Raw genomic sequence first — 114,386 nt, 5'->3', positions numbered from 1 at the left:
CCACTTCTTGGGTGCACTTCTATTACAAATCCAGCAACGTGCACTTTCCACTTCTTGCACTTCTCTTACAAATCCAGCAGCGTGCACTTTCCACTAAGGTGGATGCACTTCTATTACAAATCCAAGAACGTGCACTTTCCACTTCTTGTGTGTACTTCTATTACAAATCCAGCAATGTGCACTTTCCACTTCTTGGGTACACTTCTATTACAAATCCAGCAACGTGCACTTTCCACTTCTTGGGTGCACTTCTCTTACAAATCCAGCAACGTGCACTTTCCACTTCTTGGGTGGACTTCTATTACAAATCCAGCAACGTGCATTTTCCACTTCTTGGGTGCACTTCTCTTACAAATACAGCAACGTGTAGGCCTACTTTCCACTAAGGTGGGTGCACTTCTATTACAAATCCAAGAACGTGCACTTTCCACTTCTTGGGTGTACTTCTATAAATACAAATCCAGCAACGTGCACTTTCCACTTCTTGGGTGCACTTCTATTACAAATCCAGCAACGTGCACTTTCCACTTCTTGGGTGCACTTCTATTACAAATCCAGCAACGTGCACTTTCCACTTCTTGGGTGCACTTCTATTACAAATCCAGTAATGTGCACTTTCCACTTCTTGGGTGCACTTCTATTACAAATCCAGCAACGTGCACTTTCCACTTCTTGGGTGCACTTCTATTACAAATCCAGCAACGCGCACTTTCCACTTCTTGGGTGCACTTCTATTACAAATCCAGCAACGTGCACTTTCCACTAAGGTGGGTGCACTTCTATTACAAATCCAAGAACGTGCAATTTCCACTTCTTGGGTGTACTTCTATTACAAATCCAGCAACGTGCACTTTCCACATCTTGGGTGCACTTCTATTACAAATCCAGCAACGTGCACTTTCCACTTCTTGGGTGCACTTCTATTACAAATCCAGTAATGTGCACTTACCACTTCTTGGGTGCACTTCTATTACAAATCCAGTAATGTGCACTTTCCACTTCTTGGGTGCACTTCTATTACAAATCCAGCAACGTGCACTTTCCACTTCTTGGGTGCACTTCTATTACAAATCCAGTAATGTGCACTTTCCACTTCTTGGGTGCACTTCTATTACAAATCCAGCAACGTGCACTTTCCACTAAGGTGGGTGTAATTCAGCAACGTGCACTTTCCACTTCTTGGGTGCACTTCTATTACAAATCCAGCAACGCGCACTTTCCACTTCTTGGGTGCACTTCTATTACAAATCCAGCAACGTACACTTTCCACTAAGGTGGGTGCACTTCTATTACAAATCCAAGAACGTGCACTTTCCACTTCTTGGGTGTACTTCTATTACAAATCCAGCAACGTGCACTTTCCACTTCTTGGGTGCACTTCTATTACAAATCCAGCAAGGTGCACTTTCCACTTCTTGGGTGCACTTCTATTACAAATCCAGTAATGTTCACTTACCACTTCTTGGGTGCACTTCTATTACAAATCCAGTAATGTGCACTTTCCACTTCTTTGGTGCACTTCTATTACAAATCCAGCAACGTGCACTTTCCACTTCTTGGGTGCACTTCTATTACAAATCCAGTAATGTGCACTTTCCACTTCTTGGGTGCACTTCTATTACAAATCCAGCAACGTGCACTTTCCACTAAGGTGGGTGCACTTCTATTACAAATTCAGCAACGTGCACTTTCCACTTCTTGGGTGCACTTCTATTACAAATCCAGCAACGTGCACTTTCCACTTCTTGGTAGACTACCCCGTAGTCCACTTGCCCATTGTGCATACTCTGGATATTGTATAAACTCTGATTTAATTAATGTGTGCACAATTGATAGATTTTCACATCTGATCAGTCACCCTACTCCCTCTGTTTGTTAGCTTCTATCACTAGTAAACTGGTAGGCCTAGATTCCAAAATCAGAATTGTTCAGTATTAAAGTGAGCCGTTATAATTATGCAAGATAATGTTGCATTCAATTACTTTTATTGTCACTAATCGTCTGATATTTTTAACTCTTTATGACCATTTTACTATTGAATACTTTAATTTTAATAAACATCAGTATAATTTTGAGTTCAACGAAATGGGTTCATCATGACTATAAATAATAACATATTTTTAATAAAATTCGACTATGGCATAGTCTAACTTCTTGGGTGCACTTCTATTACAAATCCAGCAATGTGCACTTTCCACTTCTTGGGCGCACTTCTATTTTGTATAATTCCCTATCAGTGTGCGGTACGACATTCTCCTCGCGCGTATGTGTATGGTTTCCTCGTTTTTCACTCTTTTCATTTCACTTATATAGCGCACTCACACTCAAGGCAATGGGATATTGGAAAATTTGACAGATGGCGCTCTAAATTTAACAACTTCAAAACAGGGAAGTTTTGGCTTATTTGGATCCGGGGACCGAGGGGTACTAGTACAAAAGACCATGCGGGGACGAGCCGCAAATATGGGTAGCATTTGCGGAAACTTGCGGAAATACCCCCCCCCCCCGCATTTTGAGGGGAAAAATTAAGACAATTTGTGTCAAATTTGGCCTAAAATTTAGAATTTTGGTATATCGGTGGGTCCAAATTGGTGTATTTTAGGGGCTGGCATTTTCTTCGGAAGGGGGGGGGTCCCAAATATACTGGGGGTCATACAATTTTGGAAAGCAAAATAGGGGGTGTCATAAAATATTTAATGATCATTGATCAAAAAATGATGTATGACCACAAACCTGTGTTTATTTTATTCAAAAGACTGATTTCAATACAATTTTTGTCTGTTTAATGGGTAAGGTGTATCGGTGGTGGAGGTCATATTTTTGTAGTTGCCGAGATACTAAGGGGTCGCAATTTTATTGACGCTGAATTTTTGTAAATTTGGGACCTCTCCTCCGTGCCATAGCTTAGGCGACGAAAAAAGAAACCCTGTTCTACGGACGGACGGACCTTACAAGTTGGGTCAGTCAGACGGCTTATTTTTGGAAATGACCCAATCAATCACCAAAATCTGTAAATAATTTGCAATTTGAGAAAATACAAAAAAAAAATTGTGAAATTTGGGTCGGCATTCATTTGCACAGGAAAAACTTTTTCCCCAATTTGTTCAAAATCAGGGTCGGTCGGGCCTGTAAAACATGGTTTTCTTTTTTCGTCGTCTTGACAGTTGGTTTTTGCGGAATATCAATTTTACGTCTTAATTTCTCAAAAAAGGAGTCATTTTCATTGTCCTCATAATATTAGCTTGCCAATGATGTGATGTTGTCCGAGCAATATATATGCCTTTTAAGTTGGGGACGTCATCGCTTTCCATGAATATGTTAGGAATAACTGGAACAGTATTAACAACATTTTGAGGAATTAATGTTTTGGAAACTAAGCAACACAATTTGACATCGCGAGTGCGGGACTGGTAGTGGGAGTGGGCACGTTTCCAAGTTTCAGTCTTTCGGGAACTTGCTAACTTTTGCGAATTGTTGATCCAACTGAAGCCAGATTTTGGTATTTAGAGTCATAGGTTTAAGCCAAAAGCCGTGGCAAAGTAAGACATTTTACATGAATCTGTCATTTCTCTAGAGAAATTAGCTTCTACTTAAAATGGGGCTTCAACTTTGTCAATACCGCCGTTTTCCTCGTTTTTGCACAAGTTTTCATTTCAAAAATACCTGATAACAATTTTAATGAATTATCCTTCACTTTTAGGAAATGTATAGGCCTACAAAAAGGACCGTGTAGGGGCAAGCAAAATGTATATTTACGGGGCAAAAAAGAAGGTTTTGACCTCTTGAAACTTTGAAAAGGTTGAAAATTCGGATGAAAATGTAACAATTGAAGACGGAATTTTGAACAATCGAGACAAAAAATTGACAAAAGAATGCCAGCGAGCGGCAAAACATCCCGGTGGGTTCAGTCTTCACTGACAATGTGTACGCATGATGGTTCCAATTAGGGGTACTTTTCAAGAAATGTCCGCGGAATTTTCGAGGACAAAAATGTTCGCGATTGTCCAAATTAGGGGTGTTTTGGAGCAAAATTGTCCTTGAAATGAAAAATAGGGTGTATTTCTAGGACTTTCGTCCGCGTTTTACCGCTACAGTTTTTGTGATTGTCCTCATTTCCCCGTGAAATAGGGGGAAAATTCAAAAGCGTCCTTGAAATGGTAAAAATAGGGGTATTTATTTCGGAAAAATGTCCTCGATTCCTCGTGATAAGGGGGTGAAATGAAAATGCATCCTCAAAATGATAAAAATAGGGGAGGTATTTGGGGGCAAATTTTCCTTGATTTCACGCAAAATAGGGGGTAAAATTGCTGCAAATGTCCTCGATTCCCCGTGAAATAGGGGTCATTTTCAAATCCTGGAACGGTCATACGTCCTACCTTTAAATACAAACTGAACCCACCGGGCAAAACATGGTGAAATACATGACATGATGATGACATCACTTACCAAAATTGCAGACAAGTTAAATAGCACATGGGTGGTAAAGAGTCGATCCTTATCCAGATCAATATTTGACGCCTTGTTGAATTTCAATGAAAAGTAATTTGGATTTTGTTCATTTGTTCAATAGAAAACCTTCAATAGATTTATTATGTGTGGGCGATTCTTGTGGACCGGTTCAGACATATATCCACTTTTCTAAGCATGTTATGGCTAGCCCAATAACAATTGTAAGCCTATTTATTTGATCAATGGGAATGCATGTAAATCGGAAACAAATGTGGAGTCATAGGATTATGAATAAAGAAGTAAACAAATGCAGTTTGATTATTACCATAAGGCTGCGTTCACATAGAAGTATACGGTATTCGGTATTCGCTATACGAAATACGCTCATTCGTTCAGGCTGAGTTCATATAGGAGTATACTATGTGAACTCAGCCTGATCGAATGAGCGTATTTCGTATAGCGAATATCGAGTATGTCAGTTTACCCATTTTCTTCGTCTTATCAAATGCTTGTAACTTTACTTCTTGAGGTCACATTGCATTCAATGAGGTGTCATAATGTGCAGAATTAGATAGTGCATCAATTAAAAAATGAATTTGCCCACATATGGTTTAGGTTTTTAAAATTTGGACGGTATACGCTGCACTAAAAATCGAACATGCGCGATTCCCACTATACTATACTATACGCAGGTATACGGCCTTTTCGAATAGCTCTTATGTGACCCGGTACTATGAAATTACCTTGCTCGATTTAATCTATACGCGTGCACCTTCAAAACGTGCATCGTATACCCGAATAGTATACTTCTATGCGATCGTAGCCTTATGTGACCCGGTACTATGAAATTGCCTTGCTCGATTTAACTATATACGCGTGCACCTGTAAAACGTGCACCGTATACCCGAATAGTATACTTCTATGTGAACGCAGCCTAAGAGCTCATAAGTAAATATCGAATATTATTGATCATAGGCCCTTTTATAGGCTCATCTTCCGTGTCACAATCTGCGGGATATCACTCAAACGGGTGACCATCCGGAATGACCATTTAGATGACCACTTTGTGACCAATCTTTGGAAGAACCGCGTGATAAGATTTCAGCTTTCATATCATACAAGAACTTTTTAGGACCACTGACGCAAGGAAGTGGTACTGAGGTATCGGAAATGACTCCAAGATAAACTGGATGATAAACCACCAAAAGGAAGCACCCCCTCAATCAGGAAAGGTCGTCATTTTTCCAAGTGAATGTTGAAACTGATTGCAATGCATCAAACAGCTGAGCGACGTCAACACTGAAATATCCAATACTTCGTATTGAAAAAAGTTTTGCACATGCAGATCAAGAGTACTTTGACAATCATTGGAATAGGATCAGTGGAGTGTGAACTAAACTTTGGAAGTAATAGTTGGATTTTATAATTTCTCATCAGCGTTTTACGTGGAATATTTTGATCATGGATCGTTATGGAATTTATTTGTTGACTTTGTTAGGATTTTTACATATCAGTGGAATAGATGAAGTTTTAGGAGAACTTACATCATGTGAATACACAGGGACTGCATACAACAGAATACAGCCAAGAGATGGTGCCGAGGTCCCCACACAACCAATAGACGGTAGGTTTCACATAATTTGGTGGAAATGTTGAAGCCAAAATAATCACTGGCATTCGATCTTGCAGGTTCAATAACAACTGTGACATTCAATATCAGATAGGCTTTAGTACATAAATGTATGTAGATCATTGAACAGGTGACTTGGTTTTACATTAGACCTGTAATACTCAGCATTGAATGGTCATGAATTGGGCTCTTCATACATGTTCTAGTTCAAAAGAGATTGATTTTAAAAAGTATTTTGTTATTTTTCAGTGTACCATGCATTCTCAATGACCAATTCAAATCTGTTTTTACCAATGAAGATGACACATTACCAACATTAGGACCTAGTAATTATCCCACAATACCAGACATTCAAATTTCACAAGAGGGCATCATTAAACTCTTACAGAACATCAAGATTCACAAAGCCCCAGGGCCTGATGGTATTCCTGCCTATATACTCAAGGTTGCAGCCGAGGAGATAGCCCGGCATTATGTATGATTTTGAAAGATCCCTAGAGTCTGGCGAACTACCACCTGATTGGCTTAGTGCCAATATTAGCCCGATTTTCAAGAAAGGAGACCGAACAGCTGCCTCGAACTATAGGCCCGTCTCTCTCACAGCCATATGTTGCAAGGTCTTAGAACATGTCATCCATTCACACATCATGCATCATTTTGATAAACATTCTGTTCTCACCGCAAAACAACATGGCTTCAGACGCAACCACTCATGCGAATCACAACTTTTATTAACAACTCATGACCTGGCCCTTTCACTAAATAACAGACAACAAACTGATCTTGTAATTATGGATTTTAGCAAGGCATTTGATACGGTACCACACAATCGCCTTCTGCTTAAATTACAACACTATGGCATTCGCAATAACATTCATACATGGATAGCAAACTTCCTTAAGCACCGTAAGCAGAGGGTCGTTGTCGGGGTGAACACTCGGCTTGGACAGATGTGTTATCTGGCGTTCCCCAGGGCACGGTGCTAGGACCTTTGCTATTCCTCATATATATCAATGACTTGCCACAAAACATACAGTCTGAAGTCCGGCTCTTTGCCGATGATTGTGTTATCTATAGGCAAATAGTTCACAATCATGACCATGTTCAACTCCAGGATGACTTAAACACACTTGTCAAATGGCAGAATGATTGGCAACTACATTTCAACATCCAAAAATGTTTCGTCATGAGGATCACCCATGCACGTTCCACTAAAATGTTTGATTACAAACTAGGAGACAGCATTTTAGAAGAGACAAAATGCCATCCCTACCTAGGAGTTGAGATTTCCAACAATCTTTCATGGTCAAATCACATCAACGCAACACATCATCTGCAAACAGACAATTAGGATTTGTTAGAAGGAACTTATACTCTTGCACCAAACAAATCAAACAAAATGCCTACATGTCACTTGTACGTCCCCACATTGAATATGCCAGTTCAGTGTGGGACCCCCATCAAAAGGACTTAAGTAACAAAATTGAGATGGTGCAGCGTCGCATGCAGCGCGCTTTGTTATGAATGACCACAAAGAACTAGTAGTGTCACTAACATGCTGAAGGAGCTGGATTGGTGTTCTCTTAAAGATCATAGAACAGCCAATAGGTTAACCATCCTCCACAAGGCTAGAGAGGGTCTCCTGCCCCTACCGGTCGACGACCTCCTTCTGCCGGTCCAACGTCCTTCTAGGCACTCCCATCAGAACTCATATCAAATTATAACAGCAAATAAGGACTGCTACAAGTACTCGTTCTGGCCAAGGACAGTACAAGACTGGAACAAACTACCCTACCACATCACCACGATACAAGACTCAAAAGAATTCAAGAATCAAGCAACCAACCACCTAAAGCAACTACAATAAATAGCATTCCGCATGTGCACAACCATTTCCTGTTCGTCTGGCTTCACCTGAAGCGTTGAGCAGTATTGCTACAGATACAGATACATGGCACCCCATTTCAACAGGGTGTGAGGGGAGAGGGTGTCAGTTCTGTGTGTGAGGGGGTGGGGGGGGGGGGCAGCTGGACAACCAAACTGAGGGACCTGGGCAAGGGACAGTCAGTTTCAGCAGCATAACTTATAAAAGTCATTGCACAGGACTATATAGACTACAATAAATGTTCAGGGGTGAATACTTGGAAAGGGGGTGGTGGTTTTAGCACACTAAAGGGGGAACCATGTCGGTGAAGGATGTTGAGTGATTTCGAGCCAAAAATGCTCAGTGTGGAAAACATGTTTCGTAATAATATATTATTTAGGTAATTATAAATATACCGTACAATAATGTATCCTATTTTTTGTTTGTTTTTTCTTACAGGTACAAATTTAAAGATCTGCCAATCGGCAACAACCTGTTGTACAAGACGTATGGAGCAGCAGTTGTTGGAGAGAGCAACTATGGATTTCAATAGTGCTTTACAAAATGAACTCTCAAATTTAGAATACTCTATGTCAAGCAGTGCCCTGGATTTTCATGGTGAGAATTTTTTTTAACACGATTTGTTGAGCAATTTCATATTTGGAATTTGTTACCAGATGTATATAATATTGACAGGCCCGTATGCAGCCCCCCCCCCCCACCAAAAAAAAAAAAAAAAAAAAAGGCCACAAAGGTCTACATTTGCATTTTGCTATTTTTTCTACTAAAAAGGTCCAAAAATGGGGACAAATTGACTAAAACTCCAAAAGCCTTTATTTTTTTCCCAAAATGAGATTTGGTGTTTTGGGTGAAAAAAATCAATATTATCTTCAATAAAAATATTCGAAAGGTCAAAATTTTCCATTGATCAACAACTTTTCATCCCAGCTACATGTACACTTTAAGTACATTATCATTTGATTTATAAAGTTTACTTTGAGGACTGTTAAATATCAAAAATATCAATTTTTAATCATTTGCCATAAAATGTGTATTAGGGCAAGGGCCTACATGTATTATTGGTAATTCAAAAAAAAAAATTATGAAAATGACTTCTTTTTAGAGAAAATACGATGTTTAAAATTGATATTCCGCAACCAGAGCCTTTAAGGATTGGGATTCTGCTTTGTACATTGTATCATCAGCAAAACTGGATAACATTAACAAACAATTTTAATCCCGGAAAATTAGTGCTGTATTTTTGTGGAATTGGGAGGACTGGCTACATCTGTTTGTTCATGATCATGGTATTCGCATATTAAAATAGACCAGAAAAGTGAAAGTACGGTTTGGGTGGTTCCAATAACAAGTCTACAGCTTTTGAAAAGTATTTTTGTTTGCACTTTGAGTTGTCAAGAGTGGTATTACAAGATATTTCCCTTCAAAGGAATTATTGGTCTTATTTAGGAGTTTGCTAAGAGTCTACAATGTCCATTTTAATCTTTAATGTAACTTGTATGCCGACTGGAGTCTGTGTGCTTACTGGTATGTTGTCTGGCTTTCCAACTTATATATGTTTAGAATAAAAATATTGTTCATGTATACATGTACATAGCTAGTGTGTGTAGAAATAAGAAAACAGGGTAGATTAACAAATTGAGAATTGTGGCCGGGGTTCAATTCCCCGCGTGCCACATGTGAGTTTGGTTGCTGATCCATGCTCGTCCCGCAGGTTTTTCTCCGGGTGCTCGGTTTTCCTCCTGCATCTAAAATCGGACCTCTTCCCATATCCCTGCCCCATCATATCCGGATGGCGTCCCTTAAATTTAGTAGCCTCTGAGCACTATTGGGATTAGCCTGGCTTCGGCCGAATGTTATAAATTAAAAAATAAACCAAAACAAGGTCTAATTTGGGGGTTTGGAGGCTTTTTTTTTGGGGGGGTTAGATGAGCTTATTTGGGAAACCCCAAATACCCCCTCCCCTCTAATTTGCTAAAAGACCACATTGATTTTTCATATAGGAAAGATACATAGAAATACACAAAAATTCAATAACTCAAAATCATGGGGGAGACAAAAATATAACTATTCCCCCATTTGATGAAAAATTAATAAAAACACCTAAACTCTGCTCTGATTAGTACAGGAATATTTGTATAGAAAGTGTACAAGTTTAGTCAATAAAAATTCCCTTTAAAGGGAAAGCCAGCTTCAATGCAGAAGATGCCTTGTAATAAGTTTGGGTGGTGGCATTTTAGGATCACTCTTTTTATGATCCATCATGTTTCATGACAGTCCACCAAACCATCAATGATGAGAACATGCACACAGAAACAGCAAACCAAACAACTCCTATAACTTCCTGTCAATTAATTACTCCAAATTGTTCTGTCTTTTTGTCTTTTCTGCCTTTTAGGCTACCCTTAGCTCATTATTAATATAAAGAAATGCAGTTTTTAGTTACCGTATTCGTCCGAGTATAGTCCCATGCTCGAGTATAATCCCACCCCCATTTTTGAAAAATTTCAGAAATTGTAAAAAAAAAAAAAAAAAGTTTATTTTTTTCGGTTTTGGAGTGTCCCTGGACCTAGGCCTAGATGCTAGGATCATTCATGGTTGACCTAAAAAAAAAAAAAAAAAAAAAAAATTCAAGATATTTTGTATTTTTAATATGAAAATTGATAATTTGTATCATGTCATACTCTATTAATGATTTCAAAAAGCATTGAATTTGAATGCATTTTGAAATCATTAATAGAGTATGACATGAAAACAAAGTATCAATTTTCATATTAAAAATACAAAATATCTTGAAATTTTTTTTTTATTTTTTTTTCTTTTAGGTTAACCATGAATGATCCTAGCATCTAGGTCTAGGTCCAGGGACACTCCAAAACCGAAAAAAAACTTTTTTTTTTAAATTGAGTATAATCCCACCCCCAATTGTGAAAAATGTTCACATAAAAAACGGGTGGGACTATACTCGGACCAATACGGGATTGGCTAAAAACTGCCATCCTACTTGCCTTATACATGCACATTATAAAATGTATAAAGACTGATATTGTTCAATTATAATAGGCCTACATGTATATAAATTATACCCATATCAAAAATAGGCCCTGAAATTGCATCAATTTTTCCCGTTGAAAAGACAAAACTGATGTTTAAGATAAATTATTTCATAAATGACATTTTGAGTCATTTTTATCCATAAAACGATACAGGATATAGGATATTTTTACTTTGACTTTTACGTCCATAAAGGTTTTAATCATGTTATCAATACACTCACATCTCATGCTGTGCTGATCTGCAGGAGGTCTGCTAATGTAAATCTAAGAACGCCTGATAACAAGGATTCTATAATTTTCTTTCGTTGATATGCTGTGGAAACTATTATAGGCCTGGCATGAACTTTTAATGTCATATTTCCTTCAAACCATAACTTTTGAAATTCTCACTCGTTTTCATTCGTTGAAACGGCAAAACATACTTTCTTTTTCTTACAAATCCAATAACAGGTCTATTATATATTTTCACCATAAAAAGTTCATAAAGTAATTCAAACCAATGCTAGTACCCGTAATCTCTTTAGCAAACAAAGACGATCTCCGAATTAGATCATAGCCAGCTAACGCTGGCGAAAATGTAGTGTTTATTTATTTTTGATACACACTATAGTATAAAGTAAATAAAGTAATATCATACCAGTGGTCATCATTTGTGGTACAGATAAAAGTCACATGCATAAATGAGGCATAAAATTGTCCTTCTTGATTATTGATTTACTGTTGTAGAAATGCTAGGTATGTCACACAGAGGCGTGTGAACTGTCTTGATGAATCCAATTCCTGAGATTATCCCCAAAAAATTTAGGGGATTTTCAACTGGTCTGTGAATGAACCATTATGTGATTCTGGAGTAATGAGCATAACCTCATGACCTCTTAATTATGATTCGATTGGGGTGTCACTGGATGGATCACAGTAATTAAGCTACTGGTTGTAAAGCTGATGTTAAAACTCAAAGATTCTGGTGTTCAATGGAATCGTTTGGACATGCAACACACTTAGGAATCGTAATTCTTGAATATGCCAATCTCCGCAAGGATTGAATGACTGTGTGACAGGGCCGTAGCAAGATTGAAAAATGTGGGCCAGCCATGACAAAGTGTAAAATACAAATATGTATACATTGTATATGCCCAAATTGAAATAAAGACGTAAATAAGAACATTCATATACAAATTTCTCCAAAAGTCAGCTACCTCCATGCCATGTGAATATATAGACTGAGCATTGATCAAAAAATACTGAGTGTTTTAGTATATAGAATTACTCTTTCATAATGTTTGCCCTTTTCTTTCTCCAAGTGGAAAACAATTTTTAGGATGATGAACTTGTATAGTGCATCTTGAAGAAAACTCATAGCTTTGTATGTATTCACATATCTGGCAATCTGTGAGAACTTATTGGGTGTTTTTTTTTTTTCAGGAGTCAGGATGGTTTCTGGTTATTTAAGGGTACTACACCTGCCCAATTTCGTGCCTGTTTTGCATTTTTTTCTCAAAAATTAAAGCGCATTGGTGACAAGTAAGATATGTATTTTATATGGGCAAGGACTACAACTACATGTACTGCACTGGAAATTTTATTTCAGCACAACAGTTGTGGAGTTACAGTCAAAAATGAGGGAAAACCAATATTTGATCAATAAATCAATAACTACTTGCCTTGAGTTGCTGAATTTCCAGTGCAGTAGTTATAGTCCTTGCCCCTATAATACACATATCTTACTTGTCACCAATGCACTATAATTTTTGAGAAATATGGAAAAATAGGCACAAAATTGGCCAGGGGTGTAGTACCCCCTTAATGAGGTAAATGAAAGACAACCTGCTTACTATCTTGGCTGGTAGTAATAACTGTGGATCGCCAATAAGTGTAGGTTTGGACCTAAGTTTGGACATGTGTACACTTTACGAAATATGCTAAAAAAGTAGGTTTGGAAACAAAAAATTACCAAAAGTTATTTCAAAAGACTTTTATGAACTGATAATTGAATGCTTATTCCAATTGATTTTACTAATTCAATATTTTGTTACATGGTGTAAAATTATAGCTATACTATAGTATTAAACATGTCCGGGAAACATGTATGCTAAATTACCTTCAATCGTTACACATACCACAATTCTATGTTAATTATTTTATAGTTTCAAAGTATCTCATTCCATTTTCAAAATTAACTTTACATAAAACACCTGCCTGTCAGCATACTGCATTTAACAGTGACTAGTCAAAATCAAAGAATGCCATTAATTGAAATTGAGAAATTTGTTAATAAATATTTTGCCATTGGCCTTGTGGCATATGGTCAACTTTCTTTGAATATGAAGGTGTAATAAGTTACATAGCGGGGCTACCCAAACACAATGGACAATACAACAATAACAAAGCTTACAAGAATTTTTCAAGTGAGTAGAGTATTGTTCATTTAAGAAGGTATTATTTCATGGTATTTATTGTTACACAAAAGTTCAAGAGTTGGAACTTGGATTTAGGTGAGCTTATCCTTTATTAAGAATATTCGACCCATTTTCATATTTTAATCTTGGAAGTATGTAGGCCCTACTCTGTATACAATGATGCATCACCTGCTGGTAGGAGTGGTTTCTAACCATGGCATGCATTAATTTAAAAGCTTAATATTATACATGACACAGTGTAATATTAAAACCAAAGATTAATTAGCAACCTCAAGGATTGCACACAATTCAAAACTGGTCATGCCGGAAATAATTTGCATGTAATATCCAAAGTAAAATTGCAACAAAATTGTAAGTTGATCTTTTAAAAATGTAAACTCCTCAAAGAGGTTTGAACTAGGTTTTTTTTAAAGGTATTTGGGGACAAAAAAGAGGAAGAAACATTAAGTTACAACTATCTGCTCTGCTTCCTCTGTGAGTTTAGATTATACTCTCCAAAGGGGATTTATAAACATGATCCTAAAGATGGATGCAACTTATTGGCAACTTTTCAGCTACATGTATCTTGATATTTTGACAATATTGAATTTATCAAATGTATTAATAAAGTGCAAACATTTTACACACAAAACAAATTACCAACATATCAGGCACTTATCAATGCTAAATTATGCAACTTGATATTCAGCTGTGGCATTGTCTTTTTAAAGACATTTCTTGTTAAGGATTGTTTGATCCATAATGGATCCCTGAGATGTTTTAATTATGACTCAATACTTCATTCAAGAATGCAGAGCAGAGGTCACATTCACCTGCTCAAAATTAATTCTCAATCTGAGTCTAATTTGTGCCAAGTCTGTGTGCCATGCCTAATATTAAGCTTCATAGAAAACTTTTTCCGAATATTAAATCCTGTCTGAAGGGGTGGTAAGAATAAATAATTTTGCAAAAGCCTGTAACACCAGTGCTAACACTTGAACGTCAAAAAGCCTACATTGTATGCCGATTTACAAAACAGTCAACAGAGATTGCTGTGTTAAAATAGCAATCCCACCTAAATGTATGCATTGTGAATTTGCGTTCATTGTTACTGCATACATGGAGCCAGTAGCGTAGCCAGCAGGGGGCAGGGGGGCAGAGTGCCCCCTGACAAAAAAATGAAAGAAAAAGTGCCCCTCTGACAAAAAAAATGAAAGAGAAAATCAGGAGGGCAAAGGAAAAGAAAAGGGCAAGAGCCCTTTTCTAGCAAAAATTCAGGGCCAAAATAGTGTAAAATACAAAATTTTTCCAGCGCTACTGCCGCACATTGTATAACAATAAAGCCCTTTTAGCGGATAATGGGCGAAAATAATGTAAAATACCATTTTTTTCGAGCTACGCGCGCACATCATCACAATAAGGCCTTTTTCGGGAACCTCGAAGACATACAGTCTCTATGTATTGTATGATGCAACTGCAATTTTTTTTCGTCTGTGCCCCAAAAATTTTATTTTGCCCCCCCTGACCAAGAAAGCTGGCTACGCCCCTGCATGGAGCCCCGCCAGCTGAATTATGTATTTCCTTAAATGCAAAAAGGTGTATCTTAGCCAGCTATGGTTCATCAGAATTGCTATGTTACCTGAAAAGGGTGCAAAACTGAAAACCTTATGAAAGTTTATAACACCATGCATAATTCCTTTTGTATAAAAATGCTGCTGAGTTCCACCAGTGTAATTATTAGTCATCTCTTTAAGGTTAGCAACTATTTTAAACTGTTGTGATTTGGTAGTTCACAGCATCTTGCAAATGGTAGGTTCTTGAGTTATGTTGTAAAGAGGGCTGAAACAACAACACTTTTGTAAAAACGTACATAACTCGTTAACAACAATAAATTAAGCAACTTTTCAGTTTTCATAGTATATGATTTGTAAAATGAACTTTTGCAAAACATCAAAGTGTTATTTTTCAATAAATATATCGATTTAGATAATGAAAACTTATTTTTTTGGCTGCTTCAACCAACAATACCGCCACGTCTACCCTTATTAATATCAAAATAATATTGACTATGAAGTAATAGCAAACAGTTATTATTTCAGATACTGTCTTCTGTCATGTTGATGAAGTTATTGCGTTTACTTAGCACATTATATTTCACATGCAGTTCCCGCACATCCATGTAGACCTGCTACATACCTGCGGTTTGAAAAATGAAAAGATCGATAATTGAACATCAAGTTGCTGGTATGTCTGTTGTTTGCAGCAAATGTAGTGTGACTTATTATGGTGAGAATAACTCTATGAACTTTTATGTTGCATTTCAACAACATAAATTCAATTGGACTGTGAACATGAAATGTCTGTGAATGTTTAAAGGAACCCCGGAAGGGTCGTTCAAAGATTTGTCAATTGCAAACTACAGCTATTTCCCCACATCATGTTTTGCACTTTCGATACTAATGTAATAACTTACTCCTACAAAAAGTACAATAAATCAGCTAAAGAGACAAATTATTTATGTCCATGAATAAGGAATTCTATGCAAACATTATTGTCTTTGTAAAGTATGTTTATCAACCCTGATCATTACTCCAGTAATGAGTCTGTAGTGAACATACTTTATTACTCCAGTAATGAGTCTGTAGTGAACATACTTTACAGTCTTTACTTTATAGTTTAAGTGACAAAACATGCAAAATGATAGAATTTCAAGTCATTTCTGATAAAAAAAAATTTATTCTTGACAAATATTAGTGGCACAAAATATTCAGTGGGATAATAACAGTTTTCATGATCAGCAAAGGTAACTCGGAAGTATTTAAAAATATTAACAATTTTATTTGAAATATTTGGTGAAAGATGCATGAGAGACAATAATCATGGACATACACTGTATCATTTAATTTGAATCTATAGAATGCATCATGAAAATGGCCTGTTGACAAAATTTGGCATTACTACATGTTGCATTATGTTGTATTAGGTAACTTTGGGTTCAATTTAGAGTTAGGGGTTGAGTTATGGTTATAGTTTAAGGTTTGGGTAACAGAGCAGTAAATGTTAATGTGCGATAGGTACTCATTTAAATTACCAAAATTTAATAAATAGAAAAATACACCTTTAAACACTGAAATACCAGACACAAAGGTAAGCGAATCAGACAACCAAATACTTTTTGTCATTTCAATAAAGTAGAATACCAGCAGTTAAATTATCTAACAAAAGAACACAAAACAGATAGACAGGTAATGACAACAAAATAACCTTGGTAAAGTGTGTAGGCAGGAAATATTAAAGCAACAAGAAGTTGATAGATCCTAAATGGGTCACTGCCTCCTGGATGCTAAAACCTGTGCTAAAACACTAAGTCTCATATTTCCTACTAACCATGCTAACCAAGTATCTGTATCTCCATTAAACCATGATTAAACATACATTTGACCTGATCAAATTGTGGAGTTTTTGTACAGATAGTTTAAAACTTTCAAAGGTCTTGGCGTTATTGTATGACTATTGGTGTTTTAAGAATGTGACTCATCAGTTGATGAGGTTCATATTCCCAGAAACCTTTTTTAGGTCTGTAGAACTAGAATATAGTTTTTGGGCTCTGAAAGATTGAAAATGTTGCCATATTTTAATAGATTTGAATTCTCAGAGCCTACCAAGCAGTAATTTAGACACAAAAATCTGTATTATTGAAAATAATTATGACCATTGTGAGTACCACATTAACTTCATTAACTTCATTAAGCTAATATCTGCTACAATGTATATTGAACTGTGTTCCGGATCCGCAACTTATTTCGCTGTTTAGTACATGTATCATGCATGTTAAAAACTGGGCTTTGACCAAAATTGAGAGTGCAAATTTTGTGAAATCTCACATTGCCCCTTTAATTAAAGTAAATGGAGTATTGATATTGTATTGCAGGATAGAGTCTTCATTATTCATTAATTAAAGAGTGTGGAAATAATTGCTGTACAGTGTCATGGATGCATGCATGGTTGGGCTCTCAGAATAGGTGATACGAAAAGCTGTTAGTAAAATAGATGATATATGTGTTAAAAACAATCTTTTGATGTGGCCATAATTCATAAAAGCTCTAATGAAGGTACAATATCCATATTACCTCATAATTACGGAGTACTTACTTTATGCTCTGCGTGCTGGCCAGAGTTTGTAGCTAGGCCAATTTCTATGCCAGGTGGCAAATTATTGCGAAACGTAGCGCGTGGAGCTCTCGCGCTTACGGACGGGGTCAAGGGGCCCGCTTAAGGGGTATCACCCCCCTTATGATGTAAAAATCATTTATTAAACCAAAACAATTAAATTTAAAAAAAAAATGTTGGTGCCGCCTGGCGTAGCTACAACCCTGGTGCTGGCCATAGACTTCAACATAAAAAGGCCAAGTTTGACATTTTCTCACAATATCAAGAGCACCACTGTATCTTAATTAAGAACTAGTACTACTAAACCAACACTAGGCTTGTTTGTACTTTTTTTATGCAGATTCCAAAATATGGTCATGACAATTGACAATTTTTGAAAATATATTCTGCGGTTGACACCCATGTGAAGAGGGTTAAAATCTAGCCTATATAAGTAACACCTGTTTTCAATCAAGAAATCTAAACAAATAGATTCATTTTCTGTTTATTTATTTATTTGTTGTTTGTTTGTTTGTTTGTTTGTTTGTTTGTTTGTTAATATAAAGCTTTTTATGTCACTCATTCCCAGTACTTTACCCTGTTCCCAGGTTCCAATGCAGGGTTCAAATTTTCATCAAGAGAAGGATTTGGGGGTACTATAGTAATCATGCTCAAACATATAGTTGTAATTTCTACAGTTTAAACAAGGGAATAGATAGCTGTCCTTCTTTAATTATTCACTGCTTTGAGAATTCAGACTTGATAGACTCATCCATCATCAGGACACGCTTGTTTAAACTTCACATTACATTTTGCTTGAACACTCACTAAATTACCTTTGAATGCATTGGACACAAAAACTCATGATTCTTGGTGCTTGCATTTGAAAAGATGGTTTTATAGAAAGTTTAATACTTTGGAAACTATTTTGTGTGTGTGTGCAATTTGATCTCATCTTATTGGAGTCCAATTACAACCAGATGATTCTTGAATGCATCATGGGCAGACAGGACAGGTTCTGATTTACCTGGTGTAAGACTAACTAAGCAAAATGCTCCCCATTTTGGACAATCTGCTACACAAATTACTTACAATGTAAGCATATACATGTACATGTATCACCTAAATAATGTTTTCACTAAAAATTGCTACACAAATTTTTCAAAGTACATCTAACCCCCGGATCTAACCCTGATCAATGATCATGGGTATCTTCATACATTGTACATGTATTATGGTTACGTGAAAGATAATAACACAAGGCCAAAAGCACCGTAATGATCCCAGGTGATATGTCTACTATGACTATGGGTCATCCTTTTTAAGGACTCTTCTTGTTTGCTCATATTGTCAAGTTCAAATTCATGATGTTGTTAGGTAAATCATGTAAATTGAAGCCTGTGTCTTTCAAGTTCTGTGTTATTTGTGTCATTAACCATTGATATCATCCTCTTCAGGGTGCTTTGGTTGGAGATGTCATATTGTCCATCCCTGCCCGGCTGCCCCTGACCCTGTTGGAAGAGGAATGCAGGCTTTTAGTATTTTGTAGTATGCCTAAATGTTTTAAGTGTTTATACAGAAGAAAGTTGGTCATGTTTATGTACATACATTGTGGTTGTAAAAGGAACATGGAACCACAATTGAATTATTTAAAAGTATTTGAATAAACATATTCCAATTTGCTGTGAATTTATACATGTATGATTGAAATACGACTGTTTATAAGCATGACAAACTGCTTCAGGGAATGACATGGCAAAGCTATTGGGTCTGTTGCCCAAGCACTGTGTATAAATGATACAAGTAGGTTTGCATTTTACCCCAAGTGCTATTAACTATTAAGTTTAATTAAATTTGCCTGCAATTTATTTCTTAAAGGTCATAGAAGATTGATGAGGTTCATGAAAATTCATCATATTTTTTATCCTGCATGCTCATTGCTCAACTGGTCATTGTCACGCACATAACTATACTTGTAACCCGGGCTTGTAACCTGCATGCCATGAACATAGTGACATTTTGATAATATTCAGTTGACACTTTAGGCCCTTCACAATTGATTTTGAGTTTCTGTTTCCCTCCTGCATCCAAAATTGAGAACTGCAAATAATTTGATTTTTATTTGACATTTTCTCTGTTAAATGACAGTGTAATTACATTACTTTGCTACTTTCATTCTTTGATCATCTTAACTATGATGCTGAACAAACAAAGAACTCCCCTGCATTATTATCAATGTATAAAATCAGCCATAATTGCAATATAATTAAATCCTCAGTGTCAAAATGTACTGTTGATGGTCGCATGTCATAAGTTGGGTACCGGTACAATTTCAATTACATGGTCAAAAATGACAAAAAATTTATTTTTTGATATGTTGTACATATTGACAACCTCTAATAATTAACACCATTTTAAACCATAACACATGCTTAATTAATGAGATAATGCTTAATTACTTTTAATTAATACACAGGCGTCTATGTAAATCTCAATTTTCAAATGCATTTTTCTCAAATCGGACCTCGATTACAAAAATGACTGTAAAATTTTTATTTTATGCAAGAATGTCATCAGATTTGGAGGATATGTTCTCAATACATTAATGCTTCAAATGAACTATTTTAAATTTTTGTACGTATGTTAAGTACATTGTGAAGGTCAATTACCTTTTTACGAGTAAATAGCGAGAGGGGTTATTCTATTATTGAGGAAATGAATATCAAGAAGAGAAATGTACATTAGCATGTTGCTAAAAATACTGAAATTCAACTAGGATTGCATCAAAAAAAAAAAAAAAGGAACATATAACCCTTTAAGGTGGCGCTACACCTGTTGATAAATTTGTGACTATTTTTGCATTTTCTCAAAAATAATAACACACTGGTAACAAAGTTATGTATATTATAGGGGTAAGGAATCCAGTTACTACACTTGAATTCCAGTGACTCAAGACAAGCGGTATGTTATTTATGATAAGGCCCATTCCATGTCAACTCCAGGGATGTGCACCGCAGCACCTCTTCAATTTTTCTTTTTCTGTGTGGTGGTAGATATTGATGAGAAAGTAAAATCCGAAAATTTGAGCTTCATACTCCATTTCGTTTTCTCGTGGCATCAATTTGAAATTTATTGGTGTCAGCGTAAAACATTTGTCGCAACTATAAAGACGATGTTTGGAGGTCCATAAATGTATAAAGGGAACCATTTACAACTTTGAAAAGTATGTATCCTGGGGTACTTATTTGTGTAGAATTCAAATCTGGCATCACAAAACTTGTAACTCCTTTACTTTAAAAGATATAGGGCCCTCAAAATGCAACTTCGTCCATCCGGGACCAACTTTGGGGGGTCAAAACTCCAAAAGTAAAAATAATTTTATTGTCCATTTTTTTTGCCAGTCAGAGCCCTTTGGTAGGACATTATTCTTAACCAATATTGAGCCTATTAGAATATTTTTAGCTGAGAGATTACCCATGCATAACCCCAATTTTACATTTTTTGTACATTTTGACCCCCTGGAAACCAATGTCAGGCATTTTGATCCACCATCAACTTCAGGTATGTTGAAAATATGTCCTTGGACAACATTTCTGAGAGATATTGGCTTTGGGACTCGATGGCTTCAACACATCAGTTAGGTTTGCATTCTCCATAGAGTTGTACATAAGTCATTATACATGAGAAATCAAAAAAATATGTGCAATCCCTGGAGTTGACATGCAATGGGTCATAATGTTGAAGAGGTACCACATTAGTTTTTCAGAATGTACCTCATTTCTTAACATATATAATGAACCCTTGTCTTGAATCACTGAAATTTCAGTGAAGTAATTGGAGTCCTTACCCTATAATATACATAACCCTTGTTTGAATTGAAATTTCAGTGTGTAGTTACTTTTTGAGAAATTAGTCAAAAATTTATCAGGGGGTGTAGTACCACCTTAAGTAGTCAGTAATTGTTTTAGTTGTACAAATTCAACATTCAAAGCTGTCAATACATCATACCCTCACTAGATTTGAAAAAGTAACCAGTAGTTTTGACATGCTGACATGTGAATTTTCACATAGGCCCTATTGCACACCTCCGCATCCGCCTGCTCCACATCCGCCTGCTCCTCCACCCCTGGCATTTTTCGTTTCAACTGATGTGATTTTTTTATTGAATAATGTATAATTATATGCTTCAGTAGACTGAAAGAGTATAAAATTAGGCTTAAAATGAGGTATCAACCACTGCTGTAGGATATGGGGTTATGGAAAGCCAATCAATTTGTAACACAATTTTCCGAAAAATGTAATCCCTCCACCCTTTTTGCATACCCAACTTATGACATGCGACCTGATATAAGGCTGTGACCACTTGTTTCAAAATAAAGAAAATAATAAGTAATTAATAATTAATAATTAAAGTTACCTTTTGCCTTTTTTAAATCTTAAACCGTAAACTAAGAATTAATTGCGAAGGACCTTATACATGTATATTTGACATTAGCCAATTGAAGAGTGACACTCACCTCCCAATAAAAAGTTATTTATTTTTTCGGTTTTGTAGTGTCCCTGGACCTAGACCTAAATGCTAGGATCATTCATGGTTGACCTAAAAAAAAAAAAATTTGCATGATGCTTTTTGTTTTTAATATGATGGTGCAAAACTTTTTTTTAAATTTCAGGCACCCGAGCAGGGCATTTCCTGCCGGGTAATGTAATCTTAGGCGGGTACCCGTGAGCACGCCCAAAAATGCCAGCCTTAATGGTAAAGCAATTTTCATGGTTATGAAGTTTTTGTTAGGTAGGCCTTTATGTGCACAAGTTTGACATTAACTAAGTTACAAGAGTCTGTGAAGAGATACCCTGTGATCAGTGGCGATCTGGGTGGTGATGCCCAAAATGATCTCAACGCAGATCTCAATACAGTATCAGAGCTGGATATGTAAATTAAATGGGACATCCCCATCAGCAAGCCAATTACACAATGTTTGTCCCTGCTTGAGCATGTTGAGATGTTTATCATAACACAGTCTAGTAGTAGTCATCAAAACACTGAGAGTGCAAATCTTTTAAGCCCATCTGCTGTAATTAAATTTTAAGGTCGCTGAGGACACAGAAATGAAACTTACAAGATTTTACTTTCATTTGGGTTTTGCCAACAGCAAAATATGTACCAAATTGTAATTGGGGTATTTGGAGATTATTTTGATGCTAGGATTTTGAAATACCTACCTCTTCCCACACTAAGCCTATTATTATAATGATAAGAAGAAAGTTGATTAATATTAATAGGGTACATTGGGAAATTTTGCTTACAAGATGTGTCTTTTAGATAGGCTTATACCACACTTACAATTTACATGCAAAGTGCAAGATATGCTGAGCTGATGCATTGAAATTTTATTGTGGATCCATGCATCATATAGGCGCCCCCTATAGATGAATCCAACGAGCCATGGGATGGTCAGAATTCATTCGGCCATTACTGGGTCCCCGGCGCACCAAACTGGTGTTATGACTGCCCAATTGGGTGGATTAAAGCCACTTAAAAATCGATGTTATTATGTATTGTGTTGTAAACTTTAATCATTCTTTTGTTTATGTGTAACACCGGTGATGGAATGCAGTTTAAAATTCCCACCAAGGACGCATCATTTCACATTTCTGGTGGGATTTACGCAGCAGGGACCCAGCTATGGCTGCCATTGACAATTGAGGTGTAGGAATGTGTGAAATTGGATTCCTCTGTTAGCTTCTGTTACAATGTAGCTCCAATTGCCAGTTTCCTCGCAGTTGCAGCTTTTGCAATTTGACCTGACTTTCGCCCTCAATTTGAAATCTGACCCGACTGTTGACACGGATAACCTGAACGCAAACCTGAGCTTCTTTGGCCAAAGTTACACCCGGTACCCACCCACCAAGTTTGAGCTCAATATGAGCAATTTGAAATTTTTACATGTTGAATGTTCTATGGTTTTCCACCAAATACAAATGTAAGCCAGGCCAAATGGGGGGGGGGGGCACCAGACAATGTTGGTGTCTTCTTAATCCCCCTCTTGGTCTGACCCCATGTAGAGGCTTCTAGATGCTGCTGACTTCTTGACTTTGAACTTCTGATTCCATGACTTTAATAGTTAAAACAGTGATAATTAATCACAATTGAGACTGAAGTATAGTCATTTAACTTTTCTTCTAGAAGGTGATGTATTTTCTTTGACCCTTTTAACCTTCATTATAAAGATGGCATGGCATTGTAATAAGGTCAAGGGATGCTATATTATCTTTGCACAGTAGGCATTGGAATCTCATTCAATTATCAAGGAATGTCATCATCTACTGTGTATAGCACAAAGGTCCTGAAAGCATTCAAGTTCAAGTCATGCATTAACAGGTATACTGTCAGACTGTCAGTGATTCCTGTGTATGAAAATATTCAAAAAAATTTAAAGTGCTTAAATGTGAAGGATAAATCTTTACAATTCTTATAAAAAGATTTATTCAAAATGATAAAAAGAATAATAACAGCGGTGAGGAAAACATGTGAAGCTCCATTAGATTAGAAGCTCCATATAGATTGTGTGTTGCTGGAAGTGTTTGTGTGGACAAATGTGTTACATTGTGAGTTATGGCTGTCTGGTTCTCAACCCTTGATGTGATGATTTATTTCTGATCATGTTTCCCCAAATGTTAAAAATGAAGCCAAATACATGATTTGCACGCAAATAACTGATAAAAAAAACTTTAAAAAGTAGCAAATAATGAAAAAGTTAGATCTGTTTTCTTAATATTACCGTAATATTATAAAATAATTGATTTATAATATCATGCTTGTTAAAAATTGTACAGAAAATCTCCTGATTGTTTGTGCTTTTATTATTAATCAATAGCTGCACATCTGCAATTATTCGCCAATAAGGTATCAGTCCTGGTCCCTCCCGGGATGTTAAACGTCCACAGGATATGAGGCGTGAAGTGTTTGTTATGAGCTCGTAAAGTACACAGTAATGGAGCCAAATACAAGTTCAGATCTGTGTCCCATATATCTGATGAAATCGTATCTGATGACTTTGTGGCAACAAGGGGTAGAATATCGCCCGGCGAGATGAGAGAGTGAGGACTCATTCTTGTGTGCGGAGTAATTAGCAGGTTCAATGTTGCAGAATGTGGTGTGATTCTGCAGGGAAATGGCTCATGTTGCCTTGTCTGTTTGTTTCAGTCTGCTGCATTTTTGTTTTGATTTACTGGGCTGTTTTATTTTGCATTGCCTTGTCTGTGATCTGATACCAAGTACAGCTTTGACCGTGTTAAATCTTTTCTTTTCCATATACACTCCCACCCCTTGAAGTATATATACTCAGTGGCGTAGCGTCATAGGGGCACGGGGGCACAGCCTCCCCCCAATCGATCTGAAATTTTAAAAAATCCCATATGAAAATTGCTGAAAAATGGCTTGTGCCCCCCATCAGATCTGGTGCCCCCCAATCATGGTCGGTGCCCCCAAATGTGATGACCCACGCTATGCCACTCTACCCCCCGAGCCATCAGCTGCCCTGCAATTAGTAACAATAATAGCGCAACAATAATAATAATAATGGGGAAACAAAAGATGATTGCATTCAAATGTTATGAAAAAGATTTGCCCATACATTAAGTACATTGTACATTCCAGTCCACACAAAACCTTTGATTCCATTCATAACCTAAAATAATGTTTAGTAGTAACCAGTGTTCGAATTTAGGAAAAATAAATGGTTGTCCCGCGGACAACCGAATCAGTATTTTTGGTTGTCCGGCGACTTTTTTAGTTGTCCCGGGCAACCGGACAACCAAAATTTCGAACGCTGGTAGTAACATAGCAAGACAGAAAGCTTTATAATTTGAATGAAAACAGTTTTGGATTTTCATCATTAAGCAGGCTATATTTAGACTCAGTATAGTCAGTGGTAGTGCCAGGGGGGCATGGGATCAGAACTCTTGCCTCTCCCCTCCCAGTTTCCCCCAGTAAAAACCCAAAATTAGGAAATTTTCCACTTTTTGGGGCAAATTTTGAGCAAAATTTGTTGATTTTACCTCCCCTGAAATTCACTTTGCCCCCCCCAATGCTCCCCCCCCAAAAAAAAATTCCTGGTGCCGCCACTATAAGTATAGTACATAGTTGTATAGCATCGCATAGGTTTATGCCATTTTGATGATCTGGTGATGATGATAGCTTGGTAGCTTCAAAAAATTACATGTATGTGAATAATGGGAAAAGATCAGAGTTGTCAAGTTTACTGATGGAAGTGTTGAAATAATTACTTTGACATAAAGTAATTACAATTTGTGGGGCCCTCAGTGTATTCAGAATGGGTAATGGCATACAATGTTACTGATGCAATGTGTATGCCTATGTATCGGAAAAGTGTATTTCATACCCAAATCCCAGTACTGTATGATTGATTGCTTAATATATTGAAAATATTCAAATGAACATGATGAACAGAAATAGATACATGATTGATCAGTGGATCTTAAAATAGTTTTATTTGATATGATGGAATGTTAAGGCCTATTCATTGATTTGCTCATCCTGTGGATCGGAAAATTGATCAAAATTCCCCCTACCAGATTTTGGCACCTAGTGGTTAAGCCGAAAGCTGTGTAATAAAGACAAAATGAGATATAAATTAGCTACATGTGTTTGAATGGGGCTTCAGCTATGCCAATACTGCTGTTTTCCTTGTTTTTTGCCCAATTTTCCATTTCAAAAATACCTAGAAGAATGATTATATCAATGACTTATTCCTCACTTTTAGGCAATTTATAAACAATGTTAATTTTTGTGACACTTTCACTGGGATCAATGAATGTATACTGTAAAACACTTTAATTTCACGGCAACTTAATTTGGAGAATTGGCAAGAAGTCATCTTTTGTGGCAATTTAATTTCATTTAATTTGCATCCTCTTGCTATGTAAAACCATTATAAATGAACTATTTAGCGGCAATTTAATTTAGCGATCGAAGGCGCTAGTGAAATTAGGAAAACTTTTTTTTAAAACATTGACAAAGTTTAGTGGTCAATAGCCACAACAAGAATCGCAAACTCTTACATGTAGAACTTAGATTTGAGTGCACTGCATAGGTCAGTGACACCTTAAGCCAATTTCTATTGAAAACCAACGGGTTTAAATTCAAATTAAATCTAACAGTCCAAACCAGGTCATGAAGAAAAAAGAGAGGATAAATGTCTAAATCCATTTCAAAATTAAGCTGAGCAAACAAGTCAAAAAGAAACCAAAGTATTAGTTATTGTGATGTGAGAAGCCCTAACTAGCCTGGAAAAGTTGTGAGATTAAGAATATCTTAGGAATTTTTGTGTTGATTGTGGATGTAGGATCCAAAATCATTAGGTCTACATACGTGCACCATGTTTTCAGTTCTTCATGGGTAAAAAGTTATCTTGGGCAGGCAGTCTGTGTTTGGGGGTGTAAGAGGGAACAAGTGTCCTCATTTGTCTGTGTTTGGGGGTGTAAGAGGGAACAAGTGTCCTCATTTGGCTGTGTTTGGGGGTGTAAGAGGGAACAAGTGTCCTCATTTGTCTGTGTTTGGGGGTGTAAGAGGGAACAAGTGTCCTCATTTGGCTGTGTTTGGGGGTGTAAGAGGGAACAAGTGTCCTCATTTGTCTGTGTTTGGGGGTGTAAGAGGGAACAAGTGTCCTCATTTGTCTGTGTTTGGGGGTGTAAGAGGGAACAAGTGTCCTCATTTGGCTGTGTTTGGGGGTGTAAGAGGGAACAAGTGTCCTCATTTGGCTGTGTTTGGGGGTGTAAGAGGGAACAAGTGTCCTCATTTGTCTGTGTTTGGGGGTGTAAGAGGGAACAAGTGTCCTCATTTGTCTGTGTTTGGGGGTGTAAGAGGGAACAAGTGTCCTCATTTGGCTGTGTTTGGGGGTGTAAGAGGGAATGAGTGTCCTCATTTGTCTGTTTGGGGGTGTAAGAGGGAACAAGTGTCCTCATTTGGCTGTGTTTGGGGGTGTAAGAGGGAATGAGTGTCCTCATGAACAAGTGTCCTCATTTGGCTGTGTTTGGGGGTGTAAGAGGGAATGAGTGTCCTCATTTGTCTGTGTTTGGGGGTGTAAGAGGGAACAAGTGTCCTCATTTGGCTGTGTTTGTGGGTGTAAGAGGGAATGAGTGTCCTCATTTGGCTGTGTTTGGGGGTGTAAGAGGGAATGAGTGTCCTCATTTGGCTGTGTTTGGGGGTGTAAGAGGGAATGAGTGTCCTCATTTGGCTGTGTTTGGGGGTGTAAGAGGGAACAAGTGTCCTCATTTGGAGGGGATAGCACACATACCTGTCACCCACACATTATCTTGGGCATGTAGTCTGTGTTTGGGGGTGTAAGAGGGAACAAGTGTCCTCATTTGGCTGTGTTTGGGGGTGTAAGAGGGAATGAGTGTCCTCATTTGGCTGTGTTTGGGGGTGTAAGAGGGAATGAGTGTCCTCATTTGGCTGTGTTTGGGGGTGTAAGAGGGAATGAGTGTCCTCATTTGGCTGTGTTTGGGGGTGTAAGAGGGAACAAGTGTCCTCATTTGGAGGGGATAGCACACATACCTGTCACCCACACATTATCTTGGGCATGTAGTCTGTGTTTGGGGGTGTAAGAGGGAACAAGTGTCCTCATTTGGAGGGGATAACACACATACCTGTCACCCACACATTTAACCTATAAATGTTATCAAGCGGAAACTGGTTTTTATATCAACAATAGCCGAAGCACTCTCAAATGCATTGTTAGGCTGTTCAGTCAATTCACAGATCCTGGAATTTTTTATTTCCAGGATCTGTGGTCAATTGCATATCAGCCAAACAGGGTTGTTAACTTGTTCCTTGGTTGCAATATTTTCTACAGTTGGAAGGCAAGTTTCATAAAACATCTATGTTTGCCGGCAAACACATTATGCACACCTTAAATTAAGAGGCATACATGACTATGCGGAGTCCTCAATAGTCCACTCCATTAATTTGGATAGGCAATGCTCAAGCCTCAAAATAAGCAGATCTGGACCAGGAGCCACGCATTTGGAATAAGCAGCTCCTGGTCCTGAGATTTATCTAGTGAACCAGGAGCCATTTAGAGAAATTTAAATTACAGCTCTCAGTATACAGCCATGTATTACCTTGCACTTGTTCAGTGCATTGGGGACCATGACAAGCCATCTCCGACATAACAAAATCCACCAGTCCTATACTGCGCTTCACACTTGAAGCGGCCGTGCTTCGCACACACGCCCCTCGAGGAACCGGTGCTAGCATTACCCTGATCGGAACTGGCTGGTTGATCTTTGTCATCCACTGCATATGCCCCATAATTAATGATGAGAGCAGGTTATTGACTATAAATTTTGCCCCTGAGAACCTCTGCACCAGATACAAAGACCTTAACCACTGGGCCATAATGCCGGGCCATAATGCTCTCACCTCAAATGCCCCCCTCACAAAAAAAAGCAAATATGGGCCAACCTTTGGGCTTTGTGGCTCTCAGTCATGGGCTTTGGGTTTGTGGACACATACAGCACAAATGAAAACATGGAAAACATGCTGTACATGAATGAAAAAGTAGACTAGTCACTGAACAAAGTAATAATATACCTTTAATAGAAGCCCTGGCAGCCTTCTTGACAGCAGACAGCCATTATATCATCCTTTAGTAACCCCTACATGTATTAGCCTTTTTTCTTGAACGATTGAATAAATACTTTTTTTTATAAAACCTTTTCAAGATATGCCATCTTTCTTCCATTTATGAAATATAACTGCCATAAAATGAACACTACTTTAAAAAATCAATTGCTCTATGAGGGTTCCTGAGACTGCAAACAAGGAGCAAATTATGAGTATGGATCTTGCTGTTGCTGCTGCATTGCATTATATTGAATTTTAATATTTTTGTGGTGGTACTTTCAACGTAGACTATCAAGCTGTTTCCTTTCCATTATATATATTATTGTAACCATGGTTATAGTGGAACATTCATGAAAAAATGATCAAAATAGGTTTTCTGTTATAATTTACATCTAGGCATCTGGTGTGGATCCAGAGCGGAGGGGGAGTGTCAAATCTGCAAAAATAGCCTAGCCATTCCATGCCCTAATGTCATTTTTTCATTTTTGTCTTTTTTAAAGGCAGTTGTTGTTCAGTTTTCAGTTGCTATGTGGCTCATATGATAATGATTACCATTTGGGCTTGCTTGTGATGTTGCTTCCTTCTCTTTTACATCACATTTTTGCAACAAAAATGCTGCAACAGCAAATTTGTCGCTGCATTTGCGGCAATGACAAAATGCATCAATATACTGCCCCTCACAAACTGTTGGACCAACTCTGAAGTATACATCATTACATGTAATACTTCGCAGGTCTCTATTAAAGCTTATACAATGTCTATACAGCAGTCATCCAGTCTGCTAAAATGAAATTTATATTTTCCTTATCACTATCTATCACTTCTAAGTGAGCCAATCAATTGGGCTGTATCTCTAGAATACAATTAAGTAATATGTTATATGGATAGGTTGGTTCCATCTATTGCTATGGTCAATATTTGTCTTCCGCCATCTTCTAGACCAATCAAATATTTGACGATGAAGACCCTGCTCATCAATTCCATTCAAATTGATGAGGATCTGGACACAAAGAAGTATTAAAGCCATGTACGATCTTATAATATGAAATTTGTTCTTTTTTTTTTAAACCTGATTGTTGGCATATTTTTAATGTTTACACATGTCCCAACTTACACCTAAATGGAATCAGCCAAATTTGTTGTGTTTGTAGGTCAATAGAGCAATTTTGACATTAAGTCATAATTATGATTTTATGTCCACCATAGAACTACATGTTTTAAATGACTAAAATAGCCAGTGAGGTTTCTTTCACTTTCCTTTGTTGTTAGTTAAGCTAAAATGGACAGAAAGTCTTCCTGGCAGTTATTGCTAATATTTTTTTGTACTAATATTGCATTTTGTGTAAAGAATAACAAAATTAAACTTTTGACAGAAATCATACATTATGGCTTTAAAAACCAGGTACTCAACTTAAATATTTGGTGCTTTTACATACTTTTATGTGCGTGATCAAAGTGGCGCACATGTACACACATGAAATAACCGCTAAGCTAACACAGAACATGCTGAACTTCAAAGCTAGTGCCGCTAACTGGAGGTAGTGAAATAGAGCAGAGTTTCCAAAATAATTAGAATAATAATAATATATTTGATCATATTCCTGCAACTAATCACATATGATATTTACATACAATGATAAAGAATTTATGATGAATTTGGTCAAATCAATTAACCATCTGGATGCCACCAGTTTTGTACAATCATGCATGGTGAAATCACAAATTAATTCCTGCTATTGTTAAGTTTCCTAATATTTTAAATTTTTATTTTTTTTAATATTTTTTTTTTACTGTCTATATAATTTTATTCATCATAAATGTCATTAAATGGAATCCCATAGGTTAATGGCCTGGTGAATTCCAGCTGTAAAAAGCTTATAAAATTCATGAACTTGAACGATTCAGACTATATCAAGAGCAGCTTCAATTGACTTATTTGTTTCACTGCAATATATTAATTTTATTTTCCCTTGCAAAAAATTCTCTTTTTAGCATGAATGAATTTGTCTGAATCGTCACTCACCTTGCAGTCTTCATCTGTAAAAGCAACATTTGTCAATGCTTGTATAAACTATATGGGGATACAAAGCCTTAAAATATGTCTCATAATTCAGGTTTTCTGAAACGCACTTGAATTAATTTCGGAATAGTTATCAAATATATGATTTACTCATACAGAAATCATTTATTTACACAGTTTTTCATTATTATATTGCTGACCAGTATTAACTTATGAACACGTCTCTCGCCATAGAGTCTGAACTTACTACTAGCAATACAATTTCAGCATATTGCCAATGTTGTGGTTAAGCACCCAGTTGGGCTACCACTTGTAGCACTTTCTGCAATATAATAACCGAAACTTTTGCCCTACCCCTACCGAAAAGCATTGGGTAAGTAAGGAAGCCTCCCCGGGAAGGCTAATAGTATTGGGTGTCTTGTACTGGCTTATCATTGCAAAATGCCAAATCTATGGATACATTTGGGTCTTATAAATGTTAATGTGGGTGCCGTATTATTTATTATCATGAAACCGATGCATTTGAATGTTTAGGTTAAACGAAGTACGCTAATTCAAATCTTGGAGCTAGGCCTCTTGCTGTATAAGCTTACCCAGCATGTGATGCAAAGTCATATGGTTTGGTTTCATAATGATTCATTATACGCACCATGGGGCGGGTCTACAGCTCATTCAAATACCACACAACGCTTCCATTTCAGACACGTACGTAGGTCTCTGTTGATGACGACAAAGTTATTGAATTCGTAGATATGGTACGCCGCGAGCATATGCTATATTTGGCTGATGAGGAATATAGAAAGTGATTTATACAAATAAATTTGGTGTATATCTGTGAAGTCAATCAAACCACAGATCCTGGAGAGCCAGGATCTGTGATCAAAATTTGTTTGTGTGCTCTAATATTTTACTTTCTATTTCTAATCACCTCTGGCATGCAGTTTTCATGTTCTAAATAACTCATGATATTGATATATTATTTCAAAATGTACATGCAAGTAATTACTATTATTACTTTGCAGCATCCCTAAAATGACCAAGAGAAAATATGTTGAATATGTGATATAAATAATGCAATACTCAATTGTAAGTTGTTAAAAAAACTTGCTCTCATTCTTAGGGCCTACATGTTTATAAAGGCTTTTGATTTATATCAACATGCACTGTGATTAATATTAAGTAAAATAGTCAGTGATTTCAGATCAATCACTGCTTGTATGCTTTGGACATCTTCTTTGATTGCCCATAACTGATATACTAACCATCATTTAAAACAAGGACCAGTCCCAATAATATCGTCCTTTTGATCTCTTGAACTGGTTCAGTACTCACAAGTTAATTGCCTATGACATAGCATGCAGGTATCTCAGTGAAGAATCTTTCAAGAGTTGAGAGCAAAATGTAACATCACACCATCAACAAGCCTTGAGGCATTGTCTGGGTGTTGCAATATTTTATCATCTCAAATCATCTACTGTGGAGGAAAGTGGTTATTTTGTAATAAAAATTCCCTTTAAAGGGAAAGCCAGCTTCAATGCAGAAGATGCCTTGTAATTAGTTTGGGTGGTGGCATTTTAGGATCACTCTTTTTTATGATCCATCATGTTTCATGACAGTCCACCAAACCATCAATGATGAGAACATGCACACAGAAACAGCAAACCAAACAACTCCTATAACTTCCTGTCAATTAATTACTCCAAATTGTTCTGTCTTTTTGTCTTTTCTGCCTTTTAGGCTACCCTTAGCTCATTATTAATATAAAGAAATGCAGTTTTAGTTAATTGGCTAAAAACTGCCATCCTACTTGCCTTATACATGCACATTAATTTTATATTAATTCGCAATTTATACTTAATATAGCACATTATAAAATGTATAAAGACTGATATTGTTCAATTATAATAGGCCTACATGTATATAAATTATACCCATATCAAAAATAGGCCCTGAAATTGCATCAATTTTTCCGTTGAAAAGACAAAACTGATGTTTAAGATATAAATTATTTCATAAATGACATTTTGAGTCATTTTTATCCATAAACGATACAGATTATAGGATATTTTTACTTTGACTTTTACGTCCATAAAGGTTTTAATCATGTTATCAATACACTCACATCTCATGCTGTGCTGATCTCCAGGAGGTCTGCGAATGTAAATCTAAGAACGCCTGATAACAAGGATTCTATAATTTTCTTTCGTTGATATGCTGTGGAAACTATTATAGGCCTGGCATGAACTTTTAATGTCATATTTCCTTCAAACCATAACTTTTGAAATTCTCACTGCTTTTCATTCGTTGAAACGGCAAAACATACTTTCTTTTTCTTACAAATCCAATAACAGGTCTATTATATATTTTCACCATAAAAAGTTCCATAAAGTAATTCAAACCAATGCTAGTACCCGTAATCTCTTTAGCAAACAAAGACGATCTCCGAATTAGATCATAGCCAGCTAACGCTGGCGAAAAGCATGTAATTTCTTATTTCCTCTCAATTATAACTCATCAGTTGATATTGGCATAATCATCATCATCATCTTCGCTCGTCATCATCATTGTCCTCATCATCATCACTATCATCATCTTCACTGGGCATCTTCATCTTCATCATCTTTGTTTATTGTCAAGTTTCCACTTATTCTTTTACCAGTTAACTGCACAGGGGAATATAACATTGCGTTGCAATCTGCTTCCTGTGCTGCCATACCAGTAACCTTCAGGTAACCCATGTCTTCTTCCAGCTCTTGATCTCTCCCACTTCAAACTTGACATTTATCCTTAATCTCCTCTATAAATGGGAGGAAAGAAAATCAAATTAGTCTATGACACAGATGGGTAAGATGAACTCCTCACAGACTATCATCAGCATCTTGAACATACAGTGATAGACTTTGCAGAGACTAATGAAATGGACTGGTGATGACAATGTGGCTCAATGCATATTTCAATTTAATCTGTAGCATTCACATGAACCTGTACATGATCAGATTTTGACCATGGACATGATGGAAGTTGACACCTGGCCTATCTTTATCCCATCTCATTATAATATTAATATGTTAACAAATCTGAATCAGTTGGATGAAAGGTACAATGATGCATATTCATACGTAGCGGTAAACGTAAATAGAAAGCAAAATTATACTCCTATATCAAATTTGGTACAAAGGATAAAAGGTGTTTGCAAAGTTGTCATGTAATCAAAACGTGTCTGTTTGGAGAAGGCACAGTGTCACATTAGATCCTTGGTTTATATAAGATCCACTGATCTGTCCAAACTCTCTGGCACTAGTACAAATAAAAATGATTTTGTTGAATGTTTAAAGCTCTAGTTTTGCCATCTTGGATAATGCCTCCATTAGCATGATTAGATTGTTGACTTGCATTTAGTTTGCATCCACTGCTTCTTTTTTTTTCTTTTAAATTCTGAAGGATTTGTGCAAAAATGGTATATTTTATCCGAGCGATTGCTGAATATATGGTGCAACTCTACTAGTCTTATTACAAGACTACCCTAAACCCTAACCCTAAACTCGGTAAACAAGGACTGGACTCAAGTCTAGCAAGTTGCACCCTATTTGGTAATTGTACCATTTTATCAATCAAACAGGAAATGCTCATTGAAGACAAACTCGTTTCTTTTTTCTCTATTTTCCTATCTTGACTCTTACATCTGAGAGTGTGAGCATATGTCAACATAAGAAACCTTATATAGTTTGACCAGGAGTTTGACCTGCGTCTCAAGAAATCTCAAGAACCTAAATCTGTATGGGTTCTTTCAGTGTTTCCAGTATAACAAATATGGATTAATGCTTGCTAATCGGTGTCAATTTTGGAAACAAAACGGTCAAAAACTTTTCTTTTCCAATTTGCCAATGTGGCTACTTAACTCGTTTGGAATGAGTATGATGGTACATCAGTAGATAGACTTTGTGTTGCGATCATTTTGGTCATGATTCAGGACTCAAAAATATGTACTAAATCCAATAACTCTTCGCTTGTGAATTGATTTCCGATTTGTGCTTGGTAGTCCCAGGGTTGCCAGTTTCTTTAAATAATGGTTATGTCTAAAAAAAGGTCTTTAACCAGCCCGGATGACATTGGTAACTTTGTCCTATTGTTCCTGCTCATATGTTTGGATAGTGAATAACATTGTCAAATCAGTTGGCCATCTTTCATTTACAGGAAATCACAGTAAAAGATCTACCTGGAAATACCCTGGGACTGTGGTGTACCTGATATAAAGTATATTATGTTGAAATGAGAGCCAGCAGCTACCACTCATTAAATGGTAGTTCTGTAAACAGAGTAATATTACTCACCCATATTGAGGATGGAATGTGGTTTTGAATTCATTGTCTTGTTGTGAAGTTTAGACAAAAAGGATGTCAGACAGACTTGAATAACAAGATTAAGCAATTCAGAGTTCAAACTCATTATGTAATATAGCCTACTATTGAATTTGCCCTATTTTCTTATGTCTGACCATCATCCCTGCTGACACCACCACCGGGGGGAGGGGGGGGGGGCACCAGGCTACCACCACCACCTACTTGAGACATTTGTGCACAGATATGACCCCCAGTACTATTGTGGGTTTATAGTTGGAGAAAAAAATCTCAGAATGGATTTTTTTTTTAAGTACCTTTAGCAACGATCCAATAAGAGTTTGAAGGCCTCGGCCGAACACCCCAGTCCAAACAAAATGTTAGAACCCCTTCTTGTAATTTGTGGGGTTTTTTTACTCTGTCCACACACCCCTACACAAATGCATGGGTGGAGAAAAAAAAACCCAATTCATTGTACATGACCTGTTATTAATGTTAAGAATTCCAAACTAGATTATTGAATATACTGTAAAACTTTAGGCCTCAGTACTTGGAGATCCTGAGTTTTCTCATCTGGTTATAATGTTATCATATAACATGTATAATACAACTTTCCACTTGCAAAGGTTAATTGTCTTTTTCTTTTGTTTCATGTTGCACTATTATGTATCATCCTTCTGATTTATTTACTTGATAGAAAATGTTCCATTTTATACTTGGACAATGTTTGCCAATATGTAACAGGATGCATGATGTGGGTGATGTGGCTCAGATGTTCTCTGTCTCGGTAGGGGACAGAAAGAGGAACATTGATTCAATTATTGCAAATAAACTACTGCTAAAATAACAAACAACTTGAGCATATAGGGGCATTATGGACAACATTTAAATTAGAGGTAAAATGTTGTTTTTTCCTATAAGGGAAATACGCCCTCTGCAAAGTAACCTTCAATAAAATCAGATCAACATAAGAGCAGAAGTAAAGGAATAAGGAATTGTTTACGGGACAGAAAAATAAGTTTGTTAAATTAAAGAAGAAAGAAAACAAAAATGTGTTTGAAAATGAAATGAAAGAAAAGAAAACTAATTTTTGCAATAAAAATGTTGTTATGATGCTTTAGTTTCTTCAAACTGTTAGTTCTCAAAACTTATTTATAGGCAGATTTGTAGTAAAAAAGAGTTGATTAAGGGGGTACTACACCCTTGCCAAATTTTGTGCCTATTTTTGCAAAAAAAAAAAAAATTATAGCGTATTGGTGACAAGTAAGATATGTATATTATAGGGGCAAGGACTACAACTACTGCACTGGAAATTTTATTTCAGCACAGACAACAGTTCACTGAAAACTTTAATTGGTCAGCTTGACTAACGTAAAGTTAGTCCAGATGGTGCCCATCTTGACTAACGTAAGGCTAGTCAAGCCTGCTTGACTAACGTGCTTGACCAACTTGACGTTAGTCGAGCCGGCTCGACTAACTTGCTTGACTAGCTTGGACGTTAGTCAAGCCTGCTTGACTAACGTTAGGTTAGTCGCTCGACTAGTTTATGACTAACTTTAAGTTAGTCCAGATGGTGTCCATCTTGACTAACCTAACGTTAGTCAAGCAGTTCTAAGCTAGTCAGGCAGCTGCTTGACTAGCTTGCTTGACTAGCGTGCTGCAAACCACGTTACTGGTAAAAAATTGAAAAAAAGAGACAAATGTGGATGTTTATCTTGTCTGGTGGGATTTATTCTCATAGTTTTGCATTTTGAAACTGATATATTACTTGAAGAAAATCCTCTCACCTGGTAATCATGATGACAACACATTTATGACCACTTACCTTCTTTGGGAATTGAACTCGGACCTGGAGATTACAAACCCTATACACTCACCACTAGACCACAGAGGCACTTACAAATCATGGAACATAATATTAGTAGTTATCATGTTTTATAGTATGCTTACCTTAGATTTTAAACTCTGTAATCGCATGTGAATAGCCAAAATATCACTAAATTACATTAAAAACCATCAGAAAGCTTTTACAAATATAAACAGTAGTGTTGTTAACAATGATGCTAGTGCCAGGTTGTCTATCCTAAACTTTCCATTCCGATAATATTATTTAACTATCACTAGACAACTACGTATAATGGGGTAGCCATTTCAAAGCAATTTCCTATGTGTTGAACATGCACGTGCAAAGCAGTTGCGCAATTTAGTATTGTGAAATGAAAGTTACGAAAGTCATTGGCTTGACTAACCTAAAGCTAGTCAAGCCGGCTTGACTAACCTAAAGCTAGTCAAGCAGGCTTGACTAACCTAAAGCTAGTCAAGCCGGTTTGTATCTTCAAGTTAGTCAAGCCATCGATATTGTAAGCTAGTCAAGCACGCGCATTACACGTTAGTCAAGCAGGCTTGACTAGCTTATCAAAATTGCGAGCTAGTCCAGCAGGCTGGACTAGCTTGAGCTACGGGCTTGACTAATGTTAGGTTGGTCAGGCGGGCTGGACTAACCTGCTTGACTAGCTTTAAGTTAGTCAAGCAACTGCCTGACTAGTTCAAGTTTTCAGTGTTGTGGAGTTACAGTCAAAAATGAGGGAAAACCAATATTTGATCAATAAATCAATAACTACTTGACTTGAGTTACTGAATTTTCAGTGCAGTAGTTGTAGTCCTTGCCCCTATAATATTCATATCTTACTTGTCACCAATGCGCTATAATTTTTGAGAAAAATGCAAAAATAGGCACAAAATTGGCCAGGGGTGTAGTACCCCCTTAAGGAAAATAGGAATTATTAATTGTGACATAGCACATGCGCACTAGGTTTACGCTCTGATACACTGGCTAATTCGTCAATTTAAGGGGTGTTATCAGTACTCCCACTCAGGGGCGGCGCACAGGGGGGGCAAGGGGGGCAATTGCCCCCCCTATGATTTTCAAAAAAGAGGTAAAAGGAAGGAAAAAGAGAAAGAGAAGAAGGAGAGAGAAAAGGAGAGGGGAGAGAAAGAGAGGAGGGAGAAGAAGAAAAGGAGCAATTCCCCTCCCTGGCCATGGCTAGAAGGAGGAAACTCCCCCTTCGGATCTTGCCCCTTGTGGAATGCTGACCTACGCTGTTTTAAAGTTGTTGGTTTTTATATTTTGGGCCCATTTTCGGCAAATTTTCCCCCATAAAAGTCGCTTGGCCTCTCTTGCCTTTTCTCCCAACTATACTTTGGAAAAATCCTGGCTACGTCACTTTCCTGGCGCGGCAACACATGCAAGTCTGTGTCATGCCGCAATTAATCATTATAAATAAGTTTACTTTCAGTCCGATATTACACAACTTTTACGGGGTTTCAGAAATAGTGTAAACATTATGCACCAATATACGAGCGTAAATAAGCAATTGGCTTCATTACGGCCGGCCCGCGGCCGCAGGGGTGTAGCCAGGATTTATTGGGGGCTGATTTTGAAATGATGGACCTAGCTGTTTTGGACCTTTTCCTAAAATTTTGACCAAGAAAGAATAAAGAACCTAATTTTTCGCTCGCTACACTCGCGAATGGGCAATTTTTGTTCTTTTCTGACTGAAAAGGCATTTTTTTTTCGCTCGCTACGCTCGCAAAGTGCACCTTTTCGGCTTTTAGTGATCATAGGGGGCACCTTCCCACGCTCCTGGTTTCTGACTAAAGTAACCTCATATTTGGCCATTTTAGCCTAAAAAGTGCCAATTTTTTCACGCTACGCGCGACTTTATTTAACATTTCCACCATATTTCACTTCGCGCACATTTATACCATGAACTTATTTTGTTGCCAAAAGGTGCTGGATTTACTAATTGAGTATAGGTCCATGCCTAAAACCAGCGGGCTGAAAGTCGGGCCCGTGAATGAAATCCATAAAAATATGCGGTTAGAAAATAAATAAATAACCCTAAAAGAGGTGAAAATGGTGCATCAAATGGCTTCATTTGTGCTTTCATTTTGAAAATTTTCCCAATTCTGAGGGGGGCACATCCCCCCTCAGACACCCTGGCGCCGCCCCTGCTCCCACTGATTTAGTTCTAGCTTGAACTGCATCAGCAAGTATAATGCAACAAACTTGGACGTGATTAATGGCTAATCTTAAAGCTTCTTCTGGTCATGATATATTACCAGATCTTGGGTTCTGTGCACATAATAAATTCTCTTTTTAATCATGCTTGGAGCATTCAAATATTACAGACCCTGATTAATTGATATTAATTTGTATCAGTTCTTGGAAGTTTGTAACATTGCATTGAAATGGTTCGTTTTAATCATACAAATTAATAACTTGTTGCAATATAAACGCATTAAACGGAGACAGAGAAATTGGCCCTTGCAATCAAAGTTCCTCATCCATCATAAAAAGCATAAAAGGTATTGTCACAAGAAGCAGAATTGCACATTTTTAGAGAGTGAACACTGAATAGGCATCTAGTGTTGTGCAAGTAGCAAAGTTTGCACATGCACATAGCTATTTGAGCAATTTGGAGAGTTTGTGGCCATTAAGAACTATTTGAGGCAATTTTCTGGTGGGGTGTTTTGAGTGTGTTCATATTACCATTCATTTATTACCACGGTATTTGCAAACTTTTCTGCTCTAAGGTTTGTATTAAGGCGGGTATTAAGGTATAGGTTGTCATTTTGGTCCACTTTTGATGACAGTTTGTATTTCTTAGTTTTTAGATTACATATCCAGATTACAAATCTGTCATATGATATGGAACATGTTCTTAAAAAAGCTTTCTACTGAAAGATGCTATCTGCTGAAATAAACCAAACATGTAAAGAATTGGACATTTTTATATTTGCAAATTTGCAATACCATACTTCCAAATTATGCTTTTAAAATAGTAATAAAAGATTCGTTTCTCTTGCATGAAAAATGAAAGAGTGATATTGATACTTTTATCCTTAAAATTCACCAAATGTGACAGAAAATAAGAGAGTATAAAGCTTTATGTTTCTATGCACCAGCCCAATTACTGTAATGCGTATATTTAAAGCAGTAGTTCATGATCCTAGCATCCTCTTGTTATGACATTTTCAGTAGATATCCACGAAAAAAGCTTATTCTCAAAATTTCAGTTGATTCCAATTTTGCTTTTGCGAGTTGTGCATGATTATGTGTATTTACACTGCTCCATAGACAACTTTCGTTCTGGTGTACCAGAACATGATTCAATTTTACGATATTTTTGCTAAACGAATTAATCTGCAAGCAATTTTTTGTACATAATAAACATTATGTAGCCAGAGGTTTCCAGTGGTATAAAATCTCAACTATTTTTGATAAAAGTGGGGGATGATGCTGTGGATCACGAAACGCCCTTTTAAGTATCAGACTACAGTCATAATCTGTAGCCTACGGCAGGAATAGGCTGATCATGCAAATTGTCATGTTTTTATCGACTTGGTCATCTATGATCATGATCATACATCTTTGAACAAATGTAATGAAATATTGTATTCTTTTCGAATAAGATGAGTCAGAAATTTCGTGCAGCACTTCAAATTTAATTTCTCAAAATATGTCGTTAATTTAGGCTACCAAAGTGTCAGCATCTACTTAAAGTTTTTAAAAACATTATGTGTGTAATTGGCCCTTGTTAAAATATATGATTGCCAATGAAATTTTTAAAAAGATGTGTGTGTAATAATTGAAAACAGTAAGTGTGCTTGTACATCTAAATCCTTCATGTAATCTATCCTAATTGAAAGCGATGACACAAGTCACGCCGAGAAACTTACAGGATTTATGCTATGAATATGAAGTCATCAGCTTATTGGCTTTGTAAAGCTGATTACAGCTTGCAGCTTACTGGGTCAGACCAATAAGCCACCCACAATATTTGTGTATGAAAAGAAAATATTTTCAATTTTAATAAACAAAAATCTGCAATGAAGTGCTATGACCCAGTGTTTGGCATGTTTCATACACATTTTTATTTAACTTAAAGATCCTGTTATGTACATGGTAATGCACTATTAATGGTATCATCCAACCAAAAGGGTATCCAGACATTGTGGGATATGCATGACAGTGCACGTCTTTCTGGTATGTTCAAAAGTTTAATCAAAGAGCACTTTTTGAAAACCTGTTCAGGCAACAACTCCCATGTTATTCGCCATCTTACTTAGTGAATATGTTATACCTACTAGTTCACACTTGGCTTGCACACTTGTTACCAACCCATTGACTTTGTATTGTGATCATTTTGATTGTGGTTCAGAACACAGTTAGACTAGTTGTGAACCAGTTGACCCCAGTGTTTTACAGTATGAGCTGCAACTTTATGTTCTCTATCATTTGAGAAACATATACATTATTTTTTGTATCTTCGAATAGCAAAAATATATTGCTCAGGCCTCAGGCCTACATAATCTTATTCTTTGCCTTGTCCGGTGTTCCTAAATTTCATAAAAAAAACAAGTTTAATAATTTTGAAGTTAGACGCCATGCAAAACTTGTAATACCGAACATAACAAAACTGTAGAACAACCTCTAACATATAGCCTGGAAACCACTGTGTTTCACACAGATCTAATAATACCTTAGCTTAATTAACAAGCAATAATGCAAGTATCCATAATAGAAATAGGGCAGATTATTATGTACATTTTGTATTCATTGCTGAGAGGAAAATGCCATAAAAAAAGGAAAAATGCATTACAATTATATACACCAGAGTACCCCTTTAAAAGTAGCACTTAACCGTAAATTCTTTGTAGATTTAGCAAGTACTTGTGACATGTTCTGCTAGCTGTCTACAGCCTTGGGCTCTGATGAATTTAGCTTCATTTTCAATCCTTACTCACACCCCATTCTGGTACGGCCAGAATTTCACTGACGAATCTGACCATGAAGCCTGAAGCATTCGAACAACTTGGGCCATCGTAGAGCTCTTTTTGCTCTATGTAGTGCAGTCTTCATTACCTTTTGCAAATACATATATTTGTATCAAAGAAAGTTTCAAGTCACAATTTTTACCCTACACTTAATTAAACATGTTAAAGGACAAAACAGATAAACAAGAACGAACACACAAACCAACAGAATACCCAGCAAACATAAAACATTTTCGACATCATTCGCAAAAGGTTATAAAAGGTTGTCAGAAAACGTTTAAATGTCGGGTTATATAAAGGGTATATTAAGAGTATAAAACGTTTTCATAACCTTAAAAACATTTTTGATAATCTACTGCTCAGCAAACAAAAAATGTTTTATAGAAAATGTTCAAATGTCGGGTTATATAAAGGCTATAAAAACGTTTTAATAACATTCCAAAAAACATTCTTGAAAACTTGATACAAAACATTCTAAACAGAATGCTATTTTGGGGTTGAAAAAATATTTGGCGAAAAATGTTTGCCCAAAATATTTTCAATAATGTTTTAAAAACGTTTTCATGACATTTGTATAACCCGACATTTAAATGTTATTAAAAGGTTTTGAAAAAGACATTTTAAGAACATTTCTGTGTTTGCTGGGTTCAAACATTTTAACATAATGTTATTTAATTATTGACATAATATTTGGCAAAAATGTTTGTAAAAATAGTTTACAATAACATTTTTTGAAAACATTTAAAAATATTGTTGTAGTGTGTTTTCATACAAAACGTTTTAAAACGTTATCATGACCTGTATATACCCCGACATTTAATGTTATTAAAACGTTTTACCTAAACCAAAAGCCAAAATATAACTTACTTAAGGGCAGAGTAATGGGAGAGAACATGGACCTTTTCGAGCATCATTATTTCTGAATTGTATCTCCAAAGTATATAAAACTATACATTTTTGGAAAGGAAATGAGTCAAGGAATCCCATGGTGATGTCAGATTTTTTCAAAAATCTCGAGTTTTTGATAAAATCACAAAAAATCACTTTTTTACCCTAATGTTTTTGTGACAACGTAAAAAAAAATCAGTTCGCAGTAAAAAAAAATCAGTTAGCTTTTAATGAAGAAGAGACATGAACTTAGGGAAGGTTTTTTTATTTTTTTGAAATTCGTCTCTTTTTTCGAAATATTGAAAAAAACATGTGAAAAAAGCAATTTTGTCATTCTATTCAGCTAAAAATTGCACATAATTGTGTATATTTTTGTTTAAAACAAATATTTTGAAAAAATGAGAAAACCTTCCCTAGACTTTGATGTACTCTAAACGATAGTGCAAAAAGTTTACCTTTTGCTTGCATATTTTTCGAAAGTTATCTTGTCACAAAAATCGTGCAATATTGTCAAAAGTGAACTATGAGAAATCAACGTTTAGTAAAAAAATGTCAAAATTATGCACAAAATGTCCTTATATTTTAAAACGGCAAGACTTTCACGCTTGTAAAAGCTGTACCTGGTGCATGTTCTTAATATGCATCTTTTTGCAACAATGAATTTATAATGTCTGCTTTTAGTGCACCAAAATTCAAAATAATTAAAAAATCTAAGTGGCATTTTGACTGCAAATTTGTGTTTTGTTTACACCGCATTTGCCGGCGTTAAACATACCGAATGCGCCTTGACTGCGTTGGACATACGCGCAGAGTTGCGCCGCGTCACGCTTGACGCGAATCGTCAGCAGTAATCACAATATTTCGCAGATTCACAAGATTTCTGACTCATTATTTCCGCCAATTTACTAAGCTGTCTTGAGCCATGTGACTTTTTACAGTTGAAAAGAGTGAAATAAATCAAGCAAAAATACGTGTAAATATTAACAAGTTGTATTTTATCAGTTTCAAGTGAAAAAATACATCTTAGTGTTGATAAATATCAAGAAATCTCAAATTCGGGCGTGGACGAATGTGTCTTCCATTACTCTGGCCTTAAAACGTTTTTTAAAACGTTTTTTTGTGTTTGCTGGGTAATTCATAATAATCATGATAATGTTATTACAACAGATAGCTCCTCCCCCCCCCCCCCACCCCCCACCCCACACACACTTTTTGTTGTTGTTGTCGTTGTTACAGAGGCAATTTGTAGTTTCCGTAAAGATTTAATTTATCATAATCAGAGAGTGATTTTTAAATGAGAAAGGTATCCAAGTTTCAGGAAAGGATACTGTCATACAGTGCTGTGCACGTATAGCTCTATGGTGCTATCTACTGAAGATAGCAGCTGATGTGCCACTTTTAGATATTCAAGTTCAGGCATTGTTTGAATTCAAAGTCACTCACAGAGTGCACTAACTTAGTCTGTTCACCTTTCGACTGCATCTGCAACAATCATAGTAATCCTTCAAGTACCTCATCAGAGCTGTTGTAATGTTAAGACCTAGCGTGCCTCTCCTCTGTGTGATCCATAGAGTATATACGTAGTTGTACTGTTGTATGTATTCTGTGTTGTAATTCCCTTTGGTCAACACTCAAGTGCCACTTCATACTTAGTTAACTTTCTAAGCATGATGTATTCTTGGAAGGTTAAGTGCCATTCGGATTCCTTTGCATTGATAGTTGAGTTGTTACATGATGAGTTAAGCGCTCCACAGACTTTTTATTGTACGTACAATATTGTATGCAACATATCTACGTTATTTTATCTATTGCCATTCTATTTCCAGTAATGTTTAAGTTCTAACGAATGTTTGATGACTAAAAATCGATAATATGTTACATGTAATATCTAGTAGAAATATATTATCGATTTTACGTCATCAAACATTCGTTAGAACTTAAACATTACTGGAAATAGAATGGCAATAGATAAAATAACGTAGATATGTTGCATACAATATTGTACGTACAATAAAAAGTCTGAATACTGCTTTATATGAATGGCTGCCACAGCATGACAGGAACTATAAAATTATTATCGGGGGGTTACTGCATTAATTTTGGGTTAAATACATTGGCCAATATTACTGGTGGAATATAAAGAATGTATAGTAATTTAAAAAAATTACTTAATGGCAATGGCTTTAGAGTTCTAAATTTAACTTACCTTTCATTTTTCACCTTCATCTAATATAAGAAAACATAAATGTCTAAAATGTTAAAATCATCCCCATTGTCATTTGTTGCTCACGCGCTCGGTCCACTTTGCAAGATGGCTGAGTGTGCTGCCAGCCCAAGGCATAGTAACAGGTCTTTGGCTTTCATTCACTTGGCAGACATTCATGTATGCACCTTTTCATGTTCTGTTATTGACTTATGTGCCTGTGGCAATAAATTAGATAATTGCTTGACAGATCCATTTGAATCAAAATTGGGTCATATTGTTAAATTTTGCACATAATATATATGTGACGTGTCATGTCAAAAGGAGACACTTTTGGGCAGGATCGTAAATGGAGAAATAGCCAAAAATCTGACCAGGGGTGGTTTTTTCACAATTTGAGTTTGTTGCTAATTTGTGATGTTATTAATGTTACAAATATTGTCTGATAGTTTCAGACCGGAATATAACTGGCATCTTGTATTTTTTGAGACATTTTTCAAGGTAATTCTTCCTCTCAACATTGTCAATAATATTTTTAAAGTCCGATATCTCAATTTCCAATTTTATAATACCATAACTTACTAACTCAATATCTTCGCTTAGGAATGTCAGATTTCATTGGGGAAAACAGCGTTGTAGAGCAAAATATCTCTATATTTAAGATATATAAAAACCTCAAAATTGATAACCTGCCCAAAAGTGTCTCCTTTTGACATGATACGTCACATATATTGTGGATCAGACTGAGCCAATTTGAACCAAAAGTTTGGTAACCCTGTGGAGGATATTTTAAGATTTCATATTTTGTGTGTGGTTTTAATCCCAAAAATGCAGTTATGCTAACAGTGAATCTGTTGATTTTCTAAATATTTCTGTAAAAATGGTAATTTCTGTGTGTGTCGTTTTTTTGCACTTTGGCAATTTTGAACTATTTTTTTTTATTAGCGATTTTGAGTTTTCTTACATAGATTTATTATACATAGTAGCATATAGGCTCTGTCATGTTGAAAGGTCTGCTCGCACACTAGCAGAAATTGTTACCATGTTAGAAGAATATTTTGCGTCGTAAAAAAATGGGTCTTGCTCTTGCATTTTGTGAATTCACTACAGTAAAGCTCACTGGAAAGTTTACAAATATCATAGTAATTTAATGCATTCAAGAACGGCCACATTTCAAAATGGCTGGGTATTTCAGTGTCTTTCACAATTTTATTTGGAAATAGTTTCCCATATCAAAAGAAAGAAAATAAAACCTATAAATTATAATTATTTTGACCTCAACAAGTTGATAAAATTGTCAGATTAAGAGATTTATGACAAAGATTTTGTCATGTTATAAAAATGTCATGATGTTGTGAATTTCTTTTGCTTATACTTTAATTGACCATCAACAGGCCATTGACCCCTGAAATGTGTTATCTCATCCTTATGGAATGTATTATCATTTATACTTAACAAAAAACTCTTTCTCAAAACCCCTAAATTGGCATGTAATTTAGGCATTATGTTTGGTTACTTTTGTGCATAGTGAAGTATTGATTCCTCTGATCCTGCTTCTCTAATAAATTGAATTGCCACACACAGTTTCAGACACATTGCCCTTAAATAGCAACAGGCGCATTCCAAGTAGACCAAAAGCACCCAAAGACCTGAAATTTGGTTAAACTTGAGCAATCTCATCCCTGCTACCCTCTGATCAGATTATTCAAAATGGCAGAAACCTAAAATACTTTTGTTTATAAAGCACTGAACAGTATACAAATTTTCAGTTTTCAAATAACACTTTTTTATAATCGGTACAATTGTGCAGATAATGTGGGATACAGGCAACCCTCTATATGGACACTGTCAAAATGGCTGACTTCAATCAATCATGGAATTGTTAGTTTACAATAAGCACATTGATGTTGTCAAATCCAGTGTTTACTAAAATCACAAGTAGTCAGCTTAAGTGATGTCTTTGTCAACTTAAGTGTAATTTCCGATCAATTTCTCCTTTCTTGTTGTTATTTTTCTGTCCTGGATTACCCTAAAGTTGTGTACAAATGGTAACTAGCAGCTTAAGATTATGACAGCCTTAAGATTTCACTTGGTGTGTTATGAGACAGAATAGCTGTGTTAGATAGCCACATATCTGCACATCAGTTTGCTCATGGGGATCATCATTAGTCGGTTGCGGAATGACTAAAAGTTTTTTCCATCTATTGCGATCCTGGGCCTGGTCTGGATGGAACATGCATTTACTATCCCAAGCGCTGTAAGATAATTATGTTGTACGCTGCCGACGTGGTTTCTTCCCATTTTGTGGTATATAAAAAAAGAGCATAGAGCCTCGGATGGCATTGGTAAATTATGATTATAGCAAACAATGTGGTGATTGCATTCCACCCACTTTCATCTGTCTTCAGCATACTGCAGTTACTGTCCGTTTTCCTATACACAATACACAGTGCAGTCTCTTTCCCATTGACGCGTGACCTTTACAAATAGCCCCACGTTAACAGTATGGGGATATGACTAGTTAACGTCGCTGTGAAAAATAACCGCCAATATTAAAAGTACTCTTCTAAAGTTCTAGAAAATATAGTTTTTAACATGTCCTAAATTTTAGCTAATTTAGATGTTTGGAAATATTAAGTACTTTGGTGTTTTAGTTAATGTTATAGGTAATAGTACATTGCCTAGTTAACGTCGCTGTGTGAAAAATAACCGGCCAATATTAAAAGTACTCTTCTAAAATTCTAGACAATATAGTTTTGTAACATGTCCTAAATTTTTAGCAAATTTAGATGTTTGGAAATACTGCGTACTTTGGTGTTTTAGGAAGGATATGTAAACGACAGATAACACCAAAAATATGAAGAAATTATTTCTAAACCGTGTTAAGTCAAAAATCATTATGTTGCTCATTTTCAAGAATGCTGGTTTACAAAAAGCACGACATTGTCTGATTTCGTGAACAAAGCCACACATAACATTGTTATCTTTCGTTTCCTTTATAATCGGTTACCCAACTGAAGCTATGAATACCATCTTTATTGCGATATCGCACATGAAAACAGTCACTTGTGCACAACCAGAGAAGATCCGATTTAATCAGTTGAGCTGTTTCAATGAGTGTTATCTTGGTTTAATAGCTTTTAATGGGGTTAAGTCCTGCAAAGGTCGAGATGAATTCTACTGTAGACATGACTGCATCATGGAACTTGCAATGTTTGTGATTACCCCATGTTCACCCCCTCCACTCGAGGGGGCAGGGCGATGCCCCTCAAAAATCATGGACCTTGTCCTTGTGGCACATCACAGGTCCTCAGTACACAACGGCACCTGATGAAAAACTTTAGGGTCAACAATTCACAAATAACATGATTAAATTAAATTAAATTGACTTTTATAAAGTCCCAAATCTTGAGATTTCACATACTCATGTGAACTGATACATGTGCTGCATATCCTTCTTGGACCATGCATTAGAGAAGATGAGAAGTTAGACCTGATAGGATTTATCTTTGTATAAAGTCAATATATGAATTATTAATGATCATGTTTGTAATGATTATGGATTTGGACATGCCAAAGGTATGTGCTGATCAATGGTCATTTGATGTGATCAGCAGTGACTTTTGACAAGGGGGAGGGAACAAGCGGGGGTATTTCACATCTATTATAGGCTCATTATAAAGAGAATTCTACATATTCAAGAGCTACCCAACTCAACTGGCATTTTTTTCTTCATTTCATCGTTGTCCAAAGAAAACTACTGAATGAAAAAACATTTATTTGACATCGTGCGTTAAACAACTCGCATAACATTTGCTCTACAGGGCACAGACAGCAAAATTATCACAGAAAATCACAAAGGCAAAGGTGAAATGTAAACACTGGTAAACTTGAGCAAGTTTTGCAGATACAATAGACTTCCTAGCATGTGGCATTTTTGGACTCCGTTAAGTAGGAAAACCAATGGATAATACCTCGCTAAAAGCCAAGTATATGACCCCAAGTTATTGTTCCTTTGTCACACAACAAGCTAAAGTCTTTCCTGTACATGTTTCGTAAACTCCTGAGATTACATGCTTTTGCCCTATTTTTCAAAACAAATTTCTACTGGGTATTTGCCTGTGTACTTTGTGTGAGTACTATTATAGAGCTGTTTGATGCTTTTCCTTGATGTATATGCCTTAGCCTAACTATGGCATATGGCTACATAGGCCTACTGAGATTTGTTGCTTTGGGGAGGGTGGCCCTTCGGAGTAGGGTGTCAATTTAAAGCCAGCATAATATAGTACACATGTAGGTGGCCTTTGATATCTCAAAAGTTTGAAAATGGCATACTCGCATCTTGTTTTTCATCTGATCTCTGTCTCTATTAACATCCATATAAAGTCTGCACAAAAAGTAACTCAGCTGTTATAAATATGCCTATAGATTCAGAACAAATAATTGTTTTCACAATATTTCAACATAGAGAGAAGGATGATTTATTTACACGCATTTTGATACCCCAATCGTCAAATGTCGTTCAATATTAACAACACATTAGTGCTTTTACAGAAAATACCCAAATTTAAAAGTTGCAGTTTACAGCGATCAATGGTTATAATGCCAGCACTGTAAACACGTAAAACCTGCCATTATCTTCGCGCGCTTACTTCAAATCAATACAAATAACTGCAACTTTTAAATCGGGGCATTTTTCTTTCAAAACACTGCTGTATTGTCAACATTGAACAAAATTGGACAAATGGGGTATCAAAATGTGCGTAAATAAATCATCCTTCTTTTTATGTTGAAATATTGTGAAAACAATTACTAGTTCTGAATCTATAGGCATATTTATAACAGCTGAGTTACTTTTTGTGCAGACTTTATTAGTAGTTCATTAAGACAAAAAAGTACTCCCATTTGATGCAGGCCATTATATAAGGGGTACTATCCCGGGGGTGCCATAGGTCCATTTCCTTCAGAGGGCCAGATGCACAGGTCCTGGGCAGTGGTTCCAATGCAGAAAGGTACATTCTCCTTTATAGTACATCCAATTGGAGTACAGTGACTACATACTTCAAGCAATGGAGGCCTGTAAACAAACATGTTCATTAATATTCATTTTATGTTAGCAGAAGTTAGTGAAGCTGTTTGACCAACAGGCATGAATAATTTCAACAGGAATGCATAATACAAACCAGCATGTAGCTAGACTTGCTGCAACTACTTCAACTTATTTCTTGAATTATATAAACACAGATAGCATTAATAACAATGAATGAATTGACAATGAAAAACAACAAAAGTGTGTTTGTCCTGGGCCATACTGACTTAAGTATTATGGTATTTGTTCATTTCATACCATTGTGCACTATTCAGGGACAGACTAATTATTTACCACAACAAAACTATTCTTTGACTTCCCCTTTCTACAGTTTGACACTGCATAACCTCACATATTTGCAGGGTGCCAGTTCTACTGAAAAGCTTCTGAATCAAATAATGATATTTCAATAACGTTTTCACTTTAATGTCTTAATTGATAATACATTGTTCTCAAGTGTTGAGTAGTCTGAGTAGAAGACAAATAAATGTTATTTTATGGACAGAATACTACTTAATATGTGGTATTTTGGCCATCTGCATGGCTAGGGTGCGCTAGGCATGTTAGCATTGTTGGACGGACCTTTTCCAAACCTCAAAATCTGATCATGAATGTCTTATATCCTAGGCTAGGCTACTAGATAGATTCAATGTTTTTTCAACATATAAATGGTATGACTCAATACATGCATTGAGAATAGTGTACAATGTACATGCAGTCGGGTGCAGCGCCTACGCTAGTTGCACTTTGCATAATGTGCCCGGGATAATGTGTGACTGGTGCATGCTTAGTATGTCAATTTATGTGAGTGTATGTTACTAATGCACACAGTAACAAAACCGAACAATTTTTGCCCTTTGTAAGTTGACCAGTATGCTCGGATCTTCTGTTCCGTCAACTTCCAGGAGTTATAAACATCATAAAGAATGGTCCTCTATCATGTCTATGGTTATTTTAAAAACATGATTAGCCATGAAATAGCTAAGAGCTAAGTCGGACATATTCAATTTTCAGTTTCTTATAGAATTGTAAAAAGCATTTGCAAAGCTACATTTTGCAGAAAACCCCATTGAATTTGGACAACCAGTTCAAAAGATACGAGCAGTTGAAGAGTTTCCAAAACAATAGGAAACGAAAATACTTCCTTTGGCTATATCTCAAAAATCAATATTTCTGACTTCTGACTGATTGTGCATGATCACATCCCGTACATGTATATTCGTCATCATTCAGTTAAAATCACGAGTACTGGAAATAAGCCAACATTTTTTGTGAAAGGTCCCAGGCTCTAACATTTTTGTAGGTCTGACAATCTGCCGCCCTCATCATATTACAACGTGAACTCAAACTTTCAGGCCCTTGAACTTAAAGTCCAATAATCTAGGGCCTCATCAATTTTCGAAGGTGTTGGGCTGGAGGGCTGCTTTATTTCTGACATGATGATCAGTGTAACTGACAAAATTATACTTCACCTGATGACGCTCAAAGTTGCAACCGCTTACTAGGTTGAAATAACATATTAATGTGTAACTTGTTGTCATGACGATGCAGTATTGCACCTTTAAGACACATTTGCAAATGTGTCTGTTTGTAAGTTAAGGGGGTACTACACCCATTGCATTTTTTTTGCGGTTTTTTGCCTTTTGTGAAGAAATGAGAAAAAAAAAATGGACAAAGTGGTATGCAAAATGAAGGGGCAAATCTTCTCGTTATATTGGTGGCATCGGTATGAATGTAGCTTACATGCTTTTGAAGATAGAAGCCAAAAGGAGGTACATCACTCATGCTTTAAATTCACTTCATTTTGGAAAGCTTGCTATCAACGGATTTCGTTAAAATTTTGGATACGTGTTGCCAACGCATTAGAGAAATAATGTTGATATGTAAAATGGGAATAAGTGGTTCCTGATGGCTTCATGAACTTGGTGATTTTCAGAGCTCCACATCTATCAAAAACGAACTGGTTAAAATGCTTCTATTTTCAATGTTGAGCTATATTTTGTATTTGTAACTAGCGACATTATTTCACTGAAACTTACTTAAGCCATAGGTAACAGGTTACCACAACCATACTACAGCAATGTTGAAAAAATTGCATTTCTCGTCACCTATACCCACCATATTCAATAAGACTCGTAAGCTTAGATTTGCTAATTTTGGTAACTATTTTGTCGTTATTTTCTAATCCATTTCAACTAGGAACTCCAAAATTGATACAGTGATATGATATTTTAAGTGGGTTCATATTTTTTGTGTCTTACCTATCATTGTCGCTATCCAAGGCAAAAAAAAGCAAATATATTCCATAGAATTCTGCACTCGCCACGGTATCCGAATTTTGACACGCTTAATTTTGACATCACCCGTATGCGTTATAATTACTTTTTATATATAACGAGCTGTCTCCGGGCTGGTTATAACCAGTTGCCGTGTTTTATGCATGTATGTATTTAGGTATTTTAAGCTATTCTGGCGTATGGGGCAATCCCAATACGGAGCCATGGAGTATGAAAAAAAAATTGGACAAGCCAAGACGGGCGGGAAAGGAATTTGGGAAAATTGGGCAGATCAAGGGGGAAAGCGATATTTGGTGCACATTAAATGGGACACGACTGATTTTTGAATAACACGCACTTTTGGAAGTCACGCCACGGGTAGGCCTATGCCTACAGTATTACGCAGTAAAAATCATGAAAAATTTCCTGCATGCTATCCGGCACGCTACGTAGGCCCTACGCTCGCATTTAGACATTCCCATCTATACAATTTTAAAGGCCTATCCAGTAATCCCAGCAAAGTGTGAAAAATAAAAATTAATTATAATGTCTAAAAGTGAAGGATACCCCGTAAGTCATTTAAATTGTCATTTGGTATTTTTGAAATGTAATATTTGGCACATAGGATCCTATCAGCAGTAGGCCAATTGATGTAGGTGGCCTATCATAGGCTTAGCTAGTAATCAGATTCGTGTAAAATGTCTGATGATTTTTTTTCTCGGGATGAGATTTTGTCTTTAGTACTCGGTGTTTGGCTAATAAACCACTAATACTATAACAACAAACAGGGCCAACAAAGGCGATTATGGCCGGGAAGGAAGGGGAATGCAAGAGGTAAGAAATTTCAGTTTGTAGGCCTACACCATTTGGAAATCCCCCAGTGAGCCCCTTATCATGCTTATTGAATATTTTAGTAGTGTTATCACCCCGGGCTAACTTTTATTTTTCCGTGTTATGTACGCCTAATTATTAAATTGCGGAATTGTAGGCCTATACTCGTGCTTTACACCGATGATTCAGTTTATATTATCGCAACTCGCCATCTGGGGCGGTGAATTGCCTTCCCCATGCCAACAAATCTTTGCCCTCCCCACTTTGACATGCCAACCCCTCTATCGACATACATTATCCCCCTACACCTACATGGCAGCCGGTATTCAGTTTTAGGCAGCAGGCGAGAAGGGCAAGCCGCAAGTTTTGGTAACGTGGCGAGTATATTATTGCAAAAGCCAAGTATTAATATACCCGGGTATAATAGGTCTACTATTATTTAATATGTTCACGTTCTCTACTTACTTTATTAGGGCCTACCATTTAAAATGTCTAAAATTGCGGAATTGTTAAAATGTCTTAAATTGCGGAATTGAGCAAATTTCTCATCGTCCAGTGCCAGAGGCCCATACATAAGGGGGCAATGGGGAAGCTACCCCACCCCTGTGGGAAGTCCGCCCCCTTGGATGCGGTCGCCCTGAAGAATTTTATTAGGGTCTTTTTGTACTTTTGAGCCTATTTTGTTTCACAAATTCCCCCTTGAATGAGGGTTTCCCCTTTCACTCCTTTGCCCCCCCTTAAAATTCCTAGCTACGCCCATGACCCCCCCCCCATGACGCCACTTCACGGGAGGGAAGAGGCACAACATACATTTCTTGATTTTATCAGGGATTTTACCAAGAGAAGGTGCTAGGCATACATGCTCATGTTTGAATCTGGCAACACGAGAACTTTGAACTTCTGCGGTAGTCTTGTAGCCGTCCGGCCCTGTTCAGTTTTATACACGCATTTGAATAGGAATTGTTTTGCGACTTACTTAATGTTTATGGAGCACATTTTCTTCATTAGTTTGTCAAGTTGATGTCAAATGTTCTATTCTATATTATTTGGCAATAGTGTTTTTTTGCCTACAGTATGTCCAAACATGGTCCAATGTTGTAATTTGTTGTTTTTGATCGCAAAGGTCGGATATTTTTATTCCCGATTTAACTGTGCACCCGCCCGAGGGCTTCGCAAGGGTGCAGAATTCGGCGAAAGTGTGACGGTAATTTTGCCTTTTTTGACACTAAAACGCATTCGATCCTTAATTTTATTTCAACAAAATTTTGATTAGGTAGCATATTAATGATTTAGTTACAATTTTTTTTACCGAATCTTAAAGAATTATTCTCAAATGTCTGACCTGTGTATTTCCTATTGGTAATACAAATTGACGTGTCAGCCCTAGTAGGCAGGTCGTATTTTGGACCGGTAGCGAGTCTAATACGTACTGTATGTGAATATCGATGAATGTTAGAAGCGGCAGAACCGGTTGTGAAGAAGACTACGTGGATCGTATAAGCGTCCTTACCAACCAGCCAACTTTAAGACAAATGGGTGAAAAGGACACTCTTTCACGATGTTTTTCATATTTTTTATTTCACATGATTCGTGCATATATCGCCTAGCTATATATGAAAAAATATTTTTTTAGACCAATCAAACCAATATATGGGTGTAGTACGCCCTTAAGCTGGCTCATCCTTGTGATTTAGGGAATACACTGTTTATAGTCTCTGAATATACTTGTTGTGCACACTATTAAGCCTTCATTTGCACACATTAGTCTGCTAGCATAGTGCTTTTTCATTAGTTCGCCATCGGGATAGGTTCATCATGTCATCGGTCATTGACAGATGTAGCTTACAGAATAACTGTATCAATGTACCCTTAGCTTTAAGGGCGTACTACACCCATGTATTGGTTTGATTGGTCTAAAAAATTATTTTTCCATTTATAGCAAGGCGATATATGCACGGATCATGTGAAATAAAAAAGATTATGAAAACACATCGTGAAAGTGTAATTTTTCACCTATTTGTCTTAAAGTTGACAGGTTGTTAAGGACGCTTATTTTTGTAGCGATCCACGTAGTCTTCTTCACAACCGGTTTCTGCCGTTATCTCACACGTATTAGACTCGCTCCCAGTCCTATAAGACGTCTATGTCACTCTTCATAGGGATGGGCGATACCAGCGTTTGTTACCGATTGTCGATCCAGAGCAGTCAGGGAGTGGGCCCGAATTTTTAGAAAAAATAAAATAAAATGAAAAAAAAAGAATGGCGCATGGAGCGCTATGCTGACGAGGGGTTGTCTGAGGGGGATGAGGTAAGAAACTTGTGCAAAATGAAGATCTAATTGAAGCGATTTGGTGGACAATTTTAGCAATTGTTTTAAACATAAATCGGCTAAAGCCCCTTCTCTTCTCTTCGGGCCAGTCGGCGCTCCCCTGAATCCGTGCCTGAAATGAGTCGGGATGTGCTTGTTCAGGGGATGCGGGTACGATGTGGCTGTAGGCCTACCACATTAACGAACTAACTTACTCTTCGTGGGATTACGAATCGTAAACACAAACAACACAGGTGATAATAAAACCAGTATAGCAAACATCACTTTAATCAACTAGATGCAACAAGTTTACAACTTTCTTTTTAATTAAAGCCTTCATGTACGATCGCTTTTAAATTTTTAGATTTTTCTTTTTTCTTCCAAAATGATAAAATAGTTAAAAGGCCCATTCAGTGATTTGCTCATCCAGACGATCGTAAAAATCATCAAAATTCAGATTTCGGTACCTTTGTCATTGTCATAGGCCTAGATGTGCTAAACATAGCCTATGCGAGTGGTTCAGCCGAAAGACATTTTACACGAATCTGTAATTTAGATACTGATAGTATCTAAATTAGCTGCTGTGTATTTGAATGGGGCTTCAACCAGTGGCGTAGCTGGGATTTTTTTTTTTTCAGGGGGGCAAGCCTGTATGGGGCGGGGCCCAAATCCACCAAACAAAAATTTAGCCGCCCTTCCTCAACAGCCCGAAAAGGTTGACCCAATTTTTTTCCGTGGTTTGAGAAAGTGAAGAGAGAGAGAGAGAAAAAAGAGATTATAGGTGCTAGCGCCCTAAAAGCAACACATTTTGATATTATATAGTACCATTCTCCCCCTCACCCCTCTCCTTTTTTTCTCTCTCTCTCTCTCCTCTCTCCTTTTCCTCTCTTTTTTCCTTGAGCTAGGAGGCGAGGGCCCAAATAGCGCCAAGGGGCGGGGGCCCAAACAGAAACAGGCAATTTTGGCAGCTACGCCACTGGCTTCAACTTCGTCAGTACTGCTGGGTTTTTTTTCGTTTTTTTGCCAAATTTGTCATTTCAAAAATACCAAATGACAATTTGAATGACTTATCCTTCAAACAATTTTAATTTTTTTTACACTTGCGCTGGGATCACTGAATGGGTCTTTAATATGCAATCATTATGAAAGTTCCCAATACATTTGGAGGCTAAAAACATTGGAAATTTGCAAAAAAACAACATCATAAACTTCACCTCTATCACTCGAAATATCTCGCACATATCACGCATGGTATGCCAGGCTGAGTATATCCCATAGACAATCCCGGGACAATCCATTGGAATTAAATCACTACACCACACAATTTATTCGCTACCTGAAGTCCGGGGGTGGGGGCACTTCAATATGAAATGGATTATAGGCGTAGGGCTGGCACTTTCGCACTAAGGGGCATTCGGTGAGAGCAAAATGTAAAAAATATGGGGTCATTGGGTGAGAACATGACTTTATTTTTAAATGGAATATTTGGGTGAGAGCCGAAACAGCGCTGCAAAAACCTCGAAAATCGAATTTCTAGTCCTAAATGGCTTCAAATTTCATTGTTTTTTCCCTTCAAAATAAGTAACAAAATCAGTGATAAATGAAAGTTGCTGTTCAAATTGAACTTGTAAGGGTCTTTGGGTGACAGATCAAATGGAAAAATCAGGTGGTGGTCGCATTGCATTCTCTAAATTCAGTAAATTTTCATCTTCAACCGTGTAATTGAACACTCTAAATTACAAGGATTTAAAAATAAATCCTTAAGACTGTAGTTAGGGACCAATCAATTTTAGATTTAAAATTAATCTTATAGATTTGAATTTTAAATCTTAAAGATTTAATTTTAAATCTTAAAGATTTAATTTTAAATCTAGCACTTGATTGGTCCCTAATCACAGTCCCTTGGGATTTATTTTAAATCCTTGAAATTTAGAGTGAATGGGATTATTTTGAAATTTTAAAACGATTGAAATATCACAAACAAATAGGCCTATGTTAATAAATAATATAAATACAAGCTAAACCGGTGGGGTTCGATAATGAACCCCACAAAACTAACCAAGTACTAGTGGTAGGCCTATATGGAAAATGCCATACGGCCGGGCGGTTTCACAAGTTGCCGGCTCGATCATGCCATTCGCCGCCTGGGGGGGGTCTTCGGGCGACAGAGCATGTGTTTGTAAAAAAATATGGGGTCTTTGGGTGACAGCGATGCTGAAAAAGGGGGGCTTCTCCAGCCCTACCGGCGCGTCCCCCCCAAAGTTGCCGGGTGCCCCCCCCCACGGCGTGAAGTCGAGAATGAAAGATTAGAATATTTGCTTATAATTATTTGTTTTCAATTTTCGAATATTTTTGTTTTCAATACGTTTCATAATAATACATTTTATTTTTTCTATATTCTGTCAAAAGTAGCCTACCTGTAGGTATCGTATGGCCGATACCAATTAATCGTATCGACCCACAGTACCGATCGGCGGTATCAAAGTATCACGACGCCCAACCCCAAAATACAAAATTTTAATGGCGACCTCCACAAACTCGGAAATATCATCTGGCCGGAATTGTTTCAAGTTAAATAGACAGGATTGTCTTCTCTGATGTAAGTAAAAATGGTGGCATATTAATTATGCTCCAACATACATTGTGAACGTTCCCACTTTAGTTGATTTTGTGCAACACGTTGCGACAAATTAACATTTTTGTGCCAAACACATGTACTTGTGATAGCGTTTACATTGTATTCAGTGTTTGTCTTTTACTGAGATGGCGACCGTAAAAATCGCCTAGAACTAAAAAACAAGCATTATCTTATCATTAAGAATTTACTGTTTCAAACCTGAAACAGATGTGCTGGCTAGCGAACACAAATTTTGCATATCATTGTCAACTGGAAGGGGAAAAAGAAGTTTATTTTCTTTAATAATGATAAGTGATGCCAAGCATGTGTTTTCAAAGCTGTGCATAATTAATGCATTTCCAAAAAATATATATTTTGGTACTTTTAGGGTCTGACATTAATGCTTAATTTGTGCGTGTGACTGGTTTCACGGTAGCAATTCTGAAATTTTAGATATACTCCAATTTGTAAAAGTGCCCCCATGTACCACTTTTGGGCATGTCCCTTTAAAAGCATGTAAGCTACATCGATACCGATGCCACCAATAGAACGAGAAGATTTGCCCCTTCATTTTGCATACCACTTTGCAAAAAACCCGCAAAAAAATGCGATGGGTGTAGTACCCCCTTAAAGGAACCATGAGAGTGTTTCAACATTGGAAATAAAGCATCAAAGTTTTTGTAGCTTTTTGCATTGGTAACTGCATTTCAAAATGCTTGTAAGTTTAAATGTTATCAGATTTGTGAGTGCTTGCATGACATGGATCTGAAGGGTACAATCCAAGGAAGCGTAATTTGGTAAAATATGAGAAAGTCTGTAAAAACAGTCTTTGATGCTATCAGCTTAAAACAACCAAAAAATAAATAAAATATGATAAACAAAAACAAGTTTCAGGTATTAGATTCAACAAAATCTCTACTGCTTCTTCTAAATGGGTCATCAATTTTATGAAATATTTAGTCTGAAACTGTGACACAAATATTTCACTCAATGTCTTCTCTTGCACTGATGTAATATTTTGCAAGCAATCCCTATAGATATTAGGCAGGCCATTGCCGTCATGCACCTGACATTGTTGGCATACTGTCTTGACTTGTTTGGGGCAATCTATATGATGCTTTTATAGATTGATTGGTGTGTGTGGATCTATGTACATCTGCCTTATGATGATATAGGTGTTAACAAAAGAGGAATAACTGAAGACCTAGAGACTAAAATGGGGTGTGGTCCATCTAGATGTGCTCTTAGATATTAAATTTGGTAAATTTCTGTTTAATGAGTTGCAAAAGTTCACAATTATGCATGAATTTCACATTCATGTGTGATCATCAGAGAAAGAGGCACAAGGCCCAATGCCAAATAGGCAAGAAACATGTTTGTGTAAAGCAATGCATGGAACTGTTTGGCAGAGAATATTATTGCTAAGATATCTTGCGGTATAATTATATCAAATTGATTGGTATTCAAATAAGAATGTTAAGTTAACATGTAATTGAAAAACATTGTAGAGTCTATATTTCATAATTTTCGATTGTTTCTGTGTACTTGATTTTCTTGTTTACCTATTTCTAGACTACATAGGAAAATCAAAGGTGAGCTCACAAGCACAATCAAAACTTCTAAAATACAGAATTTTATCAAAAAATGTCTTTCACATATTTAATCATGCAGAAGCCCGAGTTTCATCTCCTCTCTATACCCTTTGGTTGGGTCATGATTTGTGGTGTATGTGGTGTGTGTGTCACTCAACCCACCCTTCTTTTCCAAATTCATTTCAAAATACACCTGACTTCAACACCGATAAATGGCTAATTTGTATCTTTCTAGTTTTCCAACAAGAACATGCTCTCATTATTCCATGAAGGAAATAGATTACAATGGAACATGACATTTCAAGAAAGATGGGCCCAGATCTTGAAACATATAATCTCTTCAATTTTCTGCCCCAGTGGAAAAACTAATATGATCAAGCTGAGGAAAGTATCACGGTTCTCCCCGGAGACCTATTGAGAGAGGAGTAAATATTGTGTTAGGGTGATGTATATCATCATCTTGTTATAGATATATACAGAGACAGATTGAAGTTGGACCTGAGACACATGTTACAAGATGTGTACAATTAAAATATTGCTATAATAACTACAGATGGTTTGATACGGATCAGTCCATTGGCATCATGGGTCGATAGAGATTGGAATACTTTTTTCCTGGATTTTTTCAAGTTGATTAACCTGAGAATAGGCTAGTAAGAGCAAAGGCATGCAAATTGCATGCAGGGTTACCAAATAGAAATAGTATAGTACAACATTACTGTCTCGATAGCTCAGGGTAACTCAAATCTGGTTTGTGTAGGCAGGTGCCACTGAGATTCTGAAAGTGATCGGACCCATCACTATACCAATTTTGCATTTGGCCTGACCCATCGCTATGACCACCAAATTTGACTAGTTTTCCCAAAATATTTTGCAAATTTTGAACATTTTGGTGGTTAGAGAAGCTTTGTAGGCACCTGTTCTGCATGCATCAAAAGAAATCAAAACTGAGTACCCCGGTACGAACTATAAAATTATGTACCCAAATAAGTGCCAATAGCATTGTTGCAAAAATGAACAAATAAATTATACAAATTATGAATGTTTTTAACATTTCTTCTTATGTTTGTTTTTCAGGGGAATACAGTGAACTGTTAAGATATGGAGAAGAGAGAATCAAGCAATATTTTGGGACAATGTTTTCAAATTTCGCTGGATTTTTAGAGGACGATATACAACAACTATTTGATACATTAAGGGATCACCTAAGAGGTCGTCCCGCAAATGTGCCACTCTCCGTAGAACTTTTTTTCAACGAGTTATTTGCCTTACTTTACCAGGATCAAATAAATCCTAGAAATCGCAGGGTCAGTGGATTCAGCTCAAGATGTATCGCAGGCCAACAGCAGACAATTAGGCCATTTGGAAATGCCCCACTAGAAATGGGAAATAAGCTGTATCAATCTGTAGAACTTGCCAGACTTCTTCTTAATTCTTTACACTTAGGTGTGGAGGTGTTGAATTCCACACATCATATGCAAGTAGGAAAAAAATGTGGAAGGGCATTATTAGAGATGAGTTATTGTGGCACGTGTCTGGGATATACGACTGTAAAACCTTGTAACAGTTACTGCATTAACGTAATGAAAGGCTGCTTGGCTAATTTCGTCGACATTGATCCACACTGGAGAACGAGTATGTGACATCCGTAATCAATTTGGTACGTTGGAGCATGGCTGGGGATTACGACTTGCAACTTGCCATACACTCATTGGATGCTAATATCATTGATGCTATTTCCACCGCAAAAGATGACTCGGAAAGGATTATCGAAGAGGTAATTGGTTGGTTACTTGATTTTAGTTGATTGGTTGCCACGTTAGTCGGTGAGGTGACAAACTGATTAGCCAAATTGATGAAGGTGCTACCGGGAGGTGCTAAGGCAAACATATTGATGCTAGCTCTATGTGGTCATTTGGATGGTTGGGTGGTTGCTTGCACCTTTTTTTGAAAAGCCATCTTTAAATACTAATAAAGTGGAGTGTATTTCTCTATAAATATCAAGGCTTTTTTTTTTATAGCTATTCTTTAAAAATCAGTTATGTTTAAGAAAATATGTGAACTTGACAAAGCATTATTTTTAATGAATCAAGACCACATGTTTCTGCTTATAGTCAGATCTGCACAGATCAAGACCTATTTCTGATTCATTGTAGTTTTAGCAAGATTTGAGAGTTTTGGAAAATAATGAAAGGCATGAGGTTGGTTCAATTTGAAAGCAATTTCAAGACAAAATTGATATATGGAGTAATTTAAGAGCCAGGAGTTTGTTTTTACCATGTTTTGTCTTCATGAATTCCTTTTGGCCAATAATTTGAGTCCTAGTGAAAACCTATGGTGTTGCCATGGAGACTGGGCAATGGCATCCCTCAATCTTATATGCTTTACCCCTCTTCCCTTACCTATGAAATCAGGAAAATGTCATCTACTTTTTTAAGGCAACAATGCCCAATTTTAGAGATTAAGTTTTACTCCCATCCCCCCCCCAAAAAAAAATCACTTTCACACACAAAAAAAAGAAGATTATTCCACGAACTAAAAGATAGTTAATTCCTAGCTTGTCGCCTTATTTTTTCAGGTTAACAATCTATGCAGAACACTTGGAGACAGAGGTAGACCTTCACCAGCACAAAACAGAGACTTTGCTATCCAGCAGCCTTCCCATAGTATACCTATGGCACCTAATCCTAGTATGCCATTAGATGAGAGGTTACTAGCATTTGTGGACAGTTTAGATAGCTCCCGTATGTTGTATAGTAGTTTATCCAGGGGCCTTTGTTCGGAGGGTTTAATGGCTGCTGCAAGATCAAATGATGGATGTTGGAATGGTGATGAGGTAGACAGGTGAGTACTAAACATAAAACAAAACATTAATCAAGGGCTGAGAGCCAGAAAGCCTTAACTCACAAAGGATTCGTTTGTCAGGTAAGGCTTTCTGGTTCTCAGCTCTCGAAATGTTTCCCTCTTTACATCAGGAGGATTGAAAAAGACAAACAATAGTCCTAGTGCTCATTGTAAGATGACATTTATTTTTGAAAAAGTGTACGAGAGTGAATTTGTGAAATGTTGGCAAAAAGAAGGTTGGACAACCAGCCACATTCTGTCACACAGCATGTGTAGATTCGGGGTGTAGATCTGCAATTTTCATGAGTTTTTCAGGCTAAGACACAGACTATTATCACCTATTTATAAACTATTTAAAAATATATTTTTGTGTTGCTTTAATATGGGTCTAGAAAGAAGTCTTGTCCCTCTTTCTTTCCCTGTGGGATGCTGGACACCCTGATATTTAGGCTTCTTTTGCCCTTTTTAGCCCATATTTGACAACTTTCATAAAATTCCCCCTCCCCTGAAAGTTGCCTTTCCCCATATGCCCCCTAAAATGTCCTATTTAACATCCACTTACATGTAAATCTAAACAGTATTGTCAATTAGTGATGCATATGTTAATGTGAATTCCAACATATCTGTGCTATATGCAGCGCTGTCTAAATATCAAATTTATATATAACTAGAGCGGTTCTCGGGTTGCGCGGTTTTCGGCATACGCGGTTGGTGTGTAAGGTTGTTGGGTGATGGTATGGTAGTGGTTGTGTTTAGATGTGAGTTTCTTTTCAGAACCCTGTATGGGCGAAGCCTGGATGGTGGATGGGGAGTGTGGGGTGATTAAAGAAGGAAATAATATGGAAATGTAATAGGCCGCACAGCTGTGTAATGTTTATGTTTTACAAGATGCCCAGAGCACGGGTTGGGATATGGGATATCCCCTCGTGGTGTCGAGTTCACAACAGGTGTTGGTATTGCTTTACCAAAACAACCCGAGCCGTGTGTTGGAAGTTTTTGTATGTATAGACAGTTTCCTAGCAATGTTGACTGTACCCACCAAGTTTCATGCCCATACGACAGATTTTAGTCATTTGACCTCAGATGACCCCTAAGTGACCTTGGATTACCCCCAAAATGACCTTCCAAACATTTGACTCTTAATGTTGACTGTACTCACCAAATTTCATGCTGTTATGTCAGTTTTAGTAATTTGACATCAGATGACCCCTGTGTGACCTCGGATGACACCGAAATGACCTTCCAATAATTTGACTCTAAATGTTGACTATACCCACCAAGTTTCGTGCCCATATAACAGTTTTAGTAATTTGACCTCAGATGCCCCTGGGTGACCTCGGATGACCCCGAAATGACCTTCCAAAAATGTTACTCTTAAGTGTTGACTATACCCACCAAGTTTCGTGCCCATATGACAGTTTTTAGTCATTTGACCTCAGCTGAACCCTGGGTGACCTTGGATGACCCCGAAATCTATTCAGCTCTGTAAGAACATCAGCTACAAATACAACTGACCAAGTTTAGGCGATACACCATGTTGTTAAAACCCCTGTAGACCCTATAAGGAACAAACCAAAATATCGATGACGCCCTATAAACGTAATTCAGTTTCATTTCTCAGCCGACCCCCTCCCTCCCTGCCAGAAACGTAATAATGAAATGTTGAAAATGTTGACATAATAATAATAATGACATATTCTTCAGACCGATGGTTTTGTACAAACGTAATCGAGTATTTTACCCCCCTCACCCCTAAACGAAACTCGTTTATAGGACGTCATTGATCTTTTGATTTGTTCCCTAATACTCGGCATCATCGCACATGTTGACTTCCAAACTTCATCACAACATAAACTTCGACAATGATCCATTCATACTGTCCCATTTATTGATACCTTCTGTTTGTATCAATTGCCAGTGAGCAAAATACACGTGCTCTGTTCACTATACACAGCAAGGTATATGTAGCTATGTGCACGATATTACAACCTCTACCTTACTGCATTTGATTTGCAGTTCTGACATCTGGCCTGTGCCGGTTTAACAACCAGGTCAAACCTTTGGAGCGGGCTAGACAGGGATGACAGAATGCTGTGTCGTCATTAATTAAATAAAATGTATTACTTTTGGTAAACAAGGGTTGTCTAAAAAAAAAAAAATGTGGAAAGGTGAAAAGCAAAATGAAAAAAAAAAGAAGAAAAAACAGAAGGGGAAAATGGGGAGAAACAGGAGGAAATTATGATTTCCTTTCTCCATGCTCAAAATTAAATGTTGAGATTAAAGTTTTAATTTTTCGTTGGAAAGGGTGTGCCCGAAAGTGATTGCGTATTAAAACAAACGTTAACAAACAAAAACAAAATTCCCTAAATTGTTATGCCAAAATAAAAAAATTAATCTAGTACATTTTTGGCTCTATGTAAAGTTTGGAAGGATTTTTGTTTCTCAAAAAAGAAAAAAATCTGGTGTCATAATGAGTCAAAAGATGTATGTTTTATACAGTAAATGAAGTAAAAATTATGATGCAGTGATTATGCCACGTTATTAAATTTCTAATCTTAATATTTCGTCTTTTTGTCAAAATTCATTGCTCAACCACACCAAGTATTTAGTTTTGTTTAGTTGTGGCGTTAAAATACCCAAACAATTAAGTTTCTGACGATACAGTTCTTTCAGGGACACCCTGTATATAGCATGTTTGTACTACAATATCGATTTTATTGAAGGTCACTGGTAAACAAACACTTGATAGTCTGTGCCTCGGGCCAGACTGTATGTGGCTATCACGATGTTTGTTTGGATCGCCCGACACAAATTGGCTGTGTAGGAGACTAGGTCTGTGCAAACAATTAATTAACGACTTTATAGCGAACGCGAGTGTTTCCAAAAAGCAGCACAAAAGCAAACAAAAAATACACCCATTGCCCGCTATTTACCGCACGAAATGAACGACTCTAATCATGTACCGCACGAAATGAACGACTCTAATCAGCTGAGGCAATTCCCCAATGGTGGATAGGCCTATACTATACACGTATTCTTATTCGTGCATTTGACGGACTTGGGTGTTTTTGTTTTTGTTAAATATCTCCTCTCCTGAACACATATTATTATAGAAAATCTATCTACTTCTTCATTCGATTACATACTATATACCCTGCAACTTTCAATCTACACAGTGGCTAGATAAACCCTTAAACGTGCGAACAAATATTGCAAAACAAAATTAAAGTATGGCTCTCCGCCCATACAAAAACCTATAAGCCATTTCACAGAAACGTCATATCCTTTAACATGGAAACAGTGTTAAACACTTCAAAATGAGCAAATAAAAACTCCTAGATTCATCAACCCACTTATTTGGATCATGTTAAATCCAAGTAAGCTTTAAATGTAGTCTATTTGCTGATTGCAAAACCCTAAACTATTATTGCAAATCATAGTGAACTTGACCAATTTTTTACTCCCATAGCTTTTAACCCTTAAGTGATTTGAAAATAATAACATGTCTGCATGATTGATGGCTTCAACTTGACATAAAAGACATTCAAATGTGAGAGTTTAACAGTCACTTTGATCTCAAATTGCTGTGAGAAAATAATGTGACTGACATTATGTGGCAACAAGTTGAATATTTTGTGTGCTTGGCGCCTTTATGTCGATAATGTTATTTTACGACATTTTGTTGAATACATGCGTCATGATATACTCCAAGCATGCCAAAGGAGGCAATTTTGAAAGATGAGTTAGTATCATCGTCAACTTGTAGATTACCCTGGCATGCTATTGCTGACATCCCTATATCCCTAGTATACTTGGTCGCAAAGTTGTGAGCTTTACCAATGCCAATTTTCTTATGTCTTTCATTGTTTTGTGCTGCCTACTTTTGCCTGTATCTCAACATAACCGTTGCTGTCTTTGGCCTGGTTTATTCACATTGCATCGCTCAATGTAAACTTGGCAAAATAGGATGTTTGCTGCATTTTTGTACATGAAAATATTTCACCATTATCCAATCCTGGAGGACCCGTATTTTATAATAACATTGCCTTTTTGTTTTGTGTGATAAAATGTTAGAAGTCCCAGAATGAAACAGGGGCCTTTATGTCATGTGTTTCATGCTGTATCATATTATTAAAGGCCTACAATATTCAGGAACAGGAATACCAGGCAGGGATACTATATACATGGGAACTGACAAAACCCTCTACTCTATGTTTCATATCAATTGCAAGTTTGATTTCCCAAGTGTCTCATAACTGATGTATCATCACCATCATCATCAACTTGTAAAATCACAAATCATATATTCTTACTTGGGGGATTTTTTTGATTGCTGGTTGCAGTGGCCTGATTTGAGGCTTACTTCTGGGATAGGGGTAACCACATAATTGACTATTAACTATAGCTTAACCAAAACTTTAGAGCTTCACCATGTTCACTCTGGTTTGAGCTTAGATTATAACTCTCAGTATGTAAGGGGCTGTGCAATAATTATGAGCCCTGGTTGACAGTAAAATTGGGGGGCCAAGAAATTTTTGGCGAGCCGAAAGGCTAGGGGGTAAGCAATTTTTGGCAGCCGAGAGGTGAGTGAAAGCGATTTTTGGCACACAATCATCACATTCATAGGGCGCCTTTTAAATAAAACGCTCTAAAAAGGCTTAGGAAAACAGTATGGAAACACTTTAATTATTTAATGTGCAAATTTTCCTTGAGAGAATATTGTTTGTGTGAACCAGACAACCAACATCTTCTGTCCATTAGCCAGAAAATGGCAGCAACATAAATCACGGACTAGTAATAGCTACATGTATTAATGTGTGGATCCTCACTGGGCTTCCAGTCAAATGGATGGATAAATCATGGGCAAGTATTACAGTTCTGAGGCTGCATTCAAAAACTTATGACAAGGACTATTCTATTGCTCCACCTTGAGGTGAGGACACACACTGTCTGTCTGTCTGTCTGTCGGGGTGTCTATCTGTCTGTGTGTCTCTCCATTTACCTCCATCTGTTCAGATGCAGATGCTATAGCTCTTGAATGGATATGCGGATTGATTTTGGATTCTAGGATAGGTAGAGTCAGAAATGCCAGCTACTTTATGAAGGTCTAATTTGCTTAGTCAACTTTATAATGAGCAAATTTGCATATTTTGCACCGAAATTAGCCCTCTGTCCACCTGGAGCTATATAGGCCTACCTCTTCAATGGATACAGGCAGATTGGCTTCAGATATTCTACGTATAAAAACTGTTCAGGACTTGGACAACTTTTACTGCCAGATTTCCACTTTGGCTTCAAAGTATAGAACATGGAGAAAGTTGTAGTCGCCTACTTCGCAGCTGAATGAAATGAATGAATGAATTCTAGAATATGTAAGCCACGGTTTGAAACTCCAGCTACCTTGGGGTGGTCTAATAGTAATGCGCACCAAGATGGAGGCATTGTGGTCAGCAAACACAAAATTTCTAGTTACTTGATTGCATGTAGGCCCTATCTATTCTTTTCTGCCAAAATGCAGGGACTGCCTTTTGAGAGGAGTGAGAGCAATCACTCCTCTACAGCTCTTCTTAAAGTTGCATTTGCAAGAGCGATTTATAGCTCCTCTAGGTGACTTGTTGAATTCTTTATGCTTTAATGGCCACAGGTGCAAACAGCTCTTCTAAAGCTTTTCTTAAAGAGACCAGAAGAGCATTCTACAGCTCTTTTCTAATTTTCAAAAGGCAGTCCCTGAAAATGATAGTATTGTCCTTTAACATACGCCATTGCCTAATGCACTGGTGTGCAATTTACAACAGACAATTGAAGAAAACAGGAGTCCTGTTATTAGGGCCTATAGGTCTACCTATGAAACCAGGAAAAAAGGTGATTTTATTCACCTGTATGATTGAATAGTGTATGAATTCCTGGGCAGGTGGCAATGCAATAATTATGATTTATGATAGATACTTGTAGAGATAATTGACCATTATGATATTGTTTGTCTGATACTCAAGTATTGTGACCTTATGAGGACACTAGATTGACCTTGTGATGAGGACAGGCTATTTCCAGTAGGGTTGCATGATTCTTGTAGCTACAGATCGATGGATTATAATTGGCAACATGTACAATGTTGTATAGCCTATGCAAATCGGTGGGGGGGGTAAATCAGGCAGAGTCAGCTTCTTTCAGCCAAATGTCGCTGGGGGGGGGGGCGCTCACAAAAAGATAGTATGGGTATGTGACGCACAGTCAAGTGTGTTTTGGGGCTCTCTGGCAGTCCTGAATACACACATTTGGAGATAATGCTCGAGATATTTACATGTAGCTTCACTTTGAGTCTAATAGTAATAGAATTCCAGGGGCTTGGTATTGGTAGTTCAGAGAAAGTATAGTTGTTTTTATGCATTTATTATACACAGCAAAAATCAAGCTGTTTTTGTTTTTTGCTCATTTAAGTGGGTACAGTTTGTTTTCTTTAAGTTTTTTAAAATCCAGCACCCCCCCCCCCCTGAAATCTAATGGTGCATCTCATATCCCTAATGGTGATGCATATATTTTCCCTCATCAACAAAAAAACAACTTGCCCCAAGAGCAGGTTGTTGGCCCATAGCTCAATATTGTAGACTATATTATGATGATTTGATGACCAAAAACATGTTTGCGCGTGTAATATGATTGCTTTGAAGCATAGCATATGAGATCAATGATAGCATGAAGCACCTTGTGCCCGGGCCTTGTGCGCATCTTAGCAATACAACACTGTAACTTTGTAGACAGATACATTGTATTGTAAGTCTGGTAAATGTGTGGCAATGTCCTCTATGTATGTGTGTAGTCAGATAATGTAAAATCTATGTAACAGTGGAAAATGTCAAATATTTGTCACAACATTTGTCATCATTTTGGGAGTTATTGGTTAGTGTCAAAGCTTGTCCACAGAACTACAGAGTATGTGTCATTCACCATACTGGTTTTCATCAGGCAATATCTCAATACAATGATATTTGCATCAGTAGTAAATAAATCTAATATTTCTGAGTGAACTTTAAACCATTTGTACTCATGTAGCTGCATATTTCTGTGCAAAAATAATATCCAAAGCTTGTATAAACATAAACAAACATAAATTGTGAACTACTACTGAACCAGTATGCATTCAAATGTGAAGTGCTGACATTTTGTTTATACAACTTCCAAAACAGGAGACAAAACTACAAAACTGGTATGGCTAATGAGCCGAAATGTTAGAGATCTGCTAAATTAGTCACCAAAATGTTACAAATGTCAAGTATAGCAGTGTCAGGTATAGCAGTTCCCAGCCTGCTTGGAATCATCTATCATCTGATCATGTAAACATTTGGATGTTTTAGTAACCATGACAACCAACTAAAATAAAATTTCCCTTAAAAGGGAATGGTTGACTATTATGTGTACAATTCCTTTGCAAAGTGACTTGCAATGAATAATTCACAAAATGAAATAATACAATTTGTTTCTGTGTTCATAGACCATTGAGACAAATAGATTTTTGAATTTCCATAAAATGAGGACGGTGGAAATCAGATTTGATTTGACTGCTCATCTTTTGTTTAAACACCTGTTCTTAATTATGTTGTGTAAATTGAACATTATCAACTTTGAAATCTTTATTGAAAACATTTCAGGCCATTTGTAGTGAATATTTTCATGATTACAGATATTCATTTCATTTTCAAGATAATATTTTCTTGGAAACCGCATTACTTGAGTGCTCAAATTGCAGAAAACTTAATTATATCAACCTAATATGAATATGACTCTGATGACTGAGAATACAAAGTCAAGAATTGCAATGCTAATTAACATTACTTCTGCGATGTCATTAATTTCATTTAATTAAAGTTCTGTCAAAGCTCCTAAAAACATTAAAGAGATAACACTGCAATTACATAACAAGTTTTGTTTTCGATACCACATCATGTTTACTTTGTCAACCAAGCTATAGATATACAAACCAATATATATATTCTGCCAAATTTAATAATAAAAAGAATGTCGAAATCTAATATAGCAAAAATGAATAAAGCAATAGAGTTTGGCAAATCGTGCCTGTGTGTAATGATGTACATCAAGTAATGGTCTATTTACTTTTCCTAGATGTGATTAGGGATTCCTACAGGACAGATATCCCTATAGGCCCATTAACATTGTCAAATCTAGACAGAAATCCTCACAAGTGGCTGTTGCTGCATCTCTAGAGGGTGTTCACATGGTTTTCTATAGGATCTGGGTTTATCCAGGTATGGTTTAGCTTTGGACTGATCTGGACCAAGTATGCTTTATAAAATGATGTTATACATTGTGCAAAGAACACATTTTGTTACAACACACAAAACAGCATGATTGAGAATATGAGAGCATTCTTGAATTGCCACAGTAAATAAGTCTCCCAAAATCACTCAAAGGTCCACTTCTTGTGATCATATGACTTATGCTACCAAAATAATGTACTCTATAAATGGGACCAAATTTGGTAAGATATGGTCACCTTTTTGAGTTAAAATGTTCAAAAAGACCAAATAGTCCACTCTTACGAAACTAAAAAGTCTACTTCTTACAAAAGCCATGGCTACAATTTGTACAGCCGGATCTCCAAATTATGAGGGTGATGAATCCAACTCTCCATTGATCCTAATTATTCTGGATTCAATGGATCATGTAGATGACATTGCTGTCTAAATTCAAATATTGTCTTATCTTGTTGGCTGTATTGCTCATACCTCAGCTCGGCCAGTTTACATTCCGATATAGTGACAACAGATTTTAACAGGACTCTCATTTTCCCCAATCTTCCCAAATGGTGAATAGACTAAAATAATGCATGTTTTATTTTCACCACAGTTTATGCATTTGTCAAACTTGTTTCTGTCTGGGAAAATCTACCCTCCATATATAACCATATCAAGTCAATTAATTGCATTCATAAATCTACTCTTTGTGGTTTCCTCAATTCATTTCCTGTCATTGTCACATATTACCGGCAAGAAAACCAAATGTGTTGTCATTTGGGGAAAAATCTCTCCAAAAAAAAAAAAAAAGAAATATATATTTTTTGGCAGTTTTTTTAATGGATTAGGAGGGTGCCTTGAGCTAGTCCGACGAGTAGGACCTTTTTTTCTAAGTTACCAGACTATACTCATTTCACACTATGATCACTATCTGACATGGTGCAAGAAAGACGAATCGCGAAAGTTCAGTGACCGCGCCGCCCAAAAAAAAGGCCCGGTTAGTGTATTTTTGTGGTTAATCTTTCTTGAGCGATCAGAGTTAGAGTATAGTTGGTGACTAAGAAAAAACAGGTCCTACTCGTCGGACTACCTTGAGCCAAGTGCTTCAATTGTTCTGCAAAAAAAAAAGAAGAAATATGAAATCGCAAAAAAAATCATGTATTTTGCTTTTTTTTTTATTTATTTATTTTTTTTTTTAATTAAGGTGCGTATTTTGGTCTACAAAATCTTGTATTCTTAACAGGTCTAGCTTGAATACCTTACTTTATACCAGCTCCACAACTATTGGCAGACCAAAGGCTGTATGCTTGTTGTGGCCTGTGTAGAATTACAGAGTCAATTTTAGACTAAATCAGCAATAACAAAGTAGAGGAAATCTGTAAATTGAAATATTTTTGAAAACTTTTAATGTTTTACAACCTATAAAGAAGTTTATGTTGTTTAAATGCCTCTTTGCATATTGCATTCATCATGCAGTGTGCACAGAAAGTGCTAATTTAGAAAATGACACACTTTAGCAATTAAAATAGCATGCACCTATATTTCTGGGACATGCCTATGCAATCAAAAATCATTTCATTTACCATCTTGAGTAAATTGATTTAACATGACCAATTTATGTTCATCATGCAGTATGCAAAATAACATGCTGATTTAGAAAGGGATACACTTTAGCAATCAAAATAGCATGCTGCCTATTCTGGGACATGCCTTTGCAATCAAAAATCATTTCATTACCATCTTGAGTAAATTGACCTGTTTTACAAAGGAAATACCAAAACATCAAAATGAATTTCATTTTTCAAGATAAATATAAATTTATAGTCGGGCACCTGTCTGTTTGATGTCATATTGGAAAACAACTTTTATCCTGATGAAAATGATTGAAAATGGTGGTTGGAAGTTGTGGCTTTAATTATGTCTCTTACTTAGAAAGCAACATGAGATGGTGAGAACTGATGAACTATAATTGCACCATGGTTGCCTTTTCAAAATATCAGTCTTGCCATTTTGTAGGTCCTCATGCTATCATGCTATCTATGGATAACATGGTTAAAGGAATGGTAGAGATTTCTAGGATCTATGGTTTCATAAATATGCAGGGATGTGTTTTTCCTAAAATGATTGCTTATGAACTAGTGAAGTCAAGAATTATTTTGGGGTGAGAGGGATAGGTCAGCCATCAGTACTTCTTATGACCTAACAAATTTGTGGTGTGTATATCATTCCTCCCCCTTAAAACAAGCCTGCACAAATTCTAGACTAAGTTGACTTGTCAGGGGAATACAGAAACCCTAAAGCAGATCATTTGAGGTCCACAAATGCACATGATTCAGCATTCCATAACAAAAAAAAACATGGCCGGAAGAAAAGGAATGAATTTCATATCTCAAATGTTGTAACTGATGCATTGATGTTTCATGCCTCTTGTTTCATCCTGTTTATTATGACAGCAGGACCAAGTAACCCCAATCCACCAAAATTCATCAAGTTGGAAACTCTAAGAGATTACAAGCTATTACATGTTGTACGCCTTTGATGCCACAGGTATAGAATGGTGCAAATTCATTTAGTAAATATTTTGAACCACTTTGTAACTTGACCTTGAAAGTATGTATGAAGGAATATGTAGGGCAATGTAAGATTGTGAACAGAAATGCATGCTAAAAATTATCAGTTTGCATGTAAATTGAAGAAATAAATGGGTCTGAGTATATGCTTGGACCTCATTCAATTGTTGTGGACAAAATTTTAAGCTGTTTGAGGTGTGTTTGAGGTGGCAATATGGTCAGAAAACATGTATACCATAATTTATTTGACTTAAAATTGCCAAATAGGTCATGTTTAAAGTTTGACACTATTTTAAAGTGTTGCGATTTGGTAGTTCACAGCTTCTTGCGAATGGTAGTCAGCTTTGGCAAAAATCGCATTGCTCATTTCATAGCAAGTGTGTAGAAGAATTCAAATATCACAGATATACTTTTGTAGGTCCTATGGTTCTTGAGTTATGTTGTAGGAGGGCTGAAACACCTGCAACACTTACATAAACGTACATAACTCATTAACAACAATAAATCAAGCAAGGTTTGAAAGTATATGGTTTGTAGAATGAACTTTTGCAAAACATCAAAGTGTTATTTTTCAATAATATATTGATTTACATAATTTTTTGGCTGCTTCGACCAACAGTACCTTGTCTACCCTTAATAATAGGGTCCAGTGTGCATTGACTTATTTTGTTGTATTTTGTTGCATTACATTTATGAAATGTATCATAGATGAACTTTGTACAAGTTATTGGTGGTCTTGATAAACAAAACCCTTGAAGAACAGATCTTAAAAGATGCCAAAACAATCTTAGGATTGCTGGCAGTCATCTACTGAAGATCAGTGTATTGATGAAGTCACTGTGTACTATACATGTATCTAGTATGCTGTAGATTACAGAAATGTCTTCTCTCAAATCTATGTGCACATTGGTAATGTTATTGTATGGCAATTACAACTTTTCATCAGTTTTGTCCTGGTATTTATTATTTTTTCGGTATATAGGCCTAGCCTACAGCCTTTTGTCCCGATATTTTGAGTCTGCCCTGGAATGTGTTGCGAATAGGCCTATTTGTTTAGAGAAGGGTTCCTGTTCCCCAAATTTTTCCTAATTTTACTAAAAAATTTTATCTCTTTTCATTTGGTATATTTTGATGCCATGTTTAAATCCCAGCCCATCGTGTCTACCAAAACCCAAATCTACAAACCATCAGCATATTACTGCCGACTTGATCTATGTATGAGTCAATCCAAATTGAACTGGAATAAAAAGTGCTGTATAGTGTGTAGATAAAGCATCATGAAGTCCTTGATGGAGGTTTGATTGTTTCAGTGGTCAGCAGCATTACTGGAATTGTGCACATGACACACTGCAAACAGTTTGTTCTAAATATAAACAATCAAATGTATTAAACAACATCAGTGACAATTTACAATAATTGCAAGTCTCGCCTTCATGCCTGCGTCACATGCCGGTTGCCCCGGTCATGTGTGTGTTCTTGCATAGCCTACACCAGTTCAACTTCACCAGTCTTACAGATTGTTGGTAGTGATGCCAACAGCCCTGTTTTGCTGTCAATTTGGGCTACTTGATGGACATGGTCTCTTGACCATGGCTTGCAGAATCTTGCCACAACTTGCCATGAAAATTAGGATACTTCAACCATAGGCCTATGTTTGAAGGCCTATATGCTTTAACATGTCAAGCTTTGCAGCAGTATTGTTTTGATGTATTTTTCATTATTGTTTAGGTGATTTTTGAAGAGTTTTGAAGACATTTGATGATCATTAATTTTATTGATCGTTTACTAAATAGCCGTAGTTCCATTTATTCAAGTGTTCTTCCACCCAATTGGGTGTATTTATTGTTGCATCGTGTAGTCTAACATGAAGGAAACACCAATGTGTCACTACAATACACCTAAATTTCGGATATCGGGTAATTTTTTGCGTATCATTAAATTTTGGGCCACTTGAGAGGTCTTTTTACAGTCAAGTTGCCACACCCACACTGAAAACTTTTGGCAACACTTATTTTCAGATTGAATTTCAAAGTCTAGTTTAGTTTGAGGTATTGACTGCTTAGTCTGTGATGACTTTGTGAATGTCATCATCTTGTCCCATGAGTGAATTCATTATCATATAAATATCAACTATAGTGCTTACAGGGTGACAGGGTTTTGTTCAAATCAATAGAAATATAAAATGATAACCCTGTATGTCAGCTGTTTGATTAGGTAAATATAAAATGTCTTGCTTTCAGAAAAAAACCCAAATAATTTCAGGAAATGCTTCAAAATCAAAGTATGTTTACAAGTCAAGACATCATACTATATTATTGATGGTGATAAGGTTAGCATGGTTAGGGATAAGTAATAATTAGGGCTGATTTGTGAGCCGTCACATCAAAACATACCTCTTCGAGGCTTTTATAGTTTCAAGATATGAAGTAAAATGTCTATGAAAATATAAAGAAAATAAAAGAAAATTTGAACCTTGTCTTTAACACATCCTGTGATGTGCAAGGCAAACATTCAGTAATGAGGTATCATTTTAAAGCTTGATTTTAAAACTTTCTGATAAGGTTTAAATCTCACTTTTGAAAAAAGCCTCCAAGAGGTATGTTTTGATGTGACGGCTCACATTTATTTGATGAGAAATAGGGCTGTGGTCTCCAGCCTACCCAGTGAATACAATACGTTTTCGTAACATTTTCAAAAGGGCTCACAAAGGTTGTCAGAAAACTATATTTAAATGTCAGGTTATATAAAGGTTATCAGATGTTGAAATCATTTCAAAAGATGTTTTAAACCTAGTTTGAAAAAAAATTATTGACAATAGTCATCAGTATGCTTCCACTACATGTATATATATGTATTTATAAATATGCATGTGACCACCTCCACGCTGCCATAACAGCTTGTAAACAGGAAGTCTGTAAGTGATCTTCAACACAGCGGGTGGTCTTCCTGATGTACATAAGAATGCAAAGGCAGTAAAACGATGCAGATTGTGCAGAAAAATTGTCTATTTTGTTCAACTTTGTGATATATTAAATTGTTTTTGTCAATAATTCTTTTTTTCATTGATAAAATGTTTGCTGGGTAATTTGGGAAAACTTTTTTGAGAATCAGTGGTTTGGGGCAAATGCTTTTGCACTGAAACAATGGTTTTTGTTTGTTTGTTTTTGTTTTTATTTTTGGATCATTGATATACATCACATGATTGAACCAAAAAAAAAATTCACTGTCGGTACATAAAAGAAATATATGAAAGATTGAGTACCATTAACATTATAGTAATAATGGAAGGTCTAATACAACATGTTATGAGATGTGTTTCCAGGCATGGGACATGGAAAACAATTCAATTGGTTCAAATTTCTCAGGATGTCTCCATCTGCTTGATAAAACATATGAATTCAGACTGAAATGTGACTATACATAGACATTAAGCACTTAGTCAAATTACAGGCTTTTACTGAAAACTAGGATGGCTTGGTGGTAGGGTTTTGTGCAATAATGATAATTTTTTATAGTATCTTGTCAAAAAACATCTGGCATACAGTATTCATGTTACTGTATAAGTGGTTATTTATGTGTTCAGATATTTTTCAAGATTTCCAGAAGACTTTTATGTGTGTTGATATTTCTGTAAAATTCATGCCTTACCAATGTTATCATATGTGACACGATCCGGTTCATGGGGGCCAAAGGCGGCAAATTTGAAACTGAGATAAAGGTAAAAATATGGATTAAAAAACAATAAAATACATAAGAAAATAGACATCAAAAAACTTCATAACTTTTAACCAAGTATGCTAGACCTTTGGTGTTTTCAGTAAATAATAGCCTATTGTATGTATAATTTAATAAATAAAAAAATACAGTAACTCAATTTTCAAAAATGCCTCCTTTGGCCCCCATGGACCAGATCGTGTCATATATTATAAAATTTAATATTTGTATGCTGTTAAATTTGTGATATAACCTCTATTCGCGAAAATAAAATCCTTGCGAAAATTACCATTTAGACAGTACCATAATATAGGCTTACTATTTTGGTCAAATTTTAATTTGATTATTTGTTGTCAAAAAAACAACATTTGAAGCTGAAATAGTGAGATCAAAGGAAAGAAAAAGCATAAATTTGCTTTTAACAAATATATTTTTGGATTTGAGCACATATTAATGTCATGTATTCCTATAGCATGGTTTGTAGGCCTATGTATTTTGACACATATGTGACGCAATCAAGCAAAATCAGTCGGAACTCAGCAATATTGATTTTAAGATATAGCCAAACAAAGCGAATATTTCCTTTTGTTTCCTCTTGTTTTGGAAACACTTTAATTGCTAATATCTTTGGAACTGGTTGTCCAATTTCAATGGGTTTTTCTGCAAAAGCAGCGTTGTAAATGCTATTTAGTAGCCTATAAGAATCTGAAATAGTAATATTTCTGAGTTCCGACTGATTCTGCTTGATCGCATCACATATGTGAGTTGCCACTCATTTCATAGTTGACAATTTTGGTAACATGAAAAGAGAACTAGGTCAGACACTTGGAGTCTGATGTTTTTTCATTAATTTACACAAATTGCTTTCTGAAATGGATCTTAAAGTGTAAAGCTTAGAGAAAAATAAACAAAAACTTTTCACCTCAAAATATTATCGAAGGTCTATTCAGGAATCAACTGTCACCTAATTATTGAAAGCTATTCAGCAATCACCTGTCACCTAATTATTGATAGCCTATTCAGCAATCAACCGTCACCTAATTATTTCAGTTGTTGACCTATTGATCCATTTTCCTCAAGTTCAACCAAAAGTTAACCTTTTGAAACTATATTTTGACTTTATAAAGAATGTGAGGTAATTCCATTTTCCACACCATAAGTTCAATTTTCCACCTGGTTTAATTGCAATTCATGTGGTTTGGCTCACCAATTGTGTAGATCTTTGGCTCAGATAGTGTGTAAATTCTTAGTGGTATCAGCATGGACCTTACCTTATCCATTTGTACTTAGCAAGTACAAGCTAAAATATTCATGAGCTTGTACTTGTAAGCCGGAAAGCATTTTCAATTTAAGCAATTTTGACAGTTATTAAGTCTTTTGTTATAAACCAAATATTAATCTTTTCCAGGGGGCTTCTTAAACAATCTAAGATAATAAAGTCATCTTTCTTGTAGCCTTTTGAGGGAAATGGATAGGATACAAATATTTATGTTCGGTAGCAAAATACTACAGTAGTGGTTGTTTGACACACCCTGTATAATACTGCCCTGTAGATAGCTAACTAGCACACAGCATCCCTAAGATTCCTGTCAGGGATTCATATTGCACTTTCTAACACCCTATTACACTCCAACCCTACTTGGCTCGGTTCAAAACAGAGCAATATCCATATGTAACAACTTTGACCTCAGGGGATGAGATGTTATTCTCGCAAAATGAAGTTTATTATTAATATCAACACGATTAATTGAATTTTGTCACAGAGAATGAGATTGGATGCAGCAGCCAGTCGTTTCTTTGCCCTTTTGCCTTAGAGAGTAGTTTTAGGTAACTCTTCTCTCAGTTGGAGACGAGAGGTGCACCGGAATAAACAGGGAAAACAAGAATCATCTGCTGGCTATAAACTTACACCAGACATATGAAGTTCAATCCTGGCTCAAGCTGTATTGCAAAGTCAGTGTAACTAGGGCGTATAAAAGATATAAGGTCTAGCATTAGAAACAAACTAGAAAACAATTTGTTGAAATTTGTTCCTCCCTTAAGGGGTCGTTCACCCACCTTTGCACAGTATTTTTGGTGGGGCCTGAGAGCACATCAGACACATCAAATTGCATTCTGAATAGGAGGAATGTCCTTCTAATATCAAATAATTTTTTTTTTTTTAAATTTGGGATATATATATTACAAATGTTTATAATATGGCAAATTATTAAAAATTGATATTTTTTATATTTAACAGTCTTTGAAGTAAACTTTATGAATCTAATGATATGTACTTATGTAGCTGGGAGGAAAAGCTGTCCATCATTTGAAAATTTTGACCTTTTGTATTAAAGATCTATATTTTTTCTTCAAAAGACTTAAAATTGTGTGGAAAATAAGCAATTGCGCGGAAACTAATATCAATTTGGCAGGGAATTACATGGAAAATGGCCAATTTTACAGGCATAAATGTGGGTTTTTTGACAACATCACAGGTTTGGAGAGCAGTACTTACACAAGGTTTACAGAAAAACCCTATATATTTTGCTGAAAGTTGGCATGAAATTGGTGAATTGTGCAGAAAAAGTCAAAGTCAAATAAAGAAAATAAAGGACTCTTACAACAGTATTCCCTGCAGAACCAACATGTAGCTGTAAAAATAACTTGTTTTTCGGTGTGAAATCCGTGTCAATGTGAGATGATGATCTGCCTCCCAGTCACAGTTGAGGCGCTTAGTTTGACACTTCACAGGGGGCGTGACGCATCACTGTACGGGTTAATCCTAGGGGCAAGAAAAGTTAATAGACAGATTTTAGGAATAGATAAATGGAAGTTTACAGATGGTATTTACAGGACTATATAATATATTTAGGGAAGGGCGGGCAAGAAATTGGTTCTCTTTTAATATTTGGGAGTATTAAAATGTCCTTTTTGTCCAAACTCGTGACCGAAACATCTTATAATCTGCTTTTCAGCTTCATGACAGGTTCTGAAAAAGTAGAGTTTTTTGATGAAAAAATCTGTCAACAAATCAATATCCTATTTTGCCTAATAAACAAACATATTTGTCTCAGTAGAAAGTGGAAAAGGGTAAAGTGGTTTGCGATTATTTATTTTTTAGTTTAAAAGCTTGTGAAATGTGCATATTTTTTTTGCATTTTTAGGTCACTTTTATTTTGTTTTTGCTGCTAATTGCAGCTAACTTTTTTTTCTGTTGAGTAAAAAAATCCCAAACTTCTATTTAAACCTAAAACAAAAAAAGAAACAAATGTGCTAATGCAAATTTAAAAGTTGTGTTCATGGTCTTCTGTGACAACCCTCTTTTATTAGGGCCTTATTTGACCATGAGAAATAAGACTCGGTTTAATTATGAGTATTGTACAATTTGTTTAATTCAGTGCAATGCTAATTCCAATGCAGCTAGTCTATATTCTTGTTCTGTGTCAAGCTTGTTTTAACACCAGAATTTGGCACCAAGATTCTCAATGAGGATGAGATGATGTATTTTTATTACTGTCTACTACTGTCTTGGGACCTGGGAATGACAACTTGATGAGAAACTAACTCAAAAGGGATGAGTGTCATAAAAAGATGGCTGTATATATGCTAATTGTATTAAATTATTAAGCTTGGCTGATTAGTAATTGATTAAATTGAATTAAATTGATTTAACTTGCTTGACTGATTGGTTGATTGATCGATCGATTGAACAATCAATTGATTGATTGTAAATGAGCATTAATCCCGGGCATGAACAAGCTTGAACGAGTGTGTCTGCTTCACAGAATTAAAGACAGAGAATCGGGACTCGACCGCCATCTTGATACAGGCATGGTGCAAACATTGGGGGTATTCGGTTTCCCTCGGAATGCACTCGAGGCATTCGTTGTCATGCAAGCGCGACATGGATGAAGGGCGCATTTGAGTGACGCACTTGATGTGACCTGCACGCGCGTACCAAGACGCTTCAGATGAGACGCAGAATTGTTTTCGTTCGTCTCCAAGCACCGTCGGCAAGGACCCGAATACCCCAATTTTCTCCCCATAGCTGACGGCGCGATTGTACGTGGTGGTATAGGGAGTCCCGGTTCTCCTTCTCTAATTCTGTGGTCTGCTTAAAGTGGAAGCCCTGTCAGAGCAGTTCTTCTGGGATGAACCAAACCTGCATTTGTTATCAAATTAATCAGTGAGATGGTTATCTCTGAATTTGACAAATTGATGTTTTAATGTTATTGCATCAATTAGCACAGTCAAATTCAGAGATAACCTTTTGACTGATTAATTTGCTAACCAGGCAGGTTTGGTTCACCCAGAAGAACTGCTCTGGCAAAACTTCTCTTTAATGCAATAGTACCCGTAAGGCTGCCATCATACATTTTGTTTTTATGATTGAATGCTATAATATTTTCATTAGTGGTGATGTTCCTTTAAGTCAAGTTTAATAGGTTACTTCCAGTATATATCCTGTAATTGTCCATCCCACACATGAACTTCACATAGTACTTTCTGGTGTTAGGTTAATGAACCATATGTAGGCAGAAAACATACATTGTTTTAGGGCATGTAATAAATTATGTTGGTGGTGAAATTTTCCTTTAGATAAACATTATAGATTCAAGGATTAGTCTACATACACTTGCAGTAGCATTTTCTGGGAGCCATCCCTAGCTCCCAGACATGCTAGGGTTTCCCCTCCAGTTGCAACTTGCCCACCCTCCTCCCTCAAAACAACAATTCATGGAAAACGTCTTCCAGTATTTGGTTTTCGGCCAAAATGTTCGCATTTTTCTGGCAACTCCCCCCTCCCCCACTCAAAGACCCCCCAGGCAGTGGTATATTTCGATGACGTCCAACAGTCGATAAAGTAATGTACCACATCCAATAAGAAAAATGATGAGAACAAAAGGTCGTCATGGATGCCTTGGTGGGCATCATTTCCTTCACTGGTGTAAACACCAAGAAGAAGATGGACAGATTTAACCAAAACAAAACCATAGAGGAAGAGAAAATGTGCAACCAGCCAACCAAACAAACATGTTTAAAAACAGACACTAAAATGTATGTCTCAAAAGGAAACCAGTGACTAAGACCTTCCTACCACAGTGTACTTGCCCTTCTAAATCAAATTTGTATTTATAGAAAGAAATAAAGGTTATTGAATTATCAAATTTCAACCAAATATAAATGCATAGATATTGGTCCAAATCATATGGTCCAATGGCTGGCACTGACCTTAGATCAGGTCAATGTGATAACACCAGGAGGCAATTATAATTGCAGAGGTAGGCTATAAAATAATAGGCCAATTAGTCTACTATTACCATCATCATCAATGCAAATCTAATTATATACCATGTGTCTGGTATACAAATCAGGTGTGTACATTTCAAAATAAACCAGCCTGTCAGTTGGCAAGCTGGGTGACAGAAGCTAGGAGAGAAAGCCTGATCTAATCAGTGCACCAGAGAGGCAAGGAATCTCCTTCATCAGTCTGTCCCACCACTCAAAACCGTAACACTCTGTTCGCTACGGGCCTCCGTAACATACAGTAATCTTGCCAAGCTATCGGTGGCGCCCTTTGTGTCACGCTAATACTTCCGGTTTTCGTCTATGATGGGTGAAATGTGTGATGTCATATGTCATATGTCAAAATGATCACTGCCCGGGGGGGTCACTCCCATTGTGGCATGTACACCATCCGCGATAATCAACTTTTGAAAAGCACCCTAAACAAGGATTTTACCCTTGGCTAAAACAATACCCTAAACAGGGATTTTATTCCTTGCATCAAATTTCATACCCTAAATTTCATTTCAGCGTATTAGCAATTGCAATTTTGCTACCCTTTTTCCAATATTTCATGTTTTTGACACCCTAAACGCGTTACAGCAGCAGATCGTGCTTACCCACTAAAAACTACCCTTTTACGGCGTTTTCATTATCGCGGATGGTGTACAGGCCACAATAGGAGTGACCCCCCCGGGGATCACTGGCAGTGCAGTGTATTAATTTTAAACTAGATTGTTTTTCAATCAAAGGGGCAGCTGGGGGGATTTGGAGAATCTGCCACCGGTTGCGGGGAATACCGGGGAATATGGGAGAGCGAGTTGGTGCAGTGGTAGTTCCCTCGCCATCACCACTGGGCCCTGGTTTCAAGCCCCGGCCGTGCCCAAGGACTGTATGTACATTTGGTTTATCCCGATTCCATGCTCGCTCTCGCAGGTTTTCTCCGGGATCTCTGGTTTCCTCCTGCTTTAAAAAAAATCGGTGATTAGTTGTTTGGTTTATATCAAAACTTCCTTCACCCAATGGAATTTGGGGAGCTGCACAGATAAATGGTGGATGTTACAATCTAAGTGCGGATAGGTCTGCGCCAGGTTCAGCTGCAACTGGCCTTAGGCCTCGAAATAAGCCAGAATTTCTGAGGGCCATTTGGGCCCTCGATCTTAAATGTTTGAGGGCCCTCACAAATTTTTTTGGGCCATTGGTTTTAACCTATGAACCCCACAAATAAGTGAGAAAAATGGTAAATTTTTTGCGGGTCATTTGGGCCTGCCACGGATGTATCTTTTGCAGGCCCTCACTGATTTTGGGGGGCAAGGGCCTCCTTATTTCGAGCCCTGACTGGCCTATTTGATGCAATTGCAATCTGATTATGATGAATCACCATGGCAGCAAAATTACAGCGCTTTGAATCCTTCAAGACCTGAAAAAAGGTGATATACTAAGTAAATCCAAAATTAATTATTTATTTATTTTATCATTTATCATAATACCCCTCCTCACTGAGGTATATATTTTAATAGGAGGGCTTATTTTTCCAAACCTCGATCCGGGCCTCAATTTTCAAGAAATGTTTACATTTTCATGTCTTTGCATGTTTTTTAATGGGTAAAATGACCTTTTTTCTTTCATATTCTTTCAAATGTGCTTATTTTTGCTAAACCAAAGAAACAAATCATCAAGTTTTAATGCTTAAAGGTCCTGATAGGATGAGAATGCAGAAGCAAAGCTAGGCTAAGATGCTGGCCTAAATTTATGGAATGAAAATATCTTTTCGAATGAGAAGCAAAGAAATATAACAAATGTGATTCAACAATTGTAAATATTATAGAAAAGAAAAATAGAGGCATGTGCATCATTTCCATAAGGGGGAAATCGGAAGTGGATTACTGAATGATCTGCTACTATTCATTGTAAAAGCCTGCTGGCTTTTGTGGCTTTATAGAATCAGCAAGAAAGAAGTCTAGCTTTTTGTTATTTCGAAATGGATCTATGCTATCAACCCAAGTACCAGGGGATGTAGATTTGTTCAAAAACATGTCCAAAAACATGTATTTTACATTAAAATGCTTAGTTAATTCTTTTACTAAGAAATGTGAATTGAGAAGCTTTTCATTGTTAATTCATACCATTAAGAATGTAGAATTGAATTTGTAAAACACTTTGGATTAACAGCATCCGTCATTCTGTAGGGAATAATGAGTTTGAATTTTAATGAGTTTCTTCTTCAAAATGTAGATGTCTGTCATAGGTGCTATAAAGTAGAAAAACTAAGTAGATAAACTCCAGTAATGTTTGGACCTGAGCTATGTTTAGGGTATTTAATAAAGGGGACCTATATAGATGAGGTGACCTATGATGTCACATGTTTACATTCAGGCCGCCCTCTGTTGTTTCAAAGTAGGCAAAATAACACGGAAGTGGGACTGTCTATGACAGACCACATAAATCTCTTTAAAACGCAACTTTTAAAAACTTTTGAAGTTTTGTGTGATATTATGTATATAGCTTCATGCATTTATAAACAAGATTGATATACCCTTTTTTGTATTATTTGCTTTGAAACCAAAGTTAATGAATAAAAATCAACTTCTTCCATGTAAACTATAGTGTTTTTTGCCTGACAGCTTTGATCACAGACCAACAGAGGGCGTATCAAATGTAAACACATGTCACCTCTTAGTTGACTTCTGATGTCAATGCCTGGCAGTATGCGTGCACATCATATTTTATTTAGGGCTCATGTTTTTAAAACTCCCGCCACATCACAATAAGGCTATTGAACAGTGGTTGCACAGGGTTCACTCAAGCATATCAATATACCAGTCCCTTGCCTTTGTTGATAAACATTCAGGTCAACTCATCTATACAACTCATCCTCCATGGTGATGTACCACAACAACAGTACAATGTTCTGGGTCATGTATTACAACATTTTTTCTTGGTGATAGGTAGAAAACACTTGTATGGAAATACAGGATCTTGCCCATCAGCTGCATCTCTATCTCTATTCAAGGGTTCAGATGCAAAAGCCTATAAAGACCATTTTGTAACCTTCTGCGTAAGGCCACCACCAACATATCCCCTATATAAATGCAAGCTGTTTAATTGACACCAAATCAAATGTACATTTTTGAAACTATGATAATTAAAAAATAGCACATTATTTTCTTATTATATTTGATCAGTTATATTTGTCTAAATCTCAAATTGTGAAAATTAGATGTATCTGTTTTTGAATCTGAGCTCTTCAAATGTAAAAGAATATCTAATCTAATAGAATGCTCACTGTGACCAACTCGCAACTTCTCTTAGCAACTCACAAAATTCAACTCACAACTCGCCAATTTCAACTTGCAAATCACAAATTTCAACTCGCAAATACTAACACGCAAATCAACTTGCAACTCCCCTTGGGAACTCGCAAATACCAACTTTTAAAATTAACTCGCAAATTGCAGATTTCAACTCGCAACTTCAACTCGCAAAATACCTTTGCCCAAATAAAAGAGTAGAACTCACTCTAAGAAGAGTAATTTCTTTTACTTAGTTCCATTCCTGTGATAGGCAAATAAAAGAGTGATATTTCACTCTTTTAGAGTTTATAGTACTACTTGGTCTTACATATTGCTTGAAAATAGTTGGCAGTCCCTTAAATTGCCCCAAAAACCTACAGACAGCATGAATGATATGAAATGAACTGTAATGGATTGGATTAAAAACAATGTTGTTATTTGTTGTCCTACTAGATTTCTATCAAGTTTGTATGTGATGGTATGCGGGTTTTACCATGTGTTTTACTTACATGGTATTTTTATTTTCAGTCTTTAAGGTGGTGTTAAAGGCAAGGTTTAGGGAAATCATGAATTCCAACATTTTTGCAAATATCTCAAACCTTTCATGATACAATCTCAAGTGAGTTTGTACTTATGTAGGGATATGTTGGCCATGTTATGAAGGTAATAAAACCGTTGCCATGGTAACAAAGCAGTCGTCATTCGTGATGTTCTTATTTGTGGGTAACTTTCTTTTTATTTATTTGGACATGTGCAATTTCAACCGTATGAGGGCAGTATCCAGGTCTGAAATTTCTCGGGGCCTGGAGAGCAATAATCAGAGGAGGCAGGGTGCTGAAAACACTGCCGAAATTTTTTTAAAATTATTATCTTCTTCTGTGCCAACTTTAACGATCCATAGATCTTTAATTTGCATTTAAAACCACCTTAAAAGCCTGTGTACAGGGTGGTAGCAAGTTTCTGCAACAGAGCGATAGTGGATTTTTCTTTTTTGCAGAATCTGTTTTAACTTTTTATTTAAAGTCTTCGCTATTTTGATTGATTCAAATACATTTTGTGAGAGTGCGTACATGTGTATAGGAGGAGTCAAATTTAAATCATTGTTGATTTTTAATTTTTTTTTTTTGATTAGTGTTAGGTTTATATGTCCAGACAGGGCTCATTTTATGTGCCAATGTATTCATTCATATAATTCATATTTCTGTTCATGTCAATTTGGAAAAGATGAAATGATGAAATCATTTTTAATGGATCTGAGCAGAATTCTGGATCAATTTGAGTCCAATTTGATCCTGAAACAGATCACATTTGATCCAAGCTACTGTATTATGTTGTTATTTTCACATGTATACAGAGACTTTTGTGATTTTGAGGGAGGTTTTTGATAAATATTTGAGTCAGACCTTTATTTTGCACAATTTCTGTCCAGTCTAATGTAACGTTAAAAATTACATTTTCATTTACTGTTATTTTGACGCTTTCAGAGCCCTGCACATCCATTCGTAAAATTTGCTAAAATAAAACCCTCACGAAAAATAACAGCACATAGGAAATGCAGTATTTAAGAGTGTATGGCATAAATGTTCAACTTTCATTGATATTGCATCAATTGATATTCGTATGATACTCCAATAGTAGCCTAAAGGCCTCATTCATAACACGCAATGTCCGATATATTGTATTTCAATGGGGCATTTATTTAGTTGAGGTGGCCTAGAGGGTTTGATTACGCTAAAATACTAAAATACTCGCTGCTTAGATGTCGTGGTTGAACAGAACATTAAAATACAGTCTTTGTTGAATGCATGTTATGTAAATGATAGCCAGGAGGTTCTTCTACAATAAGCAAGGAGCCAGAAGACTGCCTGGAAATGAAATGAACAGTTTTGTTTTAGAGTAGAAATCTTGTTGTGAAGTGTGACTTTGCATGAATATTGCAGATGATATGGAGACATTGGGAAGAGGGATCAAGAAGGGTTGTAACAAAATAATACAGCATACTACAAGCTATTCAGTTGACAAGAGAGCATGTTGCACCTGATGTCAAAGGCAGAACCGCAACTATTAAACTTTTGCTACTGTGCAGCAAGGATGTTTTTTTATTAATGCACTTTTTGTGGGTAATTTCAGAATAGAAATACCAAAATATATTTTTATATAATTGGACATAAACATTATTATGTGGTTTTCATTTCAAAAAGTTCAGAGAGTTTCAATTTTTTTTGGGTGTATTAGCTATGTTTACCACCATGGACAACTGAGCCCGATAATATAGATGGTGCTGTCTGAGAACCGCAGAATTCCATGATCTGGCCGGTCGTGGAAAACCAGGATGGACCAGAGTGTTTAAGCCAGGGTGTGTCTTAAAGTGTCTTCTTAGTCTCCAAATCAAGACATCCCCCTCCATGAGTTGGCAACGTATACATACCTACAACATCGATACTTAATGCACTTTTTGGGGTAACCGATGGGCCTAAAGTCTGAGCCTAAAGTACCACCTTTTAATATTCAATTACAGAGATATACAGAGATATAATAGTCCTACAACTTCCATGTTAATCATACTAGAATCCATCTGTACTTTCTGTATATGGTTCAGATCAGAACCAGATCAGATCCCTGTATATACCTGAAATCATGACTTCTAAAAGTGCAAGCACATTTTACCTTGCCTCCTGACTGGGGGTGCTGGGGTCATGGTATAGTTCTCCCATCAGATATGATTGGTTTAGAAGTGGTGTTGAAAGGACTGGTATCTTGGGGCATTTTTGAGTGTGATATTCTGATCAAGGTCAAAGGCATTCATTGATAATAGGTTCAATATGAGACCTAGACATTCAACATTTTCAAGAGCAGTTTCATGTTCAAAAATACATTTTATGATTATGAGATGAATAGATATTTTTCCGATTTGGAAAATCACTCTAAAGTTTAAAGAAAATTAGCATGTTATGCAGGTGTAGGCCTACATAATCATCAATGGAAACCCTTATTTAAAGCATAACAATAAAACATGTTGGAGAGAAGAGGGTTAGTTTCGATCAGCAAAAATAAGCAAGAGTACCAAAAATAAAGTAAATTTCTTAGATATCGCAATTATAGGGATGGTGGTCCTCTTTTTCCCATCCTGCTCTGCCGATCTGCCACCTATGGTACCTTTTGCTTTGGTACCATAAGGGTCATACCAGTATGCAGGATTATGAAATGGGGGTTGAGAATTTTGGGGTAGCAAGCAATTTTGTCAGGTTAAAGGGGGGAAGCAATGTTGGCACACATTTTCAGGGCACCTTTTAAATAACATGCTCTGAAAAGGATCAGGAAAACAGTATGCAAACTTTCAAAAATGCAAAATATCCTGCTTGCCACACTCGCATTTATATTATGATGATAGCAGCTAGCCCACACTTCAGTCACTGGTCAGTGCAGGGACGTATTGAAAAACCAACATTTAAAAAAACCCAGTGCAACTCCACAAAAAAAAAATCTGACAAAAGGAATCTGTATCAGCAAGCAAATGGTTAATAGGCATCCCCCAGGCTTCCAGGTATTGCTATTTGCAACAGAATCCCTGTTCTTACCTAATTGCCCAAAGTGACTTCTTAGCTGAGGGGGTTGGTATACCATTGGTGACTTGTAGCTTGTGTTTAGGTTCATTGAGGATGTAAAGCACTCAAGTTCAAGTTAGGTCATTGGTCCATTATTATCTTTTGCTGGAGCCAAACATTGTGTTCCTTGCCCATGGCCTGGGAGGCAAACTTTACAGAATTAGCTGGCAATACATGTTATAGAACTAAAGTAGACAATATTTTTTCAATGAATGCTATGTTATTTCTTCAAGATTTGTTTTCTTTTCCAGCCTATTTCGGGGCCTATTTGCCACCTTTTTAAATCACTCCATGCTGCATGCACATTCTGACCTATTGAGCAGCATTTGGACCCCAATAAACAATGAATTTGACATAAAAGAGACTATACTTATGTTCTGGACTTCAAAATGATCTTACGATTTGAGAGCTGATTTAAAAATAAAGATTGAAATGATGAAATCAAAATATTTGAATGTTGAATATCAGGGTTTCTTGCTACTTGGACAGGGGCAGGGCACACGAAAGGTTTTTGAAAGTGGGGGGGGGGGCGAAAATTGGTGCATAAGCGTTAATGTGCGCTCACGTAAGTGCCTACATGGGGGTGTAAAAGCTGGAAAATTTTAATTTATCAAACAGGATTCATGCAATTTGGTGCACACTTTTGTTAAATTTGGGATACTTCTTCTGCTGCCCCCTGCTTCAGCAGGGCATATTAGATGTGACTTTTGGTTCTTGATCTGCTGTTGTAAAGTGCTTGCCAGGACTGTCCATGAAGGGGCCGGAGAATTCTTTTATGCAGGCATCATACTTTTGCATCACAATCCATCCATAGGTATATCAGTTCATGAATTCCCATCATATATAAATATTCATCATTTTTCCCAACATAGAAATCACTAAAGATTTTATTTTGTTACAAACTCACAAAACATTTTATTTTGTCACACAAGATTTTAATTTTTCATAAGTCTTTATTTTGCCTAGGATAGAAAGCAATAAAATATATTCTATTTTATAATAAGGTGTACCCTTTATAGGTATGGACTATTGATGCTCTTCAATATTCCACAATTTAATTTGTATCATATCAATCAGACCTATAATAATCATTCCAAGAATATTATCATAGAACTAAGTACAGGATCACAAAGAAGAAAGTTGCTGAAAGTGTTTATCAAATAAAACCAAAGTAGGAGATACTTAAATTCCAAATAGCAATTTTATCTTTCAAATATATTAGAGTGTTTTACAAATATTTTGTATTGAGACCATGACAGCAATGTTCTTGAACAAGTATATCCAATCAGTCAGCATAGAAACATGCTGCACATTTAAACTATACTCTGTTCAGGACTAGATAGGTTGTATCTATGATACTTTCATAATCCTGTGTCCCCAGATGACTGTCAAATGCAGCAACATAACCAGTGGGCTAGATTGGGTCCCCTTTTATCAAAAGTTGAACTCCATTAAGGGGGTACTACACCCCTGTGGCAAATTTGTGACCATTTTTGCATTTTTCTCAAAAAATAATATTACACTGGTAACAAAAGTTATGTATATTATTGGGGCAAGAAATCCAATTACTACACTGAAATTTCAGTGACTCAAGACAAGTGGTTCAGTATATGAAGAGCTTATTTCCAAACCGTGTTAAGTCCACAAGATTCACTTTGAAGAAAATCAGGAATTTTCTTTATGGCAATGAAATAAAGTTCGATTTCTATAAAATTACAGTGAAGTGAAGGTGACATATATAAGACCATAAAAACATGTTAAGTTAAAATCTAGAGACTTTTGATTTTTTTAAATGAATTAATTTGTTTTAAAAATAGCATGGACTTAACACGTTTTGACACAAAACGCAATTTCTGGCATGGACTTAACACATTTTGACACAAAACATAGCATCTGTAACGCAGAACTAACCATATTTTTCTCAAACTAGTCTTAAAAAATAACAAATTTATTAAAAACATACCAAATGTGATTCTCTCTACTATAAAACACAATTTTGCCACAAAACACCTTGCATCTCGAACCCCCTCCTCCCAACCGTTTTTTACCAAAATTCAAAACTGAGTTGTATTGCATTTCTCAGAATTGAATAAACATCATGTCACTGACAATAAGTGATGACCCGAAATACCCACTTGTTTTATCACATTATCCGTTATCACAATTCCCCCTTTAAGTCCTAAGTTTTTTTATACCTTTAACTTTAAAATAATACCTTGAATTTAGGAGCACATTTTGATATAAATCATACAAAATAATAATATCAAAAACTAACTCTACCCCCATCTTCTAACATTAATTCTACCATCACAACCTCTCCTCTCCCCTTCCCACCCTTTTCATGTCTTTAGGAGGTATCTATCAAATATTTAAGAAATCCCCTTATCCCATACAAACTGGGCCTACTAATTATAAAAAACAAATAAACCACAACAACTTTTTATGCAGACCAAATTCAGGTATACTAGTCTCAGGACCAAACAAGAACGAAGATGCAAAGCAAGGCAATGTTATCAATCATGCAGAACTTGGGCGATTAACTATTGGAAGCCCTATGCCGTGCTACTTGCCTACAAGCTGCCCACAAGGGCATTGTTTGTGGACTTAACACAGTTTGCTAACAAACTGGATTGGACTTAACACGTTTTGGAAAAAAATCGATACTTTGTGTATCAATATTTCGGGACTTGACTAATTTTGGAAAAAAACACACACATTGCTGGATAGCCCTAGTTACTCACTACCCATTTTCATCAAAATCTCAATTTTGAAGGTGGGTGGACTTAACACGGTTTGGAAATAAGCTCTTCATATATGATAGGAAACGAGGTACATCCTAGCGGTACCTTATTTCTTATCATAAATAACAAACCGCTTGACTTGGGTCACTGAAATTCCAGTGTAGTAATTGGATTCCTTGCCCCTATAATATACATAACTTTTGTTACCACTGTGTTATTAGTTTTTGAGAAAAATGCAAAAATAGACACAAATTTATCCAGGGGTGTAGTACCCCCTTAATCTTGCAGTTCCCAGCAAATATGCAATGATTTGCAGCAAAGATTTATTAAATGTTGGGTAAAAAACATTTTAATAACATTCATAAAATATTTTTGAAAATGTGATACAAAACATTCTAACAGAATGTTATTTAACTGTTGACAAAATATTTTCAATTCCTATACTTCTTACGGAGTGCAATTTAATAGCACACTTGTCAGCCCGCGTTAACATTTCCAGAAATTCAAATTGTAGCACGCCTGTTCTTTTCAAAACTCAACCCCTGCTATACGGCACTCGAATCCACATCAGGGAAATGATCGCGTAGTGAGTGCGTTTCTTGTAAGTTTGGTTCTGAGGCAATGAGATTTCCTTATTGGTCAAATACCAATTACTTGTCGCTCAGTGATGGAGTATTCATTTTAACACTTTGAGCCAAACAGACTGATACATACATTAATGATATAAGTGCTGGAATGAAATAGCAAGTATCTTTATTTTGATTTTACCTCATATTTTTTTCAGCTCAAAATTAAAAGGTACATATAAATATAAAATAAATGTATGTAAATTTCTCTGGAGAGGTTTTCTCTTGAGAAGTTGGGCCACATTTGATGTATTGGAACGGTACCCTTTTGGTCCGTATTTTATTGCATAAGCTGAAGTTAAATCCAATTCTGGATTACAAATAAATGGAGATAGTCCTGACAGATATGCCTAGCAAAACTTTTGAGTAAAGTGTGCCTTATTTCATCTGGCGTAAAAAATTACAATATAGCACAACTGCTTTCAGGCTCCGTCACCTTTAATATAGTTTACTATCCTATGCATCATTCAAGTTTGTGAGGGCCACAGACTGTAGCTAGTTACAATAATTGCTTTTAAGGGAGCCATGTCTACTTTGGTTCTGATCTCAGTATAGGTGGCTAACACCATAACTCATATGTCTGGGACATGAATGATATTCCCCTGAGGGGGAATATGTTGTTTGCAATATGATAACCTGAATTCAACAGCTAGTAATCAGACCATTACCTTCATACATGTGTGTACATTTAAAAATAATATATTTGAAAGTACCTCTGACCGCAGTTATATTTTTGCATCAAGAGCAGTGATTTAAAGTGCTTCAGTAGCTGGGGATCTCATAGAAAAAAAGACATCATGTAGGCCATGGATTCACAATAGGCAGCCCCAAAACATTGTTTTACCTGGCTCCATTCCATCATAAATCTGGATGATACCAAGTTTTAGATACACAATGTAGGTGGGTATAAGTGATTAAGTTCACAGGCTGTCAGATGTACTACTCATCACTAAGAGATACCTGGTATCACACTCCAGATGCTCATCACTAGCAGATCATACCTGGTATCACACTCCAGATGAACTTAATGCAGAGCTATTGGCAGGAGTGAGGTAGATATTTGCAGGAGAATGCACCACAAGAGTCATTGCATGTAATATTGGGAAACAAAATTATGGTGTAGTTAAGAAATTGTAACATTTACCACTATGGCCCAAGACACACCTTATAAACCAACTAGCCTCATTCAGGAATGCATCTCTATACCGGCACAGAACCCTAGTCAACCTACACTGCAGCCAGGATCAGCTGCATGCCTGACTTTGTACTGGTAGACTGGAACAATTAGCAGTAAGTCCTTTGCCCAGGGGAATTTCAAACTACCTCAATTTTTCCATGTGGGGCTTGAACCTTTGAGCGAACTACATGGAATACCTGTGAAGCAGAGAAGTGAAATAAATTGAAAAATTTCATGAACATGGTTAGAAAAATGGCTGTTGTCCTTAATCAGGCTCCGTTACCGTCTCCCTATCTGATGACTTGTGTAATGTTTACGCCACACTTTTTTATAAAAGTCAAATTTTGGCCCATTTTTTAAGGTTTTTTAAACCCCAAATGTTCACACTAGGTACTTCAGTAAATGTTTAAGTACTGTATTAAGTGACTCACAGCTCTTTCAAAGATAGACGTGCAAGTTATATTTGAACAGATAACTCCCCTAATTTAACTCACCATTCTTAAGTTCTCCTTATCCCACTCTTCAATTTGTTCCTATACCAGCCCAAATACCTGCATGTTTTGACCCCCTTTTTGAATAGTAAAGAGGTGACATACCTTGCATCTTCTAGCAGTAGATAATTCATAAATAATCCAATCTCACCTGTTGTACAGCTGAAAACATGAGTTGCTCAAGATTTGGCTCATTTGTAATGTGCCCTGCACCAGGTGTATCCAATTTTATATGGTTACTGAACCAATTTGAACCTATAAATCTGATCTGAAATTAGGACGGTGTCAATGAGGCATTCTGTCTTAACTGTTTCAATATTCTTGAAACTGTGGATTGATTATAGAATATATTAGGCCTATATTAATGCGTCCACATTTTTTATAAAATGTGTTTTGAAAGACATTGAGAAATTCATTTTATTTTACGAGGTAGAATGGTACATAACATTGGTATTAGAATGTATAGTTCTTTGGATACCAACAATAATTTATAACCAGATGCTTTTTTACCTCGTGCCTGGAGAAACTTTGTAGTTGCCTGCTCCGCAGTCAAATGAAATGAATGAATTCACAGTACAACATCTAACTCTAAATATTGATTAGCATGAACATGAGGGGCATCAGTATCTTAATATACATTCAACTATCACTATATTCACTCATGTATCAAGTATGTCACAAAGAGGAAATGTTTTAAAAACAGTTGTTTAAAAGTTGTAACAGTTGTTTAAACAGCATTTGTTTCTCTGTGGACATCCCAAATGTTTACAAAAACATGATATTGAATATAAACATTTGTGTCACATCACCTGCAGCTTTGATGAATGAAACTGGTAACACTGTGTGATAGGAGTGACAGCTAGAAATATAATGACAATTTATAGTATTCCTGACTGAGATAATACTTTGATATTTTATATGATAAAAGCCAAAGGTTTGGAAAATTGCCAGCCTGTATTAAAGTAATATTGTAACATTTCCATGGAAAATAGATGTAATTTTTGCCCCATGAAATAGCTTTAAATGTTAGTAAAGTAGGTAAGGCTACGCATCCTGTACAAGAACAATTAAACACAATGGGGAACACTTGCTACAAGAGAAAACTGAATATAATTACTAAGAAAGAAAGAACAGTTTACCAACCCAAAGTGTTACAATTAAACAAGACAACAAATAAACACAAATCCGAAACGGCACACAAAAAAGCATGGGATTAGAACCCACAACCTTCTGATTACCAGACGGACGCTCTATCCATTAAGCTACCAGCTCCCACAAATTTAAAATGTTAGTTTTCACATTGACGTATCACATATGCCTGTTCTAATTTTGAGCTGAACAAATGAGATAAAACAAGACAAAAATTGCTATTTAATTCCAGCACCTATTTTGCAATTGTATACTCATCGGTTTATCCATCTGTCATGACCCCGGGTCATGACTGACATAGATCGGTTTGGTGTGTGTTGTGAACATCCAGTACCATATTATGTACAGTGTTACTGCGTACGCATTCGACTCATATTTCGATCATAAAAACACCTTAATATTAAGACATTTGATTCAAAATCTCATATTTTGTCACAAATGCAGCACCTCAAGACATGGTTTTGCAGGGTATGTTTGTTCATTAAAGTACATCACAATTGTGTTAAAAGCAGAAATTTGAAGAAACTTGAGGGCATCCTCCAATTTTGCTTGAATAGAATCAATCTTTAGGAGAGATAGTAGAGTGGGTTGAATGCCTGCACTGCCAAATATGGTCCTCAAAATCCACTACATTGATGCTCAGATCCTTGAAATCCTCTATGAAAATACAACATGTATAATATTGAATTTTCACCTGCTCTACTGTAATTTAACATTCTAATGACGTTAATATGAATAATTGAAATGTACAGATGTAACTAATAGGCCATTACAGTCACGTTGATATGGTGATATTAAAACCTAGCCTTTTATGTTTGGCGACATGAAAGATATTAATACACACACTACAATGATACACATGCACACAGTTAAGCCACAATTCATGAGTGTTCTTGTAAGGGGGAGATTATTAAGAAGATTATTATGAGATTTTGTAGATAAGTGTAGTTCATCAGAGCTAAAAGGAAACTTTAGCCAATTCTAAGGGGAACTCTACTTATTTAGTAAAAATGCAACCATTTAAAGGGCCATATTGTGTACATTTCAAAGTACTGATACAGATTCTGGAGCAGTCTGATAACAAATAATTTCTCTTATCTGAAAATATGTAAGAAACACCCATTTTGTCAGGGTTTACATCATCTTATAAGCATATTTATAATCTCCATTTACATGACTGGTATTCATTATGTGGTTGTTGATAAAAACAATTCAGATGATTCTAAAATCAAATTGAACCCTAACTAATCCTGTGCTTTTTTTGGTGGTGAACGGAAAGGAATGAAGGAAGAAATAAAGATAGAAGATGAACAAAGGAGTTGTTTGTTTCTCTTGGGATTCGAACCCCAGATCTCCTGCGTGCCAAGCACTCGATCGGCGCCTGGTAGCCATGGGTGTTTCGCTGTCCCATTAATAAAATCATACATGTGACTTGGGATGATCCATCATCGCATCACCTGGGATGCATGCACGCACAGTGGCTTCATGCCCAGGCTTCTTGGTGTTTGATTTTGTTGGATCAGGGAAGGTTAGGGTTAAGATCCATTTAAATGCACTTCTATGAAGCTCACATTATAGTCAGCTGCTGCACGTCTGATTAGCAGTCAGTATGTTGTTGATTATCAGGCAGTATGTTGTATGTAATAGAATACTAATTATTACAACTGTTGACATTTTCAAAATGATCAATTAGAAGCACAATGTATCACTTGATATTTGGTATTTCATGTTGTGTGCATAACATTTTAAGTTTGAATATATGCACAAACCAGATAGCTGCCATGGATCTGCTTTATAGGCGAAATAAGTAATTCTTGATCATGAGCGGATGTCCCGGGCGGATGTACCTTCTGTATCGGCATACTTTTCATAGAATAACCTACCTACATGACAGAGCAACCTACATGACCGAACCTTGACCTTGCCTAGCAATGACTATGTGATTGGTCAATTCAATTCAAAGCTGTGTTTGCGCTGTAAGTGCCGGTGTTTGCATATAGTACGCTCGACGCAAATACCTGCGCGTACTCAAGTTGGCTCTCATGATCAAGAATTAGATATTTTGCCTGTAGCAACTATAGCAACACAGTATAGCTGGTCAGAGAATGTTGCACCCAGGAAGTCACTGCCATAAATTAATATTAGCCCAAACTATATTTTCATGGTATATATTGTATAGCCTATCAGTTTGATGAACCTACAATGAAGTATGCTACAACGCAGCCCAGTGGCGTAGCGTGGGTCATCATATTGGGGGGGGGGGGGGGGGCACAAGCCATTTTTTGGCCATTTTCCTATGGAATTTTTTTAAATTTCAGATCGATTGGGGGGCATGTGCCCCCCTATGACGCTACGCCACTGACGCAGCCATTGTGGCTAATTTTTCCATAAAATAAACTTTTTATAAAGCCTAGCTTTCTTCAATTTTTGATATTTTTGTTGATGAATATTAGATCAATTAAATTTCAATGTCAATTTTTGGTAGCAATTTATCAAAATGGCTACCATTATTACATAATCCTATACGGTAATCAGGTCTACTTTAGACATTCATTGAATCAAAAAAGACCGGCTTGACCGCTTATATAATTATGTTGTATACATTTGTAACAATAATTATAGATATGCCAGCCTGTGCTAAGAAGATAAATGTTTTACCAATTAAATCATTTACATTTAGGAGCGCACAAATTAGCAATATAATTGCTTCAAGAATTGATCCTTATGAGTTGGGAAAATTATAGTTTTTTCTGAGTGAAGTAGTTATAAGTTATATGTATTGCTTATGTTAGTAGATGAAATTTAGCTTTGTAACTGATAAATGAATAATGTATGCCAATTATAAAATAAAATTGGGCAAATATTTCATCAGTTAAATAAATGTGGCAATAGTGTGGGGCATTTTGGAACAATGGTATTCTACAAGCATTTTCTGATACATAATTACATTTAGAAGAAACTTTGTGGTTACTGCAGAGAGACCTGGTACTTAACATACAATAGCACACAAGTCATCACTGCTAACCTTACCTCTCCATGAGCAAATCTCTCCTGTATGCTAATAAAAGGTATCAACTTCACAGAATAATATTAATAATTTCAACTCAAACCAAACCTAATGGATTGTCATTTTTGTTGTGATTTTGTTACAGATATAGTGAAGCCATTGTTGATGATGGATTGGTTGCACAGAGGGCAAGTAATCCTGAAGTTAGCTGGAATGGAAGGGAGCTAGAACTATTACAAGCCATGTCACTAATGGATAAACTACAACATGTCGTACAATCACAGGTAGGTCTGATGTTCAGTGCTCTTTAGTCAAAGCAAAAGATTAGAGATTAGCATTCAAAACAGATTATCAAACATTGTCTGATTTTTTTCTCTATTTATGAAGTTTTGCATCTAACAATTTGTTTTGAGCACAATTTGAGGATGAAACTTGTTAAGCTTTGTTTTAAAATCAGAATCAATGTGTAGCTAATAATATTTACTATCTACTGAAGATATCTGCTATCTACTGAAGATATCTGCTATCTACTGAAGATATCTGCTATCTACTGAAGATACCTGCTATCTACTGAAGATAGGACGAAACTTGTTAAGCTTTGTTTTAAAATCAGAATCAATGTGTAGCTAATAATATTTACTATCTACTGAAGATATCTGCTATCTACTGAAGATATCTGCTATCTACTGAAGATATCTGCTATCTAATGAAGATATCTGCTATCTACTGAAGATATCAACTATCTACTGAAGATATCAACTATCTACTGAAGATATCTGCTATCTACTGAAGATAGGATGAAACTTGTTAAGCTTTGTTTTAAAATCAGAATCAATGTGTAGTTAATATATGCTATCTACTGAAGATAGCATAATAATTACCATGTTAAAATATCATTAACTGAGTGAACATTTCAGACTACATGGTCCATGGGCACTCTCAGTCTTTATTACTTTATAGATCCTTTTCCCCTAAAACAAACACTCAACTTTACAGACGGCCAGACCAGACATGTATTTGGTGTTAGATCTGAAGGGTTGATGTTACTGACGGCACACTATGCAAAAAGCGTGCTATTTCAGGGTGCAGGGTTGAGCACATGTATGATATTATATATGCTGTTATTCTAAATCACAATATCAAGTGATTTAATTCATTGGACCCACAATGGGCCATTCCCGTTGAAATCCATACACCTATGGAAGACAAGCCCTAGAATCTCCTACACATGGAGTCAACTATTCAGGTAACATGGGTAACCCCATTTGAAATTTACACTCCCTGTGTGGAAGATTAAGGTCATATCTCCCATTGAGGATGTATGAATTTCAACTGGAACAGCACAATATTTTTCATTAAAAGACAGTTCTTGTTGTACGGGGATATATATATGGCTGGTGTTATATATAAAAGGTCATTGTACTTAAATTTCCATTTGATTTATCATGAAATTTAGCTTGCTTAATGGTGTGCGACTTTACTAATGGTCTCACTTAACGAAACCAATATGTTTAATGGCATTTGTCTTCACACTTTAATCTATGTGATTCTTAGATCCTATGCAGGGTTATGGCTAGCCCTCCCTATATTGTCATTACGACTATCTTTTTGTTCGTCTTTCTGTCACATCTGTACATGTCAGTATGTTTGTCTGTATGTTTTGCTCTATTTTTATCCGTCTCATATAATTTCTTTCATTTATTATACTTTTTATAACATCTTACTTTCTGCCTCTCTGTTAGTCCTTTCTTGCCTCCCACCTGTTAAAAACCAGCAAACAAGTTTATGTTAACAAAATTGCACTAAAACATGGACATTTTTGTTGGTGAGTTGGCTACGGGCCTGGTATGTTTAGCTGCATCAGTTTATATCAAAGTCTTCTCATATTGAACATAATTAATAATTATTCCTTGTGCAGGAAACATGGGCAAGAAACCAAGCAGACTTCATCCTAAATATGGATCAAGATTTCAGTGGGAGTGGCAGCGGAGATGAGATGGAATGCAGTGGTGATGATGAGGAATGTGAGGGTAGTGGTAGTGATGAGATGACAATGTCAACCATGCCACCAGATAGTAACGAAGACTCAGGAGAAGCACGTAAGTATAGTATAAACATCTCAGCTGGGTGGGTGGGTGTTTGGGTTGGTGGGTTTGGTTCTTGTGTCTTGGTTGGTGTTCCCATGCTACTACTGCCAGAAGTGCTGAAAGTTTGTACCCTATGGTAAATAAGAGTATGGGACTATGAAATGGTGAAAATAACATGAATACAGAACCTCATGTTGTACCTTTTACAGCATATTAATTTGTGGAAATAATTTTTAATACCCTTCACGTGGTTTTGAAACCCCAAATGTGATTCCTTGAAGATGTGCAGTAAATTTGATACTTTGTCCAGGAGTTAACCCTCCCCAAATAATTTGATAATTTTGGTTTCCTAACTCAATACCCCCCTCCAAAAAAAGAAATTCAAATCCCTCTAAATCCATCCCTCCAAAAAAGAAAATTTTCTTTCCCCTAACACCTCCTTAAAATGACCAGAAAACCCTCTTGACAGTTGTTACTAATATTATTTCATAATATTTGGCAAAGAATAGCTAAATTAAAATTTGACCAAATTCAAACATGATGGCTTTAATGTTAACGAGTCACAAATTGGTGAAAACAATGCTGATATATAGGCCTAGATATGAACTGAGATATATAAAGCTCTCAGATTAGTCCTTTTCCTATATAGACCTACACCAAGTACCATGGTCATTGCACTATTTGCATCCATATGTGAAACCTAATAGCTGACAGAATCTAATCAGACTTGTCAAGTTGAGATGTTTTATCATTTGAAAAAAAAATGATAACAATTTTTGGTCTAAAAATCAAACATTGAATCAATTAAAATTTACTTGCTGCCAAAATTGTGTTGCAAATAAATAAAAGAATATGAAAACATAATCGGAAAATAATGAGCATGTTTACTTTATTGACAGCATGACCTTTTACCTATTGCAGTCATTCCTGAAGGAAAAACACAAATAGCATTTGAAAGAATTCATTAAAGGTGTGTGACCCGATTGGCAGCTGCATTCTCCCACTTTACCCAATCAAAATATTTCAGTATCAGGTGAAAGCTCATAATTAGAGGTTAATAACTGCGCATATCGGTTATTTGGAAGGCATTGTGAACAATTTTGTAAACATTTTGCCGTTGGAACCGAGGAATATCCCGAAGGGTGTAGCCCCGAAGGATATTCCGAAGTCCAAAGCAAAATGTTTTGCTTTTTCGCAATGCCCGACATATTACCGATGCAAAGTTATTAACCTCATTCATAACCTGTCACTCTGATCTCTTTACTTTACAAAATAACACTAAATTTTCCTCAAACGTTTGTAACAATAAAATTTGTTTGCATTTTTCCCCTTCCAAAAATCAAACAGGCTAAAACAGAATGACCAATAACAAAAGTGCGTATCACAATCTGTGCAAATATGGTAGCATGCAATCCAAATACGGCAGCCAGTGCGCACACAGTTTCTTCGACGCAAAATACGGTGCTCGCGGGCAATGTTCCAAATAGTTGAGCTGATTTTGTGGAATTATATTGAGAGCATGTAGGCTGAGGATGTTATTGCAAGCTTATAACCAAAATATTATTAACAACTTCAAGATGTAATGACTGATTTGACAGACAGTCTGGCAAAACAGTTTGTCACACTTCCTCTGTTACAATTGTTGTTGAGTATTGATAAGTTTAAATCCGGTAAAAATGTAGAAAAGCATTGATTTTACTTTTCTACTGGTTAATTTATTGACAACTCCCTTAGTAATTTAATCTTGCATTTAGTAAATGAGTGATTGATAAGGTATGAATATGGACGCCCTAGTTTTAGACATATTGCTGGAAGCGTGTGTCAAAAATGGTGTCAGATACACAGAGTTACACAAGCTAATCACATTTTACATCAGTTAGCATCTCATTAGGGGCGTAAAAGAACAAATCCTTCTGAGGCTTAGAAAAAGGAGTTTGATTATATCCAAATCCAAAATGGTCCGAATTTTGTTCAAATAAGAGGGAAAAGACACAAACTGTCATTCTTGCATCTTTTTTTCTGCTTTAAGTTTATTATAGTTGAAAGTAATTTGAAAAACATAAGTTAATTTAAGATTCATTGAATCAACCATCAAACATACCAACTGATATTTATCCATATGTGACAATGTCCTGGTCCAACTGGGGGTCCAACCAACCAGGCCAATGAATTTTGAAAATCAGAAAAAAGGTAAAAGGAAGGTAGTATAGCACAGACCATGGATGCATCAAAGTGATCTGGTAAAACTTTGCAACCCAGTATGATAGGGATGTACTGATGTCAGCAATACAATGAAGCATCCATGGTTACTGTGTACATTGTTGATGATAATAACAACTCAGTTTTCAAAATGATCTCCTTTGAGCTTTCAAAATGATCTCCTTTGAGCCTGGTTGAATCAGATCGTGTCACCCATTGCTTTGTAACACCAGTTAAGTGAAACACAATTCCAGAAGGTTTAGTAACATTGTTATTTCCTCAGTCAGTTGCAGGCCTTCCTGTAAAGGTGTGTTTATTACACTTTGGTAATTCCTGTCCTGAAACTGTGGATTGAGATAAGATAATAGTTCAAGTATGATTCGTACTATTGATTGTTGCATAATAGGCCTATACTATTTTTCACCCGGATGTGGCAGTAATGTCAACTCTTTAGGCGCTTGTGTACACTAGCGTTTTAAGCGAACACTAGCAATTTGAAGCTGCGCTCAATGAAATTCGCACTGACATCACTGTCACATCAGGGTGAAACATGCTGTATGATTGAAAATATAATACAAAATAGTCCCATTCTTTTCTGGAACTGAAAATATTATAATAGACAGTTAATGCAACAACACAAAATAACCTCAAAAGTGTCACAATTTGACTGATTGAGCCTTTTCTGTCATTGAGGGCTCAATTTCCCCCTTAATTGAACCCAAGAAACTGCCAGTTTATATGTTTCTTCTTTCAAACCTATGCTAATTATTTTCTTCAAAACATGATTGAGTGAAAAAAAAAGCTACCCATTTGAGTGACACATCCCGATCAAAACATAAACAAAACTGCCATTTTCATCTACTGATATATAATAGAGGTCCCCATGATCATCATGACCAACACATTTTTCACTCTTCAAAATTCCATACTAATAAATATTGCGCATTTCAAATCTAGTATGTGGACACCCCTTTTCATGTTTCATGATTGCAAATGTTGTTTTTGTGTGTGTGTGGAGTGTGCGTGCAATTCTAAATTTTAATGACACACCTTTGAATTACAAATGGTAAGTATTATATTGACCCAAAGGTTTGCCTCCACAAAGTCACATCATCACCAACCTAGCAATCATCCTCATATCCTGTTTTTATATTTTCATCTATGAACAGGAACCACGCCAGATTCAGATTTCACTTTTGAACCATCAAAACATGACTCTGATGAGGACAATGAAGCCATGGTAACCAAAGCAACAAAAGGGAAAGGCAGTGGCAACATCGGTGAAAAAAATCCTGGCGGTGGTGCTACACAAACGTCAACAGTATCGGCTTCCTTAATCACAATAGCTTTCTTGTTGTCATGGCAACACCTTTTGTAAGAGATCACTTTTAGAGTTTGTTGTTTTTATGTTATTATTTGTAAATTATGACAAAGATAGATTTAATAATGTACAAATTGGGAGATAATGGGGTCTTGAAGCTGTGAAGACCTTTATATTTTGTGTGTTTTATCATAGATCTGACAAAAGGATCAGTGTTTTATATTCTAATTGATTAGTGTTTGTTTTTTTACCTTGCCAAAACACAAGTAAAATAAATGTAGTTAAAAGATGATTGTCCTATATCATGACCCAACTCAGCTTTGTGCTTTTTTGCATAGCTGAAATAATAATGTCCATATAATTCAAATAGGTCCCTACACTGCAAAAAAAAACAGTGTTTAAATATTTTTAAACACTTTTTTATAATCAATTTGTAAATATGTTTAAATGTTAAACATGAAGCCTGTGTTTAGGAGTTAACACATCAGTGTCTTGGAATTTGACAGAAATATGTTTACAAATCGATTACAAAAATGTCTTCAGTCTTTAAACATAGTTTTTGCAGTGTACTAAATTATAATATATGTAATTTATTGCCCTTTGGAATGCAGTGTTGTATTAATTTTTGTTTTATGATTTGTATACACTGAGTATAAATAAAATAATTTTTCATTTTTTGGCATAGACAATTCAAATAATTTATGCACTGCACTAGTCACATTAAATGAAAACATATGAAGGTTTTTACTCGTATGTTTGATAAGTTGTGATTTCTATGTTCAGTGCATCAAAATGTGCATTCTGGGTATGTATTATTATACATATTTACACAGTAACCATGGTAACCAACCACCTAGAGCTTTATGCTATTCCAATTGAAATTCATACACCCCCTAAGGAAGACATGACCTTAATCTCCCACACAGGGGGTATAAACTTCAAATGGAGTCAATTGAAATTCACACCCCTGTATAAAAGTTAAGGTCACGTCTTCCATGGTGTATGGATTTCAATTGGAATAGCCCATATGGCACATACATGTACACAGTGGCAGCACTATACGAGGGGAAAGGGGGCATTTGACCCCCACATTTTACTCCCCCACTTCTGAGTCAAAAAACCCAAAATCACACAAAATTCCACTTTTTGTGGCAATTTTATGCAAAATTGGTTGATTTTGCCCCCTTCCTGAAATTCACTTCCCCCCCCCCCCCCGAAAAATCCCTGGTGCCGCCACTGCATGTACATATAAATTAACATGCACATCGCAGATACACACATGTACACACCCCACCCACACATCTGACTGATATCAAGTAACACTGGTTAACAATATAGTAGCGGAACAAATTTGTAAAAAGGGAAAATACTTAGTAGTCAAAATACAACATGCTTCCAAAACAAGTAGATTTCTCATCATTTTGATTTAGATGCAATATTGTTGCATTTTTATAAAGTACCATTTTGTCATGTAAAAGCTTGTTTTTTTAATTTAATAAATTAATTGCTATAAAGTTTAAGTGGTGAACGCTTGTTGTTAAAAGGTTTGTATATAATTAATGAGAAATGTTACTATAATAACTGTTCTACTTAGGATCTTACTTTCCCCAAGATCTACTTCCAGAAAAATATAACACCATAATTTTTTTGGATTAAAACATATATCTGTTTTGCCAAATGAAACATAGCTAAATCCTAATCCTTTAGCTATAGTTCTAACTGGCAATGAAACTAAGTCAAATTTTAATATTTTTGCAATTTTTCACATAATTCTCAGACTTGGCACAAGTCTAAACATTCAAAATTTTGAGTATGAATTTGCTCATAATTTTAATATTTCATGTTAGGCCTAATTTTGATAATTGGTTTTAAATGATATTAAAAAATGTGTTTTCCGAAAATTAGAATGCATAACCTGAAATTAGAATACAAGTCTTTGGGCTTGATTGTAACAGCATACGAAGAACACCCTAAAATGCATGTGTTTGGCCCTTAATTCCAAATATTGGCAATATATTAAATTGGACTTTATATTGCCAGTTAGAACTAACTAAAGTATTAGGATTTAGCTGGGAATTTAGCTATGTTTCATTTGAATATTTTCGTAATCCAAAAAATTTAGTGCTGTATTTGTCTGGAACGGGGAGTAATGAAACACAAATGGGGGGATTTTGGTTTGTCAGACTTAGGGGACTAAAACTGACTATAGCAACACCACCTTACAGTTAATTATTCATTAATGAATGTATAAATGGGTAATATTGATACCTAAAATGGAATTGATAACAATTCCAGTTTTGTAAACTTAAAGCTTTTAAAGATAAACTGTGATGTATGTAAATAATGTAAACAGTTTTATTATTATGAACTATATTATGCAGCTCCATTGTTTTAAGTATAAACTGTTTGATATATAAATGTACATATTAGCAGATACTGTTGATGGTATATACACATTATTATATATAATATTAATCCGTTTGTGTATTTTTGTAAAGTATCAATCATGTGTTGAATCCAAAGAAATAGGTTGGGGATACTGTAAAGCATGGTATTTTTGCGGCATTAAAATTTCGCATTTTGGAGAGAACCCAGGTTTCTGTGACATGAAATTTTTGTGAATGTGTACATTTCCTTAACCCTAACTGTACCATGTACTACAAAATACTACTTGATATATGCGCTGTTCGTGCGTGCATCCCACGTGGTGTGATGACGCAATCGCCCTAAATGATATATAGGCACGGTTTCGCTGGCCAGCGAAGCCCAAGACCTGTGGCAAGGTGTCGCAGACCGTGTGCTTGGCATGCGAGGGGTCTCAGGTTCGAATCCCACCCAGAGCAAACAACTTCTTTCTTTCTTTTCTCTCTTTATTCCTTCCTTCTTTCCCTTCCCATCTCCAAAATGCCCTTAGGCCGTTAGGGTTAAAGGTCTATAGGAAGAAAAAATATTTATGTTTATGAAAGTTTCGCAAATCAACTGCACTTGTGAAATTTGTGAACATATCATGCTTTACAGTACATGTTAAATCGTCTTAGTCAGATATGTAACATAATTTGCTTTTTTTAAGGCGAGTCGGAGGGGAGCATAACCTAACAGTGTTTGCACTTGAATATTGAGACAAATAAAGTTGACACGCAAGAAGAATGGTATGGGTTCTGTAAAGGAAATCCCAAGGCTTGATAAGGGTGTCATTTCTGCCCTATGTGCATGATTTTGCACGGGCAGGGGAAAATGTCCAAAACTTTTGTTTTGCCACATGATATTGGCTTCTTGGACTCATTTCCTATGAGATCTATATATTTAAAAGTACACTGCAGTTCAATGGCTAAAATTGGAATATACCCATCCCACTCGGCTTAAGTAAAAAAAAGACGGGGAAAAAAAAAAGAAAAAACATTTGGGAGTAAGAGTTGAGCCGAAGGGAGAGGTTCTGATTACTCTTATTTTGGAAATGTATTAAATGATCTTATGCTACACCAAATCAGATCATTAACTATCATTTATTTATAAAATACACATGTTTACATCATTTTGATGTTTTACGGCCTCCCCAATCAATATATGCAGAGTAAAATGGTGAATCTGTCCCACTGCATTGACCCCAGGGGGGGTACTTAGTACAAATGACCATACGGGAATGTGCGCTAATATGGGTAGCATTTTCGGCCTTTTGGTATATCAATGACCCCTTTTTCTAAGCCAATTTTGGTATATGAATTGGTCCTTTTTTCAAAATGTTTTCAATTTTTTCGAAAAATAGCCAAATTTTGCCTCAATCTAGCCAAAATTTCGAAATTTTCCAAAAAAAAATTGGTAAAAACTAAGATAATTTGGGTTAAATTTGGTCGAAAATTTTGACTTTTGGTATATCAATGGGTCCTAATTTCTTGAAAACTTGGTATATTTATGGGTCCACTTTTCTCAGCGGCACGTCCCTACCAAAATCAAACTTGAGTACCCCACCCCCGGGCATCGACCCACAGATTGAACTAGTAACACTCCCTATAACAAATGATAAGTGATATCATGATATGTAATTTTTGTCATAATGCAAGGTTTAATTTATTCATAAATAAATCAAAAATAATCAACCTTTGACTTCAAAATTAAATTTAAAACTATTGATGTAACATTTCAAAATACATCATTTTGCCACCTCCTCCATAGAGCCCTGAATCATTATATAATTTGGCCAAGTATGTTTGGTCACATGTACTAAGTATATACATGTGTTTGGCTTTGATGATTTATAAAACAAAAATGTGATCAATAATATTGTAATAAGGTGAACCACAGAATGAATGATGTACCGTCAAGTATAATGAAAGACAAGAGATAAAAAGACTAGTTTGCATCTGAAATTCTGACAACTAGACAGAAAATGCTGTACTGCACAGGTCGGCAACCGGTGCACCTTTGCTCTGACGTCAGACACAAATTCAGTGGCGGCGCCAGGAAATTTTTTCGGGGGCATTAGGGGGCAAGGTGAATTTCAGGTGGGGGCAAAATCAACAAATTTTGCGCAAAATTACCGCAAAAAGTGGAATTTTTGTAATTTTGGGTTTTTCTGGGGGAAACAGGGGGGACAAGAGTTCTGACTGGGGCTCCCCATGGCGCCACCACTGCACAAATTAGTCTTTTCATCCCTGCCTTTCATTATGTTAGTGATGGAAACCTAATTAGCATGTGCCTTAAATTGATAATATTACAACATGAAATGTGATTTGTCCAGATTTGTAAACCTTATGATATAACAGGGCACTGCCAATTGAGTAAACACATGAATCAATATAACATAGTTTTAACTGTATGTAAATCATAGCAGTGACTGCCTTTTGAGAAGAGCTAGAGCAATCACTCTCTATTGCTCTCCTTAAATCTGATATAGGAGAGTGATTTTTAGCTCTCCTTAGTTGACCATTCTCTCCTTACATTCTATTGTAAATGCTCTAAACAGCTCTCCTTGAAGGAGAAGAGCTCCTTGAAGCTCCAGAAGAGCTTTTTAATGCTCTCCTGCAAATTCCAAAAGACAGTCCCTGTCATAGTTTCATTAGATATAGCAAATTCGTAGCTATGATTTAATTTTAAGACAGTTGGAGTAAGCATGTTACACCTGTTATTGAATCTGTATGTATTATAAATGCCTTCTGCTAATAATCTTTTGACCCTTCCCAAAATCATCAAATTTGTCTAAACTCAAACCAATGGAAATTGAAACCCAACGGAGTGATTTTAGCTCAGCAAGATGTATATTATATAAGTTACTACTGTCGCATAGCAACCAGACAAACCTGATTTCTTCAATTTTGAGTATTTACTTTTTATGAGTTCGAGTTAGAGTTCAAGTTACATTTTAGAGTTCGATTTAGAGTTAGAGTTGCACTTTAGGGACCGATCGTTATTTACGGCAGGGGGGGAATGGGTGTTTTGGCAAAAATATCGACAAAAAATTTCGCGTTCCCCCCTCACGTCCGCTCAAAATTTTCGTGTTCCCCCTTGTTTTCCCAATTTTCTCCATTTAAAATTTAACAATCCCCCCTCCTGGTTCAACTAAAATTTCAGGTTCCCCCCCTCAAGACCACAAAAAATTTCAGGTTCCCCTAAATTTACCCATTCCCCCCCTGCCATAAATAACGATCGCTCCCTTAGTTAGAGTTAGAGTTCGATTTAGAGTTCTCTAACTCTAACTCCAACTTGTAACTCTAACTCTAAAACAAACTCTAAATTGAAACTCTAACTCCAACTTGTAACTCGAACTCTAAGTCGAACTCTAAAATGTAACTCTAATTCCAACTTGTAACTCCAACTCGAACTCATAAAATGCATTTACTCTTCAATTTCAGGTAGTTTTTAACCATGGACTGTACAAAATGTTTCTTTTTCTACCGTCCATGTTTTACCCATTCTAGCCTATCAAGAGATCTTGAAGAAAAGCCAAAGATATTTAATGGAAATTTAGGAAACTGGTTTTCACCATATTGAGAGTACTATAAGTTAAGATTTTCAAAAGGATAGACCCTACTCCCAGTACTCGACCAATTATCGCTTGAATTCAGGCCTTTGAACATAAACTATTTTGGAGAGTACTTAAGTTGCTAGAGATGCACTATTTTGTATTGTAAGTTAAGACTTTAAAAGAAACGGACACTTTAAATCCCAGTACTCATCCAAATAGACAATTATCATTGACTTCAGGTCTTTGCTGATAAATGCTGGAGGTACTCTACTTTGGACAGTACCAGGCCCGTATGCAGGGGGGGTGCGACTGCACCTCCCCAAATTTGCAAAAGTATACAAAAAGTCCCAAAACAGTTTTTTAACGGTTTTTTTGGTCAAAAAAGGTCCAAATTTTTGGGGAAAGTCCACTTTTCACAAATCGCCCCCCCCCCCTTTGGAAATAAGTCCACTTTTTCAAAATCAGCACCCCCAAAAAATCCTGCACGGGCCTGGACAGTACAAAAAAGACAGATCATACTTGGCCAGGCCCGTACACAGGATTTTTTTGGGGGGGTGCTGATTTTGAAAAAGTGGACTTATTTTCAAGGGGGGGCGATTTTGTGAAAAGTGGACTTTCTTCCCAAATTAGCCTCAAATTTTGACCTTTTTTGACCAACAAACCGTAAAAAAACCTGATTTTTTTGCTCGCTACGCTCGCAAATTCAGAAATTTTGGGACTTTTTGTATACTTTTGCAAATTTGGGAGGTGCGATCGCACCACCCGCACCCCCCCTGCGTACGGGCCTGTACTTGGCCTAACATCAAGATATTAATTATCAAGAGGACTCAGGTGTTTGCCGATAAATACTGAAGGTACACTATTTCGGTCTTCGTGTGTGACAAGCCAATATGGTGGCATAACGTTAGACACATGGCTATTGAGTTTTGACACGCTAGTCATCTCTCTGTTAATAATAATATAGACTCATTTGCTTGATTGTACATTACATTATATGAAATCGAAGTGTACTTCCAAATATGAAAATAAACAACATTTTGAATTTTGAATACGAATAATTATGATAATGATAAGGGAAAAAAGAACATGATAATCTCCACATAATTAAGTTAATTTGGTCTGTTTTTGGTGCTAATAGTTGTAACCTTGTTTGCCTTAAGGCTGACATTGTACTTCAAGTCCCTCAACTTATCTATATTAAACCATTTTTTTGTTAGATGTTTGGGAGCAAACAGTGTGGTCTTTATGGGGGGGGGGTTGACTTCATTGGGAGGGTTGAATATTTGCAAACAAATACAAAGGCAAATGTCCTTGTATGGGGAGGGTTGGAGCTACAGTTGAGGAGGTCAGAGGCTTAAGGACCGTTCACAAACACTTGTTAGGGGGGCCTGATGCAAAAAGGGGGCCCTGAAATTTTTTGCCTGAAAAAATGACCACAAATTTTCCTGGAAAAATGCTTATATATGCTTTTCTATGGGGTTGACCCATAATTTTCATGTCAAAAAGGGGAGCCCTGACATTTTTGAGGTCTGTAAAGGGGGGCCCAACAAATTTTCGTGATGAAATTTTTTTGCATTTTGCATCAGGCCCCCCTTACAAGTGTTTGTGAACGGTCCCTTATTTGTGGGGGTCACCCATAAAAACCTCATAAAGACCACACTGGTATTAACCAAATGCATTGTTTTGTGTTAATTTGTTTTGTATTATTTTATTTATTGCTGATTTTAGAGGGCTTTGACATACTTTGATTATCCAATAATTTTGTTCTGCCTTTTGTAAACAAATGTTTATTATTATGATGATGTATAAAGTTATGTTACAATGGTACACCACTATATAACCTTTTGAAAATGCTGTACATGAATACAATTGTCAAGATTTTCTCCAGAATTATAAATTATAATTATGTATAACTTATAATGCTGTGCAGAAATATCTGGCAAAGTTAAAATACTCTAACACCAATAGTAGACTGCAATATTTAATTCTAAAATTAGATTAAAATATTGTAAACAAGTTGCTAGATTTGTGTAGGTAGACAGTGTTGTTATTAAGGTGATGCCTGGTGGCAGTGAGGGGTCAACGTACCTTTTTTTAAAGAACCTGCTAAGCTTCTGTAAAACTACAGGAGTTTTGTTCAAAACTAAACATTCAGGTATAACATACTCTCCTTTTTTCAGTCGATCAATCAATTCTGATGATATAACCATTACGATGAAACTAGGGGCCGGTAACATTGTTACAACTTTTTTTGTCCAAAATTTGCAGTGGCTGTGCAATATCCAAAGCAATGTGGCAAGTACCACAATGAAATCTATTTAGAAATTGAAGTATTGGGTTTGCAGTTTTTGGCTGAGATCATGCATAGCGGCATGCCAGCATTTACATGCGGTCACTGCATAATAAAATTGATATATATTATTATTAAAGTAAAAATACATTTTCAGTCCCCTCCCACTTGTTTGATGTGATATGTCAAATTATTTAATTGTAAATTTATTTTGGTACCAATATCCATAATTAAAGAACTACAAGATTTCAGAACTCAATAAAGTGCAATATTAAATTTAAATTAAATATTAAATACTTGCATAAAATTTCTACTTCTCCCCCCCCCCACATTCAAATAGATTGTAAATTTTGTTTAATAGCCACATGATTTCAATTTTTGATTTGACATTCACACCAAGAAAACAGGTGGAAGGTAAATAGGCAAGAGTTGACTAGGCATCATCACTTACAGACAGTGGCGGTGCCAGGGGGGCAACCCCCCCCCCCTCGTAAAAACTCAAAATTGCAAACATTTCCACTTTTGGCAGCAATTTTGCTCAAAAAATTTGGTGATTCCCCCCCTCCCAAAAAAAAAATTCACTTTGCCCCCTCCCCCCTCAAAAAAAATAAAATTCCTGGTGCCGCCACTGCTTACAGATGGGTTCAACATCACTGTCTATGCCACCTGACGGGATGCTTCCAAAAGAAATACACAAGTAAATTCTTATTTGTGAGAAATCACAGTACAAAAGATCTTCTGCTTCTTTATGTCGGCTATAGTTCCATGGAATTTCTGCTGAGATTTCATATTCTTGTGACATATCATGTGCTTCTGTGAATTTTAACAAAAGAATGATTTTGTCACTGCCCATCGTCATCACCTTAAAATCATGACATTGAGAAAAAATTTGTAAGAATTCCAATACTATCACATAAAGTGTTGCTGTTGTGTGTTAGTTGACCTAAATATATTTTTCTATTGAAATTGTGGCTTTTATAATATGGAATTGTTATATTATTCACCCATAGCATGATTCCGCCATGTGCGAGGAGAGCCTCGATCTAGCAGCATGGATGAATGGGAATTGAACCAGTCATATAACATTGCATGAAGTTATGTAATTATTCCTTTCATGTCATGCCAGTTCAAGGCTCTCCTTGCATCATGGCAGAACCGTGCAATAGGGAAATATTTATTGTTCTTCCTTGTATTGCTTATGTAGTTGAAAATTTCATTAAATATGCATTGATGATCAAAATACTCCGCAAGTATGTTGTTTGAAGCTAGAGGGATTTTTTTTGGAGTTCAAATTGTCTAAAAGTATATAACAGAAAAAAAGTTTTACCCACTCCTTGTGTTACAATTTTTGTTGTTGTTACCAAGTGCCATGCAAACTACAGATCCAAAATATCTCTCCAACAAAGGAATCAAACCTGTAATCTTTTGGCTTTCAGTGTCTGTTATGTTATACGCTGTACATGTGTTGTTCACCCCAACTGTCCATTTATCAAGATCACAGTCATCTGTGAATTTTGTTCATTTTGAACAATTCCAAGTAAAAACAAGGTGATTTACTCACGTTTTTAGTGACGTTTCACCAC

General features: G+C 36.3%; 2 protein-coding genes across 2 annotated transcripts; both read left to right on the top strand.

Annotated features, from left to right (window-relative positions):
• The first annotated feature begins 5,597 nt into the window (after nucleotides 1-5,597).
• On the top strand, nucleotides 5,598-105,350 carry LOC140154902 (glypican-5-like). The gene is made up of 7 exons (XM_072177561.1): nucleotides 5,598-6,073; nucleotides 8,403-8,561; nucleotides 61,291-61,990; nucleotides 62,792-63,057; nucleotides 99,093-99,231; nucleotides 100,866-101,046; nucleotides 104,403-105,350. The coding sequence occupies exons 3-7, from the start codon at nucleotides 61,886-61,888 to the stop codon at nucleotides 104,609-104,611; spliced, it is 900 nt and encodes a 299-aa protein (XP_072033662.1). The 5' UTR covers nucleotides 5,598-6,073; nucleotides 8,403-8,561; nucleotides 61,291-61,885; the 3' UTR covers nucleotides 104,612-105,350.
• Nucleotides 5,911-61,856, top strand: LOC140154150 (glypican-5-like). The gene is made up of 4 exons (XM_072176757.1): nucleotides 5,911-6,073; nucleotides 6,379-6,501; nucleotides 8,403-8,561; nucleotides 61,291-61,856. The coding sequence occupies exons 1-4, from the start codon at nucleotides 5,911-5,913 to the stop codon at nucleotides 61,854-61,856; spliced, it is 1,011 nt and encodes a 336-aa protein (XP_072032858.1).
• Nucleotides 105,351-114,386: the final 9,036 nt, after the last annotated feature.

The sequence above is a fragment of the Amphiura filiformis genome, chromosome 6 (assembly GCF_039555335.1).
Source record: "Amphiura filiformis chromosome 6, Afil_fr2py, whole genome shotgun sequence".
Lineage (NCBI taxonomy): Eukaryota > Metazoa > Echinodermata > Ophiuroidea > Amphilepidida > Amphiuridae > Amphiura > Amphiura filiformis.
This window is presented reverse-complemented; position numbering and strand designations above follow the sequence as displayed.

Coding starts and splice junctions, on each gene's coding strand:
- LOC140154150 (XM_072176757.1), top strand. CDS start 5,911: ATGGATCGTTATGGAATTTATTTGTTGACTTTGTTAGGATTTTTACAT. Junction 6,074..6,378: donor CCCCACACAACCAATAGACG/GTAGGTTTCACA, acceptor TTACCAATGAAG/ATGACACATTACCAACATTA. Junction 6,502..8,402: donor CAAAGCCCCAGGGCCTGATG/GTATTCCTGCCT, acceptor TTTTTCTTACAG/GTACAAATTTAAAGATCTGC.
- LOC140154902 (XM_072177561.1), top strand. CDS start 61,886: ATGGCTGGGGATTACGACTTGCAACTTGCCATACACTCATTGGATGCT. Junction 61,991..62,791: donor CGGAAAGGATTATCGAAGAG/GTAATTGGTTGG, acceptor TTATTTTTTCAG/GTTAACAATCTATGCAGAAC. Junction 101,047..104,402: donor CGAAGACTCAGGAGAAGCAC/GTAAGTATAGTA, acceptor ATCTATGAACAG/GAACCACGCCAGATTCAGAT.